Below are 144,179 nucleotides of genomic sequence, written 5' to 3'. Positions count from 1 at the left end.
GGTTTCAAAGGTAGAGGAAACCTCAACTATGTTTTCACTCCAAGGAAAATTCATCTCTGCATCGCAGTCATGTGATCAAAGACATGTCTAGGGCGCCTGGGTAGCGCAGTCCTTAAGTGTCTGCCTTTGGCTCAGGGCGTGATCCTGGCGTCCCGGATCGAGTCCCACATCGGGCTCCTCCGCTGGGAGCCTGCTTCTTCCTCTCCCACTCCCCTGCTGTGTTCCCTCTCTCGCTGGCTGTCTCTCTGTCACATAAATAAAAAGAACAACAAAACAAAACAAAACAAAAACGAAGACCATATCTAATGTAGTAGAACCAACTCATTCCTTCCGAGGCTCCCAACGCTAAGAACCAGCAAAGCTAAGGCATGTCTCCTTGCCCTGCCCTTTGTTGTTAATTTTGAACCTAAGGGAAGAGTCTGACATGTAATTCTTTCTGAATTTCATATAGTTGATTTAAATGTGTGAGTTCAATACACTTTTACTGAGCACTGTTCCAGGTACTAGCAAAAGCAAATATTTTGAGAGTCTGTTCATTTTGTTTTATGAAAATTTTGTGGTAAAGTCTATATTAGGAACCTGTAAAAATGGGGATTACAAAATAACTACTTGGGAGTGTTCTGAGGATTAAATGAAATACATCTAAAACAACACAGTCCCTGGAACATAGTAAATGCTAAATAAACATTAGTTACTACTTTTGTTATTTGTGTTTTACTTTTTTGATCATAGAAGATATTCTTATAGAAAAATAAAATTTCTAAAGAAAATCAAACCCTATAGTCAAAGGAAATCTGATTTTCTTTTTGTATTTACAAATACATTGCTTGGAATTATAATATTGTATATAGAGCTTTATCCTATTCTCTTAAGTATATAACAAGCATATTCTCATATTTATTAAAAACTATATGAAAAATCTTTAATATCTGTGTGATATAATCATATTCGTACCATAATCTGTTTAGCTCTCTCCTGTTGATAGATTTTGGGGTTGTTTTCACTTTTTTCATCATTATTATTATTTTTAAGTGTAAACATCTTTGTGTTTTGCCTGATCTCTGCTTATTTCCTTAGAAAAAATTCCCATAAGTGGAATTACTGGGCCAAAGGTATCAACATTTTTAAGTCTGATACATTGCTTTTTAAAAAGATTCAGCTGCTGTCAATTTTCACAGCCGTTTCATAAGAGATTTATGCTCTCATTGGTACTTTGCCTGACCCTACCTTTCCAGTAATGGAGAACCGATTATATTTTCCTTCCTGGCTGTACCAACTTTCATTCCCACCAACAATGTAGGAGGGATCCCCTTTCTCCACATCCTCTCCAACATTTGTTGTTTCCTGCCTTGTCAATTTTTGCCATTCTAACTGGTGTAAGGTGGTATCTCAATGTGGTTTTGATTTGAATTTCCCTGATGGCTAATGATTTTGAACATTTTTTCATGTGTCTGTTAGCCATTTGTATGTCTTCATTGGAAAAGTGTCTGTTCATATCTTCTGCCCATTTTTGATTTGATTATTTGTTTCTCGTGTATTGAGTTTGAGAAGTTCTTTGTGGATCTTGGATACCAGTCTTTTATGTGTAGTGTCATTTGCAAATATCTTTTCCCATTCCATGGGCTGCCTCTTAGTTTTTTTGACTGTTTCCTTGGCTGTGCAGAAGCTTTTTATCTTGATGAAATCCCACAAGTTCATTTTTTCTTTTGTTTCTCTTGCCTTCGGAGATGTGTCATGAAAAAGTTCCTCTGGCCAACGTCAAAGATGTTGCTGCCTATGTTCTCCTCTACAATTTTGATGGATTCCTGTCTCACATCGAGGTCTTTCATCCATTTGGAGTTTATCTTTGTGTACGGTGTGAGAGAGTGGTCAAGTTTCATTCTTTTGCATGCAGCTGTCCAATTTTCCCAGCACCATTTATTGAAGAGACTGTCTTTTTTCCACTGGATGTTTTTTCCTGCTTTGTCAAAGATTAGTTGCCCAAAGAGCCAAGGGTCCATTTCTGGGTTCTCTATTCTGTTCCATTGGTCTATGTGTCTGTTTTTGTGCCAGTACCATGCTGTCTTTGTGATCACAGCTTTGTAGTACAGCTCGAAATCCGGCATTGTGATGCCCCCAGCTTTGTTTTTCCTTTTCAACAATTCTTTGGTGATTCGGGGCCTTTTCTGGTTCCACACAAATTTAAGGGCTGTTTGTTCCAGTCCTTTGAAAAATGTCATTGGTATTTTGATTGGGATGGCATTGAAAGTGTAGATTGCTGTGGGTAGCATAGACATTTTAACTATGTTAATTCTTCCGATCCATGAGCATGGAATATTTTTCCATCCTTTTGTGTCTTCTTCAATGTCTTTCAAGAGTGATTTATAGTTTCTAGAATATAGTTCCTTTATGTCTCTGGTTAAGTTAGTTCCGAGATAACGTATGATTTTTGGTGCTATTGTAAATGGAATGGATTCTCTAATTTCTCTTTCTTCAGTCTCATTGTTCGTGTGTAGAAATGCAACTGATTTCTGAGCATTGATTTTGTATCCCGCCACATTACTGAATTGCTCTATAACTTCTAATAGTTTGGGAGTGGATTCTTTTGGGTTTCCATATAGAGTATCATGTCATCTGCAAAGAGAGACATTATGACTTCTTCCTTGCCGATTTGGATACCTTTTATCCCTTTTTGTTGTCTGATTGCTGTTGCAAGGACTTCTAGTACTATGTTGAATAATAATGGTGAGAGTGGGCATCCTTGCCGTGTTCCTGATCTTAAGGGAAAGGCTTCCAGCTTTTCCCCATTGAGAATGATATTTGCTATGATTTTTCATAGATAATTATTCTTCTTGATGGAGAAGACTTCAGCAAAAGAGTGGGGGCAGGGAGGGAGAGAGGGAGAGATTGTGTGGAGCATGCTGTTTTCTCCATTAAAATTATGCCACATGATCCACGATGTGACCCTCTCCTGTCCATGGTCTGAGCATACCTTCATATCCTTATTATTACAGTGGCTTGCAGCGCATTTTAAGACTGAATATCACTAACTTAATTAACTTTTGTCCCCTTTTGTTCTCATCCTTGTCTTTTTTTTTTTTTTTTTTTGCCATTTCTGAGTGTGTTCACTACTGTGAGTAATCACGTTGGTTTTTTAAAAGCCCTCACATACTATTCCTCATTGTGATAATTGTACCATCAGAATTTAGCTTTACAGAACCCCCCCCCCCAACAAGTGTCTTGAACTATCTCATCTTTTCACTTTATCCATATCCTCTCACCTTCCAGTCTGCTCTGAGCTTTTGGAAATCCAATTTTATAAGCTCTAGCAAAACATGATTTTATACCCAGACTTTCCCTTCTTTGGCTCCTGCAACCCACAAGATGGTATAGTCACCTACTCTCAAATATCTGTCTTTTGCTCAGTTCTTCCCTATTGAGTTTGGTCAAAATTGGGAAGAAACCTTGTGAATGTGTGTGTAAAGGAGATTGCTTTGCAACATGGAACACCCTTGATGTCTTACACTGTATCCCTCTGCAGAGTGAGTCATTCCCCTTGTTCCATCCTGATTCTTGGAATTCCCAGCAAAGCAAGTAAAAATTATTAGTCTGCTTGTAACGGAAGAGACTTTCATAAGCCAAATAGTTGAAATCCCTTTCTGTGCAACATCTTACCTCCACAACAGATCTGTGGTTTGTGTTAGGAAGGCATGCATCTTTGCTATATCACTTCTATTTCTAACCTCATGCTTATGTCTCTATACCTATAAAAAAAGATGTGAATTATTTTTTCACATACAGTGCTAAATATCCTTTCTAACAAGTCCGTTTATTTTAGAGAGTCATAAAATTCTCTTGCCATATTTATGGAATGGACACTATCCAATAGGTCCATATTCAATAGACTTACTTTTAACTCCATGTTATATTTCTAGTTCACTTTGTTATCCACACATAGTTGGTGCTTACAGACTGTGCTCAGAGACTGTCGCCACAAACTTCAGAAAATTACTTCAAAGCACTGAGTCAGAAGCTGCAGAGACGATCTAAGGATATCGATGTGCAAATTACATTAAGCCACATATCAGGATTTTTGAAAAGAAGCCTAAAATAATGACACCCAAGAACAGCATTTGGATTTATGCGAAAGCCCTAGCAGTCAACCTGCTTTGGGAAACTAAGCCCATCTCTCTTAAAGGGTCAAGAAAAACATTGTGTACTTGAATTATTCATTCCAGATCTGAAACATTTATGTAACGATGGTAGATTTGTAAAGAATTCCAGAGTTCTATTGAATCACTTGTGTACCAATTTACTACCACCATCGAGATTTTATATGTGTCAAGAGGCTCTTGAAATGTCAACGTTAGAGGAAACTGGTCACGAAATTCATATTGCTTCCTTCAAATACAGCATCAGTAAAGTGCTGGTCATTAAGGAGACTGAGGCATCAGTCTAAACTTGCTTTTCTGGCTCTCCACAGATGGCTTACAGCCTGAGGAGCACGGAATTTGCTATCTTTGCTGATTGTTGAAAATTGTCCTCTTAATCTCCGGGTAAATGGTAGCTTTTATGTTGTTGCTTGAGGATAATTGAGGGTGGAGTGAGAAAACAGACCAAAACAGCTGGCGAATATCTCAGATTATTAATTCATAACATTTGTAGAATAGGAAAAAAGTTGAGTTACAGTGGCTTGGATCTGCATAGACAGAGTCTAAGGTCCTAGCCATAACAGTGAACTGAAGAGTCAGAAGGTGAAAAATACCAATGTCCCCCAAGATGTAAAGTTTATGCAGTGGTTTTTAATAGTGGGGTGGGGTGGACTTTTGCAAAGTCTGGAGCCATTTTTGATTATCCTAACTAAGTTGGGGGGCAGGATTGCTACTGGCATCGAGCAAGCAGAGGCCAGGGGTGCTGCTAAACATTCTGCAATGCACAAGACAGAACTATCTGGCCCCAAAAGTCAATAGTGCTGATGCTGAGAGACCATCATTAACAAGGTCTTTTTTCAAATGAGGTGTCTGTCTTAATTCTTGTGTTTTTATTGATTTGGTCATAGGGATAAATCAATAGGGGAAATGTGAATTACTATTATTTTTGTTATTATTAAATTTATTTGACTTGTTTATGAATGTATAAGATGTGGAACCCATATCCTAGAAAAGTGTGCTCAGTTTCTGACCCTGCCAGTTTTTTAAAAGATGGTGCTCACGTCGTGCTGTTGTGGCAAACTAATCAGGTAAAAATAAATTTATATAGAATAATAGAACAAATAATAAAACATTAAGAGTGCCTCAATATCACACAGGACAAAACAGAATTTGGCCATGATGTAGTTAATGTGATTAATATGGATAATAAGCAAGATGCTTCAGGGCCCCAGTGGAACATTTGTCCTGAACTATCTGGGTTGACTGTCCCCTCTTATTATGAGAACGGAAAAAGAGCCACATCTCTCTGTGCAACGCAGGCATGAACTAGATGGTGCAGTGTATCGGGGTGGAGGCAGGAGAGATAACTAACTGGGTATATTATTGTTCTTAGCCAAGAATTTAACTGAAAATAAGAGAAACAGAACTGAGCGGGGAAACAGGACAGAATACTCCATTTAGAATTGTGTGCTAATAGTTGATACTTTATAAAACTGGCAGTTCATTTCCCCAAATTCTTCTCCTGCAGAATTTCAGCACAATGCCTTTGAAAAGATGGAAGAAGGTTGAAATACATAGAGTTCAGAGGCACATTAACCTTTCCCTGCTGTGCTCTGACTACCTTTGATGCCTTGTTTATGTGATAAAGGATGGCTTCTTTTCACTGCTGCATTCATTTCCTTTTTCTTTCAGGGTTTATCAACATGAGTTGGTAGTAATTTATTAGCTGTCTCTGGGTAGGAGAAATGAAATATTTTATAAACTTGGCAGATAGCTCTGAGTAGTTTTGAGAAATATTAATTTCATACCTGACAACATATTTTTACCATGTTAAAATATGAGTGCCCTAGGGCACGTGGCTGGCTCAGTAGGTAGACCATGTGACTCTTCATCTTGGGGTTATAATTTTGAGCCCCAGCTTGGGTGGAGAGATTAAGAAAAAAAAAAAAAAGTAAAATCTTCAAAAAAAAATGTGAGTGCCCCTAGAAAACATCCTTAAGTGTTAGAAAACTCAGTAACATAGGAAGTTTTAATAGATACGTGAATTAAAACATTTGACATACTATCTTTAGCCGGTTGTGATATGATATTGTCCCTTTTTTGTAGCTATTTTTCTTTGATTCATTAAGATCCGTTTACCAACTCACATTAAATAAAAATGCAGGTAAAAAGCAAATTCTATGGTTGTGAGTTAGGGCAAGAGAGTAGAGTTTATACATACTGAGCTTATGTCCAAACTTATAGCAATGACAGATAAAAACAAAAAATCAAAAATGTATGTTTAGACTCAAAAATAAGATGGAGATCTTCGTGAAGCAGGAACTGCCCAGAAATGAGCACATAAATGGGGCTGAAACCATTGGCATTCTGGGATCTGGTTTGAAAAGCCAGCAGTGGCGGCCAGGAGTTTCATTCCTGCCAGGTAAAGGGAGCCAGACTTCTCCACAAGATGAGGGATTGGAGGGAGGCTTGCTGTGTGAAGCCATGGGCTCGGGTACAGCTCTCTGACCCACGAAATGAGAATAAATAAATGTTGCTAAACTGCCTCCTGGCTCTTCAGCTTTATGGGAAGCTGAGGACCTAGGGAACTGGTGCAAGCAAACCATCACTTCATGACCATAAGCTAACCCACTCCACTGCTGGTTCGGTGGCTGCATTTACAATGTCCCCAATACTGTCATAGCGTAGCCGTCCCAAACAGCATTAGGAGTCCTTGTTTTGGTTTGGAAGCCCAAATGCTGGGTGGAAGCAATAAAAAACTTGTAAGTAGGGTTGAGTGAGCTCAGATTTGGGTGTGTTGGTGGAGGGGCAGCTGTTAGGAGAGATGAAGAGAAAATGTGAGAGGAGTGGAAAAGTGGGGAGAGGGTAAGGAGAGGGAAGGAGAGAGCGGAAATCACAAATCTGTCACTTCAAATAAGCATTTAAAACAACATTCCAAATATGTGAAGAAATAAAATGATAAGGAGCACTAAGAGTAAAAGAAATAATCAGAACGTGAATTTAATACATGTAATATTAAATGTGTTTAGAATGTTTGTTTTTTTTTTAAGAGCTAAAGAATATATAACTTCTGTTCTTGAATAAAATCTTTTGTTTGGGGATGATTGTAGATTCACATTCAATAGTGAGAAACAATGCGGAAAAATCCCACGTACTCTTCACCCAGCGTCCCTCAGTGGTGACATGTTGTAAAAACAATAGTACAATATTACAGCTATGGTATTGCCATTGATATAGCTAGACACAGAAGATTTTCTCACCTCAAGGACTCCTCTGGTTGCCCTTTCATAGCAACAGCCAGTTCCCTCCTGAGATCCTTGCTCCTGTTCTTAACCCCTAGCAACCACTCATGTGCTTTGCATTTCTATATTCTATAACTTTGTCATTTCAATAATGTCATGTAGATGAAACTGTCCAGTATGTAACCTTCTGAAGGGACTGGCTTTGATCACTCAGCATCATTCTCTGGAGATCCATCCTGGATGCTGCTTTTATGAACGGACTGTTCCTGTTTATTGCTAAAGAGCATTCCATTGTATGGCTTGCCACACTTTAACCATGTACCTGGGGAAGGATGTCCAGTGGTTTTTAGTTTGTGGGTATTTCAGATAAAGCTGCTATAAACATTCATGTATATGTTTTTGTGTGAACAAGAGTTTTCGTTTCTCTAGAGTTAACACCCAGGTATAAAATTCCTAGATCACATGGTGATTTCTTGTTTAGTTTTTTTTTTTTTTAATTTATTTATTCGACAGAGATAGAGACAGCCAGCGAGAGAGGGAACACAAGCAGGGGGAGTGGGAGAGGAAGAAGCAGGCTCATAGCGGAGGAGCCTGATGTGGGGCTCGATCCCATAACGCCGGGATCACTCCCTGAGCCGAAGGCAGACGCTTAACCGCTGTGCCACCCAGGCGCCCCTCTTGTTTAGTTTTTAAGAAACTGCTAAGCAGTTTTCCAGAGTCGCTGTACCGTTTTATATTCTCACCAATGATGTAAAAGTGATCCAGTTTCTCCACATCTTTACCCTCATTTAGTGTTGTCACTATTTTTTTTTTTTGCCATTTTGATAGGTATTTAGGGTTGTCTCATTGTGATTTTAATTTACATTGCTCTAATAGCTTTTCATGCTCTTATTACTATCTGTGTATCCTATGTGCTGAAATGTCTGTCCACACCCCTTGCCCATTTTCTAATGAGATTGTCTGTTCTTTTCCTACTGAGCTTTGAGGGTCCCCTATATGTTCTAGATGCAGTCCTTTGTCAGACATATGATTTGCAAAATTTTCTTCCAGTCTTTAATTTGACTTTTCATCCTCTTCACATGGCTTTCCATAGATGAAAAAATTTTAATTTTGTTGGAGTCCTGTTTGTCAATTTTCCCTTTTATGGATCATGCTTTTGGTGTTGTGGGGAAGAGGTGTGTGGCCAGGTGAGTGGTGGTAAAAATCTTTACCCTCCACTAGATTCCTCCAACACCACCCCAGTGGAGAGGGGGAGGGACACCCCCTTACTGCCAGGTGGGCATTGAAGTCCAGGCTTCCCACATGGTCTCCGCTGACACTGCAAGGGGCAGATGTCACTACCACCCAGTGACAATGAGCCCTATTTCCCTGACACCCTGCCAGCACGGTTCTTACAGCCTGCCGAGGGTGGAGGTCAAAGCCTCTCCACTCAGCCTTTGCAGGCGTGAATGAGAGGGAGCCACAGTTTTTTCTTCACAGTTGTTTGCCTGGAGAAGAACAGGTAGTGTCTAAAAGTGTTCTGTCTTGTGAGGCAGCCCATATTCTGGTTCTTTGACTTGGGAGTGCAGGCTTGTCTTGGGACTTTCTTTGCCCATGCCTGATTGTATCTGGATTGTTGACGTCTTCTGCTTCAGGTCTGATATATTTGAGGCAAAAAGAAAACAGAGGAGCTTGCTACATTCTCGTTCCTTGCATTTCAAGGTCTCTAGCCAATCTGCCTTATTCTCTCCATCTTTTAGAGTTGTGTTACATTGCCTTTTTTATATAACATGCAAGGATTTTAGTAGTGCTTAGCAGCAGGAGTAGGGAAAATTGTGTCAACTCCATCTTCCTGGAAACAGAAGTCTGTAACTTCTATTTTAATAGAAGAAAGTTGGAATCACAATCATCAGGAATAAAAGAAGTCCTGGTAGATGTGAAGAAGAACAGACTATGACTATTGGAGATAAGAAGATGGTCATAATCACTTTTAGCTTCTGTTGAGAATACAGAGAGCGGAAAGAGACATTGCTCTTACCATGATACACCACAGTGACACCACCACTAGCAAGCTGAACAAGCTGTAAGTTTATGACTTTACTTGAAACTGTCAGAGAGCCGAGGTCACAGGCCAAATAAGCAGCCCCAAATTTAAGGAAAGATAGGACCTGTGGGAGAAATGGATGCTTCACTTGCAGCAGAAGTATCTGGACAATGGGTAGAAGGAATTCAGCTAAAAGTGGTTGTTGCCTTTTGTCAGGTACTTCTGTATCTATTGAGACGATCCCGTGGTATTCCAGCTTTAGTCTGTCAACATGGTAAGTTATGCCGATTTTTCAAGTTGAAACCAGCTCTGTATTCCGAGGATATGAGTGGTTGTGAAGTATTATCCTTTCTCTATATCACTGGATTTGATTTGCTGACATTTTGTTGAGGATTTTGTGTATATATGCATGAGAGTTACTGGTCTGTAGTTTTCTTCTTTACAATATCTTTGTTTGTTTTTGCTGTCATGACTTTGCAATCACGCTATCATGTCGGCCTCTTAAAACAAGTTGAGAAGTATTCCATTCTATTTTATGGAGAAAATCGTATAGAATTGATACTATTGATGTCTTAAACATTTGATACGATTTACTAATGAACTATTAAAAAACCAAGATCTAGTGACATGTTGTATTCAAGGAATGTAAATAAAGCAAATGTGTAAAAAATCTGAAAACTGAAGATTAAGAAATGAGATACCAGCAAAAGGAAATTGGAGTAGTTATGGAGCAGTTGGTGTCTGACGTAACGTATTATGAAGGGCAATGTACAGTCATATGTTGCAAAGAATGAAAAAGAATAAGAATAATAGAATAAGGAGATACCATTACCGTAAATAAATATATATGTAATAATAGAACCAGACACTCAGAAAAGTAACAAGTGACAGAATGGCAGGGAAGAGTAGAGTAATCACCAATTTTAGTTGGAAACTTTTCACATGCTCCCCCCCATCAAAGAGATACAAAGATCTGAATATATGAATAATTCAATTACTAACGAGCAAAAAAAAAAAAAAAACAGCTATATAATAGGACATTATATAATAGGACACCAGAAACACACTTAAGTATTATATCCAACAAATAAATAATACACTTTTTTTGAGCACACATAGGAAATTTGGAAAATTTCCCCCATGTACTAGGCAACAAAGAACAGAGCAATACCTTCCAAAATAATACAGATTATGTTTTCTGACAATAAGTAAAATAAAATTCGAAAATAAGTGGATCTTTTGGAAAACCCTCATTGGTGGTCCTTATAAGGTATACTATTACTTTACATCTCTCCTGGAAAAGGAATTCATAAAGGCTATGGCAAATATATTTAGAATTGAATGATGATGAAAACATGTTTACTATCAACTGTGAGGCACAGTTAAAGCAACATAAAAGAAATTATTTCTTTAACCATATTTGTGCCAAAAGATATCATCTAGTTAACCAACAGTTACAATACAGTCTTTAAGTACTCAGAGAAGAATATAAACTAGGTATTACTAAAGCATAGAAAAGAAACATCCGGTCCAGCCAGATATTGCGAAAGTAGAGTACCAAGGAATTGTCCTAGAGAAAAGGATGCTTGAGTCGAAACTTGAAATGTGTGGGATTGTCCCTGCAACAAGGTTCTAGGAAATAAGAAGATGAGTCAATGGTGGCAAGAAATAAATAAATAAATTCAATAAATATTCAGTTAATGAATATTTAGCTAAATGTATATATCACTTACGTTAAGATTTCTACATGAGTCAGGTACTGGTTAGTATATACAGTTATTGTATAAAAAAATGACAGTGTGTATCATACAGCTGGGAGGAAAAATGCCCTTTCTACCACCAGTAGAATACACCCAATTATCTTACACATGAAACCTCCCCAAGGAGGGTATTTCCAAACTTTCTCAGGGAGCGCATTGCAAGTCTTAAGTCTTTGTTATTCAGGATACTTTTCCTAATACCAAATTTTATAAACAAAGGAAAACAGAAAGGGCTTAAGCACAACAACAACAACAAATACCTTAGACCTTTCTGATGTGTTGAGAGTTCATTTTAACCCATACTGGAAAAACTTTGGAGGATTTTGGACTGCTTGGGCAAAGGTCATATATATGTGAAAAATAACTGTAAGTTGGGTCCTATGGAGATTAATTCTAACTTAAGTCTTTTTTTAAAAAAAAGATTTTATTTATTTATTTGACAGAGTTAGAGACAGCCAGCGAGAGAGGGAACACAAGCAGGGGGAGTGGGAGAGGAAGAAGCAGGCTCCTAGCGGAGGAGCCTGATGTGGGGCTCGATCCCATAACGCCGGGATCACGCCCTGAGCCGAAGGCAGACGCTTAACCGCTGTGCCACCCAGGTGCCCCCTAACTGAAGTCCTAATCACATTTATTGTATTTGTTGGTTTTCTCTTTGAGATGAGTCTCTAATAAATGCAAATTTGCAATAATATTGGTGTTTATAAATAAAGTGGGGAAGCACCAAGGCTTTCATATTTCAGTTGCTGATGTTGATCTTGCTTTGAACTAGTGTGAAAACTCAGACTATGGGCCATTCGTCATGTCCTCCCCATCCCTTTCCTGTTTCAGTAGATAGTACCTCTTCCCATTTACTTGTTGAATCTAGAATCATGGAAGTGATTCCTGACTTTTCTCATCTTCCCCTCCTTCCTCTCTGCCCTCACCCTCTGCTGCTCAACCCCACAAACATCAACATACATATTTACACATAAAGCTAATACACGAGCCTGTCCAGATGTTCCTATGACTAAAATAAACCTCAGTTCTAGCTACTTCTTTATCTGCACCGTCCCCTCTCACATAGGCTGTTATGATAACTATCTTCCAGTTTTACTGTTTGAATTTTCTCTCCTTCCAATCCAGTCTCCACACTCTAGGTTGTGACTTTGAAAAATATAGATTATCTTATCTTACTCCTTACTCTGAACTCTTTCTGGGGTTCTCTATTGTATTGATAGTAAAATCCACTCATCTTACCTTGATCACAAGGCCCTAAATAATCTGGTGCCTGCTTACTTTTGCAATTGCTTTCCACTAGTTCACTATAATCAATTCACATGGCTAAATTCGGTTACTGGGAATGCCAAGTGTTTCTGGCCTTACTGTGTGCAGTTCTCTTTGCCTGGAAAGTTCTTGTCCCATGTCTGCCTGGCTGGCGTCTTCTAATTATTTCTGTCTCAGCTTCCATGTCACCCCCTGAGTCCTTACTGACAGCTCTCCCAGAGAATCTGCCTCCTGGCCCCCATTACTCTCCATTACAAGGCCTTTTATTTCCCTCATAACCTATCACATTTTGTAATTATTCATTTCTTTGTTGATATGTTAATTGCCTTGGTACTGTAAGATCCATGAAGGCAGAGCTGTATTGTTTAATTCACTACTGCATACCATAGTCATGGACGCAACACAACGGCGCTGGGTGAATAAATGAGTCAATCAGTTGATGAATGAGCCTGTGTTCTTTACTTGGCACATACTGATAATGAAAACTATGGGACAAAATGTCTATGAAGTTAATCTGTCATGCACACCTGTGTGGGAGAAAGAGCCTGATTAGCAGCAAATGCGTTGAATAAAGGAAAGTTGCTCAACAATTTTAGTGCTTTTCCCTGGGAGGCCTGGATTTTATTTTTAGTATCAGAATCTTAAGTAAAAAAGCAAAAGCATGAAGAATAGAGCCAAAGAGAAATAAAATGCTATGTTCTTCTTTCAATTATATAAACCAAATACTTCAATTTGGAACAACAGCTGAAATGGGATTGGCAGACACATTCCAGAGAGCCTAGCTATCAAATGAATTGTCTAGAAAGTTTTAAATTCTCCCTGTGCATGGTGACAGTGCCTACATCCTTTTAATTTTTTTGTCATATTCGCTGCCTTCAGGCTGGAAAAATAAGTACCTCAAGATGCCTATCAATTAGGAAGGGGACAAGAGTTGTAACACCATGGAAACTAAAGAAGGTATCATGTATTTAAAGCTTAGGAAATGGAAGCACTATGTAGCCAAATAAAAACGGTGGGCGGAACTGCAAGTTTTCAGAAGAGAAGTTGCCATGACTAGAAGTAAAACGCCCATGTGGAATAATTGCCCCTGCTTGGGCCATTGAACTGCTTAACGGAACAAAAGTGATGGCCCTAGGAAAAACTGCAACAATGTTAAAGCTTAGCAACCTATTTAGGTTTCTGAAGAATATACAGAGAGAGAAGACAAAAAAGATACTCTCAACACCAATGGCTTCCGGTTCATCGTACTTGAACAAAAACTAGTCTAGTTTTGAAGAATTTATGTCCTGTAATTTAAAATGATTGATCTCAGCCTGAGTTTTTATGCATTTTTACTGTCTTTGCTGATTTTTTAGCACTAAAACATGTCTAAGAGTTTTCTGAGTTGAGTGTTCTCATTAACAATCTCGAATGCAGGAAAGATATAAAAATTAACATTTTAAAAATTCTACTTCTAACCAAGGTTCAGTAACAAAGACAGGACTTAACCTCCTGCCATGAAAACTTAAATTGCCAAATATATATGCAACAACTGTTTTCAGACCTTAATTATGTTGGTATCACTGTACTGTGATCCCTGAGAGAAGGAAAGAAAGTGCGCCTTTCTGTGATTTTCTCCCTAGAACCAACAGTAAGACTATAAAAGTAGAGAATATGGCCCAGCAGCCCCAATGACTTAAGGAGGAGAAATTAGGGTTCAAGAAGGTTGCGGGGTGTTCTGATGGTGGAAAACAGAGCCCTGAAAAGGAGGAAATAACATAAATAAAGAGCTCAGAACTCTAAATGGAGGTCTTCTTGAGTTTTTGTTGAGCTATGGCTGTAGATGCATAGGATTGAAACTCCACAAGATTAGACAAAGAATGATAAGGAACTTGTATGGTGAATCATTTCCAGAGCTCACACAGGGTGGGGAAATGCTCAAGCTCTGATCAGCCAGATTGGAGACTCCAAAATGATCATATTAGTAACAGAAATCAACTGTATTTTGAGTAAATGATACTATAGACCAAACCCAGGCCTTAAAGAGATCAAACTGATCCTTAAGGAATTTAACTACCTGCAAAAACAAAGCTTAGCACTTTGTAAAGAAAAGAACACAATCCAGACCCTCAGTAACAGAATGTTTACAATTTTGAATGTCCAAAAAAAATTACTAGACATGTCAAGAAGTCAGAAAATGTGACCTTTGCCAGAAGAAAAATAAGTCAAAAATCAATGTCGTAGATGATGGACTTAGCAGTGAAGAATATTAAAGCAAGTTGTAACTATGCTTGAGGATTTAAGGAAACATAAACATAATGAGGAGAGACCGGCAAGACGTAAAAAAGAACCAAGTGACATGATAGAAAAGTACTTAATGCTACTGAACTATACACTTAAAAATGGTCAAAATGGTAAATTTTATGTTGTGTCTATCTTCGTACAACAACAACATAAAAGAACCAAAATGGCTTTCAATAAATGAAATTGTATCTGAAATGAAAATTTCATTGGACAGAATTAACAGAGGAATATATATTACAAATAACAACAATGATAGCATATCTTGAAGACATAGCAATAGAATCTATCCAAAATAAATCACAGGGAGGAAAAAAGACAAAAAAATTAACCGAGTCTCAGTGACACATGGAATAATATCAAGGGGTCTGAAATACGTGTAATTGGAGTCCCAGAAGGAAGAGAGAGAGAAGACAGAAGAGAAAATATATTTTAAAAATAATGGCTAAAATGTTTTCAAATTTGACAAAAATTATAAACCCACAGTAAAAAACAAAACAAACAAACAAAAAACCGCTAATGCTCCAAGTTTAAGACAATTTACCTCCCAATGATAAAGAGAAAATCTTAAAAGTAGTCAGAAAGAAAAAAGACATGTTATATACACGGGAACAAGAAAGAATGATTTCAGACGTAATCAGGCACCATGCAAGTTAGAAGCTGATGGACTAATATCTTTAACATGCTGAAAGAAGTAAAGACTGTCAGCTTAAATTTTGGTAGCCAGTGCAAAGATCCTGCAAAAATACAGCCCTAATTTAAAACTTTTTAGATAAACAGAAGCTGATAAAATTCATTGATAACAGAACTTCTCTACAAGAAATATTAAAGGAAGTTCTTCAGGGGCACCTGGGTGGCACAGCGGTTAAGTGTCTGCCTTCGGCTCAGGGCGTGATCCCGGCGTTATGGGATCGAGCCCCACATCAGGCTCCTCCGCTATGAGCCTGCTTCTTGCTCTCCCACTCCCCCTGCTTGTGTTCCCTCTCTCACTGGCTGTCTCTATCTCTGTCGAATAAATAAATAAAATCTTTTAAAAAATAAAAAATAAAAATAAAGGAAGTTCTTCAGGTGAAGAAGAAGATGGTCCAAATGGAAACCTAGATCTAGACAAAGAAATGAAGAGTGCCATAAATACGGAATATGTGGGTAAATATACAAGACAGCTTTTTTTTTTCATTTAAAAATTACTATGAAAGATAATTAAACATTGATAATGACAATTCACTGTGGATTTTATAACATACTTAGAAGTAAAATGTGTGGCAACAATAGCACAAAGGAGACAGGACCACTACATGTGAAATAATATTTGAAAGCAGCCTGTGATCTGTTAAAGATGTATATTTTAAAACTTCAAAAGCTGAAAGCGTTAAGCAAAGAACAGTAGCTAATATCTAATATAAGAGATGAAGAGTCATAAAAATACTCAAGTCAAAAGAAGATAGGAAAAGAAAAAACACCAGAGAACAGATGGGGAAAATAGAAAACAAACAGCAAATTGGTGGATTTGAACCCAAACATATAAATCACTATCTTAAATGTGATTTGTCTAAACACTCTAATAAAGGGCAGAAATGATCAAACTGGGGGAAAAAAAGAGCCAACTATACGCATATGTATACAACATATTTGCTTTTCTAAAGCAACATTAAGAAAATATAAGGGCAATCCACAGACTGGGAGAAACTATTTCTAATACCTATCTCTGACAAAAGACAGGGCCAAAAACGTCGAACAGACATTTTTTTAAAAAAGGCTTACAAATTATCATAAACACAAAAAAACATGCCCAACATCACTGGTCATCAGAGAAATACAAAGTAAAACAACAGTGTTTCCCTACACACTCAGCAAAATGTTTGAAGTTAAATGTTGTTAAGAATGTAGGGCAAGTGGAATTCTTGTACATTTCTGATGGAATCGTGAAAGGATATAAACACTTTGAAAAACAGCTTACCAGTTTCTTACGAAATTACACATATACTTAGCATATGACCCAGTGATTGCACTTATAGGTGCTTACTCAAAGGAAATAAAATCTATGCCTACAGAAATCTTGTACACGAATATAAAACCCCCCAATTCTAAACAACCCAATGTCTAACAACAGTGTAAACAGAAAAACAAATTGTGCTATACCCAGACAATGGCATACTACCCAGCAATAAAAAGAAATGACTACTGACATATGAAACACGCGAAAGAGTTCCCAGACATGATGCTGAGTGAAGAAAGCCAGGCCCCAAATGGTACACATTGTATAATTGCATTTGAAAAAAAATCTGGGGAAAAAAAATCTAACTGATAGTAACAGAAATCAAAGAAGTGGTTATCTGGGGCTGAAAAGGTAAGAAGGTAGAGGAGTTTTATTGCAAAATATGCATACAAGAAATTTGCTGGTGTGTATGTCTGTGAAAATATTCTATATTGCATTTGTAGTGGTGGTTTTACAACTATATACTTTGCAAATCTCGTGGAACGGTGGGATATTTTATTAATATAAATTATATCTCAACCAACTTGGTTTTTAAAAGTTCAGTCTTGAGAGTTGCTAGAATGTCTTGTGAGTTGGGAGGCTAAGTGGTTCATTGAGGTATGGATCAAGAAATACACGGGCTGTCCAATCATATATAATTAAAAAGAATTTATTATTTATGTGCATATTGGCTTGACATTTTTTCTAATTGAATATTTGTCCATGTTAATATTATACATCTTGAACGTAAGCAGCTAGGGTTTAGAGAGAATTTTTATACTTAGTTAGGTTTAATATTAGTATGATAAATAAGGACCTAAAATTGTTCAATTATGATCAATGATCTATGCTTCTTTCTGGGGTAAATAAATTATAAATTAGAGAATTTTATCTGTATTCAGGCTTAACTTAAGCACTCTAATTTCTTAAATCATTTATAATTTTGCCACTTGACAAATTTCAGCAATATAATTTGGAGTTTTCAAAGCTAATCTCCATAATTGTCTCTTTATATACAAACTGTCTGTTTTCTCTCCTACTCAGAAAAATCTGAAAAAGCAAAGTTGTAAAAAGAAGACTTTATTCCACTAGATACATAAAAAAGTAGAGTGAAATGGATTTGCTTACATAGTCACGTGATAGAACTCCTACAGCACCAGTAGTCTGGGGCCTTGGGTGGAAAAAGGGTAAAAACTGGGAAATGGGTGGGGCTGGGGTTGGGAGAAGTAGTAGGTGACACCCAAGGGCCAGCCTTCAATACGATGGTGATTTGATGTGTAGCTTGATAGGTACTGTGATGGTTAATTTGTTTGTGTTAACTTTACTGGGCCATAAGATGCCCAGATATCTAAACCTTATTTTTGAAAGTGTCTGTGAGGGAGTTTCTGAAGAGATTAGCATTTGAATTGATGGACTGAGTAAAGCAGGTGGCCCTCCCCTGTGTGGGTGGGCACCATACAATCCTACAGAACAAAAAGGCTGAGGGAGTTGAATTTGCTCTCCACTTGACTAGTTCAGCCAGGACCTCAATCTTCTCCTGCCCCTGGTGCTCTTGGTTCTCAGACTTTCAGATTCAGGGTGGAATCTGTATCATTGGTTCTCTAGCTCTTCAGCCTTTGAAATGGCTTTCCTGGGTCTTCTAGGTTGCAGACAGCAGGTTGTGGGATTTTGCAACCTCGTGATTGTGTGAGCCAATTCGCTTGTAACAAATCCCATTCTATATATCTATATATCTCTATTGATTCTGTTTGTCTGGAGATCCCTGACTAATGCAAGCATGCAGGACTCTAAGGTCCACAATAGGCTTAAGGCAAAGAGATTATTTCTAGATCTACCTGCTGGTAGGAATACGACTGCTAGACAGAAGCTAGACAGGGCTGCCTGTAGGTCAAGGGGGGCTCTTCAGTACCTGGATGAGATCAAGCAGGGGCTGATACCTGAAGCCATGCAAGCTCCACTCTAACATCTAAGACAGCTCAGTTTGGAAAATATAGAGTAGCAATGTCATCTCGAAATGTGCAGCCTTTTCTGGAGGCATATTCATGGTAGGCAGACTCATTTTTGGGTCAGCAAGTACCAGTCTGGCTGGTCTTTCCACTTTGCAGAGAAAAAGGAAAGAAAAATAACACTTAACTGCATGTATTATGAGCCATCTATAGGCACTTTGCCTATATCTCCTTTTATCCCCACTTCCCGTCTACATTTTCATGATAGGAAATCATGAAACTAAAGCTCAGCAAAATTATCACCTGCTTAGGTGCACACATTAGGTCATCAGAGTTAAAAATTCAACTCCAATCTGTCTCCCTCCAAAAACTGTTCTTTCTACAACTTTGCAAGGCTAAGAAGTCGTTTTGTCAGAATGTCAAAAATTGATAAAATTTTCATAGACAGATTCATACTAATCAAATTTACAGGAGACTCATTAATTTAAAAACTTGTAATTTGTGGGGCACCTGGGTGGCTCATTCAGTTAAGCATCCATCTTCGACTCAAGTCATGATCTCAGGGTCCTGGGATCGAGCCCCGTGTGGAACCCCTTGTTGAGCCCCATATCAAGCCCCGTAGCAGCTCCATGCTCAGTGGAGAGTCTGCTTTCCCTCTACCCCTAACCACCCCCACTCACGCTTGCTCCCTCTCTCTCTCTCAAAAAAATAAATAAAATCTGAAGATAAAGTTGTAATTTGTAAATATGCCTTGAGCAATAAAACTGACAAGGAAGACAAGGATCCTTAAATAAAAAGTTTAGTGCATTCTCTCACTACATTGAAGAGTTACCTGGAAGCAAAATTATATCCAAAATATTGCTTGGTTAGTATAAATCAGAAACAAAGGACTGTCATGATCTCTAGTATAAGGTGCTTCTATTGAAAAAGATGGAGGCTGTCCCTCCTCACTTGGTGGTGTCCCTTGCTCAAAGCGCCCTCTTCAATGGGCAGAGCTGAGTACCTATTACCACCGTCATATTATTACAGATACACATCACACGAAAACACTTCTGTTTCAGAATCATTTACATTCATTCATTTAATATATATGGTGTCTGTATTGGCCAGACTGTTCTAGGCTCTAGGAATACAATAGCAAATAAAAAATAAAGCCCCTGCCTTTGATGGAGGGAGGGTTAAAAAATATTGTCGGAACCAAGGAAATCAAAACTTTGACTAGCTACAGCTTTAGGTATGCAAATACAAGTGTTTTTACAAATTGATTTTCTATCAAGCCACTCTCCACAAATAACTATACTTCAAAAATCCGGGGATCGCTTGCTCTCTACCTGTCACCTGCCTAAGATAAATGAATGGCTGGAAAACTAAGAATGCTTCCTGTAAAAGCCAGTAGTTCTCGGATAATTTTTATCTTGGAACATCTGTAAGTGTTCCTGCAGCTCCTCTTAATGCACAGGTGAATTCTTCGAAGATTTACTGAATCTCTGAAGCAGGGCCGTAAGCAAGAAATCTCAGTAGCGTTTATTATACTCCTACAACAAACGCTATCCATTCTGAGTGCTATCTGTTCCTGGGAGACTGCCGGCGTGGTTCTCAACTACCTTTTATGCTTAGACCTTTCTGAGACACTGACTTCACAGCGGTTAATGTCAATGAAAACGCTTCCGTAAATTCATACCAGGTGATCTGGGGATTTCATGTGGTGCTATTATCCTTCTCGTCACTAAGAGGGCTCCATGACCTTGATTCAGTCTTATTTACTTTTTATTCTAGGCTTGTGTTGCATAAAATAGCAGGAGAAATAAGTGGGCTGATGGCTGAAAATTGAAACTCTTAAGATTATATAAGAATTTTGATCACAATGCCACTTGTAAAAGAATTTATATGAAGGAAGAAAGCAGCCTTTGCTCTCCCGGCTCTGCCAAAATTAAAAAAAAAAAAAACTTAATATAATAGAAAATTCTTGCTTCTACTAATGATCAGGTAGATTTCACATAGTAGGTTTGAATCAGTTTCTGCTTTCAAGCAGTTTTCATTCAAGACTGAAATTTATACACACACTAAACGGTGCTTCAGTCTTGTCTTGGAGGGATGGGCCAAATTCCATCTTTTTTTATTAACTACCTGCATGGAAACTCCATTCCTAGAGAAGCAGTAGAGCACAGCGGTTGAGCAAGCAGCAGCTACAGTCAGACTGCGGGCTGGAAATCCCAGCATGGAGTTTACCACTGAGTCATCGTGAGCAGGTTACTGAACGCCCTATGCCTTAATTGCCTTATTTCTGTAAAACAAGGTATCTTAGTCCATCCAGGCTGTCCAATGGAATGCCGTAGATTGAGTGGCTTAAATAACATTTTTATTTCTCACAGTCCTGGAGGCTGGAAAGATCAAGGTGCCAACAGATTCCATGTTTGGCGAGGACCTGCTTCCCGGTTCCTAGACTGCTGTCTTCTCGCTGTGTCCTCACTTGGTGGAAGGAATGAGGGAGTCTCCTGGCCTCTCTATTACAAGGCCACTGATCCCACTCATGACCTAATCATCTCCCCTAGGCCCCACCTCCAAATACCATCACACTGGGGAGGAGTTTTTAACATAGGAATTTGGCGGCATTGGTGGTGGCGGGAGGAACACATTAGTCCATGGCGTAAGGATCATCATGGTACATGTATCGTGACATTGTTACAAGGGTTAAAGGAAGTATTACACGTAAAATCCCTAGGACGATGCCTGGAAAAGAAGGTGTGCTCAATACATGTCAGCTGGCTACAAAGTGGTGGCTGAGTCAGTGACACACTCATGGGCTCTCGCTCCTCTTCCGCCTAACTTCTCTTTCCCCTCACTCTTGCTTCCCTGGGATTGTACGTCCTAAGAAAACCTTACAAGATATACCATTTCCTGAGGTTTGCTTTCTGGAGGTTGGGCAGGATGACCTCAAAGATTCCTTAATGCTCTAAAAACTGTGTGTTGTGGTTTTAACCTTGGTATCTGTGTGACCTTGGGCTAGCCATTTAACCTCAAACATTGAGTCTGTTTTTGTTTTTTTTTTTCAGTAAGTGAGGATAAAATGTACTTGATTCTATGAAAACAACTTTCTTCACAAAATAATTGAAAGGATTGACTGGGATATTTACATGAAAATAGTGTGAGACTGTACAACTATGCAAATCTATGTCTGTTGTGGGGCAGTCTTTATTCCTTCCACCTGACATTTCATAACTAGGGACTTCTGCCCCCCTCCCCACAAAGGGTGAGTACTGGGGAGACCGCATCTGTCTTCTTATGCCTCCATTCCATAGGAAGCAGAATGGCCCAGGTTTTTGGTGGGCAGGCCACATGGCTTAGGCATGGCAGCCCTTTTGCTCTCAGGCATCTCCGTGAGATCAGACATTCCAGCCCCCTCCTAACTTCCCGCTATTCTGTTCCCATAAGCACATCGATTCCCCCTCCATGCAATAGGCCCATTATTGGGTACTCTCTTCCTGTCCTGCCAGTGACTGGCTACATGAGGCCACCCAGCCAAGCTTGCAGCAGGTTAGAATAAACAGGGTACCTGGTGTCTGTCCCCTAGGTTCAGCTGTCTTCATGGCCAGTTCCTAAGATTCAGAGGGAAGAAGGTCCCATTAGTCTAAACCTGACTACTACAGTTTACAGAAGCCTAGGGGTGAGCAGTAAGGAATGACACTGACAGTGTATGAGCCTATTCTCTCTTCGATGGGACTCTGGAAAGGAAGAAGGATGTTTCCTCACACACCTACTAGACCCCTTAACCTCAAGCAGTATCTTTAACAAGGGGATCAAATATTTATCACTTTTATTGCTTTGCTGATGCTAAATCTTCAAAAAGGAAAAGGTAATTTGCAAAGATAAGTTCACAATCATTTTCCCTTTGAGAATAAAACGAGAGGAAAAAAAAATCTGTTTAGAGAGCTAGATGCAAAAACCTTTAACAGGAAACAGACCCTATCTGCATTGAAGTATATTTAGATGGAAAGCCAGCTGGCCACAGTCCAATTGTATCTCCATGTTCTGTTCGGAACTTAGCATACCCTGTCTGTTCAACAAAATATACCATGAGCAGTAGACATTGCTTATTTAATATAGGTTTGGACTACTAGCAACAACAGTTCTAAAAATAATCAGCCAGTATACTTCACTGATCTGTAGGACAGGAAAAGTGTTTAAAACACTGTGAGAGAAAAGATTGAAGCCAGCATACCACTGCTATCTCAAGCTAATCAGAAAGACTGCTGTCTTGTTAGTGGGACTGGTCTCAGGTCACAATGTCAGCTATAATGGTTACATCTTCTACTAGATTTGTACTTATTCCAACTTAAGCTACGATGAAACTCTGTTTCCCAGAATCCCCTTCTCTGAATAGTCCCACGCTGGTGTGGGCCACAGGAGATGTTTTGCATGACGTCTAGTAGGCCCAGGAGAAGCAGCGGCCGTATTATTCTCTTACCTTCAGTGATGTCGTGAACCAAACTCTCATATTATCGCTTATCTGCTGGCTCCCCCTTTGTTGGTGTGAGGTAGGCAGCACGAGCCACGCAGCTCTTCCAGCTCTGCCAGTTCCTCCTTCACCCTCCCTGACCTCTGAGCCAGGTGCATGTTTAACTCCTCTCGGACACCCAGCAAAGTTGGAAGCTTAGAGCCAGTGAGAGACCCACAGTTTCTAGTCCATCATAAGGAGTTTGGGTTTGCATCTCACTTCTTTTCTTTACATTCATTTTCCCTTCCCAGTGGGCTCAAACTCTAGCACCAGACATGAGGACAACAACCTGACCTAGACTGTTTAACAAGTTCCCACAAATAGGTAAGAGCAAAATTTTTAAATAAATCCTAATGGTTTTGTTTCTCTGATTGAATCTTGACTAATACATGTGTTGGTACTAGAAGAGTTTCCCCAGAAAAGAACCTGAATGGTAGGTTCTCCACCTACCCTCAAGGTTCCACACTCTCTGGAACTGATTCTCGGATATGCTTAGATTTAGAGTCATTAATGGCCCTGTTCCCAGTGATAACAGCCAATGAAGCAGAGCAGTGAGTCTGGGCTCATGGAATTTGCTGGTATGATTACATTCTTTATCAGCCTGAAGTAGCTGTCCTGAAAGAATGGTGGAATGGCTTTTTGAAGACTCAGTTATCGATGGCACCACCAGGGCTGAGGCAGTATCCTCATTATTTCTATAGCCGTTCCCCCCATAGCTAGAATTCACAAGTCTAAGAATCAAAGGGCCAGAAATGGGATAGCTCTGCTCACTAGAGATCAGCTGGTAGAATTTTTGCTTCCTGTACTCATGATGTAGGACTCTGGTCATCTTAGACATCCTGGTTTCCAAATAAGGAATGCTTGCCCCAGAAGACCCAGCAGTGGTTCCACAAAACTGAAAGTTGAGATTGCTACCTACTTCTTTAGGCAACTTATGCCAGCAAATCACCAGGCAACAAATGGGGTTATGGTATTGACTGGGATGCTTAATCCTGATTATTAAGGGGAAATTGGGCTGCTTCTACACCAGGGGGTTGGGGTGTAAGAGCTCCCATGGGGCACCTACGAGTGCTCTCATGCTCTGTGACTAATTCAGTGGAAAACTAATCACCTCAATCTAGGCAGGACTGCTAAAGACTCAGGCCCTTCAGGAATGGTTTGGGTTATCCCTGTAGGCAGGGAACCACAGCTATCTGAAGTGCTTGCTGAGGGCAAAGGGAATTGGGTAGAGGAAAATGGTTGTTTTAATTCATTTTGATATAAATACATATATATTTGTCTTCCCCTGTCCTATTCTTCTAGTCTCTAACATAACAGTAGTAGGAACTAACTTTATATGTCAGTATTTAAGTTACAGGAGACCCAGGGGAGAGTGTCACTCACCTAGAACAGGAATGAACATCACTTAAAGATGGATAAATAGATTCGGTAGCTTTTTTTCCTGAGGAAGGTTACCACGTTTTCAGTTATATGAGGGGATTGTCGCATTTTGCAAAGAGCAGCATGATCTTGTCTGTATCTGCACAGTAAGTACGGTTAAAAGAGGTGGGTCTAGATGGCAAGTTAACAGTGGGTAGAATGTAGGGGATTTCCATTGTGTCAACTTAGCTAAATTGAGGCAATGTCTCCCAGAATTCCTTTCCTCGCATGAGTCATAAAAGAAACGTTGCACAAGATTAGAAGGCAGAAGAGGCAGCCATGTTCCTTCAGTTCTCAGAAAGTAGGTGCAGAGACACCAGGCACTGTTGTCGCTTATACGAGCTTCTCTACTGGCTCACCTGGTTGGCTTGAGGCGACAGCGGCCACATACCTGCCCCAGCTCTCACGACATCCTCCTCCACCGGCTCGGACTCCTGGGCCAGGTGGGCGTTTAGCTTTGTCGTAAAAGAACACTTTCTCATCAATTCGGAGACTCGAGGGTGGTGAGCACGCAGTACAGGTTTCAGTTTATCATGAACTCAAGTTTGTGCTTCCGGGTTCCGGTTTGCTTTCTCTCTTCCCCTCACTTCATATTCTTTTTCCCTTCCCAACTGTCTGCCCTCCTGACTTCAAATTCAGCACAGATGCAAGAAAAGCAGTTTTACCTTGACTATTTAGCCAGTTCTGAGAATTGTGCAAAGTCAAATATATCTACATAACCAGGTGTGTGTGTGTATGTGTGTGTTCATATATGAATATATATGCAGAAATATATAAATAAACACAGATATGGCATACACACATAAATAAAACCACCAACCAGCATCTAGCATAATCCTCAACGATAGGCACTCAAAACATGTATGTTGAATTCAGGTGGTAAATTGAATAGGATTGAAAAGATGGTCTGTATGAACATATGTAACATTTTAACACAATACAAGTTTCATAGCTCTGTAGGTCAGAAGTCTGGTGGCTTTGACCGATACCTCTGTCCAGCTCCCATGAGGCTGAAATTAAGGTATAGCCAGCCTCAGCTATTAATCTGGAGGCTCTGGAAGAGAACTTGCTTCCAGGCTCATTCAGGTTGTTGGCAGAATTCAATTTTGCCTGAGGTCCCTGTTTCTTTGCTAGCTGTAGGCTGGGGGTTGTTCTCAGTCTACCGTCCCTGGCTCGTGGCCCCCACATCTTCAAAGCCAGCATCTGTATGTTGAGTCCTTCTCAGGTTTCAATCTTCTGCTTCATCTTCCCTGCCTCCAACTAAAGAAAGCTCTACTTTAAAGGGCTCATGTGATGTTACTGGGCCCATGTGGACAATCCAGGACACTCGCCCTAGCTTAAGGTCAGCTGCTTAGTAACCTTAATTATATCTGCAGAGCCCCTTCACAGCATTACCTCGATTTGTGCTTGACTGAATAACTAGGTGACGGGAATCTTGGAGGGGATTTATTTGTAATTCAAATGCTGGGTCACATTTGAGCCGAATCCTTGAGCTTAAAGCACAACATGGAGACTAGAGAGGAAGACCAGGATGAGTCACAGATTCCCACGCTATGCTGCAGCATAGAGCCCTTAATTGGCAAATAGTTGAAGGAGTTCAGATTTGTGGTTTAGTTGGATTTCAGGCTGTCAAAGAGAAGGCTGGAGAGAATTGTTAGAGGTCAAGGATGAAGATGGCGTGAGCTATGACAGTGAGAGTAGAAATTAACAAAAAGTATTGCATTCCAGAAGTATCTGGAAAGTAGAATTGCTAGGAGTTGGATGCTGAGGGAAAGGAATATGGAAAGGGAGTGCTCTCACATTGTTTCTGAGCTTCTGGCTGGAGGAAGGTAACCAAGAGCATGGTGGTGGTACTGAGACATGAAATATAGGGACGCAAGCAGGTCTTGGAGGCCAGAAGAAGGGAACGAGAGCTTCCACTTTGGATCTTCTGTACTTGAGGTTTATGGGACAAATACAAATCTGTGTGTGTGTGTGTGTGTGTGTGTGTGTGTGTGTGTGTGTGAAGACATTTTAAAAAAGATTTTATTTATTTATTTGAGGGACAGAGAGAGAGCGGGCATGCACAGGCGGGGGGGGCGGGCAGCAGACAGAAGGAGAGGGAGAAGCAGACTCCAAGCTAAGCAGGGAGCCTGATGTGGGGCTCGATCCCAGGACCCTCAGATCATGACCTGAGTCGAAGGCAGAGACTTAACTGACTGAGCCACCCACATGCCTGACTTTTTCTTTTTTAACATGGCCATGGGGTAACCAAAGAGCAAGGGAGCAGAGTCGCTGTAGCACTTAAAGCGATAGCTACTTGGAAATAAACACACAAACAAAAAGCCAATCCCCCCTCAAATTAGTTTGTACAAATCCCATACAGATTATTGGCTGAGCCTTTGTGACTGTTAACGCGTAATCAGTCAGTGGGTTTCAGAGACTTGGGGATGCAAATTTCCTCTGATGATAATATCAAACTCTGTTGAGGTGTGTTCAGCTTTCTGACGTTCTTGGAGAATGTTTAGCTGCTCGCCACTTACATATGTAGGTTATGGAAGTCAAACAGGAGAAGAGGTTACTCAGTAAATACAGAAATGAGGCCATTCCCCTCTCCATGTGCCATATCCACCCCAGCTTCCGGACCTGCATTTTTTTCTTTTCTGCCTTCAAGGGTGTTACAGAAACACAGAAACTTGGCAAGGAAATTTAGAGACAAACGACGCAGCTTGAGTCCCTGGTAGGAGAACTAGAAAATTAAAAAGTGGCTGTAAAACCTTGCTGCCATTACCATCAGAGGCTTCCTCCCAGGTAAGTAGTTAATGGCATTGGTCAAATTCAACCTTTTCCAAACCAGCGGCTATCCACGTTGATAATTGAGTCTATAAAGCGTGACGTGCTTAATGTATTTTTAGGAATGAGAATAGAAAGTGAAAGTAACGTGATTAAAAACATAATTGTAATATGAATTAATCGCGTTGCAGGTACCGGACTTTCCTGCTGTTCTGGGCATGGTCAGAACTTCAATTTTCCTACATTTGCATCCCACAAAATGTGATTTTGTGCACTTCCATCACTCAAAATCAATTGTGCTACCTCAACAAAGGAGCAATCTTATAAGAACTGTCTCCTCTTAAGTACATTTTTTTCAGGAAGTTAAACACAGTACAACTTTTTGTTATATATGGCACACATGGCTACACACATGAACCGTTTCAAAGGCTTTTGTGTCCACAGTATCCACTTAACCTTCGACTTCACACATGGCTCAGTCTCTTAGTCCTTGGAGAAATGAACTAATCATTTCTTTGTACTTTTTCTAATCTGAATCCTTTTTTGTGTGTGTGACTCTTGGAAAAATTTCAATGACTTCCATTCAATGTAAGCAACAAGGCAGAGCTTTGCCTTGGACCCAATGTGGGGAGTGATCGGCTGAATTAAACATAAAATCACAAGGTGTTTTCACAGCTTGTGAGAACAGTTCCTGTCATTTGCCCAGTAATTGAAGGGCCGGCGACGTGCAGGGATGAGGGTCCTCAGCCATATGTGGGCTCATTCTTTACCAGCTCCTCATTACCACTGCCACCGCCCGGGCTTCAGCCCTCATTATCTCTCACCTGGGCTGTTGTAATAACCTTCTACCGGCTTCCTCCACATCGGTACCCTCCTGAACCTCTGCTTTCAAAACATCCTCTCAAGATTCACTTTGAGCGCTGAGCTGATTATGTCACAGGGCTGCTCGGGAGCTTTACCGAGCCCTCCCCTGCTGGTCAGGTCAAACCCAAGCTCCTTGGTGGCTCCCAGAGGGCCCTTTAGAGCCTTGTCCTGCCTTCTTCTTCCAGTTTTCTCTCACCTCTCCATTACCTTTCCTGTAAATATCAACTAGACTCTATCTTCTTCTTTCTCTTCACTGAGCCCCCCCATCCCGTTGTTGCCTCCATAACTGTGCTATTTCTTCCACATCAGCTACCCTCCCTTCTTGACAGAAGCCAACGTTGATGCCATTTTTGTCAAAAAAGTGTCACCAGTCACACAAAGTGTCTCTCAACTATGACCTCTTTCTTTAAGACTTCCTTCTAACCACTGACTATCCCCTACTTGAACTACATGAGACCTGTTCATGCATTTTTCATGGCGTTCATCGTGTACTGCTTTCTATTAGGGTTATTTGTTCCTTCAAAGTAATGTCTCGATTTCTTTAATCTGGGCTCCCTTTTGGAAAAAAAAATCTAATACCCTCATTTTAATATTTTTGGGATTTCAGAAGAAATGAATTATCATGACTAATCAAGAAATCAAAATAATTATAGTGTTTACTATGCTTTTTAAAACTATAATGGCCCCAATAGAATCTCTTCATCAGTTGAGAATTATAACTGAGTGGATTATACCGAAAATGTCTATGAAAGCTGAGCGCAGTACCGTACCCTACTAAGCGCACGATAAATGTTAGCTGTTTTTATGATTATAATGAGCTCCTTGAGAGCAGGATTGTCAGCTGTTGGTTGCAGTATTCACAACTGGCTGATCCCTTAAATGATATGGCTTTTGCTTCATGGCAAATTTAAGATCATGTTTTCTCAATAATGGTAATCAGTAGGAACAATCCACATTTGTTATGACGTGGCTAAGGAGCGGAAAGGATAAGTGAAACAGTGGCAAAAAGGGTCAGTGTAAGTGAGCACAGTGTGGATAGCAAAGTACTGGTAGGTTGACTCTGGGCACTTCTGACATCACTGTGAGTTCAGAACGAGGCTGTTTTCACACGGAAAGAGAGATACAAGATATTCGGATTGATAGTTCAGCAAGTCAGGCAAAGATCCATTCCAGAACTTTAAATTGTTCAATCATAATTACCAATGTGTCAGCTCGGGGCTTGGATAGGGAATATGCCATATGATTCAAATAACTTGTTGAATCCACACAAGAGAAAACATCTCAATGTTTCTGGACTCAGTGATCTTAAGTGGGGATGATACAACCAAAGGACAAGTGAATGATATCAAGCACTCATTTTAACTTAGTAAAAAATCATCAATGGTTTGATATTTATGAGCTTAGAATCACCCAAAACAGGACTTTTCTGAAGTTTTCAGTTATAATTATTAGAAAAGAAGGCTTAGAAATTGAGCCAACATCAAAATATAAAGTTGAAGATTAAACTCAATCACCTCTGTTAAAAAAAATAACAACAACAACAAAAAACTACAAGCCTTTTCTTGTCAGCTGACTTAGAAGGATATAATCCAGAAAAGCATGGTCACATCTCAGTACATCATTAAACGCTGATGGAAACACCATCACACATTCCAGAAAACACTTCATGGTCCCTTAAAGTTAACTTTATTATTTGTGATTTAAAACACAAACTGCATCTATAAGAAATTAAGCAAACCGTCCACACATGCCCTTTACATCACTGCAGATACTGGCAGGGCTCAGGAGCCGGATAAAGGATTAGGAGTTCAAAGGAACACATTAACTTGGTTTTGAATATTATCAAAAACTTGCATCCTCTATACCATTTGTTACTCCCTTATCTTGAAGTTACAAAAGAGTATAACAAATCATTCTCATTAACTTAGTGGAGACTTTCCAGCAAACACTAAAGTACACTGGCAGCAAGTTTGCAGGGTGGTCTGTTTCTACTCTGCCTCACACCTGCAGGGTGGTCTGTTTCTACTCTGCCCTCACACCCCCGGTGGAGACTGATGCCTTTGTGACAACCTCCTGAGTTCGTAACCAGAGCCTTCCTCCTATTCTCTGCGGATAGAGCAGACATTCAGAAGGTCTCTGGGTGAACTTCAAATAGGAAGACCTAATCTGGGTTGCGGGATCAAGAAGGCTTCCGGGGAGAGGGGACCTGTGAGCTGGGATCTCAGTGATGAGTAGGGACTGGGGAAGGGGAGGCAGTGAAGAATGTTCCGTCGAATGTTCCGTCTGAGGAGCAGGAATAGGGAGCAGGAGAGCCTCAGAGGAAGCTGGTTGGGAAGCTGGGGAGTGACAAAGACCCTCTTCTTGACCAAAGTTTAGCCAGGCTCCTCTGAGCCTTCTTCTTGAGTAAGTATGACCTTGTCCCCTGCCCCCACACCCTGTCCCATAATTTTGGCCAGCCTATCCAGTTTTTAAAAAAAATCCTGCTAAGTCAGTTTAAAAAGAATCTCTCACTTTTGATAGCCTGCCTTCAACAAGATTCTATTAAGTCAGTTTAGCAAGAACCACCCCACCTTGATATCTCCTTTTAGAAATTTTCCATCACTGACCTCTTCATGCTGCTCATTGCCTATAAATTCCCACTGTCCTTGTTGTATCAGGAGTTGAGCCAGATCTTTCTCTCCTATTACAAGAGTCCTGAACAAAGCCTTCCTTACCATTTTAACAAGTCCTAGATCATTGTTTTCTTTAACAGGCGTAGAGAGCAAGGTGTCGGGGGAGACGAAAATGAGGGCGTGTTGCAATAAATTTCCAGGCCCCAGATGGAGCGGCTCCTGCCGAGGATGCCACGTCAGCAAGCTCAGGCTTAGATAACTTTTGTGTCCCTGCCTGTCCTTTTGCATCTATCCGCTTGACGAGAAACACAGCGTAACGGGCCAGCCGATGCCCAAATGCCAAGCCAATTCTGGGCTCTATACTTATTTCCATGTTTCTTATTCATTTTCTATTTTTCTCTTTTTCTTGTTCCTCACTCTTTATCCTGTAAATGCTTCTTGCCTTCCACCACATTTTGCAGTTCTTTGGACCATTGGGAACGGACACCACCCACTCCATGAAGTGTTAATATCCTCTAAGTTGTCTTCTTTAATCATTTTTAGCAAGTAGAAGGAGCAGAGGGTAAAGGAGTTGGGAGAGGCAGACAGGACAGATCAGGCAGGGGCCCCTAGACCACATTAAAGATTTTGGTCTCTATTAAATGAGAACATAAAGGCATTGGAAAGTTTAAAGATGCACAGTGACATGATCAGATTTGCATGTTTGAAACGTCATTTTGGCCTTTAACAAAGAACAAAAATACCAGTTTAAAAATTCCTTACAATACATAAAGGGACATGAGACAAAAGTGAACTCATTTGTACCTATACAAAATGGTACTACCAGAGGCCACGTCTCAGCAGGGATTTGAAATCTTGGCCAGCCCACAGCTGAGTCCACGTTCCCTTACCTCATGTTCCCCTACCACAGTCCACCTGCAGCTAAAAGATGTTAGCCCTGATCGGCCATGACCAGCCTGCGGGGGATGCTTGCTGTGGAGGTGTTTGCGGTCACTCCAGCAGCCTCACCTGAGATTGGTACGGGGTTCTGGGGGACGTGCTTGCTGGCAGCACAATTTATTTTTTTAAAGATTTATTTATTTATTTGAGAGAGAGAAAAAGAGAGAGTACGCACAAGTGGGAGAAGGGGCAGACAGAGAATCTCAAGCAGACTCCCCACTGAGCGTGGAGCCCGACTCCAGGCTCGATCCCAGGACCCTGAGTTCTTGGAAACCAAGAGTCACACACTCAACTGACTGTGCCGCCCAGGCGCCCCTGGCAGCATAGTTTACATCCCCAGGTTCTATTTTAAGATATGACGACATTAAGATATTTTGAGAAAGCTCTTCTCAAACTGCAAGTTGGGTACCTGGCGTCACAGGGGTAGGAGGACGAGGTAGAACAACCCAGTGAAACCATTGCGGGCCGTTAACACTTCAGGCAAAATAGACTCATCGAGGTTGGCAGGGTAAGCGCAGTGGTTGGAAAAAATCGAACAGAAGAGGTAACTTTCGGGTCAAAGAAAGGTCAAATGCGTTCCATATGGTGAAACCACAAATGGGTAGGAGATGAGACAAGAGTGTGCAGGTATCCAAAGTAAGAGCTGGGCAGCCTTGACAATGGACTCTAGTAGGAAAGGAAACGAGAGTCCCAAAGAACAAGGTGAAAGGTATGATATGCAATTTGTCACCTGCATCTAGAGGACGGCATGGCCCATGTGACTATGAATCAGGGACTACAAGTGTCTTAGAGAAACCTCTGCATTATCTTACTCCATTCTAGAACGTGACTTCATCTTTGTTTTCTGGGACAAACAGACTCTCTGGGAAGCATGGCTTCCCTTCTGCCTTTCAAAAGAGCATTCTCAAGTCAGTTTTCTTGATGTTTGGAATTTGCCTCAAACACAAGTAGGCCACCTTATTACTAAATTAGACTCACCAACAACTTTGCTGATTAAAAAAAAAATGTAGCTCCCTACATTTCACTCTATAAGATTTCCCCATCCTCTGCTGAATTGTGAGATGTTCCTTTTCCATTCACGGTCCGCTCATTAGCAGAGAAGGTGAAGTTTCTAGCCTGAAAATTAGGCAAGCCTCTGGAGGGGAGCACTTTGCTTCACGATCTGGCTGCCAGCTCTTTTAAGGTCTGATCTTTTTAGGGTCTGGTTCTGGTATGTTATCCTGCTCCATAAGTGTTTGAAAATAGGACTGCAATTTGACAGGTGGGAACATGAATCGTGTCTGCCGATGCTTTCCCAATGAGCAATGGAGGCATTTTGAGAAATCGAGCTGGATGCACTTATGTGCTCTCTCTGTGTGACTAACTGTGATAATGATGATAAACAAAAGAACTTGGCTGTCCTGTAGGTACAAGCCAATATTCTATTATAACAGCTAAAAAGCACAGTCGCTTCGAACCTGTTATATAAAAATGGGATGCAATCAAGGCCTCCTGGTGTGGTCATCACACAGGCACAGGTATTTTTAAAAGCTGGGAAAGTATGCAAGAGGAACCACATCACATGAATTTTTTCCCTCCCACCACTTCTTCTGTGGGTGGCAATCAGCAGTGGATATTATGTGGCAATTGACCTTTATAGAAATGAATGAGCATTAGTCTGGAGCATCGACTGGTAAGAATTCTGCTTTCATTAAGCAGTAGGACTTGTGGCTTGCTATTTGGGTCAGGAACGCTTGACGCGGTTAGAGTTTTAATTAGAAACATGCTAGCCTTAATTACCTGTTTGTCACTCTTGTTTGATGTCAGTGGAAATGGTCTTACTTTTGATTCACAGTCTCTAGTTCCACCTCCAATCTACCCCCCATGGCCAGTTAAATTGGTTGGACTAAAACCTAGAACATTTAGTTTTGGAAAATCACCTTCATAGTGGAAAGAGACCATCACAGGCTAAGAACATAAGCAATTATGTCATGGACCTCAGAAAACCATCCTTTTTTCTGGGAAGTGGCTACTCAGGGGCAGCCGAGGTGTCCTTTTATGGCCCCACAGCAGGTAGATGGTTAAAAGCAACTTGCGCAAAATAAAGCCAGTTCTGTTCCTGCCCCCTAGTCCCCAAATGCAGCAAGTTCCTTCCCCGAGAGCCTCCCTGCAGCCCAAGCTATCAATACACCCGCTTCCCCACTCCTGCGTGGGCCAACCCCACCCCCTGCACCAGGGCATCTGCGTGGGTAATGGGATGCCCCAGACAGCCTGTGACGGAGTAAACTCCTAGGGGAATGACACCCTCCTTTGTCATCTGTGCCCCTTCAACACACACACACACACACACACACACACACACACCCGGCCCCAGGGCTTAACACATCACCCAGCACACTGAAGATGCCCAATGAATAGTTACAGATTGACTGACCGGTATGCTGGGCCAGGGAAGGTCTTCCTAACCCCCACAAACTAATTTGTCATATAAGGGAAATTCTGTAACAAGAGATGAAACGCTTTGTGGTAAGACAATACTTTGAAGAAGCCCTTTACCGTCCAAATGACTTGAATGAAATAGTACCAAGTCATTAGCGTTCATTATTAATGTTCACGAGTGTTACCATGTGCCCATGCTAACCAAGCCACAAATACTGAAATCTCAATGCTGTCCCTAGAGGACATTCGCTCTTACCCCTATTTCGTACATGGAGAAATTTATTGCTTTGCCCAGGCGTGTTTGCATCTGACCACATGGATGCTAAGTAGCCAAATCCTATAGTCCAACTGCAGGGCCGGGCCCCCTAAACCTTACTTTGTACCGACGAGTTCATTTATGAACTAAGGTGCAGAAGAAGTAGCCCATGTTCTAGCCCATGTTCGTGAGGAACTAGGACGGAGAATATGTGTCAGGAGTGGGGGAGGCCCAGGACAAGGAGAGTGAGAGAGAGAACAGGGCGGCCTAGGGCACCTGTGGAGAGAAAGTCGGGTACAGGGAAAAGAAGGTCTTTTGAAACAAGCCCATCTGGTTCTTTGAAACGTTCTGATTATTCACAGTAGGCAAGACAGGGAAACAACCCAAATGTCCACTGATGGATGAATGGATACCGAAAATGTGGTACATACATACACAACGGAATATTGTTCAGCCATAAGAAAGAAGGAAACCCTGCCTTTTGCAACAACATTGAGGGTGTTATGCTAACTGAAACAAGTCAGGCAGGAAAAGACAAACCCTGTATGTTCTCACTTAGAAGCTGAATCTAAAGAAAAGCTGAATTCATAGAAATAGCGAATAGAATGGTGGTTGCCAGGGGCCGGGGGTGAGGGGTGGGGAAATGCAGAGATGTCAAAGGGGTCAAAGGGTCAAAGGGAGCATATTTCCAGCTAAAAGATAAATGAAATCTGGGTATCTACTGCACAATATGGTGATTATAACCAATGCAGCATCATATACTCGGAGGTTAAGAGAATAGGTTATCGCCGCACACACACACACACACACGCATGCACACTCGCACACACACACGCATGCACACACACGCGCGCACACACACGCATGCACACACGCATGCACACACACGCACACACACACGCATGCACACTCGCACACACACACGCATGCACACACACGCATGCACACTCGCACACACGCATGCACACACACGCATGCACACACGCATGCACACACACGCACACACACACGCATGCACACTCGCACATCGTAATTATGTGAGCGGATAGAGGTATTACCTAGCCTTATTGTACTAATCATATTGCACTGTAGACTTGTATCTAATCATCACAACGTATGCCTTAAACTTACCTATGTTACATGTAAATAATATCTCCGTAAAGCTGGAAAACAGAACAAAACTCCAAAAACCTTTACATTAAATATTTCCTAATCTGGGACGCCTGGGTGGCTCAGTCGGTTAAGCAGCTGCTTTCGACTTGGGTCGTGATCCTGGCGTCCTGGGGTCGAGTCCTGTGTCCGGCTCCCTGCTCAGCGGGGAGCCTGCTTCTCCCTCTGCCTGCTGCTCCGCTAGATTGTTCTCTCTCTCTGACAAATAAATAAAATCTTCAAAATAAATAAATAATAAATAAATAAATAAATAAATAGATAGATAAATAAATAAATAAATAAATAAAATATTTCCCAATCTAAGGAAAAAAATAAAAATAAAACTATCTGAGGTTGGCTCTGGGCATAGCTTGGTATTGCCAGCTTGGCATTGTCCAGATAGACTCCTCAGAGTCTGTGTATTTGTTTCCTACTATTACTGTAAGAAGTTCCCAAAAATTCAGTGGCTTAAAACAACCCAGATTTATCATCTTACGGTTCTGAAGGTCAGAGGTCCTACAATCAAGGCGCTGTCAGGTTTCTGTTTCTTCTGGAGGCTCTAGAGAACAGAATACATTTGCTTGACTTTTCTGGCTTCTTAAGGATGCCTGCTGTCCTCGGCTCATGGCCCCATTCTTCCTCTTCAAAGCCAGCAGTATAACATCTTCCAGTCTCTTTCCTTACCTCTGTCATCGTGTGGCCTTTTTCTGACTTTGACCCTCTTGTCTCCTTCTTATAAAGACCCTAGTGATTACATTGGGCTCATGCCGATAACCTATCTAGGAACTAATGCATCCCAAGATCCTTCATCCAAGATACCTAATTACATCTGCAAAGTTTCCTCTACCAAGTAGGGTAACATATTCATAGGCTCCGAGGATTAGGGTGTAGACATCTTTGGGGCATCATTATTCAGGATGCCATAGTCAGTAAAGATCCGAGCGCAATAAATCCAGTCTCCTGTCTGATTGGCAAAAGTCACAAAGACTGGAAATCATCTGTGCTGTTGAGCACATGCAGAGATAAGAATTCTTCCAGACAACTAATGAGTAGTGATGGATAGAGAGGAGTTGATATTATCAAAAATTTCAAAATTTGTACTTTCTTTTAAGCAACAATTTTATTTTTTTTAATTTTATTTATTTGAGACAGAGTGCACTAGAGAGCTTGAGGAAGGGGAGGGGCAGAGGGAGAGGGAGAAGCAGGTTCCCCTCTGAGCAGGGAGCCCAATGCGGGGCTCGGTCCTGGAACTCCAGGATCATACCTGAGCTGAAGGCAGACGCTTCACCAATTGAGCCACCCAGGCACCCCTTAACCAACAATTTTAAAAGCACATGTTCCAGGGCGCCTGGGTGGCTCAGTCATTAAGCGTCTGCCTTCAGCTCAGGGCATGATCCTGGTGTTCTGGGATCGAGCCCCACATCAGGCTCCTCCGCTGGGAGCCTGCTTCTTCCTCTTCCACTCCCCCTGCTTGTGTTCCCTCTCTCGCTGTCCGTCTCTCTGTCAAATAAATAAATAAAATCTTTAAAAAAAAAAAAAAAGCACACGTTCCTTCAGTTGTTCTGCTCTTTTTACATGCTGTGTGCATGGAAGGGAAGGAAGAAGAAGGACTTACTTGCCCACCTCTCCCGGGAGGAGCCACATCCTTGTCTTGCCCCCAGCTGTCTGCAGCTTTGTGGCTTTACCTTGTCCTCGCTACAAAGCAGTGATACGCATCCCGCAGTTCTTCTGTTTGCCACAGTTCTTGCTCTCACTCTGGATACATACAGTCTGTGGCCTGAACAATGGCATTGAGGCATAGTGGTCTAAACTTACTTGCCCCCTTTTCCCACTTTAAGGCATGCAAGTTTTAAAAAGCCCTGTTTTAACACTGTTCACAGAGTTCAGGTGTATTCGTTAGACTGTGTTTGGCTACAAGCGATAGGACACCCAAAGCTTAAACCAATCAGGACTGTGTCCTCCCCAACAAGGAGTCTGGGGCTCGGTAAGCTGGCCAATAGCTCAGAGATGCCATCAGGTCCCAGATTCCTACTGGTTACTCCCCCTTCCTTAGCATGTGGCTTTGGCCTCATGGTGGCAGGAGAGCTCCTGCCCCTCTCAGCGTTGAGTCTGTGTCCCGGGGGAAGGGAAGTGAGCCAACAACAGACGAGGAATCAGCCTGCCTGCCTTTTCTATAATGTGTTCCCAGTGCTCTTCTCAGTGACTTCTGCCTCAATTTCACTGGCCAGACTGGGTCATATTGTCAGTCCAGTATAAGAAAGCCCGGCGAGGGGAGTGTTGTAGCTTTCTGGATTCTCGTGGTGGAGCAAAAGAAGGAAGGAGGGTGAACAGATGTGGGCATGAACCGCAGCAACTGCATCAGCGTGCTCCCGAAGTGCCTTAGGGGGAACTTGGGTTCTAGGGCTGAAAAAATCTTTATTATCCGAGATGGAGCTGAGTTTGTCTTATGCCAAAGGCTACTCCGATGGTGAATACTGCCTGCATCAAGAATGCCCTCCCAAAGTTATTATTTTTTATATAATGATCACCACAGTATCTAGAAATCAGTCAGAATTACAATTCTGTGAATTAGGCAAAGTAGAGTATATCTATACCAGTAAATGTCCCTCATTAAATTTTATTCATACCATTATTGTATCTCTTGCATTATAAAAAAAAGATGGGATTTACTAACTGAAAAACGCTTCAGGTCTTATCCAGATTTACTCTCTTAGTTCACAGACGAGGTAGCAAACGAGAGCCGTGATTTTCTCAGGGTTACCCAGCTAGGCAGCCTCACAAAGGGGCACCTTCTCCTACCACCAGCTGTCGGAGGCTCGGCCCCCATGAAGCAGCGCTGTGGGAGGCAGGTAGAGCGCCGGTCCGACCCGGGGGCCCTGCCCCGGTTGCTGCAGGATCTCAGCAGGATCTCCCTTTCATCCCCAGAAAATAGTTCCATGCCGTGATTGCTCTTTCGATCAACACATATTCTATTTATACTTTCATAATGCAAATTGGATGTTAAGGGGGCATAGTTCTAAGCTGGAAGTGAGGAAATTCCAGTGTTTTTCTGTCTGGGTTAATGACAGCTAAAATACACTCCCCGGACGACATATCTCCTTGCTAAAAATATATTTAGGAACATCTTGAGATGAATGTTTATTTTTAAATACTAAAGATGCTAATATCTTCAGTGAACCACAAAATTAATACATGTAATTTTGCTAAGTAATGCTGCCATTAGTAAATTTACAGTCAGGATCAGCTTTGAGGTTGTCATATACTCGTAATTTTTTCATCCTAATAACCTTTTCTATTGATTTTTTTTTAAGGAAAATGAAGTTCAGCATCTCTATGATATACCGTCTAGTTTCCCATCATATATTAAACAAAATAATCCTAACAGTTCTCTATTTTGTAAAATAATGCTCCAAGTAGTGGCAAAGTACTAATTACTGCTTTGACACATCCTTTAAAAAAAAGATTTTATTTATTTTTAAGATTTTATTTATTTATTTATTTGAGAGTGCGCGTGAGCGTGCAAGCAGGGGGTGGGGGGAAGGACAAGCAGACTCCCCGCTGAGCATGGAGCCCCACACGGGGTTCGATCTCACGACCCTGAGATCATGCCCTGAGTCTAAATCAAGAGTCGGAAGCTCAGCTGACTGAACCATCTAGGTGCCCTCCCCCCACTTTTTTTTATAGGCAATTTTTTATAAGCAAACTGATTTAATGTCAGTAACTTAAAATAGGGCTCTAGTTGCTGTTAAATAAAAAAGTAGAAACTATGCAAGTATATAAGCTGGGACCCATTCTCGTGTCTGCCAGTGCAGCTGTGTGACTTCAAAGAGGACCCTGATTTAGTGTCTCTGGGTTTTAGTTTCCTCATCTGTGAATGAAGCCAGTGGGCTAGATTACCTCTGTGGTGATCACAGTCGGGCTTTGAAGAGAATGTCTGATTTGCATTGCCTTTGGTTCTGAACGCTATTCTCACTGTGTCAGTTCAGGAGCCTTTAAGAATGATGGGGCGAGGGGTGCCTGGGTGGCACAGCGGTTAAGTGTCTGCCTTCGGCTCAGGGCGTGATACCGGTGTTATGGCGTTATGGGATCGAGCCCCACATCAGGCTCCTCCGCTATGAGCCTGCTTCTTCCTCTCCCACTCCCCCTGCTTGTGTTCCCTCTCTCGCTGGCTGTCTCTATCTCTGTCAAATAAATAAATAAAATCTTTAAAAAAAAAAAGAATGATGGGGCGATAGATTTATTACCAAAAATAGCCCCAGTACAATTTGGGGGCGCGGGGCAGGGAGGAATGCCCTAGGGAATGGTTCGTCTCACGGGGGAGGCCGAGGATCCCGGGGGTGCTTGACCAGACCATTTGAGAAGGCAAACCCATGCAGGCACGGCAGTGGTCACAAAGGGGGAGCCGGTGCAGAAGTCTACGGGAGAAATCTCTGGGTCCCCAGCTGTGTGTCTGGCTCTAGACTTGGGACTGCAGGTTCGACACCTGCTAGCAACTCTAACCACAGAACCTGCAGAAAGGGAGTGGCGGCTTCCTTCTGCCTTCCAAGTCTTGCCCGAGCTTCTCTTCTGGCCACTTCCAACCCGGAACCACTCAGGGATGGGATTCCAGGAAGCCCAGTTGGAGCCTAAGTAAGTTGATACTAGAACAATTTCATACAAATGCAGCCCAACAAAATGGTGGGGTCTGTGTTCTGATTCTCTTCCACTATTTTATTCAATCTTTCTATACTCTATGCATCTTTGTAAATAGTCTCAGATCCCTGGTGCGGAAAGGTAGGGAATGAACCCTTTGAAAGAAATATGGCTGTGAAAACACTGAGGATTTAGGGACCACATGGACAATCTGAAAGTGAAGCTCTGGTCTAGAATTAACCTGACCGCCTGCTCACACCAGCCCCTCCCTCCGCACAGATGCCCAGGCTGTGGGAGCGGGAGTAGGAGGTTCTGCAGAAATGGGACACGGAGCCAGAAGGGAAGGGGAGGCAGTGGGAGGAAGTGGCAGGTGGAGACACAGGATGGAGAAAGTGGGAGAGAGGAGTTCGGGAGAAGGGAATTGGAGGTAATAGGAGGAATGGGAGTTTGGAAGAAGCAGGAAGAACAATGAAAGCTGGGGAAACAACACTATTGTACCTGTGGTTGATCGTAAGAATTACTTTGGGAACTTTTGGGGACGCCTGTGTGGCGCAGTCGGTCAAGTGTCCAACCCTTGGTTTGGGCTCAGCTCTGACCTCGGGGTTGTGAGATCCAGCCCCGAGTGGGGCTCTGTGCTCAGGGTGGAGTCTGCTTGAGTTTCTCTCTCCCTGTGCCTCTGCCCCTCCTGCCCCCCCCAATTTGAATAAATAAATCTGTAAAAAAATTACTGGAAACTTTTGTTTTTCATTACAATGAAATATTTTATATAAGCCAAGGAATGCAGGTAACATTTCTTTAAAGAGTATTCCTTTTTGGGTAGTAAGGAGGGCACGTATTGCATGGTGCACTGGGTGTTATATGCAAGTAATGAATCATGGCACTTTATATCAAAAACTAGGGATGTACTGTATGGTGACTAACATAATATAATAAAAAATATTATTATAAAAAAAAAAGAAAAAAAGAGTATTCCTTTTAATACATCATATACCTACGGCCCAGCTTAAGACAAAGAATAGTGCCTGGGTTCCAGTCCCACACTGCCTCCCTTGCCCTGGGAACGTAACTTCTACCCGGAACTCAGAGCACAGAAACATGAAGTTCCTTTTAAGGTTGCAAAGGAGAATAAATAGTGTGAGTAAATGGAGTGTAGATGGGGTTCATGGGGTAACTTCTCAGGTAAAGACCTTGCTGAGTCTCTGCATGTTCTGACCATAACCCGGCTTCTTGGCTCTGCAGAGGGCGCCTGGCTTCTCCGACTGCAGTACGTTACTTCAATGTCTTTTCCTTTTTTTTTTTTCCGCCAGGCAACTGAGTCCTATGGTGATGATATCTGAACTCGCAGAGTAACCTCATCTGGGAATCGATGCTTTCTACAAATTACAACTGGTTCTTGTGTATAGAATACAGCATCTAATAGCCCCATTGAAAGCTGCTACTTTGTAAATGATAAATTAGCAGAATCTTCCTATACAGCCGAATATTGTTCTGCTACCTTTTCTGGGACTTCTAGATTGGTCTCTTTGGGGCCTTTTAGCTTTGAAGGTCCTAAACAGCCAATAAATAGAAGTAGCTCATAAGGAAGGGCTTTGTAGGTGGGCGAGGAGGACGTACACGGCAGAGAGAGGGGGGGAGGCAGCTGGGGCGGTGGCTCCTTGAGGAAGAGACTGTCTCGTCCAATTTTGAATCCTTCCCTGTGTCTTACACTTTGCCTGGCACGGAACCGTTTGTTGAATTGTTGAGTTGAAATGAGACATACATAATTGGTCAGCAGAGCCTCCACAGCTTTCTAGTTTAACCATGCTTTTCTGTCATCTACTTTGATTCCAACCCCACTGTTTCCGAAGTGCAAGTGGAACGAGATCCACTGAGAAATCTCTCCAGCACCCGCATGCCTGCCAAACGCAGCGGTGACTCAGGACTGGCCACGTGGCAGCCAATCGGCCTTCAAGCCGCCAGCAAATTGCCTCCACAAGGTCAGAGATGAGCCAGCATTTTCCACCCTAGAGCTTTGTATCCGTGTTGTCAAGATGCTCTCTAGTAAATTCCTGGCGGTGAGTGGCTATGGGCCGGGGTATGTGGGGAGCCGGCGCGACGCCCTGGCTTCGCTCGCTGGGAAACTGGAAGCTCAAGGCAGAATGTCCTGAGTTCCGGACCCGCCTCTGAAGAGGTCAGTGTGGCTGACCCTCAACACCACGGTTTTCTGACCCTCAACACCACGGTCATTTTGAATCAGGAGATTCTTTGTCTCGGGGGTGGGGTGGGGGAGGGGAGTCCTGTACGTTGTAGCATGTCTAGCAGCATCTTTGACCTCTGCCCAGTAGATGCCGGGAGCACCCCCCTCCAGGTTGTGACAATCAGAGATAGCACCAGACATTGTCCCTGGGGGTGAATTCACCTCCAATGGAGAACTCCTGCTGTAGGGAATGTGTCTGCAGCAGTTTCTCTCAGCACATTATTCTAACCCTGTAGCAGAAACACCTGGTGTTCTCATTAAACTAGAGTCCCAGAGGCCATTCCAGAATTACTGGGATGGTAACATTTGAATGTTTGATGAGCGCCCTAAGAAATCCTTATACACATGAAGTTTGCAATCACGTTCTTCCCTCATACTTGAAAGTAGGATTAAAAAAAAATAATCCAATAATATGCGGTCTGTAAATAAGTCTTTTAATGAATTTCCTTTAAATGTAAGATGTTAAGAAAGCATGTCCAGGGACGCCTGGGTGGCTCAGTCCAGTGAAGCGTCCACCTTCGGCTCAGGTCATGATCCTGGAGTCCTGAGATTGAGCCCGCGTCGTGCTCCCTGCTCAGCAGGGAGTCTGCCTCTCCCTCTCCCCTTGCTCCTCCCCCCTGCTCATGCTCTCTCTCTCAAATAAATAATAAATAAAATCTTAAAAAAAAAAAAAAGGAACACGTCATTGTTCTGAAGGGTAGGACTTGTCGACATCATAACCAACCCTTGCATAGTTCATTCACATAAATTTTCCCGAATAAAGTACAGCCATCTTCCTGGCACTGACATTCCTTAGGGCACTAATTCATGTCCCTTCTGCTCTGCCTGGGCAGCACAGCCTGCGAACCACACCACGGGACGTCCGTGTGAGCTCTGCAGAGAAAGCCCTGCTGCCATGCAAACATGCTTACCTGAGAGAGGAAACGCTCTAAAACTTGGTACCACTTAGTTTTAACGTTAGTCCTCAAGTCCTGTACGGAGGAATGGGAAACTGGCATTTACAGTTACGGGAGAAATAAGATGTTTTCTGAATGTTGAGTATAAAGTAAATTTTTGTTTGTTTGTTTTTGGCTGGACAACTTCTTAAGATGCTGCTTGTGGAAGCAATCTCAGTCTCAACAGTCTTTGCTTTGGGGGGGGCTGGGTGCTGGGTGCCTGGTTCATTTGGGGGAGGGGCTTATGTCATCAGAGTCCTGGATGCGGTAGTTACAGGGAACCTGGTGTGCAGACATTCTGCGGGGTGAGGGAAGCTGCCCGATAAGATGTGGAAGAACTGAAGGAAGAATAAAAAGACTAAAAATTAACAGAGTCTGCTTTAAAATTTTGCTTAAGGCTGACTGCCAATGCCAACAGCTACCATGTGCGATGCACTCACTACCCGTCTGATGGGCACGATCTCCTTTAATCTTATCAACAGCCCTGGGAGACAGGGACTCCTCCTCCTCTTTTTTGCAGGTGAGAACACTCAAGTTTAGCGGTAGATCCATGGCCTGGGGGCAGGCCTCTCTCCTCAACCCATGCTCCTACCACCATATGATGGGCCTCGGAGGTTCCTGAGAGTTCAACTTGGGAGACACCCTCTAGGGACAGAGGTTCACAGGCTTCTGTGATCTAGCAGTTAACCTGCTCTATGAAAATGGATATGGGGCGCCTGGGTGGCTCAGTTGGTTAATCGACCAACTCTTCATTTCAGCTCAGGTCACGGTCTCAGGGTCCTGGGATCCGATTGAGCCCCAAGGCACTCCGTGCTCAGCAGGAGGTCTGCTCAAGAATTCTCCCTCTACCCCTCCTTCTGCTCCCACTCTCTTGCTTGCCCTCTCTCTAAAATAAATAAATAAATAAATCTTCAAAAAAGAGAAAACGGCTTTGAGTTGGTTCACAATGTGGGCTTTTATTGTAGCAGTGTCGTGTCTGCCCACGGGCTGTGGGTTGAAGGAACAGAGCTGTCCCACGGATGAAGGAGGGCCTGGGAGGAATGCAATGCGGTCAACGGGGACACCCCCAGGGAAGGTCAGCAGGGCCTGGCACCCCAGGGACTGCAGGACAGGAGGCGGGTCTCCCAGCGGGGGCAAATGTAGATTGGGTGCTTTAAGCATGCCAGAGCCCTTCGATTTCCTTTCCTGCACTCTGCCCTTGTGCCAAGTACTCCCCTCCTTTCCTAAGACCTTCTCTTCCATCTGAATTCATTCACTTAGGAATAAAAGGGAGGCAAAGAGGATGATTCCAAGAGATTTTTCCAGCTCTGTGGCCCCACAGGGAAGACAAGGCACTAGAGCTCCGCAGAGTCCCCAGAGGAGGCCGCTAGGCCCCATGGGGGAGAGAGGAGGTCAGGGCTGAAAGGAAGGTGGCTGTCAGAGCTGAGTGTCGAAAGAGAAGCAGCAGCAAACTTGCTTTATTCAAAGCAGGAGACAGAAAGGCATGGTATTCTGACCAGCCCATAGAATTTTAATGTCCAAACAAGTGTATTCACATTAACAATTGTACTGGTCTACTCCATGCTTCCATGACCCTGCTGTCTTTGATATCTTTTACTTCGTTTTTTGCTCTCCCTTCTCACCTGGTCTGAAAAACGAGGTGCCTCTGGAGGCAGGAACTCAGGCAATGACAATGTGACTTTTACAGCTGCCAGCACGCTGTATGACCTGGTATCGTATTGGCGTCCCCCCCTCCCCCGGAAGTTCAAGTTCCCTAAGTCACGCAGAAAATGTCAATTGGAACGCAAAATTTGTTCTCAAAGCACATCATGCCCCTGCAGTAGGACATGCCCCCAAGAGAGCCCGTACTCGGCCCGAGGCCCGGCCACAGACAGAGCTAGTGGAGAACAGAGCCACCTTTCCTTTCTTTCTGCTCACGGTCATCCTGTAAGCCACCTGCAAATCGAAGATGCTGGGTTGAGGGCTTTTATGTACTTCAGCCTCTTGCTGCTTCAGGTTGGTTCACTTACAATCATTCTGGGGGAGAACCCGGCTCTCCCCGAGCCACTTAACACCTCCTTTCCCGTGCAGGGGGCAAGTCAGTGGAGAGGGTGAGGCTTTCCTTCCAAGACTGTTGGGTCCTCTACATTGTAAGCACGCCACACCAACCACCAAGACGTGTTTTCGTGGCCATGTTTGGGACTGAGAACTCGATACCTGTTACACAATGAGAAAAGTCCTCAAAGCTGAGGACAAATGAAGCAGAACTTGGAAATAAAGTAAGCACGGGAAGTGACTCGCTTTTCACCAAGAAGAGACAGACAGACAGAACTGACAGTGCTGTAAGGAAACCCAGATTTCCATATTCACCCAATAGAGAGCAGCCACCACCAGGAACCCAGACTCTATCGCCGCTTTCCTAAAATAATTTGGTTCTAAAGACTCCCATCGACTTATTTTACAGTCTTCACCTGGGGGTGTGTCCTCTCTCTGAATAGTCCCACCTCAACGATAACGTGCTCCCAAGAGAACTGGCCTCATTACACTGAAGTCTAATACAAACGATTCCTTTTATCACGATGGCAGTGGACTTGGCCATCAGTCTGAGGTTCAGTGGGAGTTTTCCTCATTACAAGCATGAACACATGACAGAGAAGCAGACCAACTTACTGCATCCCAGCGCTGCCAGTGTTTTAACGCCCTCACCACCCCCCTTAATATTGGAAACATTGAAAGAAATAATAGAACCACTTAATTGCTGACTTTCAAATTTTGGGGGAAGCAGCAGAGACTCAGGCTGGATTTCATTCTGGGTGGTCATATTGTTATGTCTGAAGATACCGTCCCTGAATTACGGAATATAGTAGCAAAAGTTCAGAAGTTTGGATAGGTGCCTTCTGAGACTGTTCTTTGTTCAAACTGGCCCTTCAACTAGAAATAAGGTTTCTCCTTCCCTCTCCTTGCCGTGTGTCCTCTGAGCACATGGTGGGTGAAGCCCCCCTTCCGGGTGCCGGCTTCCCTAAACTTTGCCTCTGCGTCCAGCAGGCACCAGGTGCGAACACTTCCACATTTCCACGGGCAGCTGTCACTGGAGAACAGGGTAGGAGCTCAGTGCCCACAGCTGTGTGGCCCTTCTTCTTCTTTAAAGATTTCTCTATTCACTTGAGAGAGAGAGAGAGAGAGAGAGAGAGAACTTGATTGGCAGTGGGAGGAGAAAACAGAATCCTCAAGCAGACTCCCCGCTGGGCACGGAGCCCAACCAGGGCTTAATCCCAGGACCCTGAGATCATGACCTGAGCCGAAATCCAGAGTCGGCCGCTTAACCACCCAAGCTGGGTGGCCCTACCTGCGTGGCCCTTCTAAGTGGCCAGTGTGCAATTGGTGACTTTGCTCTGTCCTCACACTCCCCCCTCCCACCCCTGCTCACAGCTTTCCCTGCTCTCGCCCCAGAGATGTTAAGAGCATGTTTTTAAGGGGTCAATGTGCTATTCTGGGGTACCATTCTAACCCTTGGTGATGGAAAAAGATGGGGCCAATTTTGCACACAGGCAGGATGGAAGATGCCTACATGGCATGCTTTTTTTTTTAAGTCTAGGCGAGCTAGCATATTAAAATTTATTAATCTAATAGGTTAATTGGATATTTTAGAAGACACGCAGGATGGAAAGAACTCGAAGAAACGTGACAGGGTTACAAACACTATTAATTCAAAGGACCAAGAATCTGTAATTTTGCCTCAGGCCGTATTTCAGAAAAGGCTTTCTTCCACATTTGAACCTACTCAGGTGTAAGCCTGCTCGCCTCCATTGTTCAGGAAACTTTCTAGGAACATCTTATATCTGGTACAATCATCTTCTGATGAAGACGGGAAAGATCTGAGACTTCTCCTCATTTGCAATTCACCCTTGAATATGGTTAATTTTAATGAAATGCAGAAACTGTCATTCATTGTCAGTTGGTCTTGATTGATATCTCTGTTTTGGAGAATACATAAGTCATACTTAATATTTATCTTCTTTTTCCTTGAAGGAATTATAGCTAGACCTCCTCAGTCTCTTTCCATATAAATATGGTAATAATACATTATGTATGTTTAAAATTATTATGAAAATGTGGATGTAAATACCAGGAGCTTCTTTAGTCAGCAAAAACCCTTTGGACCTTAAAGCCGGGTAACCTGGAACCAAAGGACAGGATGGGCTCAGAACACACTTGTAATTCAATTGCCTGAATACAGATCAGTATTAATACCTGGAAGTGATGAACTGGTTTTCTAGCATGAGCAGTGAGAAATTTATGACTGAGACTTAACATTTCAGGATTACTCTGCCCTCCAACCATTAGAGACCAGCCAGTGCTGCAGTGCAAGAATAAATATTACTGTTGCCAAGGAAACAGAATCACCTTGGAGATGATTAATACCAGAAGGGCTAACAGTAGAGGTTGCAATCTCATCATTTCTGGCCAAATTAATCGTGATCAAACAAAGAGCAGCAAACACTTCTATAAAGGCATATGAGCCAAAACCCTTTTTTTCTAGACCATTTAAAAATTTATTATCAAATTTTGGGGGCATCTGGGTGGCTCAGTCATTTGAGCGTCCAATTCTGATTTCAGCTCAGGTTGTGATCTCAAGGTTGTGAGATCGAGCCCCGTTTCAGGCTCCAAGATGACTGGAGAGTACGCTTGAAGATTCTCTCCCTTGACCCCTCCCCCTACTCACACTCCCAATCTAACATAAATAAATTAATCTTAAAAAAAAAAAGAATTATGATCAAGTTTTGTTCTCTGTCAGGAAGTTGCCTAGTAAACTGTTACATTTTCATTTACTGAGCAACTTTTTCCTAGCTCAGCTATAGGGAGTGTTGAATGCTTCTCACCGTGTGGGAAGGAGGGTTTCATGATGAAAGTCCACCTTGTAAAGGAAAGCTCTCTATGGCATTTTGTCTATTTATCCCCCGCCCTTTGCTGTGAATCCTCATCTTTTGAGAATCTGGTGACTCTATTATAATCTTTGAGGTTTTGATTGTGGCTTTTACAAAAGTTGCTTTACTTATGAGGGCTCTGCCAAACCATCAATGCGTGATGATGTGATCGAGAAGTCTACTATTGAACAGAAAGAAATTGTTATTGTTTAAACATAAGAGTTCTTAACGGACTGTAGAGACAATAAAAAACCTGTTCCCTGGCATGGTTGCTTAGTGATTAGGCTGTTCTGGTTTCAAAAGACAATAAAATCATTATCAACAAAGAGACTGTTCCAGTCACATATTTCTCTCAGAAACTTTAGCATCCGAGGGAGAAACAAGAGTAGAAATAGTTACGTTTTTTTCAGGTAAAGAGGGTTACATTATAAAAATATTGAAAATTGATCAGGTCAAAAATGATCGTCTTGATGCCTGTAATTAGTTTCTAATCACTTTCTCCTGGACAAAGTGATGTTATTATCGATGTATTAGTAATGATGAGTAACATGGCTTCTGTAGCAGAAAATCCCAGAAATCTCAGAGGTTTAATTCAATAAAGATTATTTCTAAATCCCAACACAATGCATGTTTAACAGCAAAAGGGGACACGGATCTCATGTGCCTCTTAAGAGGATCCAATGAGAAGTACACAATACCATCTGTAAAATGCTCTTGCCAAAAAACCTTACTGATCAAACGATCCATACACAGGACATATGGGGCAGAGAAACTCTCAAATAACACCAGGGGCGTGCGATCAGCTAAATCCAGAATACGGAGAATGATGACGACAAATGGTCTAGTTTCTTCAATAAAGAAATCACAAGGATTGGGGGCAGGGAGGGAGAGGAATCTAAAGATTAAAAGAGACTTAAGAGATTTTAACCAATTGTAATGTGTGGACCTTACTTGGATCCTAATATGAAGAGACCAACAGAAAAAAAACTGTGGAATGATTAGGGAAGTTTTAATACCAAGTGAATATTTGATAATATTAAGGAATTAATGTTAAATTTTTTTTTTGCTGTGATAATGGTATTGTAATTAAATTAAGATGAACGAAGACTCCTTTAGGGATAAATGCTGAAACATTTCCAGATGAAATGGCATGTCTGGGATCTGCTCCAAAATAATTCAGTGGGAAGTGATGGTAGAGGTGAGACCTTCACCTTTTTGCTTTTTTAATCTCTCAGCAACAAGAGATTTTGCCCATTAGTATAAGGATATTAGAAAGGAGCTTCCATTGTTAAAATTAGTGGCTTTCTAAAAGCAAAATGGATGTGAGAGATGGGCTTCCACTGGTGACAGCTGCAGTGTTTAAGACAAGAAGATTTGCTCCAGTATTTTGGGGTTATCCCTGTACGCATATAAACAGATTTCACTTAAAAGTCCTGGGATCCCTTTTATTTCCTGCTTCATCTTTCATCCTCAAGGATGGTGCCTGAGGTTTTATTCTGAAATGGTTCTATATCCAGATATTGGCTTAGAGGGTTCCAGTTGCATCTGTTCATTCTTGAATAACTGAATCCTGACTCTAGATCAGTGATTCTGAAAGGATGTTGCTGGGACCTCCAGGGCCCTCAAGACTCGAAGCAGGTCTGCAAGGTCAAATTATTTTCCTAATAATAAGGTTACATTTGCTTTTCTCATTCTGATTCTCTTAAGAATGTGCAGTGGAGTTTCCCAGAGCCTACATGATATGTGAAAACATCATTGCTCTGAAAGCTAATGGGATGTGTGTTTTCATTTTTTAAAGTTCTCAGTTTTATTTTCCAATACAATACAATAAACACCTATATATATATAAAACACAGAGACCAAATCTCTTTGGAGTCTTCAATAAATTTTAAGAGCATAAACGATTCCTGAGCCCCAAAAGTTTGGGAACCCTGACTTTAGATTGCTATCATGTCAGTCTTGAGCAAAACTGTCATGCAAGGTGTTGTTGATGGGGTTCAGGACACACGACCCCAAAATCTGGCACCTTAGCATAGTGAATATCTTAAGCTGAAGGAGTCTGAGAAAACAGCAGAAGTAGGAAGAGCACTCCGCTCGCCCCTCCACACTTGCTTTTCTTCCCTGAAAGAAAGGAAGAAGACATTCTTATCACCAGAGAAGGAGATTTAGGGCCAAGAAAGCTGTATAAACAAATCTTGTTACTTTTTCACCATTTACTACCCATCTCCCAAACCCCTTTGTCTTACCGATTTTTCACAAATTTATTGTTTCTTTGCCTAAAAGCTATTAAAGGTTTTTTTGCTTTGGCCACTTCTTTAGGTCTTTATTCTCTTATAAGCCTCCCATGTACATGTAAATTTTAACAAATTTTGTATTCTTTTCTCCTGTTAATCTGTCTTTGTCAGTTTCATTTTCAGACCCAACCAGGACTGTAAGAGGGTAAAGGAAAATTTTTCCTCCTCTGCAATATAGTAGAAGCATATACATTTTTGGAGAATTAGGACCTTATCAAGCTTGCAGAACAAATGTTTTACTCCTCCTTGCTAATAAATGTTTATATTGTCACAGAACATGGTAAGAGACTTGCCTTCATTATAACCCAGTAGCAAGTTAAGAGACTAGTTACACCTGTCTGTAACCACTGATGAGTATTCTAATCAACCAAAAAGAACATAATGGTGATTTGTGTCCCCATTGGCTTAGGTCAATTTGACCAGGAATTAAACCATAAAGCATATGTTCAGGAGACTTAGAGCAGATGGTTGGGAAGTGGGAGGAAGAATAAGGCTAAGGGGTGAGCAGATAGAATGGAAGCCACATTCAGGTAGAGAAGAGAGTAGGAGGAGTTGGGGGAGCAGCCCGTAGGGAGGGAATGGAGAGGTTCTAGGTGGAGATGTTCTAGGTCCTAGAAAAAGCATGTGATATGGGTCTTAGTCTCCTCCAATCCCAGCAGTTCCTGTAATAGTTCCCTGGCAGCTAAGCCAGCTCTGGTTTTCCCTTCTGAAAGGAGTTTCCAAAAGCCTGCAGAGGTAGAATTTCTCCTTGCCCTACCTGCTTGCAAAGACTGGGGTGATTTATTGGAGAACAGAGATGTTTGCTCCACAGTTAGAGAAAAAAGGCTAAACATCAAAGTGTAATCAATCAATTAACAAGCATGAATGATCATTTTAGATCTTTACCTCTTGGGAGCTCAGGGGATGGAGGAAGTTGCTCCCAAAGAGCCATACATAGAGACAGAAATAGGTAGAGACAGTAGTGAAGGCTGAATTGCCAATAGACGTATATTGAAAATTTCCTAGGGTCTCCCCTGGCCTGGGTCCAGTACACCTCTTTGTCTGAGTGCCTTTTCAAATGTAGCTAAGAATATAGGCCAATCTGTTTCTCAAGGTTTGAGAAGACTTTGTTTGAGCCTAGGGGATTTTTTTTCTTCTTTTTAAAATAATTTTAGTTCTCTGAAGATTGGTCACTGAGAAAGCAAGAAGCTTAGAATATGCACAAATTCATTCAATGACAGGTGAAATGACTTAATAATTTTTGAGTGTCTAGATCATCTGAGAAACAGTGTTTTCAAAACTGTTTGCCCTTAGGGGCGCCTGGGTGGCACAGCGGTTAAGCGTCTGCCTTCGGCTCAGGGCGTGATCCTGGCGTTGTGGGATCGAGCCCCACATCAGGCTCCTCTGCTATGAGCCTGCTTCTTCCTCTCCTACTCCCCCTGCTTGTGTTCCCTCTCTCGCTGGCTGTCTCTATCTCTGTCGAATAAATAAATAAAATCTTTAAAAAAAAAAAAAAACTGTTTGCCCTTAGTCTTCCTGATTCAGCCTCTTCATTCTCAGGCCACAGGCTCCACCTTCTCCTCCCTGCCACTGTCAGCGGGGCGTCTGTGCAGGCTAGGGCAGGCCAGAGAGGCAGGAAGGTGACCTGGGCCAGCGTGGATGGTTAGTGGCCAGAGCAAGGTGCAAGCTAGCAGTGATAGCACAGTGGCTGTGTCCACGCTGGGAAGGAGGATTTCGCTGTTTGAACTCTGCAAGCTCCTTGAAGGACAAACAATGTCTAATCTGGTTTTGTTTTCACAGCACTTCACACAATGCCTGGTACACAATGGGCTTTCACAAAGTGATTGTCATAGTGGCCATCTAAGAGTGGGATCTTAGGGGACATTTCATTTTCTAAATGATGCAGTTCCATTTTGTTGGGATGTGGATTTTTTTAAATAGTGACCCCACATTATTTCCATAACCAGTAATATCATGCAAACAATTCTAAATGTATGAATAATAGTTGAAGAAAGTCCTGAAAGCAAAGGAGAAGTAATAGCTTGGGTGTCAAAGCAAAAGGAAAAACCTAAACGTGGTTGAGAGACCAAAGAGACTGGGGACAGTGAAAGGCAGAAAGAGCAAGAGAGGAAGATGTGAAAGACATAGTCTGGTATGAGCCAGCATCCATTGTCCAAAAGAGGCAAGACGCACGTGTAGGTTCAAACCATGTCTTGGAGAACTGGGGGAGGAAGAGATTATGAGAAAAGGGTGAACCATCAACCTCTCTCTGGGTATTTCTCTTATGCTTAGGGAATCTTAACACTACCCTAGGACCTAGCTCCTTGGCCTGGCTTTTTAAGTTCCTGCTAATTTCCAACTTATCTTCTGTTCCTCTCTGGTTCAGACTCAATAAATCTAGGCAGGCCATGGGTCCTGCAGGCTTTACTTCTCCCTGATTCCAGGTCTTAACCTGAGCTGCAATTTTTCGCTAAAAGACTGTCCTTGAAATATTTCCTTGATTCATACAAATCCTTCAAAGTCTAGTTCAAGTTGTTTCACCTCAGGGAGCATTACTTTCTTTTTGATGTTGTTCAGTATGTCAAGGACGGTACAGGTCTCACTGAGGGTTCCCAACGCTGCAAACAGAAGTCTCATGGGTGGGCATGAGATACTTAAGAGTCTTTTAAAGAATCTAGTTCTTTGCCTTAAATAATGGCAGGATCTTTTTCTTTACTTAACTTGGAAGAGTGAATGTTTGCATCTTAAATTTCTATTTTCCCACTCTCCTGGTATCTGCTGTTAGCACATAGGTATAAAATTTCATTAAGAGCAAGTTTCTATTTCAGGTTTACATCTAGGAAATGAAGGTAATTTGCATGCTCAGGTAATGTTGGGATTCCTGGGAGACATGAGCATGGGGCAGATGTGCTGTATCAGTCAAGACCTCGGTAATGAACTGTACCCTGCAACTCTAAAGAAACACCAGCTGAAAATGATCGTTTTGACTTAGAAATTCATGCAATCGAAATATTATGTACACCTGGGTAATTGTTTCATTGATGAAATGAATTTCAAATAGGGCTTGGACCTTAAAGAGTAAAAGCAAATAAATGGGACAAAAAGATAATACAAAGTTAATGTTTCAAATAGGCCACTGACCAACTCTATAAGTACTGAATTCCTTTTGCAGTTTAGAAATAGCTTTTCTATTTTCTATGCTTTTAAAAAGATATACACGGCTTTTGAAATTACTTTCTTATTCTTTCTAGATTCAGGTGACCAAAAGTACCACTGGATTAATTTCTCCTTTACCTTCCTGCGGTTGGTTTATAGACCAGTCCATGCCTTCCACTTTTATAACCAGCCACATATGTTCTCCCTTTCTTGTCTTAGAGATTTTTGCAAACTGACCCATAAAAATAGGACAGTGAAATACAGTCTAAATTTTTCACCATGAACTGAAAAGCAAATTCTACCAATATCCATTAGGAGCCCAATATGTATCAACATTGTGCAAGACTCTGAGGCGTCTTGATGAATAGAGTCTGAAGTCTAGAAGAATAGAAATATTGAGAAGAGAGTCTACGATGAATATATTAAAATCAATTCCTAAATTTCCTGGACTTTCCAGTATACAATTTATTCAATGACATACCCAAATTGACAATAATCTCCATTCTGACCAAAAGTCAATTCTTGGTTGACTGTGGCAACAGGAGCAAGACAACAGAAATAACACACATAAGGTATACTTAGAAATACCCAACATCACACTTCTCAGATATTCTCCCTTTCCTTCCATTGCGAGCTCATGGCAGTGTTACCATTATGCGGCAGATGGTCAATACTCAATTTTATCTCCCTTTTAGCCAGAGAACATAGCCATAAAATTATGTCAAAAAAGTAAATAATGAGTGGCGCCTGGGTGGCTCAGTCGTTAAGCGTCTGCCTTCGGCTCAGGGCGTGATCCCGGAGTCCTGGGATCGAGCCCCACATCAGGCTCTTCCGCTGGGAGCCTGCTTCTTCCTCTCCCACTCCCCCTGCCTGTGTTCCCTCTCTCGCTGGCTGTCTCTCTCTGTCGAATAAATAAATAAAATCTTTTAAAAAAAGAAAAAAATAATGAAATATATAAATAAGAAGAAGAAAAAAGAATTGAAAGAGAAGAGCTTGAAGGAGCCACAAGTGAAACACTACATTTTTAAATATTTGATAGCAGGCTATACTTTTAGGACTAGACTTTATTGGTAGAAGTTTATAAACATACAATAATTTTGCATCAGAATTTCTTAATGTATATCACTGCCAGAACTCTAGTGTAAGAAAAGAATGGCTTCTATTAAATTTACGTTGTAAATTGCTAAATATCTTGCAAGTTGATCTAAAACACAAGGCAGCATTCACACACCAGAGTGTATTTCACTTAGATTACCTCGTAAGGGAGTCTTTTCCCCTGTGAGTTGGTAATGAGCATACTGTACTGTAAGGGATAATTAATTATGACCTATATTAAATATGATCCAGTTCTAAATGCCCTTCATATTTTTGCTCATCTGTATTTTGACCCTCTGAAGGCCCTGAAACAGTAATAGACTATAATAACAAACATAAAATGCAAGAGCCTTTGATAGAGGCTTCCTTAACTCTTCAATTAACTGGCTGGAAAGTTCATTTGACTTCTCAGGTTATTAACATTGTAAATGGTAACACATTTGGAATTGGAAGTACTTTAGAGAAAAAGTATACCTAATGAACACAGAAAATAATTGAGGGTAGGAAAAAAAAAAAGTGATTTCACTTTTTAAAATAGTAATCTCTGAAAGCTTTGAGCTATTGATGACTCATTAGTTGACAACCTCAAATTAGTGATTAATTCACTAACCCTTAGGGTGACTGACAGAAATAAGCTGGGAAATAAACTCTGATAATGTCTATTAAAATGTATTTTTAAATCAACTAAGAATATTTTCTCACTGCTTCCATGATTAAAAATTATAAGGTTGGTTTTATTCCAAAATAAAGTGTAAATGGAATGCCATTAGCTATGCATGGGTTTTCAATAAGCATTAAAAACATATGGTATTCTCTCCTCTCTATCCCTCAAATCCCACACTTCTTCCTTCCCTCCTCCTTGTCTTCCTGCCTTCCTTCTTGTACGTGTGGTTTATTGAATATGGATGCAAATGACTCATTTTAGTTCCATAAATCTTGTTCAAAGATAATACAATGGCTCAGGCGGGCATATCGGCATAATTTTCATGGCAGAGCTTCATAGTTAATAAAGTAAGATGCAGGAAATCAATGTGTAAGATAAATACTAAAAATTTCCCTTCCAAACTCTGTGCCTTATCTAATGTCCGCCCCAAGTATACCACCCCCTGTGCACCCCACACATGCTTCTAAGATGTGATGAAAGTTTCAACACTGTATTTCCTGCCTGAAAGGTTAGATACTTTTCTCTTTGCCAGTCCTAATCAACTCAAAATCTATTCATCAGAGTTTGAACATATGTTTTTTAAAAAAACCTTAAAAAAAAACTGGCTTGATTTTAATTGATGTAGATCACGGGAATCAACAATCTCGTATTCAAGTCCTGGTTTTGCCACTAACTTGTGCGTCCCACTGGGTGTCAGCTCTAATGTCTTATTGCTTCTAAATTCCAGGCCTTTATGTTGCCATTAGCAAGTATTCAATCTTGGTACCACAAATACCTTGGCATTATGATCGAGATTATAAATAATTGCACTGCCAACAAAATCTCTAAATTTAATTTACAGAGTACACATGCTCCTGGAGACACAATCCATACTATTTGGTGATGAGAAAGAACTAGAAAATCATTAGAAATACCAAAGTATTAGATGGTGAATTAATAGGGAGGAATGAAAATAAATTTCTCCGTACTTTCTGTAATAAAATAACTACTGAACCAACCAGTAGTAAAGGGAAGCAATAAGAAGAGAATCCTCGAAGTTTAAGATTAGAATGAAGACCAACTTGATGGGTGAGAATGACAGGATCCTGTGTGTAGTGATTCCTGTATCCTCTTTTTTACTTTCTCTTTTCTTACAGTCAACAAAAGAAGAAATATACATGTAAATCCGTTTACCAGAGATGTGTTTCCAGAACAGGAATTGACCTGCTGACATTTAAAGGTTGGGGGACCTAATTCTGTCACTTTCATGAACCCTGTTTTTGGGCAGGCCTGATTTTTAAATTCTATCTCAAGAGGGCATCAGTGAGTAAAAGGCGTGTCAATGAAGTTGGCCTTTTCCCACTTATGCCGTCATCCTGAAAGAAACAGCATATAGAAAGCAACCAACTGAATTACTTCAGTTTGAATTCGGATCACAAAGGACTTAGATCATTAAGTGGGGATCAGAGCCAGTATTACGGTTGTTATTATTACTGATAGAAGGCCCGAGATGGGATTATATATAGCATGGGGGAAGGGTAACAGGGCAATTCTTTGGAATTAGCAGGCAGGATAATCCATGTATGGTGCTGTTACTTGGAGAAGAGCACTTAAGATCTTCAAACAATCTGAATACCACAGCGGTTGGGTGTATACCATCGGGCAGGCCAAGACTTCCATATTTAAAATACTGTAGGTAAAGTTTTGGTAAATTGATGGATTTTAAAAATTTTTTTATCTTACTTTTTTAAGTCATGGTATGTTTCCATAAATTAAAAAGGGTTAAATTTGAATTGCTAAAGCAAGTAACTAAAAATTCATCTTTAGTGAATTGTTCATTGCTGGTACAATATCCATTTTGATACAAAGCTGGGCTAAAAAAGTTCCCTTTTTACTGATAGTACCACTGTTTCTTCTAAAATTACATAAACAGAAACACTAATTTGACTCTGGAAACTTTTACAATTGATAGCTACTCTGAAGCCCAGAGTTTAAGATACGCTTTTATCCAAACATGGGAATATACTTATATATATATATACATATATATATATATATGTATATATATAATTTGTACCTCTTAATACCCTCCATCTATTTTGCCTATCCCTTCATCCCCTCTCCTCTGGCAACCACCAGTCTGTTCTCTTTATTTATGAGTCTGTTTCTGGTTTTGCTTGCTTGCTTGCTTGCTTGTTTGTTCATTGGTTTTTTTAGATTCTACATATAAATGAAATCACATATTATTTGTCTTTTTCTGTCCAACTTATTTAACCCTGAATGATACCTTTAGGTCCATCCATGTTGTCACAAATGACAAGATTTCATTTTCTTTTATGGCCGAGTGATACTCCATCGTGTATACACACCACATCTTCTCTATCCATTTCTCTGTTGATGGACACTTAAGTTGTTTCCATAGCTTGGCTCTTATGAATAATGCTGCAACAAACAGGGGTGCATACATCTTTTTGAATTCGTGCTTTCATTTTCCTCAGGTAAAAACCCAGAAGTGGAATTACTAGATTGTATGGAACTTCCATGTTTAGCTTTTTGAGGAAGTTCCATACTGTTTTCCACAGTGGCTGCACCAATTTACCTTTGCACCAACAGTGCACAAGAGTTCTCTTTTCTCCACATCCTCACCAACATTTGTTATTTTTTGTCTTTTTGATACTAGCCAATCTGACAGGTGGAAGGTGCTATCTCATTGTGGTTTTGATTTGCAATTCCCTGATAATTAGTTATGTTGAGCATTTTTCATGTGTCTGTTGGCCATTTATTTATTTTTCTTATCTATCAAGGTCAATATTCCCTGCTTCAAAGAAGCTCTACCTCTTTTGTCTAAATTATTATGCTTACATGATCGATGTTAAAGTAAATTTAATGTTGATCATACATCAACTTTGGGCCACCTGCCATCACCTAGTATGGATGCCTTTCACCCTGCCTATTAGTCTGCTGACAACTGGCTCAGTTCTAGGGAAAAGCTCCTTTGGTTTTCGGGAATGTATTAGTTCCCTATGGCTGCTGTAACAAAACACAGATTTAGTGGATTAAAAGAACATATAGGGGCGCCTGGGTGGCACAGCGGTTAAGCGCCTGCCTTCGGCTCAGGGCGTGATCCCGGCGTTATGGGATCGAGCCCCACATCAGGCTCCTCCGCTGTGAGCCTGCTTCTTCCTCTCCCACTCCCCCTGCTTGTGTTCCCTCTCTCGCTGGCTGTCTCTATCTCTGTTGAATAAATAAATAAAATCTTAAAAAAAAAAAAAAAGAACATTTACGCATTCACTTACAGTTCTGGAGGCCAGAAGTCCATAGTCAGTTTCACCGGGCTCAAGTCAAGGTGTCAGCAGGACTGGTGGAAATGGACAATCCATTTCCCCGCTTTTCCAGTGTCTAGAGCTTTGTTTGTCCCATTTCTTGGCTTGTGGCTACTCCCTCCAACTTCAAAGCCAGGATCTTAGTGTTTTCTATTTTCTCTCTGCTTTGATCACATCAGCTCCTCTGTAGTCAAACCTTTCTCAGCCTCCTTCTCATGAGGTCTCTTGTGATCACATTGGACCCATATGAATAAGCCAGGATAATCTCCCCCATCTCAAGATCCTTCATTTAGTTAGAGTTACAAGTTTGTTTTGTTTTTTTCTTCCCAGCTAAGGTACATTCACGGGTTCTGGGGAATGGCACGTGAACATTTCTAAGAGGCCTTTATTCATCCTGCCACTGGGGATATATCTGAGGGTGGGATGTGGTTTGGGTGAAGAAGGAGGGAAAGCTCTCAGGTGACACTTTCAGATAGTAATAGTAATGTTGAATGCTCACTATGTGCTCAGCTGGGCGCCATCGTGGACCCTCTATGAGCATCAACCATTTTAATCTATACTAGCCAGGGAGTGGGGCTGGCACTCAGTTGGTATCTACCGGTGGCACAACACTCTCAGCAGTGGCAGAAGCCAGAAAGTGGCAGAGCCAAGTGCAAATCCCGGTACTTTGGCTCCAACATCCATGAGTCTAAACACTGCTCTACTGTGGTCCCTGCCCCTGATTATTTGAGAAGCAAACTGCTGCGGAGGTAGTGACAGGCAATGGGTCTTCATCCCAGGGCATCAAGAACCCCGAGCCTTTAGAGTTTGGGCTTTGTTGTTGGTGTTCTTACTCATTTCACTTAACAGTTGAGGAATCTAAGGCTTGAAATTAAGAAATTAATTAAAATTGAATTAAGTGAAATTGAGAGATTGATTTACTCCAGGCTACATAGCTGGAGTAGTAAAGCCACTGGGGGGCATCCTGTGTTTTTCTTACCTGCTCTAGGCTAAGAACATTCACTCAGCTCTCCCACTTCTCAGGGGCACACCTCGTGGTATAGGCAGACTTGTGTCCCTTCCAAATTCATATGTTGGAGTCCTAACTTCAGAATGTCATCATATTTGGAAATAGGTAGGACCTTGAAAAATGTGACGAAAGTGAAATGAGGCCCATAGGATAAAGCCCTAATCCAATAGGACTGGTGTTCTCATAAGGAGACCCAGAGACGTGCATGCCAAAGAAAGGTTGCTTGAGGACATAAGGAAAAGATGGCCTTCTGTAAGCCAAGAAGACAGGCCGCAGGAGAAACCAAACACCTTGATCTTGGACTTCTAGCCTCTAGATCTATGAGCAAATAAATTTCTCTTGTTTAAGTCATCCAGTTTGTGGTATTCTGTTATGGCAATCCCAGCAAACTAATACATCCCAGGTAGATCACAGGTTTTAGAAACTCTTTGGACTAGAGGCAGCTAGCCCAAGTTCAGATACCTGAGGTTTCCCAAAGGAAGAAATGGGAGTTCCTAAGTAATTTTCAATATTTATAAAAGCCTAAGGGAAATGTACAAAATGCACTCTAACTAAAATTCCACGTTTCATTGTTTTGGGGTAGAATTGCATCAAATCAACATGGTAACATCCACTGTCTCCTATTCATCTGAAGCTTTAATTAGCAACATGTGTCTGATCAAGTTAAAGTTAATCATTTCATAAAGTTGACTTGTTTGGGAAATAAAAACATCAGACTTTTTGATGAAGAGAAGGGTGAGCAGCAGTCACTGTTTTGAGCCCCCATTCCTTTATTTGGATCCTCCAAGACCCATGCTGTTTAATCCATTTCAAATTGCTACAGCTCTTTCGGGGGCGAACTGAGCAAATTACATGGCTTTAGTCATCTGTCACATCAGGGGTTTTCAGAGTCACTGTTTTCAAACTTGGGAGTATCACTGACATTTGCTAGGCACTATATACCTGAAAGCCAATAAAATTTTAAGTGAAAATGATCCCAAGTGTATTAGTCAGGGCTCTCCAGAAAAACTGAGCCAATAGGATAGAGATAGATAGATAGATAGATAGATAGATAGATAGATAGATAGATAGATGTAGAGAGATTTATTACGAAGTATTGGCTCACATAATTGTGGAGGCCAAGAAATCCCATGATCTGCCATCTGCAAACTAGAGAGGCCCAGAAAAGATAGTGATGTAGTTCCAGTCCCAACCTGAAGGCCTAAAAACCAGGGAAGCCAATGGAATAAACCTCAGTCCAAGTCCAAAGGCCCAAGAAATAGGAGTAACAATGTCTGAGGGCAGGAAGGCAGATGTCCCAGCTCAAGCACAAAGAAGAGATTGGCCTTTCCTCTGTCTTTTGCTCTATTCAACCCCTCAACAGATCAGACGATGCCGACCTGCACTGGGGATAAGTTGATGGAGTCAAATGTGAATCTCTTTACTAGCACACCTAGAAATCTGGGCATCCCTTAGTATAGTCAAGTTGACACATAAAATTAATCATCACACAAGGAGAACAAATATGAAAATAGCCTAATTCAATAGGTGGATAGACCTAGCTCCTTAACAGAAGCAAAATAAGAAAGCCAGAGAACCCAATACATATGCTAGAGTATCAAGCACCTTCAGTAGAATAGATGTTGAAAGTTTGAAAAACAATACTTTAAACAGAATTGCATATTTTATTTAAAAAATAATAGCAAATGTAGGCAGAACACAAATTTCTATTAAGAACAGAAGTTTATTAAATGCTTTATAGTAAAATATTGAGTCCACTCTATTATAATACACAAGCTTGGTGTTCTAACAAGTAACATTGACTCAATTCAGGGAAGCTCGTGCTGCCAACACAAGGTGGAATTGTGGGGAGCTACAAACAGAAATATATCTTCCTTCTCCTCTTCCACAACAGATGAATACTGATGCTCAGAAACATTTAGGCATTGGGAAGAACCTGTAAAATTTCCTGAGTATTCCATTAAACAGTTCTTACAACTAAATGTTACCTTAATGGAAAACATGACATTTTCTGATGGAAACATTCATTTTCGTATTTGTTATCTTCAATAATTGAGAGCTATAATCCCCAAAATGTATACACCATAAGAAAGTGTTTGGGGTCTTCATAAGGCTTTCCAGCACAAGGTAAATTTCAAGGCAATTTGTCAAGGACTAAATTTTCTAGAATCACCAAGCTAGTGATACGCAAAGATAAAAAGAAATGTCAAGGTTGGCTGATTATTTTCCAAAGAACAGGATCTAAAAAATCTCGAGGGGAAAGAAGGATGTGGGAATGAATGGATGCTGGATGATAAAAGAGATGGCTAGGAAAGGTACTGAGACTAGTTAGCGTTAACTAACCCATAGTGTAGTTTTGTGACTAGTCAACATCTTCTTCGTGTATATAATTATTTCAAGATAGCATTCCTACAAACTAAATTGGTTCCTTCCTTTTTCAAGTTACTTGCAAAGAAATTTTGATTCTGAATATCTAAAGTTACAAGCTAATAGCATTTTGATATTTACCCCTAAGAATACCTGGCATTCTCTGCCATGGCTCTTGAATACATGGTTTCTTGATAAAATATCACTAAAATAGAACTAATAATGAAAAAAGATATACCTACCCAGAGCTCAGGGTACTAGTCACAACCAACTTAAATAATTCCTATCAATGAGCTCATATAGAGCTAAACCAATTGCACCAATTCACATTATTTAGCTCGCCCAGAAACTAGATCTTTCTCCTTTTAAATAATTTAACCGATTTTGAAAAAAAAAAGGTTTTTAGAAAATCACACCTAAGATTTGTACTCATGCTCATTTATACGCTTATATTGAGTCTTGGGCCTAAATTTGGTACTTCAGGTCCCCACTTTGGTGCCCTACCTTTTTCGAACTGGATACTTCGTTCTATGCAGATGACCATCAATGAGAGAACTTGAAATAAAGAAAGGGAGCTTTAGTATAGATGGAAGAGTTCTGTGTTCATATTGATAAAAGAGATAATACTTTCAAAGGAAGGGAAACTATAAAATCGTGTGATTATAGAAAGTCCTGCAATCATAAGTAACCCAAACGTACAGCCGTCTCCACCACAGAATTAAGCAACCAGGTCTAACCCACTACAAACCATTTGATTAAAAAGGCTCATAACCCATACTTAAACAAGGAAACAAGGGTGAAAATAGTTTTAAAATATATAGCCTCGTAAAATGATATATTTTTGAACATTAAAACCTCGTTTCAGAAGTTCCCCGCTTTAGGTTGTTACTCAAAAACTCATCATGTTCAAAACTCAAATTGTTATGAGATCTTGAAATCATGAGAAGCTTCTCCTTATTGGTAAAGTCTTTTTTGATTGCAGCTTGGGGCACAAGCAGCCTCTCCATGGGGTCCTCTTTATTCTCTAGTTTCATGTATCCTTTGCTGTTGCTTCGATCCAACCGAGGCCAACTTGGGTGTTTCCGTTGTTCTGCCTGAACAGTTAGGGTGGAGGGACCCCTGTCTAAGTCTAAGGATTTTGAATGTGACGAGAGCAAATGTAAAGATGTGTTGGACCCAAACTGTCTTCTAGCAGCCCCAGGAGACAAGAGTTGTCCGGCCCCGGGTCCGAGGGCCACAGAGGACTTGTACTGGCTCGACCACGTCTCCCCAGTGGAATTATTCCTTGGGAACATCGTGCTGACTGGCTGGAAGGACTCACCGGCATTGGGCAAAGGGACCACGAGGGAATCCATTGACAAATTCCTTGACCTACTTTTGAGGTTCTCTGCGTCTTCAGTGATGTTATCTATACTGGGCTCATCGATAACACAGTTATTAAGTTTGATCACAGGCAATGTAAAAGCACTGATGGACGATGATACAATGGATTTGGTTTCACATTTCTTAGGGCCACTGGTCTTATCATCAGTCATCTTGGAGGGAGGTGGGTAGAGGCCAAAGACGGAGACGGAGCTGTCCGAAAGCAATGGTGGCATGAGATGGCCCAAACTCTTATTTTCGTTGAGCCCAAGCTCATCCTCCTCGACAGAGCTGTCCATCCGAAAACTGCTCCTGAAACCCGAGAACGAGGCGATGGTATTTGCGGCCAGCCTCGAGGCACAGGAGCTCCCATTCTGTTTTACTTCTGTGTCTCCCATCAAACCAGTGTAGATGCCATTCATATGCTTTTGCTCCTTGATCCGCAGCGTGTGGATGTCGATGACTGTGGAATAGATATCCCTCATGTGTATGATTTTGGTTTCTTTGTCACGGTTCTCATGAAGAATGGCATTAGCACAAATGAAAATGAAAATGCCAATCCCCATGGTGAAAGGGCCAAGCATTTTCATTTTATCAGAATGCAAATGTTGCTCAAAGAAGCGGACCACCACGCCACCTTGGTTCCGAATGACCTGAGTCTCGTTGGTTGACAGGGTCGTCTCAGCATCAATAAAATGTTCTTTTTGGGGCCAATATCCAAGGACCGCCATGGCAATTCCTACAATGGAGATAAGCACTCCTAAAATGAGGAAGAAACCAGATGGGGAATAAAGCCGGATTTTGCCTCGAACCACCACGACATCGGCCTGAGGCCGCCGCCGGACCGGTTTCTTCTCTTGGGCAGTAGGCGATGGGCTGAGGCTGACATGATGCTGTGACCTGGCCGAGTCTTGCCTTTTCAAGGCGGCCAGGCCGGTTATCACTCCACCGGTTGCTATCATAGCTCAGTCTTTTGCTCTGAAAAGAAGGAAAAAAGATGATAATCTAATAGGTCCCGGGACACGCTCATCAGTTCAACAATTATTTATATGGTTTTGCTTTTGTTGTTTCATATAATGAAAAGGGGCAGAAGAATATCTTTTTAATTAACATAGTTTGGGTAGAAGTTTTGTTTATTGAATAATGTAAAATCCTGGAGATTTCCTTTATTGGCTGAACTGATGTCTCTATTATTAATGAAACATGAGCTGAAGGTATATTTTACTTAAATAATTTTTCACTTATATAAGAAAGTCCCTGGTCACAAGGTTCTCTCTCTCTCTCTCTCTCTCTCACACACACACACACACACACGTGCCATCTTTCATTATCTGTGTTATTTTAAAGAAATGGGAAAATCTGGAACACTTAATAGGCCCCACACCATCAAACCCTAGACTTATAAAGAGAATACATTCCAGCCACTCACAGTTTAAAATCCACTCTTGTGAAAGTCACCAGTGAACTCTTAACTCCCACATTTCATTCTCCCACTCCATTCTCCACCTCCTTATTTCTCTGTGTCCATGAACACTGCTGACCCCTCCTTCCTTGAAACTCTCTCTTCTCCAGTCTTTTATGATCCTAAGTCTGGCTCTTCCCTGACCTCACTACTTCGATTTTGGCTCATCGTTGCTCACCTACACGTAGACCACCTTCCCCTGAGAGGCCTATCCTTGACCTTCTTCTCTTTATACCCTCCTTGGCATTCATATGCGTTCCTACCCCTGCCACCATTACATCTGTGCTAATGATGTAGCCCGAGCTCCCATTTCACCTCTCCGCCTCGCCACCGGGGGCACACGTACAATCGCGCACCGCTAGCAAAGCTGAGCTCACCTCCTCCAGTACTGTTTGACTGTCTGACTTGCTTAATGTGTCACTTCTTAGGTTTGACTCTTCATAATTACCTTTAACTCCTCCCATTCTTTTTTCTTTCATCTCCCCATCCGGTTCTAAATCCTAGAAACATTCACTATCTGATGTCTCTCAACTCTACCCTCCATTCCAATCCTACCCCTCCCAGCCCAGCCCAGGGCAGCAAGCAGTACCTCTTCCTAGACCATTATAATAACCTCCCAGCCGGCCTTCCAAACTCCAATTTCTCTTCCTCCAGTCGAGCTTATACGCTGAGGACAGATTAATTATCTGATTAATTATCCTCAAACACAGCTCTGAAATTGTTTAAAGAGTGGAATCATGGATAAAGCATTCCCCATTACCTAGCAGGGTTAAATCTGGGATTTCAGACCCAGGGAGGGGATTTAGCTTTATCTCTAACTGTCCCCTTTCATTTACATAAAACTAAAACCTAACAATGTTCCCTGTACTTCATACCATACTATTTCTGTGACTTTGTTAATAACGTTTCATTCATCTAGAGTCCCCCTTACCCTCCACACCACATTGCACATATTAACATCTGGCTTGTCATCAAAGCTCGTACCCCACTTCCTTTAGAAAGCCTTCTTTGACTCATTCAGCAAATTCCACCCGAGCCCTCATTTCTCAGTGCATTTTAGCAAGTATTCTATGGTACTTGTTTCATTATAACGTCTCAGTTCTTTCAATTCTTGTGGCCAAACATCAAGTTCAATTCATATTTTCATTACCAAAAACATTCAATAAAATCACTTGCACACAGCCAGTGTTCGAGAAACATATGCTAAAATGTTCAATAAGAGAGTAATTCTTTTCCTGAGGTTTGCTGGATGACCACCACATTACTATACTGACTTTTCTAGTGAAAAATATGAACAAACAAAATTAATACCAAAACAAAAAGCAACATGTTGTGAGTTGGTAAAATATTTGTCATTATTTGTAAGAATAGTTCTCAAGCTGCCAGATCTGGATGGTAGGAAACAGAGGATATTTTAGGACTCACAAGGTCTCTGGCAAATTTTTGAGAGGGTTTCTTCGCAGCATCAAATCTCATCTTGTGAAATTGAGCTCTCCTTTTGAATCGCTATTTATGGTTTCTGAATTGAGGTTAAATAACCAGGGTTGTGGATGGTATCTACGCTTTAAGCTAGTTGAACAAGCTGCTGAGTAAATCCAGCCTTTACTGGAATTATAACTAAGATTAAAATAGTTTAATGCTGGAAGAACAAGCTATATTGTAACCCATAGCATTAAGTCTAGGAAAGTCATCAAAGCACACATTCTGCAGTTCAGAACTTCTCCTCAACCTCGGCTACCACGGAGCTTAGTGTCAACCTATGTTTTCTTGATCCCAAAACAGTTTCAAATGTTTGAACAAAACAATTTGATGAGCTAGAAGCCATCTAACTCAGTTATTTCCATGTGGTGGGATGAGGATTTAGTTTGCGATCCTTCTGAACAGAATGAAAATAAGGCAAAGGCTTCCATCTGGTTTGAAAGCCACCACCGTGAACTACCATTCCATATTGAATCCGAGTCCACCTCCATTTGTTAAAACATTTCTGCTAGCATTGCCACTCTCCATTCCGGAGGCTGACAGAGGAGAGGGGGCTGGAAGAAAAAATCAAATTTGAGAAAGATGGAGCAGGATAGGAAGGCAGAAAAAAAGTGACAATGAGTGGGCTTTGTGTGCAAGCAAGCAAGTTAGACTAGACAGGAAGGAAAAGCAAGGGCAGTCTGTGTGAAAACTTACAGCAAATGGAAGGAGAAAAGAGTCCGGGTGGAGTTTAGAAATAAAGAACATGGTAGGGGGAAATGACTTCTTCAGTCAGGCTGCCCTGGCCAGGCCCAGACAGGGGCACCAGGGCTCTCAAGGATCAGCAAGCTCAGGGTAGGTGCCAATGTCCTTCTTTAGTGATCTGTTGTTCTGACTAGGCCCAAAGTGACGCGGAGGGGAAAGCAAAGGTGCTTAAACACAGGCGCTGCTTCAAAGAACTTGAACCCCAGTGTAGGAGCTGGTCTATCTCTGTAAAACAGAATTAATACCCTAGGATGAAAGTTGCTATTATGGAGGACTTTTACAGCAGCTTCCTGCAGGTGAAAGCAACTTTCATCACAGCGAAAAGTCGAATGAATAGTATTTCAGGTAAGGTCAAGAGAAGGCAAGGCTGGAGCCCAGAGCCCTGCTCTGCCTCTAGCCCCCAGCTCAGCACTGAGGGAGGAAACCAGGTAAGGCTCGAGAGGAAAGGGAAGGCCAGGTCTTGGAAGGTAGCAGGTGTCACTCTCAAGTGCCTGAATATTCTGTTCATATGTGATGGGGTTGGAGTAGGACACAAGTATTCTTGTTATAATCTTAGGAAAATTAATCTCATCCTGTAGACTGAAGCAGTGATGAGGGACTGACACTGGGAACAGCAGAAAGATGCTAATGGCAGTTCTGCGATAAGAAGCCTGGGGAAATGAAAAGGTGGAGGGGGTACTTGCACAGGGCTCTGCCCCCCCCAAACCACAATGTCAGCTTGGTTTATGGTGTTCAGTCTATGCAAAAGCAGCCTAAATCTTTTTTTTTTTTTTTTAATTTATGCTGCAAAGCCATATCCCCTCCATCTAACACTTGTATTACTGTGTGTGTGTGCGCTCAACATCCCAGGGCAGGGCTGGGACTTATTTCCTTAAAGATCCAAGAGAAGAATGTTACTGAATTTCATTCTGTTAACTTGGGCACAGACTTTGCGCTTCCCAATCTCTCCAGATCCAAAGCTTCACCTAAACTTTTGGAACTTGAAGGAAGCCCTGTGGTACTCCAATAGAGACCTCCTCCTACGTGGGTGCTGTTGGCTTGTGTAGCTAGTCTCTCGTATAATTAGTAAATGCCGAAATGTGAGATTGCAGTGATAGCACAAGACTCAAAATAGGTTTTCTGGCCTCAAGAATATAATGATCAGCAACTACCTTTTTGAGGAGGCCATTTGACTAGTTATAAATAAACCTAACTAGAGGGTCAGCCACACTCACTTTCCATATTCTCCAAAGAGGTATCATGATTTTGTCAGAGGTCAAACTAAACGACAGGTATGAATACAATCGTCATCTGTTGACAACCAAAAAAAAAAAAAAATTAGTTTGGGTTAACTTTTAGCTACTTATTCATCAGCCTATTTTCCATTCCCAGTGCTCGTAAAGCAGCCACAACATTGCTAGTCACAGCTATCGAGATGACCAGCTTACGATTTACACGTGCCCCTTCTTCCTCGCTGTGCAAACCAGCTTCCTGGTGGGCTGTCTCTGGGCCTTCATCATCTTACCCATTCATCGTCGATCTCAGAAATCATCAGGAGGGACGCAACCTCGGTGGCTACCTTTTGCCTACAGATGTGGACTCTTGCACTCACTCGCGCACCCCGTTCTTGTCTACTCGCCTACCTGGAGCTCATCTTCCCTCTGGACCATGCTTACTCTACCCTCTCTGCCAAAAGCTCTTTCTCCTTGACTGAGCAGATCTCTGCTTTGCATATCATATATTAACCCCACACCATCATGTCTCACCGTGAGGCTTAACCTCTCCTACTCTTGCTCTGCTAATCATTTTAAGAGCCTGTTGTTGTCCTTCACCCACATGACAAGCTTAAGCACATTGTGGAATTGGCTCTTCGCGGCATTCATCCACACCTAGGAGTCGCATCCTCAGGGAAGCTTATTCCTGTATTCGTATGTCCTCTTCTGACCACACTGACCTACTGTTCTGACCACAGTGTGCGCCTCCCACACGTCAGATGTGGTTCCAGATGCATCCACACACTCCCATCTGAGATAATGAGTAAGTATACTTGCAGAGTTGAGAGACGTTAGAAGTCTTTGAATCAGACATTCCTTTAACCAACTAAGGGCCAGGAATGCTGTCTAAGGTTCAACAGGGAAGCAGCAGAAAGAACAGGAATGGAATTCAAGTTTGCAGACTCCCAGGCCCAGTTCATTCTTGGTTCAATATTCCTCTTCCTATTGTTTTTCAGGCTATCCCCATGCCTCACAGAATGCCAGGAATGTGATAAATGCTCAGCAAGTTTCTCTGTTGACCATAAATTGACTTGTGGAATGCCAGCCTATGACTGAAATGTGCTGGAGACCAGGGCACTGCATAAATAACATCCGGTCCTTGGTTTCAAGGAGTATGGAGTCCAGTCGGAGAGCACTAAAGTACATATCTAAAATGAAATGAACCAATTGCTGTGATGATGGCCTTATACCGGAGAANNNNCTTCCACACTGTCTGGAGGAACCGGGGTGGGGGTGGGGCTCCAAGCAGCAGCAGTGGAGGCTTGGCGTATCCGTAGGAGTTTGCCATGCAAACAGATTCGAATTCACTTGTGTTCCTCGCTGTTTTACAACGGTCCTTGCACTATGGTTTTTCCGCATCTTCTCAGCTGAAGGATGCTTCTCGTCCTAAATATATTTGATATTATCTTACTTCTGTGTTTTTTATCCTTATCTCAGGTTTTAAAAATTCACCAGAATGTGAGGCTATCTGCCAAAAGGAAGTAAAAATTAATCTGCGCCTTCAGGACCAAACAAAAACATTATATAAAAAAACCCCATGTGGTATCCACAAATGTGACAGATGGAAATATTTTCTGTTCAAGCTAGAATAGTTTTAGGACTTTCTTCCCAGTAGAGACATTTTAAACTTTCAGCCTGGGATTTTTAATCTATATCTTTACCAGAGTTGGAAGAGAAAATGCCGATGGGTGACTAATAGTTCAATTGTATTAAAGTTTAAAAAATAAGAATAGAGTAGAAATCATTTTTTAATGTGTAACATAACGGTTTTGCACATGGACACTGGAATCACAGAAACCTGATAGCCAGGCAACCTTGGACAAGTGTGGTTTTTTGGTTTTTTTTGTTTGTTTGTTTGTTTAAGATTTGTTCATTTATTTTAGAGAGAGAGTGCGTGAGTGTGCAAGCAGGGGGAAGGGCAGAGGGAGAAGGAGAGAATCTCCAGCACACTCCACAGCGAGCACGGAGACTGGCACAAGGCTCGATCTCATGACCCTGAGATCATGTCCTGAGGCAAAATGAAGAGTCAGATGCTTAACTGACTGAGCCACCCAGGCACCCCTTGGACAAGTTCTTTTAAATTCTTATCTCAGTTCTTGTATCTGTAAAATGGCAAAAACCTTCTTTAATACACAGTATATAGTGCACTGGAGGCAGAAGACCAGGTGGGAAGGGCTTGATTTCCTCCACACCACTTAACAGCCACAATTGAAAAATTGACTCAACTTCCTGGAGCCTCGGTGTCCTCATCTGTAAAATGGGGACAGAAACCGTACCTGTAAGGTTGTTGTAGAGCAAAGGAAATATTGAACATGAAGCATAACTCAGTATCTGGGAACTAAGGTCTACGTTAGTGACGTTAGCTGTGTCTATTGTAAGGTCATGGTAAGGATAAAATGAAGTAATATCTATGAAATGTTTACTGTAGTGTGGATTGTAGTAAATTCTCCATAAACAATAGCTATTTTTATTAACTCTTCATTGCTCAGTACCATTAACTCTTTCATTGTTCTGCTAGGCAAACCAAAATATCTTTTAATATACTAAGTGAAATAATTAAAGATGGCTCACTGTGCGTGGAGAGGAAACTATGATTGCAAGTTTGAACTGGAACTTAGAGTCAAAAACTGTCTGAATGGAGACTGCGTATTTTAGTGTCAGAAGCATTAATAATTTGGTAGCTATGAAGAAGAGCCGTGGTAATGTAAAAGAGAGGCAGGTGAGGGATTATATAAAGCATGCCTTTCTTTTTCATTCTATTTCTTCGGATTTGGAGACCTGTCTTGAGACAAAAAAATAAAAGCAATAATAAAAATTAAGTAGGAAAACCCAAGCCAGTTCATCTGATGTTTTTACTTATCTTAATGATGCAGTTGAACCAAACACACGAGTATCTGATCAATTCTGCAAGCACCGTTCTGCTTCTGTTGGGACCCTTGGGCATAAAACAGACTGAAAATGAAGAGGAATATGGGGCTTGGGGATAGAGGGACTAGAGAATTTGCCATAAGGGTGATATAAAGTGAAAATTGCAAAATGTTAATTTTGTGACAAGAGGTTTAAGCTATGATTTTGCGTACCCCGGAAGACCTTTGCTGATCTGCCTTGGAGAGAAGGGTACCTTAATATTCAATATAATTCCACAGCTGCATGAGTGCTGGAACCAAAGCGAGGTACAGAATTTTTTATAATTAGCAGAATGATACTCAAGTCCTTACATATAAAATACCACTTTATGGTTAAATACATCCTACGCATGCAGAAAATGCTAGAACACAGAATGGGCTTGGAAATCTATACGTGTTCTTTGTTACTGAAGCCAGCCTGGCAAACTGTAAAATATGGGCCCAAACCAATTACAGACTGTGTAACAATGACACAGAACAACTGCTCTCCCAGGACTAAAAGCCATGAAGCTCACAGAACACAAAAGTCTTCAGGAGGCCAAATAACAGATCCATAATGAGCTGTTACACAAAACCCTGCTGAGACCCAGTGGGAGACATTTTCCGCAAGAACAGAAGAAATTACAAGTCTATTTCCCCCAAAGTAAAAATATGCTTCCTGCCTTGTACCCCAATTCTTCAAATCTGGACAAGCACTTACAATGACTACCACACTCCCCGTTCACGGTGTTGCCAGGCAGGAAGTCGACTTGAAACGGATGCACAGAAACTATTGCTCAATAAGTCACAGATTTACTAAAATGCAGGAGATTAGCTGAGATATTCCCGGATAAAGAGCTGAAACACTTAAAACCCCAGGCTGCACTTTGTGTACGGATTTCTCTTTGCCAGAAGAATATCTGCAGTTACTTCGCTTAGGGGTACAGTGGCAACGTTTTTAGAGACAACATTGGTAAGGGAGACTCCAGTATTAATATCCTTTCCAGTGACTTTAAATGCCTAGAAAGTCCCCAACACACTGTTGACATTCCTATAGGACAAGGGGTAGACTGAAGCTTGGTAGTAATTTCAGTTCTACCATCTCCACGTTCTGGCAATGTCTTCTGTATGTCCACCAGCTCTGCAGGTAATGCAGCTGGGCCAATACTGGTAAGGATGCCAAACATCTTCCTTTCTTCTCTACTGCAAATGAGGAACCATTTCTCACCAGAGCAAAACATCGTCGAAATTAGCAATCAGCTGTGTCATCTTTTAATCCACAGTAACATACCGTACATCAAGTTTCTTATAAGGCTTTCCAAACCATGGTAGCTCAAGGCTGCCATGAAGCATTTGTAAAACCCTAGGAACATGTTAGGAAATAATTCAAACCTCATCATTCCCACTAGAGAATTTCTTTTTCCCCCCAAGTGCAACTGGAGTAGGATTGCCCTTCAGACAAGGGAGGAAGAGGTGTGAGAGGTGGCCTCATGAGAAAGGGCAAGACCAAACTCCTCGCCAGTCACAAAAATGAATCTCTTCGGCTCAGAAATACAAAAGTCCTTCAGCATTAAGGAACAGACTCTTTAGAGAAACTCCAGTAAAGGAGGCAGGGGGGTGCATGTGACTATTTCTATTTTCGTTTTCCTCATCTTTTCTCCTACTTGTACAGGCTAGTGGCAGCAAGGTGAATCAAGGAAAACAGATTTTTAGACTTCCAATTTAAAGAAAGTTTTGTTAGTCAGTCTGTCCTTCTCCCTTCCTTTCCCCTCTCCCATCTTCCCTCCCCTCTGTGTGGAAGCTACTTGTGCTCAAGGTAAAAATCCAGCAATACAAGGTGAAGAGTAAGTACCTCCACCCCTGGTTTCCCTAGTTTCCCCCTCCTAGAGGTCAGCAGAGTGTTGGATTTCTTGTAGCTCTTTAAGATGTGGGAAGAATGTTTTCTCATTTGGTTTCTTAAAATTGATTTATGTGAACTCTTTACATATTGAAGAAATCAGCTCTCTCGTAGGGATATGCCTGGTAAACACATTTAATTTATGTTTTTGCTTCTTTTTTTATTGTGTCCTTTATCAAACAGAAAATTTCAATTATATATGGTCAGCCTTATCAGTATGTTGATTAATGGCTTCATAGAATCATTAGAAAGATCTTCTTCAATGGAAGGTTATGTTAAAAATTCTCCCATGTTGGGGCACCTGGGGGGCACAGTTGGTTGGGCACCTGACTGTTGATTTTGGCTCAGGTCATGGTCTTGGGGTCGTGGGATTGGGCCCTGCAGTGGGCTTCACGCTCAATGCAGAGTCTGCTCTGCCCCTCCCCCCTGCACACTTGTGTGGTCATGTGCACATGCACGCTCTCTCTCTCAGGTAAATAAATAAATCTTAAAAAAAATTCTCCCATGTTCTCTTCCAGTAATGTTCTAGTTCTCTTACATTTTAATTTTCTCATGTATCTGGATTTGTGTGTGTGTATAAGAATACAGGTAGGGATCTAACTTGCTTACAAGAAATAAATTTCTCCTCCCTTGCTTCCAAATGCTACTTTCACTGCATATTAATTTCTTATAGTTGTACTATGTACCAAATCTCATATGCATTTTGGTCAATATTAAGGTTGACCATTCTGTTCCATTAATCTATTAATTTGCCTGAGCCAAACTGATTTGATTACTATTTATGTTAAAATGCATATTTCGATACCTGATAAGATTAGTTTATTCTCATTCTCCTGCATCAAAAGTTTCTTGTCTATTCTTACATAATTTATGCTGCCTATGAACTTCAGAATTTGATTTTTAAAAATCTGGCATTTTACTGAGACCCTGCTGGATCTCCACACAGATACAGGGAGAACTGACACTGCTATGCCACAGCAGCATTGTACCGCAAAGTTTTCTTTTATGTCGTCGTTTTGTTTTGTATTTTAAACACAGATCTTTCTCATTCCTGTTACTTTATGCTTCTCGGGTATTTTGTCACTGAGTCTCCACTGCATGGCAGCACGTTTTCTGTCACTGTCATCTCTGTCTTCAAGTGGCTGCCATTTGGAAGTAGGAAGGCTATGATTTGTGTGCATTTATAAGCTGCCTACTGAACTTGCTGACTGTTAAAAAAAGTTTTTAGTTCATTCTCTTAGGTGTCCTAGAAGGACAATTACATCACCCAGATATATTTTTGCCTCCTCTTTCCCAATTTTAAACCTACAATTGGCATTTTCTTTTTTTTTAAAGATTTTATTTATTTGAGAGAGAGAGATAATGAGTAGTGGGGAGGGGCAGAGGGAGAGAGAGAGAGAGAGAGAAGCAGATTCCTTGCTGAGTAAGGAGCCTGATGTGGGACTCAATCCCAGGACCTGGAGATCATAACCTGAGCCAAAGGGAGATGCTTAACTGACTGAGCCACCCAGGTGCCCCTACAATTGGTATTTTCTAACTGTACCACCTAGGACCTGGACAGCTAAGGTAAACGAGTAAACAATAAGGAGGCGTGGCCATCCTTGCCTGGCTCCTGGATTTAATGGGAGTGCCTATGGTTTCACCACCGAAGAAGTACTAGTCAATGACTATTTTATGTAGGGTTTTTACTTAGATTCTAGGAGACAAAATGCATTATGTCAGAGCTGCTGCTGGATAGGGACACAGAGGAAGGAGAAGGAAAGAGGAGGGGAAGGGCAAAGGATAGAAAAGAGGGAAGAAAGAAAGGTGGGTACCGTGGAGGAAGAGAAGGAGAACCATGTTCTGGGGGGAGGGATTATGGATTATTAATGCAATGTTAACTACCTGAAACCATGAATCAGTTCTATATATTTTCTTTAAAATCCTTACTTCTTTCCATATCATCTTTTAAAAAACTATTACATAAGGTAGGAATTGTCCTGCTGGGGATGCTAGCGTTTCCAGATCATCTATAAATCCTGACTGATCTGACTGATTTTACTAGCTGAGAGGGGAAAATCGAGAAGAATGATAAACTGCATATGATGTCAGGAATAGAAAAAAAAAAAAACTGGAAAGAGTGTGTAGCAGAAAATGCTTTCAAGGGAGGTTTAACCTAACAGCAGCAAAGGATGGAACCATGTTTCTAAAAACACCATATGTGCATATCTCCGCTTTCTACAAGGGTAGGGTATGTGGGGGTCATGCCTGAGATATTTTTAGCTTCAAATATCTGTTACACTTTATAATGGTTTGCTTCACTGGTAATTTCCTGTGAGAGAGGGCAATCCAAGAGAAAAATGGACAAAAGACATTCATAGTCCAGTCACAGAAGGAAAAAGTACAAATGTCCAGGTAGCAAAGGAAAAGAGCAACCCAACAGGAAAGAAAGAAATGCCGACTAAAGCAATTTCAAAAGTAAAGATAGACCTTCACTTACTAATTGATAAAAAAGAAAAAGAGGGATTGATTCTGTCCATTACTGGTGGGGTGTAAAGCTGTCAGTGAGAGGACACATTGGTACTTCCCTGCAGTTAGTTTGGGAGTGACTTTCAAAAGGTTAAGTGTCCATTCCCTTTGTCCCCGCCTCCCCCCCACCATTTCACCTCCATGACTACATCCTTTAGAAAGACGTGCGGAAGGGTCCACGAAGTGTGCGTTCAATGCTACGGCAATGGCCAAAGCTTGGAATCACTTACGGGTTCATCACGAGAAGACTGGCTAGGGCAATCATGCTGCATCTTTACAACAGAATATTACACTGATATTTAAAACAGTGAGTGTGTACCAATGAGGAAAAATATTTACATCATATTTTTTAAAGATTTATTTATTTACTTTACAGGTCGGGGAGGGGCCGAGGGAGAGAGAGAATCTCAAGCAGACTCCACACTGTGCATGGAGCCTGACGCAGGGCTCGATCTCACGACCCTGAGATCACGACCTGGGCCAAAACCAAGAGTCTGATGCCCAACCAACCCAGCCACCCGGGCGCCCTATTTACATCATATTTTTGAGATTTTTAGAACAGAAATATAGAGTGAGATCCTGTTTATGTCGCCCATACAGAACATGTGTTCGGATACGCACTGAAGGGACGTGGAGGGCCACACCAATGCGAACAGTACTTATGTGTCGAAAAGAGGAACGCTCGCTCTACGTGCAAATTATTCATCTTTTTGCAAGGAGAACACACTGCTTTTATTTCATTTCCACTCTGGAACTCTAATGAAGTACAGAACCAAAGGAAAAAAAAAAAAAAGGATGCTTAAGCTTACGAAATAAGAGTAAAAGGCAGAGTAACCTGGTACACATTTGGATAATTTGGTGGGCTTGCTGATTTAAAAACAGGTGTAATTTTGCCTTTGAAGCAAAAACACAAAACTAGAGAAAATAGAAAATGGCTAAAATGACTAACCAGACTAAATCAGAAATTCAGGAATGAAAGATTCACTTACAATACATCCTAACAGTGAAGGACAGAAAGCAAAGGTCAACACCTGCATTTCCTGGGTGCAGGGTGACATAAAGGATGAATTTGGAACGGGCTTCTATCTTCAAGAAATCTGTAACCTGGGGTATGCTCACGGATAATGCTGTGCATTGTAAAGCAAATCCTTTCTCAGGGCTCACTGACTCCTCTGTGCCTGGGTCATCCTGAATTACTCACACGGCTCCCTTCTGGCCTTCAGAGGGGCTGGGACTTTCCTCTCTTTCCCTAAAGCTCAGTCCTCGCTGATGAGCTTCAGTTATCTAACCTGACAACTCTGATTCACTCATGGAAACAGGCTTCTGTTGGAGATCAGCCTGCGACTTCAGAATTATTATTCTCATCAAGCATGCGGCCAGAGGCTGGACAGAGGTCTTCAGGCTTCATTATGAGGGAAACCGGGTCTGGGGCTCCGGAAAGGGTGCCTCCACTTAACCTGATTTGCATTCATCTCCTCAAAGAGATGAAGAAGCAAGGCTGGATTTTATTTAATTTTCATGCCCTGAAATTAGATCTCTGTTCTGCCCCCTCCATTGACCCTGTTTCATCCTTTGTGTGCGGCACGGCTCTGTCGTCTACAAAGACCCAAGAGTCATCCTAGAGGGCGAGGATCTGTTTTGGCAGGACCTCGCGGCCGGAGTCAGTGTGGTGGTGGTAAGGAGAAGGTCCCTTGTACTCAAGGGTTACCCCGTGTCTGCCCTGTCCCTGCTTAATCCGAACACAGAGTATATTTACGTGGGACTTTTCTTCAAGCGTGGACATCCCTGGGGCTTATCGAAGATGAGTTTATGCCAAGGTTGAGCCATCCTCTAAATTCACGTGACTTCAATCTGAGTTTTAAAAATGCCTCCATCGTGATGATATTCATCAAAACCAAAGACTGATAGGGTTAGAATGATGAGTTTTTGACATGTATGTGTTTAAATGAATACTTTGCAATAGTTTATACTTTTGATCCTCAGTGATATCCAGCCCACCGACAAACATAACTTGCTTTAATAGTCTAGCATTTCCTAGATTTGCTAAAGTTACAGGCTGAACCACAGATTTTATCGGTAGCCTTTTGGAGATGAATCAAACATTTGTTGGCTTCTTCATACATTGGCTCATTAAATCCTCACAACTCCGAAATGCAGGCTGTAGCTTCGTGCTCATGACGTACAGGTGCCTGACACCCCCTGAGAGCGGATGCGCTCAGAGTCCAAGGAGATGCCTGAGTTAGGGAGCAGTAACTATTCCCCAGGTTGGCCAGAGCGAGTTCTGCACACAACCCCTGCAGCCGCCTCATTACTTCTGAACCGGCTGATCTTCAAAAGGAACGTCAGGGAGGGGATTGAAGTAATTGTTGAGCTTGTTCAGACTTCAGTATTCTTTGCTTTACACCATTTATTTATAGGGCATCTGGGTTCTTTTTTTATTACTTTTGACATGATGAAGAAGACTCTTCTTTCTTCCTAAATCCATAGAAGATAATGAAGTCAAGTAATTAAATAAATCAAATCATATTCCTAATTCTTCCAGAACAATGTTGATAATTTATTCAAATTTCTCATTCGCTTTGGAAAGCAGAAAATCCCACTCATCTCTAGTTAGCACTGCTTGGGCTGCTTTTAATTCAGAAAGCCACTTGCAGTAATTTCAACCTTCAATGCTCCTTTATCCGAGGATCCACGCTTGTGACGCTGAACGTTCACTTCTGCACTAAGTATTTGTTGAACACCAACTACGCGCCAGAGCTCCGCAGTGGATCTGACACCCTCTGTGCCTTGGTCGGGCTCCCAGCCTAGAAGCAGACCGCCAAGCACAGACTAAGACGCACTCTAGGCACAGTGACGCAAGTACTTATGGGATACAGAGAAAGCCAAAAGGAGCCAGTGACCTTAGAGGGTGGGGGCCAGGGGAGGGAATAAGCAGGAGAGGTTTCATAAAGTAGGTGACCTTCACTCTGTCATCAAAGAAGGGAGGAAGAAAAGAAGAGAGGCAGGGAGAGACTCCCAGTAGAGAAAACAGAGGGAGGAGAGCCATTAGTACAGCACGAATGGACTTGCAGAAATTCGGGCTGGTTGGGTGGGGGTTTAGACCTAAGAAGCCTAACTTTCTATCTGCAGCCTCCAAGCAGAAGAGAGAATTCAGCGGTAAAATCTCCGAGTTTCACTTGATGGAGACACCGGTCATTGTCCTCACAGCTCCCCCGTCCAGCCCCACTTGCTCTCATAAACTAGTTGAGGACTGTGTATCGCCTGAAAGGTCATTTTAGGATTCGTTCAGATTTAAAAGGAGTCAAGCTGACTAACCTAAGCTCTACAACCTTACTGAGATCAAAGTAAATATTAGTTAAACGGTGACTTTTTAAAAATGATGAATTCCAGAAAGAAAGAAAAAAGTTTTACGCTGAATCTTTTCCAAGACAACAGCCAAGAGGTTCAAATTATATTCATCTGGAGACTTTAGGGGAAAGTATGAAAATTGCGAAGGAAGAATGAAAAATTAGAAATGGGAAAGGAACTAGTGTTTATTGAGCTGTGATATTTTGTTAGGAACTTAATATACACTATTGTATTTAATCTTCAGAAAAATTCTGTGAGGGAGGAAAAACTGTACCATTTCACTGAGACTCAGAGAGGGTAAGTAATTTGCTTCATGTCACACGGCCAGGAAATAGAAGAGCACGGTTTCAAATCCAGATCTGTTTAGCTCCAAGAACATGTGATTTCTCCTTCAATCATACTGCACATTAACAGAATGAGGATAGCGGAAGGATGAGGCATGATTGCAAATGTTGAGAGAAAACAAAGTTGAGGGGAAGAAGGAAGAATTTATGCTTATGAGTTTAGAATGCAGGGAGGAAAAATATGTTATTTAAAGAAACAACAAAGTATGTCATTTAAAGAAAAAATGTTATTTCAAGAAGGAAATCATAAGCATCTCTGACTTGCACAGCAGAGCACCACGTCCTCAACAACTTGCAACCGTGGGTGATGACAGAATGAGTTCCATTTCCAACCTCTGTAAGAACCCACTTCTATGAAAATTATCAAAGCTGTAGGTGAGAAATAAATTCCTCAAAAAACCACAAAACACAAAAAACAAAAAACCACCCAAAACTATATCGCTCCATGCATACGTAAGTCAAATATTCCAAAAAGCAAGTAATGGTGGCAACCCTCAATCTATTTCATTTCATTTTGAGGCACACTCATCGGAACGCTGCTACAGATGTGACCAGAACTAAGGGAAGGGTTCTTAAAAATGACCCTCGCACCCTGAGCTGATTTGAGCATATTTTAAACCCAATCGGTTTAGATTTTATTTTTCCCCTACAGTGTCATATGTACAAACTAAGGAAATATCAGCAAAAGCTTTGTCTCTCTTTAGAGGGTAAACTGGCAACATGTATTTTTTCCCCCCTCAATTATATTAACACAATGATTTGACCAACCAATTATGGTAACTCAAACAAAGGAATACTAGTAGTCATTTCAAAATGTAGAAAAACATTTAATGACAGGAAGAAATGTTCAACAAATATATTACCTGAATATCAAAAGCTCTATGTGATAAGCAATCCCATTGATTTTAGAAATAGATTTCACATACTAACACACATACACAGCCGGACAGCAGGCACCAACGTGGACACAGCCGTCTACACTCTACAGCCGGTCCAGCCACACAAACGCCTCTGTGTAACTAGAGGCACACCGAAAAAATATATAGAGAGAAAATGCCCAGATAAGCCATTTGGAAAAGAGTCACTCTACTGTCTCACTAAATACAATTCTTAGTTTCCTCATCTAATAATACATGTCCCAAATAGAAGATCGTTTAAAATCTAGACTTCCATTTCTTCAGGCTCATGTGTGTCTTTATTCTCCAAAGTAAATTACTTTGTTGTTACATCAAGATCAGTGTAAGAGCTACAGCTATGAATGTGCAACTTGACTCAGTCAACTAAAGGAGAAAACTCCTTGTGCAAAATTGCAGACGCGTTAATTTTATATTCCATCCCTATAGCTGAAGGAACTTCACTTCTTTCAATGATTTCAAAAAGGCCAACTGGCTAACGAGCTAGATACCAGGAGTATAATAAAAACACTCATAAATTTCTGGAATAGCTGATCAAAGGGTCCGACTGTCTTTGCTACAAGGAAGCCGTCCCTTTACTATTCTGACCATAGACAGCCTTCAGAAGTGCGGGGCAGGCAACACCCTCGGCTTCCCCTCCCTCCAGAAGGTCTTCTGGGAGCAGACGGTTCCAGTGCTTAGCAATTCATAATCCGTAACAATCAAAACAACATTTGGGCAGACACATAAAAGAGAACACAAGTATTATAATATCAGAAGAGAAATAATTAGGATCATCCCAACAGCTCAAAAGCAGCATAAAAAAATGAAGCAAACTCAGTACCTGAAAAGCAAGGAGGTCCAGGAGCACTGGAGGCACCGGGAGGAAGGGGCAGGGACGGAGCTCAGAGCAGCGCTGTTCATGCTACCGCCCCGTGGGTGTAACTGGCGAGCTGGTTGGAAATGCGAGTTCATGGGCCCCCTGCCACCTCCTGAATCAGAAATCCCGGGGATGGGTCCTGCCGTCAGTCTGAACAGGCGGATTGCCATGCCTGTTGAAGTTGGAGCCACGGAGAGGCAAGAATTTCCTCAAGAGACCCAGCCTCTACTCAGATACAACATCGGGGAGGGGACTGTGTCTTCTAAAAACAGGGCTGTTTTTCAGGGGCGGGAAGGAGGTGGGGAAGGGACTGCTCTTACTAGAGAAATAGGCTCCAGGCAGCCGTGTCCAGCAGTGCTGCGGGATCAAGGGTCTCCCCTTGCCCCCAGAGTGGTCACGGCCTGGCCGCGAAGGATGGAAGACATGAGTGGGAAGGGAAAGGCAATCAGCACAGGATTTCAGGATCCCAGGCGCTAAGAAAATGCCCCCTTCTGCTCTCTCCGAGCCTGAAATTCCTTCAAATGGGGACGATTGTTGCATATTCATTCTGTTCTTCATTCACTCGGGGACGGCTACGTTCCAGATGCTGCCGGGGCGTTGAGGACCCAAGACTAAAGGAGAAGAAAGAGGACTCTGAAAACCGAGAGGACTTATTTTTGTCTACACCGCTCGCTCTGACTACAACCTGACCTGCTTACTCTCAACCTGGAACCAGGGTGGCCGTGTGGTGGCCGCTTCACAGAGCGCAAGGAAAGGTGCAGACCCGGGGCTGCGTGCTCGAAAATAATGCACTCGGCTCCGTAGAACGAAATGTGTCATTCCAATCCTCTGTTCTTTAGCAGCTTCTATAAGCCACAGATTTTCCATCTGGAGAGAAAAGAATAACTAAGAACTGTGAACGTAAGTCATCTGAGTCGTTACGCTTTGTCCGTGGAGGACACTGAAGCGTTTCCATCCTGCGCGCTTAGGCAGTTAGGCAGCCCTATTTTTTTTCTCTACACAGGCTTTATTTCAGAAGTTTCCTTTTCTTAAGGGACACTACGGGTGGGGCGCCTGGGTGGCTCAGTCGGTTAAGCCCCTGCCTTTGGCTCAGGTCATGATCCCAGGGTCCTGGGATCGAGCCCTGCATCGGTTTCCCTGCTCAGCAGAGAGCCTGCTTCTCCCTCTCCCTCTGCCTGCTGCTCCCCCTGCTTGAGCTCTTTCTCTCTCTCCCTCAAATAAATAAATGAAATATGTTTAAAAAAAAAAAGGAGGGGGACACTAAGGGCAATAAGTGGAAATAAGCTTCAAGTCATCATTACTAATGAAGTTTATAACCAATGTCAGTCATAACAATCCCTAACATTTATTCGGTTCTTGTTAAGGTACCAAGCATTGTGCTTAGTTGTACGTTCACTGACTTAATCCCCCTGACAGCGCTCCTAGGGCCAAGGGGTGGTCATTAGGGCTGGTCATCAACATTCCAATTCTCCTTCCAGGCCCGCAGACCCAAGAATGGATTGCGTTTTCTCACCCCTGTGAATCTAGGCAAGAGAAGTGGTTTGCCTTGGTGACTGAAATGTGAGTGAAGAGACATGTGTCCCTTCCTGCAAAACCTTTTAAAAGCCAGTGTGTCATTTGCTATGATCCCTTCCCCTAGCCATGATGGCTGATAACGCACCGGATGGTAAAAAGTCAGTCATCTCAGGTTCTCGTGTAAGGATGCTGTGGAAGAGCTGCGGGTCAACCCACAATGGACATGAATAAGAAATACATCTTTGTTATTTTAAATCACTGAGATGTGGGGGGTTTCTTACTGCACATAACCTACCTAATACGGCTAGGTTCTGCTAGTATTCCAGTGTTTCATAAAGAAACAGGGAGCCGAAGAGGCTAAAACATGACTTAAATGCAGAGGGGTATTGTTATGGTAAAAAAAAATTTTTTTTCAAATGCCTGACCCTCTAGCTTCAGGAGCCAAAGGCAATTCATTAGCTGATTTCTCAAAGATTCCCTCTTGTGGTTCCAGTTCATTTTTCACCAAACTGATAGACGATACTATCACGTGACTAATAATTGCTCAGAGATTGCCCTCACCTACAGAGGTTAAACATATTTCCCACTGTGACTCAGGTAGTATGAGACCAAAGGAAGGATGCAAACCTACATCTTTCTGACACTAAAACCTATGATTTTGTCACATCGCTACATTGCTTTTATGGCTAAAGGTATCTTGAAAAGGCTAAAAGTTCTGGTCCTTAATAAACTGTAAGCTTTTTATTTTTTTAAAGATTTTATTTATTTGAGAGAGAGAGAGAAACACACACACACAGAGAGAGAGAGAGAGAGAGAGAGAAGCACACCCCCTGCTGAGCTGGGAGCCTGCCTGTGGGCTCTATCCCAGGACCCTGAGAGCATGACCTGCGCTAAAGGCAGATGCTTAACCGACTGAGCCACCCAGGCACCCCAATAAACCGCAATCCTAAGATAAAAATTTAAGTTACCACTTCAAGTTTTTATTTGTAAAATTAGAATGCTTACCCTACCATTCTTAATAGGTTGCTAAGAGCTAGGTTGAGTTAACAGGGTTTGCAAACTACACATCAATAAAATCAGAACTGGTAAATACTGAAACTTTTTAAACGTTCATTATTAGGGATAAAAATATTTCTAAAACATAACACTTCAAAAAAAAAGTAACACTTCATTCCAGGTTCCTCAAACAGTATTAAACATAATTTAATTTTCTCTTGATGTCTCAGAGTTGTTTTGCTCTGTTTTGAATAGGATTATCAACTATGACATGCTTTTGTGTGATACTCTGAAAGCCTGGTGAAAAGCCAAGGTCTTTCCCTAAAATGTTTATGATCGAGAATGGGAAATAACTTTTTACAAGCATCACTGTGTCACTAGGTGGATGTGATTAGCGCTGTCACACAAGTGACGGTCCCCGGAAGTCCGGAGGAGGGTGAGGTCAGCGTGCTGTTGGCTGACACTGCCACTGGGAACACGGTTACTACAACCACTCTGCACTACCCAGTTCTGCGTGGGGCCTGGTCCTTGGAAATGAGAGAGCCAAGTAAGTAAGTTTACCGATGCTATGTGCAAATTAAAAGCAAGCAAAGTTGGAGTGAGACTTTGGGTATACATACGCATTGCGCTTTACGACATTGATTTAACTTGTATTTTTGAGTTTGGATGTGTGCTTACTTCCTGGTGTTCTTAATAAGTCTGCCAGTTTCCGGTGAATGTGAAGTTCTTGGGTTAGATCAGCCTTTACATGCCAGAGAGTTATGTAGATATGTTGTAGCATGAGTGCGAGAAGACAGATATTTTCTGGATGTTGCATTCTATGTACATTCTCATAAAGAATCCTTTTCAGTTGTTCAGGGCTCACCAATATATTTAAATTTCTTCACCTGAAAGATTCTCTCTGTTTCCACACACTGCCGAGGCAATTTGAACCTGAGTATACAAGACTGTTGCTAATACCTTCAAACAAATTTTTAAAAGTACCACCCATTTGTGCTCAAATTTTCATTATTTGTTTTTTTTCTAATTTGAATTGTCATAATTCAACACCAAAGTAAGTATTTGAGGGACAGTTACATCGGTCTGTTATTCATTCACTCACTCATTTCATTTATTCATTTTCATTCATCCAACAAATATTTACTGAGCATTCATTATACGCCAAGTACTCTGAGGGCAGCTGGGGATAAAACGATACACAACTCAGACTCTGCATTCCCCTCCTTGGATCTACTTGTTGAGTGGGGAAGACAGGCATTGAACAAATAACTGCGAGTGTTGCACGCGGTAAAAAGGCCAAAGGCAGGGTGGCATGGAGGTGAATATCACGGTAACCCACCTTAGTCTTAAGAGGTTTGAGGAAGCTACTTTAAACTAAAGTAAAGACAGGAGGGAAGAACAGCATGTACCAAGGCTGAAATGGTGGAGTGCCACGTGTCCAAGAAACGAGCAAAAAGCAACATGGCTCAGGCAAGGGGGTGAGGGAAGACGTAGTAGGGGCAAGATCACATGAGATTTCATAGATCATATTAAGGGCCTTACACTTTATCTTGGGAGACACAATGAATGGGCTTTAAGCAGAGAAAGAACAGGGTCAGATCTGTATGATTACAAGACTCCTGGTGCCAGAGGGAAAGGAGGCAAAAATGGCTCTAGGAAGACCAGTTAAGAAGCCCCACAGCAATCCAGGTAAAGACGACAGTAGCTTGAACCAGGGTGATGGCTACGGGGTGAACAGAGTGGACAGACTGAGGAGGCAGAATAACGAGATCTTGGTGTTAGAGCCGATGTGGGAGGTAAGGGAGAGGAAGCTGTCAAGATGACACCCAGTTGCTGGCTTGAGCAACTGGATGGATGAAACAAGGAACAAATGAAGGGAAACTCTGAGGGAAAAGTTTAGTTTTGAATATGTTATTGGTTCTTATATTCCTACAGATACTTACTGCTAATTGGCTATCTGTACACACACACAGAGCAATCCTGTAAGCAAAAGTTGAAAATGTAATCCACTGATAAAAGAGGCATGAGGCTTAATGACCATGAATCATAACATTTTTTTCTTAGTGGAACAGATCCTCTGAATCTTCACACTAGAGTCAAATACTAAATAATGAATGTGATTTTGGAACAAATTTCTTTTCTCCTACAATATTATTTATTTTGTAACCTGGAGAAGAATGCCAGCAGCGATTAGTATGGAGTAATTGTCAAACTTAATTTACCATTAAAAAAAAAAAAAAAAACCAACCACTAAAAAGCTTGCTCCCAAAATAAAAGTGTTAATAAAAATCAATGTAATTATGACATTTAAAATGTAAAAAGGAAAAAAAAAACAGGAATGTCTATAAAATATTCAGTATGTGAAACACTCTGAAACCTTGGAAGAGATGGAAATTCAAAGTATTATTGTTACCAAATCATCTCTAGTTTAATTTCTAAATGACTTGTTTCAGTGAAGATGATGAATCTTTGCTAATGATGCTTACAAATACTGTAATAATTCCTTACACATACATAGCACAGTAACTCATTTGCATATCCGATCACAATTTTCTTGTAGATAAAGGTACAACCTCAGACGCCCTCCGAGAATGATCTCGTGGGAAGCCCCGAAGGCACTAAAGGGAGGAAAGGGATCTCTAGAGCAGAGGAGCGCTGGGCAGACTTACCATCTATTTCTTTACTTTTTTAAGATTTTATTTATTTATTTGTCAGAGAGAGAGAGAGAGAGCACAAGCAGGGGGAGCGGCAGAGGCAGAAGCAGGCTCCCTGCTGAACAAGGAGCCTGATGCAGGGCTCCATCCCAGGACCCTGGGACCACGACCTGAGCCGAAGGCAGACGCTCAACCAACTGAGCCACCCAGGCGCCCCCACCACCAATTTAGTAAACTATGGAAGTGGGGCTCAAGGGAGTCCCCTTTCAACACTTAAGGATCTATCATCTTATGGAGTCTTTGTTTCTCTTTTTCCTGACATGTAGTTCTCTTGAAATTATAAAGAGCTGATTTCTTCACCAAGGAAGGATGTAATTCATTTATAATGAAGCTTGCTGTTGGCAAGCCAAGCACACAGAATTGAGGAGAACATACTAGATCGTTCCTCTGCTCACGGTCCATTTTTATCTGTTAGTCTCCACAGGGTGCGTGGGGATTCGGGGGTGAAAGAGGTTTCCTTACCCTTTTGCTCATTTCCGTGACTTGGCACCTTATCAGGCACTCAGTAGAAGAAAACCCTTCCCTTTGGGTCAAAGCTCTGTTCTCTCTGTCTTGTGTGGTCTCTAACTCCCTGGTTCTCCTCCCTTTCTTCCTGCTTCCTCAGAGACCAGATCTGCAAATGCTTGCATTCCACTGAATTCTATTCTGGATGGGGTGGTCGAGTGAGCTTTCACTTCTCATGGATACATTACCTAGAAAACAATACAATTTTATATCGCCTCAAATAATTTATCTCCTATGAGTTAATATGAAAAAAGAGTCTCTGACTCTTCCTTTCCTCTGTATTTCATATCTAAAGGTTGGCTTCTAGTTCAGTATGTTTGAAGTTCAGTATGTCCCTGGCTCCAGAAATACAGTGTGTATGAGCAAGGAAAACGACCCTTCCAAGCCCGTAAATGCATTTGCTGGTTTACTTGTTTATTGTTTCTCCTCCACTAGATCACGAGCGCGCTTTGTTCGTAAGTTCCCAGCACAGAGCCGATGCACAGGGTTTACTGATGAAGGTGGGCGTCCAGGGCACTGGGCTCAGCTGAGTGATGCCATACAAGTCACTTCTCTGATCTCGTGAGACTGGAAATTCAAGAGAGACAATGCATGCACACACTCTTGTACTCTGGGCTGTGCCATGTACATGCAAAAAATTATTACAGGATTTGCAAACGCCATTAATAAAAATTCATTATCTTTACTGAAGCGAGTTATGTGAAAATTGAACTAGACATAATTTGGTAACAATAATACTTTGAATTCCCTTTTTTTCCCAGGATTTCAAAGTCTTTCATATGCTGAATATTTTATAGGCATTGTAGCTTATTTTCCTTTTTATATTTTCAATGTCATAATTACATTGATTTTTATTAAGACCTTTATTTTGGAAGCCGTTGGAAGCAGACTTTTTCTTGTTGTTTTCTTAATAGTATTAAATTTAATTATTATTTCATACTAATTGCCATTGAGATTCTCCTTCCAAGTACAAAATAAATAATATTGAAGGAGAATAGAAACTAGTCCCCAAATCACACTTATCAGTAAGCATTTGGCTTCAGTGTAAAGATTCAAAGGTTCTATTTGGAATAGGGAAGATAATGATCCTCTAGGCAGAGGATATTCAAAAGCTCTAAGACAGCAAAAAATTTGATGTTCCAAGAACAGAAAGAAGGCCAGGTTCTCAGGGCTTAGAAAGTAGAGGGGTGAACAGCACAAGATAAGAGTGGAGAGAGGGACGGGGCAGGTCGTGCCGCTGTACATAAGAATCATGGGTTTGTTAAGTGTGCTAAGCAGGCCAGTGACTTGATCTGATATGCACACATCGCTTTGGCAGCTGTGAGGATAATGAATGAGGATGAGAAGTAGATGAGGTGAGAGATACCATTTTGTTTTGTTTTGGTTTTTTCCTTCCCTCTCTTTTTGAAGGAAGAATGCAGACCTCTTGTCCATCGGGCTCCCATGTACAGCCAATGGGAGTCTCCTTTTCTCCAGCCCACAGGTGTTTCTCACTCCCAAGACAGCCGACTTGCCAGGAGATTGTGCTAGGCTCTTCATTCTCAGCTCTATCCCATTTTCATTCGAAGGTGAAGAACTTTGGCCCTCCATATATCCATTTCTATCTTTTTGCTCTTTTTTCCAAAGTTGGTCCTCCCTGGGAGCCATTCAGAGCCAGTGTCTCAGAGCAATATCCCATGCTTTAAACTGGGGAATCTGGCAGAAATCTTGTGACTCTGTCATAAGTTGAGCCACAGGGCCCCTCATAATTTGCCTTTGGGAACTATGTTGACAAGGGGAGGCCTAGGGCATTTGATGGCGCCCGGTGGGATGTGTTTGTGTGTAGGCAGGGTCAAAGGTATTGGGAGGGAGCTGTCCTCACTTCAAGGTCAAGGTAAAATGAAGTTAGACATCTCATTCCCAGCTTTATCCCATTCCCGTCCCAACTAGAGTTGAGACAGGAGGTACTGAAAAGAACAGACTACAGACCACAGAATGCATTGACCAATAGGGATAAAGAAGAATCAAGAACATTTCCAGATCTCTTGCTGGGGCACAATTGTGCCATTTGTTGGGATAGGGAAGACTGGGAAGAAGATCTGCGCTGGGGAGGGTGGTGTTAGTAATCAAGAGTTCAGGTATGGACATGCTGAGTTTGAGATGCCAGGGAAATAGCAAAGGGGCACAAAACCCAAGGAATGCTACTTGACATCTCCATTTCAGTATCACACAGGCATGTCAATGCCAAAGTTCTAGCACAACTGAGATGAAAGACCAGTCTAAAGGAGAGAGATCAGAGGCAGCTCCAGGGCCAAGATCGGGGCTGGAAATAGAAATTTGGGGTCACCAGTATACATCCCATGTGCAGAGTGGGCAGTACCTTACACTGTTTGTCTGATTTCAAAGAGCACAGATCTGATGGCATGCCAATGAGGCACCGCTGGCACTTGATTCGGAAGTTCTCATCATGGATTACTTTGGACACAAAATCCCCTGAAGATAACTTACCCCTAAGTAATTAATGCACATGTCTATTTTGGAGAAGATATGCTGTAAACGTGTGTTCATTTCTCATTGAACGCAGAATAAATTAAATATCAAAGCTCCTCTATATTAAAATACGTATCCTCACATTAAAAAATAAATCTTAAAAAAAATAAATTGACATAAGGATACTTAAGAAATCATTTTTTTAATGGTATGTTCCAGAATCTTGGTTTAAAAATATGACCACAGATCTTCTGAGTTCAGCAAATTATTAGGTTACTTCTACATCAACGTTTAAAAATGGCATTGAGCCCTATTCCCTTTCACAAACAATTCATTCCTAAAGCCATTTGGTGGGGCTGAATAAGGCAGAAATCCATATGCGAGTAGGGAAGCCATGGTGACGGAGAGGGGGGGTCAGAAACTGGCTAGAATGAGGAAGATGTTCATCAAACCTGGTGTCAAACTCTGAGCAAAGAAGTCATACCCATGGGGGTCGGGGGGGTATCCAAGCACAGATTTTCAGAGCCAAGCAGAGCAAGAAGCATTTTCACATGGGGCTGTGGCCCAGCCCAGGGTGTCGGTGCCTGAGCAAGGTGAGAGGGAGTCCCTGCAGGAGTGGGCAAGGTGGACTGATGTGGGGGTTGAGACCAGAATAACACAAAGGAGCAGCACTATTGCATAGTGGCCCAGCACAGGGTATCAGAGTGTGAACAATGAGGAGGGTGCGGTGGGGACAGCAGTGATGACTGTCCACTGAGAGGGCCTGTGAGCAGCAGCAACACCCTGATCGCAGCGAACACACCTATCACCCAGATTTTGGTTTCTAAATACCTTTCTCCACTAAAAGGAACAAGAGCGTCTGGGAAAAATGGCCAATTTCAGAACTAGGGTAGGGAAAGTGTAAAATGATCTCAGTAACATGTGCCCCCAAAAGCGAGGAAACGCTCAAACAATGATGGTGATATGTCAAAAAGACATAGAAGCCAGCCTGAATGAGTCCCCATTGGCCAAATATGGAACAACTTAAATAATGGCAGGCACAGATTATACCCTATTAAACCATGAGACCATAATAATATAAACTAGCAAATGCATAAATTGAAAGTTTAAGAAGGAACAAGATATTTGCATAAATTCAAAGTACCTCCTCACAAAATACTTATTAATTATAAATGGAAAATACTGTGAAACTTTGATTGGTTAAGGAGTGGCAGACACCAGATCAGAGTGAACATCGATATCATGAGATGAGCTGGAATCGTGCACTAAATGACACAATAAGAAAAAAGCACCATGAAAGAATCCAGAATAAGCCACTGTAGCATAAAAATTATTTAAAGATACACGGGGCGCCTGGGTGGCGCAGGCGTTAAGCGTCTGCCTTCGGCTCAGGGCGTGATCCCGGCGTTCTGGGATCGAGCCCCACGTCAGGCTCTTCCGCTGGGAGCCTGCTTCTTCCTCTCCCCCTCCCCCTGCTTGTGTTCCCTCTCTCGTTGGCTGTCTCTCTTTGTCAAATAAATAAATAAAATCTTTAAAAAAAAAATTATTTAAAGATACAGGCATTTTGAGTTCCTGAAATCCCTTATCTGCCTAAAAGCAGAGGCTCCCAAAAGAGCTTAAAAAAAAATTCAATTGTCATAAATCCCATCTCTGGGAACAACTCCAATCTTCTCTTTCAGAGAGAGAAGCTGGCACCACACCCGGACTGATACTGTCGCAAAACCATCCTATCTCCCATCTAGTTTCCTAAGGGCCCATTTACCGTTTCAAAGAGTCATTTGTTTTTCCATAAGTGTCCTTTCTCTGCACTTTCCTTCTAAAAAGTCATTTGTTCTCCCAGAAGTACCCGTCTGGCCCTCCCTGTTCCTTATTAAGATGGCACATGAGTCTCAAATCTTACTACTTTAGTTACATTTGTGAACTCCTCTGCATATGCAGTTAATTAAATCTGTTTTTCTTTCCTCTTACTAACGTGTTTTTGTCAGTTTAATTTGCAGGCCTCCATATACTGCACCGAAGAGGTTCGAGGAAAAGTTGTTTTCCTCCCCAACAACCACTTCTGTGATACTCCTGCCCAACCTGAATCTAAGAACAAGGAAGCATCATCAGTCGAACCCGCACTGAAGGACATTCTACAAAACTGGACTTTCAAGATCATGAAAGTCTAGGACAGACAAGAAACATTCCAGATTGAAGAAGAAAAAGGGGTATGACCACTGAATTCGACACGTGATTCTGGACTGGATCCTTTCGTTATAAAAGACATTATTGGGACACCTGGCAAAACTTGAATGGGGTCTGAGGATTAGACGGTAGTAATGTAGCGATATTAAAGTTTTGGGTTTGGTGGTTGTATTGTAGTTATGTAGAGAATGTCTTTGTAAGACATGCACGCTAACGTACCCACACACTAACTCGTGCCAACAAGTTATTTTCAAGCGGTTTAAAGTTCTTTTCCTATATTTGCAAAATTTCCATAGGCATGAGGTTTAAGAAAAATATACACTTTAAAAAATGGCATTGATTTGCCTTCGCACCCCATGTACTCATTCCCATCAAACACGATCAATTACTGGTTTGAAACAAATCTCTAATGCCAACGTGAGATGCCATACTGATGTCCCCAAACTTCTACTGGACACAGACAGCCTCCCTGCGGTAGCCACTCTACATGCCACTGTGGTTTCCCCACAACTCCGACAACGCTGATAACTTAGTATTAATTAAATAAGACGGTCATGCACCCCCCAAATTCAATCTCATCAGAATGAAGACATAAGTTCATTAACATTTCACTTGGGCTTTTGAAGTACTCATTCTTGTCATGTTCGCTGATAATCATCTGGCGCCCTGAACGGGAGCAAGGTCACATTTGTGCGCGGGTTCTAAATACCGCAAAATCACGATATCGCATGAAATCCTTTCACCAAATAGACTTCCTAGCACCGTTAGACAATATCACAGCAATAGGAGATTTGTCTTTACATGGTTCTTTTCACGTCTCGGCAACATACTATGTATTCTCTTTTAATGAAAATTTACTAGAAAACGTCCACAATTATAATTAGATCATTTGGACTTAAAAAAATGTGTTTTTTTTTTAATGGAAAAGTTCATGTTAAAGGCATTTAACATCTTATCACTCCACAGATTCTGAATCCATTTGAATCTCTGTTGGCCTTTTAGCTGTCTCCTACTGAAGAGACTCTAACGTGTAACATGAGAACAACGCAGGGCAGCCCAAACCAGAAGGTTGTCCTCCGTCGCTCTCTAAATCCTGGACCACAACGGAACTCCCACTCACAGAGAACTTACAAAGGAGTTCAACCACAGGAACACCTGAAAGTTGGCCCAGGAGATTAGATAAGGCTCAACTCCACAACTTAACTCAAACACACCCATTTTGGTTTCAAAAATCATCACAATCAACTTAGCATTTTATTTTAAATAAATGGAGCATAGAATTTTGCTGTTAGCCCTATTACAAAAACTACAATAAATACGACAGACCTTCTAAAAACTAAAAATTAACTTCCAAACTTTTCTGATAGCTTACTTCAAGAACATGATTCACTGAAACACTTACGCAAGATTCATTTAAACATGTATTAAAAAGAGAGAGTGAGGAAGTGCCTTTCATACATAAGGCACAACACGTCACAGAGGACACACTGCCTCAAAATCCACCCGGTAGTTTGCTCTAATTAATCCTGTCCCCCCAAATGCTAGGTCACAGGCTTTTTAAGATGCTGAATTATCTTCCTCTTTGATCTAACCACCTGCTCGTCATGAGATATCAAAATACTCTATAAGAACGACAGGCAGGGAAAAAATCCTATCTGTCTGAAGCATTTCCTGTCCATGAACTCTCTGAACGTGAGCCAGGGCAGCCATGATGGGATGTGGGAAACCCTGACCAGGCAGCGCCAAGCAAGGCCGCAGCTTTGGCCCGGTCCTCCGGAAGCCCGTCAGAAGCCAGGCAGAGAAGCCCGGCTCTCCCGGGAGTCCAGCCTCTCCCGAGAAAACGTAAAGATTACTTCTCACTTCATACCACAGTGTATTTCATATAAAGGGAAGCAGCTAGCTCAGGGAGTAAAACATAAATAACCACCTAAAGACATATACTGAAACTTAAAAATAGACTTTGAAGCCTCAAGTGTCGGCTCATGTCCTACGGGAAGCAGAGGTCAAGATGTAATTAGAAATCTAAGCGCTTACTGGGGGGAACCCCTGGGACAGAGAGAGTGGGGAGGGCTCAGAACAGGTGGAGAGAGCTTCAGACCACCATAAACCCTGGGCCCCCATGAAAGGAAAGAGGGAAAGAAGAAGCATCAAAAGCGGCTCTGAGAATGTCTCTGCCAGCACAGCCTCGAGCAAAGGCTGCCCACTAGACGAGTCCCGCGTTGGGGAGAATGGGTCCGGCAGCACCCTGCCACACTCAGTCATCACCGGGGAGCAGCCCAGGGAGGGGAGGCCCTGTGGGAATGTTATGACACCTGCAGGCCGACCACTCCCACCCACAGCTTCTCTTTGAAGGGAGATGGGAGTGGTGTCCTCATCCACAGCTTCCATGGAGAAACAAGAAAACCAGCTAAACATTATGCATAGATTACCCGACACACATCTTTTCATGTACTCCGCTCCTTGAAAGCCCTTCAAGCTTCCCCCATGCCCACATAATGTCCAAACCCCGCTGCAAAGCCCAGATGTTCTTTCATGATCTGGATACTGCTTTTCTGGTCAATTCTATTTCCCATCTCTTCTCCATTAGCACCCGACCCGTGCTCATGCCCCCCCACGTGCTCATGCCCCCCCACGTGCCCCATGCCCTTTGTGCATCCCTGACTTTCCTCATGCTCCCCTCTTCCCTTCTGTGTCTGATTGCCCAGCCCCGTCTAAGCTGCAGGACCTGCCAAATCCAATCTGGGTTCTGGCGCCAACCCGAGCCTAGAGACAGGAATCATGGAAAGCAGGTAAGAAACAGAAGACTCAGGGGAAGCAGAGTGGAGACAGAAGCAGTGACAGAACTAATCACAGGGAAGAGGTTTGTCATAGACCTTCTCCAGCCCCGGCAGTAGTGGAAGAAAAACCCTTGAAAGGTGCCCCCCTGGGTAGCAACCTGGAATGCGCTCCTCTTGTGTCCCTCTGGTAACTTTTTATTCATCCTTCAAAGAGCCCCCCGGGGTCCTAAGACCCATGCGATCAGAGTTCACACCCCCCTCCTTTGGGCCACTGCAGTATTGCATACAATGGGGCACTTGTACCGAACTGGGAATACGGTGTCCGTGCCTGCCCCCTCACGGCTCTGAACTTCCCGACCACATCTGACGAGTCTTTGTACGTCCACACTCGGTAGCAGAGCATATTACATACCCACCACAAGTAGAAGGAATAAACTGCATTTATCACAAATGGCAGACTACAGACGGCATGTTAATAATGCATCAATACAGTTGTTAGGTAAAAATTAGAAGGACAGAGGATAGAGAGTTCAGAGATCATGTCTGATATACAGTCTTAGGAGCTTTATCAAGAAAACCAAAGGAGAGGTTTAAAAACACGAAGGTCAACCATCAAGAGGTCAAATGCAGCCTGGATGGGAGGCTAAGACATACGTATGAACTACTCACTCTAAGATTTTCAGTCTTGAAGGAAAGGAGAAAGGCAGAGAAGTAGTTGGAGATGGACACAGAATTAAGGAGAGGGCACTGGTTTTCTGTTTAAGACAGAAGAGTTTTGTTTCTGGCAACAAGGCTGACAAAGTGAAACAAAATAAGCTATTTCCAGGGAATAAAAACTGGGAAGTAAAGTTATTTTGTTTGGAATCCGGGATATTAGGCATCAGGTGCATAATAAAACAGTCTACAGCAGTGCGCCCTGGAAACTGGGAAGCAGATGAGAGAAGACGACATGTTAACATATAGTCACCTCACAAATGTAACAGTGGGCAAGAAAGTGGCTCCGGGAGACTATGTGCATTTTTATTCTATTTAGGTTTAAAAACATGTGAGACTAAACAAAAGATTTTTTAAATTTTTTAAAGGTATTATTTATGGTACTATAAGTTAGCTAATTAAATTTACATAAAAAAAGATGTTATTTACGTATTTATTTGAGAGCAAGAGAGAGCACGAGTGGGGGAAGGAGCAGAGGGAGAGGGAGAAGCAGACTGCACTGAGCGTGGAGCCCAATGCAGGGCTTGATCTCATGACCCTGAGATCATGACCTGAGCTGAAATCAAGAGCCGGATGCCTAATCGATTGAGCCACCCAGGTGCCCCTAAATAGAAGATTCTTAAGAGATACAAACGTGATTAAACTACAAAGAGAAGCAAAGAATAAAATAATACAAAATTCAGGATATTGCTTGGGGGAAGAAGGGAGAAGAGTGTGCAAGAGCTTCAAATATATCGGAAAGTGCCTAGTTTTAAGATGATGTTTATTATACTATTTTCCTTTACACTGCGCATATATTTTGTATTTCTCCTTTATAGGTGTGGCACGTTGTGTATAGTTTTAAAAATCAAATATGAAGACAGAAAAGACTGGGTGGGCTACATTATATGTTAATAAAAGGAGCCAAGGTGAAAAGTAAGAAATGAAAGCTATGAAAAGACACGCGTAACTGACAGAGGCAGATCCCAGGAGAGAACGAATTTATGGGTTCCTGAAGTGGATGAATTCACCTTGGAGAGGAGGGCCATCTCTTCTGAGAAGCCAGAGAACGATAAAAGGATGAACACAAGCACGTCTTAGCTTGAAGTAGATGCAACTGCTGATTTTGAGTCAAAACCTGGTGAACAATGGCAACTTCACACGGGTCCATCCAAGCAGTGGAGGGGTGATGGTCCATGGAGGGCTTAACCATCGCAGGTCTGTCAGCTGGACTAGAAGCAGTGGGTGAGGAGACGTGCGGTGGGCGGTGGGCACAGGCACAGGGAGAGGGCCCGCGGTGCACAGGAGGGCGGCTGCGGAGCCCGGAGAGTGCACCCGGGCTGGAAATCACAACGTGTTAATGGCACCAGCCTGCAAAGCCCTGGCATCTTCCCTGGTAGCGGTGAGCAATCCGGCGGTCAGAGGTGAGGGGCTGGGCACAAGGACATGAATGCACATCATTTCTCACTTCAGTTAGAAGGACTCTTCTACCATGATATAAAGTCAACTAATGGAAAATGAACTGTAAGAAGAAATCAAAAAAACTATGGTGGGAGTGCATTTCAGCAGTAAAAGCATCTCTGAAAAGTTTCTGAAATAAGAAGGATTTCACGCAAAAACCATAAGATGAATCAACCATGTCCTCTCACTTAAAAATACAAGTTAGCAAAGATGATATATTTCTCATTCAAAATTCTGTAATTTTAGGGGCACCTGTTGGCTCCATCTAGGTTAAGCATCCAAGTCTTGATTTCTGCTCAGGTCATGAGGTTGAGCCCCACATCGGGCTCCACCCTTGGCATGGAGTCTGCTTGTCCCTCTCCCTCTGCTGTTCCCCACTGCTCGCAGGCACTCTCTCTCTCAAATAAATAAAATCTTTTAAAAAAATTCTGCAATTTTAAACATGTAATTTGCTTCTTCCAATAATGTTCTGATTATATAAACGATCACTAATGTAAATCAGCAGGAAAAATTTCCTTGGTGTTAAAAAGAGAGGACTATTTCTGGACACAGGTTATGAAATAATCACAATAATCAGGAAGAATTCATCATTACAGTATCTAGAGTTTCCCTGCTATGAAAGTGGCATCTTCACTGGTCATTCATTCTGTCTGAACAACTGGAAAGGAAATCTGTGAGCTGCTGTCGTCGAAAAGTAGTTATATAACATTCTTGTGAATTTCTGTCACATTTATCAACAGAGTTTGAATTAATAATTAGTGATCACTAAGGCAGCCATATGTCATTTATCCCTCAGAACTGACGGGACCATTAATGTGAGGAGCCCAAGACAGAACTTTCCACTAATGTGCTTCTCCCAAGTGTTTTTACCTGGCGTGGCTGCACTGAGATATAGAAGGAGAAGTAGTGTTGCCCATGACTGAAATAATACGAAATGAAGACACTGCAGATGTGAAGGATGGGGGGTGGTCGATAGGATTAAGATGCAAAACTTAATGGAAGAAGTGCCATGAGAGGATAGATAAGTGACGTGAAAAGCGCTCTTGCTTACAACTAGGGAAGCTGAATCGGCAGTATTTTCACAATAACTTAAAAAGTGATTATAAAAATACAGTTTCTGGGGCGCCTGGGTGGCACAGAGGTTAAGCGTCTGCCTTCGGCTCAGGGCGTGATCCCGGCATTATGGGATCGAGCCCCACATCAGGCTCCTCTGCTATGAGCCTGCTTCTTCCTCTCCCACTCCCCCTGCTTGTGTTCCCTCTCTGCTGGCTGTCTCTATCTCTGTCGAATAAATAAATAAAATCTTTAAAAAAAAAAATTAAATAAATAAATAAATAAATAAATAAATAAATAAAAATACAATTTCTAATAGAAGAGAGGGTGCTTCACTTCATGTAACACATCTTAATAAATCTTGTATATCAAATCCTTGTAAAGTTAAGCAAATTATAAACCCAGGATTTATAGAATTCCTCAAGGTTGTGATGAGATGTTTGAACTGCACACGGCATAGATTTCTCTTTTGCTTTTGCAGTGTAGTTCACAATAAAATCTATATATTTTGAAAAATCTTGGTTATGTGATATGCTAAAGAAACAAGAACCAAAGGGAAAGAGGAAATATTGAAAATAGAAAAAGAGAGGCTTAATTCCATGGGGTCACATTATGGAAGAGAAAAAGGAACTATGGAATCCTGAGGTGGTTAAATGGGCCCTGACTCCACCCAGCAGCTGGAGGTGGGGTGGAAAGGAGGCAGGAGGAGAGAAGGATGAGCCAAGCTGGTATTAGGTTGAACCAGAGGCCAGTGTTGATACTGCAGGAAAAAAATAGGTTGGGCATACATGATTTCATAGGGATCGATCCCGTAAGCCAAGATTATCACCCATAATTATTTTCTAGAACACAGCAGGTAATCAATACATGTTGACTGAATAACAAACACAAAAATTAAGTTTTGTTGAAGTTGAACAGATGCCCAAACGACTCTCATTAACTGTAATAAAACATTCCTTTGCAGATCTTATCCAGTTAATCATAAATCTCAAGTAATAAGTAAATAGAACAGTTGACTATGGATTTTATATTCCTTTCATTTAGATTTACTTAGTCTCTTCATGTTTTTACCATTTTTTTACTCAACTGTGTCTTATTTTCCATGTACAGTGTCATAGTATCTCCACTGGGCGCACAGTGTCTGAATTTTTATTCCTTGAGAATTGCTTGTTGTGTTTCACTTTAAAGTTTCATTATTTTTATTGTTTTAAGTGTATAACTTTCCCCCCTATTTATTCTGAGAAATGTTATTTTTATATAATGTTCCATTTGCTTATTACATGAATTACTCATGGCAAGTTAGAATTTTTTTCTGATAAAAGCACTTCACAAATTCCTTCTTTTGAGTATTTTAGTCATAGTAAGAAAGCCAAAAGCCATTAAGTTTTTTTTAAGAGAAGCTATGAATATATAAAATTTAAAATTCTTATATGGCAAAGCCACTGTAGTCAAGTTTAGAAGAGAAACTGCAAACAAAGAAAAGTTGCAACATATACAACAGGCAAAGGAATACTGTCCCTACTATATAAAGAGTTCTTAGAAATCAATGGTTAGGGGTGCCTGGCTGGCTCAGTCAGTAAATCAAGTGACTCTCAATCTCAGGGTCATGAGTTCAAACCCCAGGTTGGGCACAGAGCCTACTTTAAAAAGGAAGGAAGGAAGGAAGGAAGGAAGGAAGGAAGGGAGGAAGGAGAAGGGGGAAAAGAAAAGAAAAAGAAAGAAATCAATGGTTAAAAAAACCCAACAGTACCCCATTGGAAAAATAGGACATGAACACGCAATTTACAAAAAATTGAAAAGGGTTATTAACACACAAAGAAAAATGCCCAACCTTATTAATAAAGAAATGCCAAGTAAAGCAATGACATATCATTTTATACCTATCAAATTTACACAGTTAAAACAATTGAAAAGATGTAGTGATGGAGAAGTGTGGAGTAAGCACTGGACCTGCGAAGATAACTGGAAGGGTAACAATGTCATAACACGTATCCAATTTAAAAATGTGTACACCCTTAGACCCAATGTTTCCTTTCTAGGCATTTATTCCATAAAGTTGGGAACGTGGGACATGAAAACATTGATGCAAATTTCAAAATACAGAATCCAATGATCTAAATAATCAGATACAAACATAGACAGCAAAAGTACAAACGAGGTACGTGAAGGCTTTACGAGGTATCAGTTACTTCCAAAGAAAGAGGGTGGAGTTTGGGATGTGGTAGGAGGGGGTTTCCAATGGTATCCGAAGCTTTTTCTTTTTTTAAATAACTTTTTTTTAAAGATTTACTTATTTATTTGAGAGAGAGAGTGCAAGCCAGCTGGGGGGAGGGGGGAGAAGGGGAGGGAGAGACAGAATCCCAAGCAGACTCCCTGCTGAGCACAGAACCCAACACAGGGCTAGATCCCAGGACCCTGAGATAATGACCTGAGCTGAAATCAAGAATGCACACAGGTTCATAACTAAAGTCTGTTTGATACTTTTCTTTGAAAATTATTCTGACATCAACTGTCCCTTCTCACTATTTTGGAATTTACTCCAGGGAGGAAGATGGAACATTACAAGCTTGGTATCCCCGCCCTTTTCAGAAATGCCATCAAAAAAGGATTATTGTCTTAGATAACCACACTCTCCATATTTTAACTGCCATTACGTGTAGCATTTGCTTTAAATCCAAAGTTGGATCCAGCACGAGTTACCTTCTTGAATACATAACACCATCCAGTCAAGGTGTGCGGCGAGCCTGTTCTACCATCATTGCCAGCAAAATCTTCTCCATCCAACCAATGGATTAGAATTGTTATGAACAGAAATGTAGTTTCATTTACCTTTTATTTAAAAGGTATATTACTTTCCGATATCAGGTTTAACAAGAGCTTTTTTAAAAATTACTTAATTGAGCTTTTAAGATTCTCAACCGGAACCTAAAATATTCTCTGAGCTACTTTTACTCAAATTAGTTGTTTACATAATCATTCCCTCTGAAGAAACAATTTGGGAGATCTGTTCTTCCTGAGTGTGCCTTCACAAATCTGCTATTAATGTTTCAGATAGTAGAATAGAACAGACTGTCCAGGGCTGGCGATTGGAACTGCTTTTCCAAGCCTCCAAAATTACAGATTGATTTTGACATGTTTCAGCTGGCTGGCATTTCAACTAAGGTTCCAACCACTTGGAAGAGGGGAAATCTACTGAAGTGACCCCTTTTCCAGGCAGCTCAATCTAGCTGCAAGAATTATAGCCAATCCATAGTCAGAATTGTTTTGGAGGGGAAAAGGGGAGAAGATCTTATTTTGTTCCCTCCCATATGCAGAATGAACTATGAAGATAGATACCTTGATGTATCTAATACATCACTGAGTGCCTACTACTTGCAAAACATTACAATATAGTGAAAATAATACAGAACGAAGAGAGGAGACCAGAATTCGAGTATAGTATCTAGCATAAGCCAGCTGGGTGATCTTGGGCTAATCACTTAAGTATGCCTTGCCTCAATTTCCTCAGCTGGGAATAGATCACACACTAACTTCCAGATCCTTACCTGCTCACAAGTTTAGGATTTCGCGATTCAATGTTCACTAAAGGGTCCTCCGACTTTTGCAAGTAGGCAAGTAAACCACGCTCACTGTCCTCTATTTACCCAGCACTATAACCTCTGTTGCAAAGAGACAGTTTCTAACATCTCATACCCACTAGAAGCTCCAGAATGTAAATTCAGCCTTCACTCCAATACTTTGTACATACCTTCTGACATCTTAACAAATGCATACAGGATGCCAAAAAATAAATTAGCAACGGCACTGTCAGCCAGACATGAAGAAATGAGGATAATGTGCCAAAAAATGTCCTCCCACATGTAAAGAAACTGGTAATTGGAAGTAAGAGGAATCCCCCGCCTCCCGGAGCAGACTGTGCAGAGGTGGGGCGCCCCTGCCAACACCCCAACCTTTGCCAGAAGCAGCAGCAGCGTGGGGGGAGAAGAACCCTCTTCCACCCCTGCTACTCTGAGTATTTACGGGGATTCATTCCAGGTCCTGGCAGGAACCTGCTGCCAGAAGTAACTATGCGGTTCCGCAGGAACGGAAGGGGATTTCAACAGGAGAGTTGTGAAATGGAAAAATCATCTTGAGCCTTGGTAAAGCTTCCTTCTTGTCTATCGGTTCAGTGTGTCCCTTTAGGTGGTCTTGAATCTGCCAGACTCTAGGCTGGGTGTAGGAAGATGCTGGCTCCTTTGACACAGCATAGTCAAGAGCCAAATCTTCCGGGGCTGGTATAAGGTTTTGAGAAATGGACAAATATTGACTTCAAACCCTGACAACTGACTCACAAGTACGGTTTATTGAATCATTAAACACAACCAGGACTGTGATTCATTGCTATTTCGCCTCAACAACAAAACACTGTGCAAATCATGGGAACGGAAATTTCGTTCATTATTCTAATTGGAGAGCTATGTGTGGTTCTCCATCAGTAAGATCAGAAAAGAAAGCAAAAGCCTTTTTCAGAAGGTGAGATGAGATTTCAAAAGATAAAACATGGTCAGAGATTTTTCAAATGTAATTTATAAAAGCCGATATTTGGTCAATGTACAAACATGTTCCTTGTCTAATCAGAATAATATGATTCCTTCCAAGAAATCGTCAGTTAAATGGTTAGTAATGTTACTAAGTGATGTTCTGGTCATCTTCTTAGTGCTGAGAAAACTGGGCGCCATGTTTCCCTGCTTAACATTATGGGCGTGGAAAATAATCTTCCTGAAAAAAAGGGCTCTTGAGACTGTTGGTTTTAGCAGCAAACTTGTTTAAAACTGCTTTGGTAGAAAATGACAAAATACTGGCACCTTTTGCAAGCTGAGGCACGTGATCCCGAGGCAGCCCGGCCTGTTGAATGTGATCTTTGATCAGGCTCTTTCCATGAAGCTGTTATTGACACTGGAAGCTTGAAACTGATGTAAAATATCTACCCACCACACGTCTGCCTCTGATGTTTTAGTTGGCCATTGCTGGTCCCCAGGCAATGACATGACTCCATCTGTTGAAAAATTATTTTGTCTCTATGGCCCTAACACGAGGTACGTACCTTTTCAAATAGCACTCTCTTAGAAGAATTGATTTATTTTTTTCTTTTGTTGTTTCTCTGTCATGAGATCTAGTTCCTTGAAGTCAGGGGCAATAAAAGGAGGTAGGAGGCCTTAATACCGGACCCCTTGGTATTTCTCCTTCTGCCATTACAGATTAACTTACTCAGCTAGGACTTCTTACTCGGTCCCAGCTTTAAGATTCTGTTTTAGAGTCTGTATCTGTGGATCTCCTGTTTCTATCCAATAAAGATACCTGCATGGTTTCTTTGTTCCTAATTTTTGCTGGTTAATTCCATCAACTCATTCTGACTCAACTGTTCTACATTTTTCTGTCTATGCTGCCTGATTCAATCTTATGGAATCCTAGCCTTATTTGATCATGAATAGTTATTACACATCTACTACATGTCAAGAAATGGGTTACTCATCATAGAAAACCAAAATGACCAGGAAACCAAAATGAATGTGATGTCAAAAATTCACAGCTTAGTGAGGGACACAATCAAGAAACGTAAGTTACACATGGTAAGTGCCAGAAGATACGCAAGCACAGAGTGTTAGCGTGGTAACAGGAACACGGTGCAACAATGATCTCAGTGGAGGGTGACCAAGGACTGCTTCTAAGATGAAGAGATGATGGTGCTTTGTCTTAAAGAGGAGATGTTAGTTCAATGAAGAAGAGAAAAGAAAACAAGGAAGAGGGAACAGACGGCATAGAGGCATGGAAGTATGAGGGGCTGGCATGTTGGGATCTGGGCTGTTCAACATGTCAGGATGCTATCCATGGTGAGACGGACAGGTAAGCAGGAGGCAGGTCACAAAGGGCCATCTACATCAGGCTGAAGGCTAACCCTCATTATGAAAGTAATGGCAAACACAGGAATCTGTGTGTCCAGGGACCAGGCAACAGACAGATGGACTGAAGGTGAAACTGGGGTCAAAAGCCTGCTTAAAGCATCTTTTTCAACAATAACAGCATCTACCATTTGTTAAGCAGAACAGGCATTTTTTTTTCCCTCGCTGATTTACATGCATTATTTCATTTAAGCAATTTGCATACATTATCTAATGTAATCTTCCCAACAGCTCTGGGAGATCAATATCCATCTGACAGATGAAGAAAATGAGGCAACAAGATGAGAAATCACCTGCAGAAGGTCACTGAGTCATCAAGTGGCAGAGGAAGGTTCTGACTCCAGCTCCCTGCACTAGGGCTGGGGCGGCTTTGCTCCCCGGGAGGAAGAATCCTGAAGGAAGCTGAAAAGGAGCAAGGAAGGAACATGAGGAGTTTAGTCCTAGTCACACCAGGTTTCTGGTCTCGGAGCTTGTGAAATACACAAGAGGAGCTCTCCAGGGGCTAGAAAGTGTGATTCTGGGATTAATAGAGAGGTTCTAAGCTAGAGACACATTTGGGGGTCTTCAGGGAAGGGGTGGTTGGAGTTCAGCTGTGGAAGGTGTTCCAGGGTTTAAGGGAGAGAGAGAGGTGTCTTTAATCTCTGCCTGGACTTTGAAGCCTAAAATTTCAAGTATCCAATCCCAGATTAACATCTACTCTGAGTAGACACACTACCCAATTCTGTCAATGATCAGGGCATAGAGGAGAGTAAGATCTGAAAAGAAGGTGGTGACATTAATGGTTTCAGGAAAAGAGACTTCAGGTGATGGTGAGTCCTTGCCCTTTTCGTCCCCCCAAAAAACAAAAATCCACTACACATAATGGGGCAACACAATTATTATAACCGTTTCTCCTTCTCTAGGTATCTTTTCTTTTTCCTCCTTCTATATTTGTTGCTCTTCTACCAGTGTGGGGATGGTGGCTCAGAGAAAGGCACAGTGCTGCCATAGGGGTGGCCGGCTAGGGGGGAAGGGCACAGGCAAACCGATTATCAGGTGACAAAGCACGGAATGCCGTATGTCTGCTGTAGACAGTAGTGTTCGACCTGGGGCAGCCCCGTGCCCAGAGGACAAGAGGCAATGTCTGGAGACATTTTTATTGTTACGATAAATTTGTAACAAAAATTGGAGAGGGATGTTTACTGGCATCTAGTAAGTAGAGGCTAAACATCTTAAAATGCACGGGATGGGGGCGCCTGGTTGGCTCAGTCGCTTAAGCATATCTTCGGCTCAGGTCATGATCCCGGGGTTCTGGGACTGAGCCCTGTGTGGGGCTCCCTGCTCTCTCTCCCTCTGCCCATCCTCCTCTGCTCGTGCTCTGCCTCTCGCTTTCTCTCTCAAATAAATAAATAAAAGCTTTAAAAAAAACACAAAAACCCCGCACAGGTGATCTCCCACAACAAAGAATTATCTGGGCCTCGTTGTCGCTAGTGTGGATGTTGAGAAATCCTGCTGTAATGAAGGAGAGCCCGAAAGACCAGGGCAGAGGAGCTCAAACACTCAAGGCTGCCCTGGAAGAGCAGAGCAGCCCCGCCAACACCGGAGCCGACTCCAGAAGAAGGAATATGCCGGCAGTGAGGCAACATCTGATGTTAGTGGACATCTGCTCCTTACTGGGCAGTACTGTTTTTCATAGTCCCCAATCTATTATCAGCATTCATTAAGCATCTACTGCATGCAATGCATTCTCCTTGCTATGTGTGGGAGAGATATGCATAAGAAAGATAGAGTTTGTCCCTCTAAGTGTATGAAGAATACTAATTCTTGTCAAGCTTTCTCATATACTTCGCTATTTAAACCTCACAGCGATCCTATGAACTAGTTAATAGTCATCTTGCTCTGTAAATTCAGACACAGCTTACAGAGATTCAAGACGTTACTTCAGACCACGGAGAAAGTGGCAGAGATGCTCTGAATGGCTCACTTGCGCTCCCCCTGCCCTCTGCATGACAGCACCCTACATAACGTGGGCCACCTTTGCATGACATGGTCATCGGGGCTGGTCATTTCACCAAAATGTGACACATTCCAATTTGCTCTGCAGCTACAGTTAAGAACTTCAGAATGCTTCTTGGTTAAAATTACATGACTGGGAGGTTCAATAATATATCATTTCTCCAGGATCCAAACAACAGAGATAAAATAAATAAAACCATAAGATTTATACTCACGTCTATCAAGACATGAGATTTTTTAATCAAAGAAAGATTATACTCAAAAATAGTTCAGGGGCTTGTCACACATTTCATTTGTTGTACTTTCTGAAAAGTGATAAAGCATTTAGAGCAACTCGGAGTTGACTAGAACATCCAAAAATCCAAAATACGTATTTCTGGCCGTTCTTGACAAGTGCTTAATGCCCTTGGAAGCAGAATGATGTTTATTAGTAACCCTTAAGTGTCAGGACGAGCCGTTTTCATAAGGCAATCTTTATAGTTCTTAAGTAATAGGTATTAATGAAGAATTGGGGGGAGACCCTGTAGCTTCATTGTAACAATGGGAGCCCATGTAATGAAATCAGCCCATGGAATACTGAACTTACATCCTTTCCTAAGTACAACCGACCTGGAAATTTTACTCAGAACTGTTTAAATTTTTGAGATCTGAAAATCAGTGAATCATCAGAATCAACTGATGGTATTAAAATCTGGCTTGTGAGCTGCTTTTTTTTTTTTTTTTAAGATTTTATTTATTCATTTGACAGAGGGAGAGACAGCCAGCGAGAGAGGGAACACAAGCAGGGGTAGTGGGAGGAAGAAGCAGGCTCCCAGCGGAGGAGCCTGATGCGGGGCTCGATCCCAGAATGGCGGGATCACTGAGCCCTGGGCTGAAGGCAGACGCTTAACGACTGAGCCACCCAGGCGCCCCTGGCTTGTGAGCTTCTGTATCTAAAATTAATGGTTTCTTAAAACTGTAAAGATTTTTATCATTGCTTTCCCCTATCATGTTAAACATCTTTGATTCGGAGGGCCCTGGGATCTATATGAACCCTGTGTATCACTTTCAAGTTTATAATACCTTTTTTTCTCATTTTTTTTTCTTATATGTTGATAGAGTTGTGGATTGAGGGAAGCAACATGAATGTCAAAAAGCAAAAGCTCTAGTGACAACTCCCTTACCTGGTAAGCAACCAAGGGTAAGTTCCTTCATTTTTCTAGAATATTCTTAGATGGAGAATTATTACCTCTCAGGCTACAGTGAGAATCAAATGAGAAGGCATGAACAAAGTACCTAGCAAAGTACACAGAGTACACACTAGCAAATGTTAGACGTTTCCTACAAAGAAAGACAAAATTCAAGTTCTAAAGTAGTATTTATGTCACACAGTCCTTTACACTGGAAATGGCTACCTTTCACGGGAGTCCCGGACAGGGGTGTTGGCTTGGTGATGTAGAGTTCCTGGTCCTAGATCTTCCTAAATATTTTCTACAGGCTCATGCCTCTCTTCCCCTAATGGTGCAAACACTGAAATATCTTTCCTTCTCATCATTATTCCCAGCAGGTGCCTTCACTGCCCTTCTCAAAATCTACACGTGGCATCTGGACAGTGGAACATGCCCTGGGCTGAGAACCAGGAGACGGCCCCCACCTTGTTCCGGCTTCTCCAAGTCTTGCTGCATGACTGAGTGGCAACTGTAAATCTTTGTTTCTTCATTTGTACAAATCAAAGGACTCTCCAAATCCAACAATCTACAATCTAACCTACAATTTATTCTAAGTTCCTAATTTGTTGAGAGGCAGTGGAAGTATCATTGATTTACCTAATTATCTAACTGGAATATAGTAGTATTTTCATATTATATCTATTTTATTTTTATATAAAATGTTTCACATTTTATATTTATACGAATACATCTTTATCAGATGAATCATGGATTTTTTTAAAAAAATAAGTTTGCCTGTCTTTTCCTTAAGCATAATGATTACTGTTAAAATTACTGCCATCTAGGGGAGCCTGGCTAGCTCAGTCGATGGAACATGTGACTCTTGATCTCAGAGTTGTGGGTCTGAGCCCCACATTGGCTGTGGAGATGACTTAAAATAACATAACTTAAAAAAATTATTGCCATGTAGTGATATGCTGAGTGCCATGAGTTAAATGGTTTTATAAGCGCCTTTACCTGCAGTGGCTGGCGTAGTTCACATAAACCGCAATAAACATGTTTCCAGTAAGGACATGCAAATGCTTTCTTTTTTCAGTCTTGGTAATTGTAGTGTTTATAATTGAGGGATGCATGTGTTTTTTAAGTATTAGAATTATTTTAAAAATCAGGTATCTACTTACAGACATAAAAATTAATAGTCATTGTTTCTGGTGACAAGATTGAGAAAGCATGATCACCGAATCATGACACTCACTAAAAGAATCAATCATCTTCTCAGAAATAGAAGCAATAAAGATACATGAATTCTGACTATAAAATACTACACAAGAATGAAAACGTACGTAAGCAAGAATACACATATCAATCACATTAGCAGAAACAGAACTTGCCTAAGCATTGAGTTATTCCACCCCTAGGAGAGGTCCCATTTTCTCCAAGGACGGGTATATTACCTCTCTTGAGAATTCATTCTGGGGGTTATCAACTTAGTTTGGAAAGCATCTATATTTAGATAATCTCCTAATGTTGTCGTTTAAGCACATTTCCTTTTAAATTGTCTTCTTCCAAAGGAGGAAGATACCTGATTCTTACACATTCGAAAACCGTTAATGTAAGCCTTCTAGCCTCCAGAATCCTTTCACACTTTCCAACTTCTGAATCAAGCCTTGTTGCTCATCTAAAACTTCAACGTCTTCACTTCCTTCTTGATACGTAGACGGCTGAAGTGGACATAATCGCCAAAGGGTCTCCACTACTGGATAGTGTAATCAACTTATTACTGAATTTTAGAATTTTACTCTCCTCTTTCCAGAGTGTTCCTTGCCATTCTCCCTTCCACTCCCATACTAGCCATTATGAAATCTTCTGCCCATGAAGCAGAAACTGACTGTAAACTCTCAGTGCTCTAAGACATTGGATTACCTCCCATTTTTGTGTTCTTTCCTATCTTCACAAAAGGACTTAGAAAAGGACTTCCCAAAGAGAAAAAAACAAAACAACAACAACAACAAAAAAAAAAAAAAAACCAGAAATGGGACAGGGCTCTAAACTAGCCTAGTCAGTTTAAACCTAAAGTCCAGTTGTCACATGTATGATAATTTCAGGGAAAGATAGTGATGGGTAAGGAGACTGTGTCATGATTTCAGTCTAGAATTCCTTCTACAGATTTAAGTCCCCTTGACTCAATCAGTTGCAAACAAACCTGAGAAGCCATGTGGTCAAGTCCACATGACTGCACTCAAAAGATACGGTTTTCCCACCCTTCCAAAAACTATCCAGACAAAAACATTCGTTCTGCTACAGAGGAATTATGGGAGCTTCCCCAAAGTCCTTTAATATCACTATATTACTTTTATTATAAACACAAGAGGCCTGGGGGACCGTCACAGACAGGTCATCCCTCGTGTTTCTCTTCAAGCATCTCAGCGTCTACCTACCACCTTCGAGTAAGACAGGCACACTGTCACAAAATGATACGCTCCAGAGGCTCTTAGGGGCCAAATCCTCTTAGAATTGATAATTAAGGAAGGGCCCTCTGCCACCCACTCACTTTAATAGCATTAAGGGATTACTGACGAATGAGCTGTGCTGTGTGACCGCCTCACCACACGGAAAGGGATCAGGCTTAGAAATACGTTCTCCGAGGGGGAGTGCCTGGGAATATGGCAGGGTTATCTAGAAAAGGACCTGGCTTTCCAAGGCTGGGGGTGAGGAAATAGGAATATTGCCTTTGACACAGTTTTAAAATAACAGCATTGTCATGCAAAGCAACTCTGTTTTATCAGAGGATATTCTAACGTTATCTGTTGGGATTACATTTTTTACTGGTTTCTTTTCTTTTTTCTTTCTTTTTTTTCTTTTTCTTTCTTTTTTTTTTTTTGGTGAAAAAATATTTCAGTGCTAATCACCTAGAAGAGCTTTTAAAGACCCAAGGTTTGCTTCCATTCCCATGTGCCAGTATTTCTGGCTGACATCACACAGTTGCCTTCAGTAACTCTAAAAGGAAACCGTGGAAGGGGCACCAGTAGGCAATTACAGTCACTCTGACAATCAGGAGCTCAGTGTTCAGCTCTGTCCCAGCAAACGGAGCTGCTACTCCTTCCCACAGAGACTTCACAGCCCGCAAGAGCTGCGACACGAGGTCTCTCCCCTGTCCTGCTAAGCCTTCCCCAGAGCTTCACTGCACGGGACCAGTCCCGGCCTGGGCTCCTGTTTTACTTTGTTAGAGATCATCTCCCTTTCTGGGATGGGGCTGGGAGGAGCCGAGAGAATGGAAACCAGAAAGCTCTTCCAGTACTTCAGATACTTTTCCCGACGACGGCACATCAGTTGTATAAACCCAGACACAGACACCTAAGTGAAATAAAGAATACCGGAAAACGCCAGATAATTCAAGTTTAAGAGCTCTCGCCTCGCAAATACACAATTTTCCCCCAGAATATCAGTAAAATTTCAGGAAAAAAAGGGGGGAGTCTCTTCTTCCATGAAAGGATAATTTTCTCAAGGTGCATTTTGCATTTCAAAGCATGGCCGGAGGGCCAAAGGTGGCCCCTAAAAACTTACCCGAAAATTCTTATCATAGTTCATTTCCAGTCATGGGAGATTACATAGCTATGGGTTGGTTGATGGCTTGGACTCCTGGAAAAGTGTTTTCTAAAAGCAAAATGGCATGCGACATCACAGGTTGCAAGGTTATAAACCTTCTTTTCCTCCAACTGGAACATCATGTCACTTTAAAGAAGTGCAAAGAAATTAATTTTCTTTTTAGCCAATGAGCTTCTCATTGGCGTCGTCTTTGGGGGATTTCGGTGGCGCTGAAAGAACAGGAGGAATCAGAAGCAATCCTGTTAAACAGCTTCCTCCACAAAATGATCTATAAACTGATTTTTATGGTGAGTGTTTAACCAGGGTAGCGACCTATCTTTACTTTCCATTAAAATTATTTATTGGAGGAGCTGTGATTTGGCAAAGTAAGACAACTGTTTGCTGTTATAAGGTTAACAGGAGAAATAGTCTGACAAATCCCCAACAATAAACTCTGTTTAGAATGTAAACAAATGCTGTGAGATCACTGGAAGAACAAACAGATGATAAAAATGGCTGTAAAAAGCTGATGAGCCCTCCCAGGGCCCCGGGCTGTTTCTCCACTCACCTCCAGCGCAAGGCACCTGGCAGGGAGCCCTGGCCCTCCTCCTTCCTTGCGGGGGCTCTAGGAGCCAAGACGTTAAAGATTTATTATTGTGATCTCCGTAGCTTAGAATGCCCCAAAAGCACATGCATGGAGCGCCATGTTCACAATGCAAACCCCCTTCCTAGATGAAGACTGTTTTTCTTCTGCTTTCTTCTATATTTATATTCAAAAGATTATATTAAAAATGACTGGTTTTCTCATGTTTCTAACACTGGATGAGAGGCTGTGATAGAAGTCCTTTTGCAAAAAGACAATAAGTAAATGTACTCCAAATGTACACATTTGTGATATGAGAGAAAAAGCAAAAATAATCGTAAACTGTCTGACGCTCTAAAGCTTCTAACAAGAGCAACAGAAAAAGACGCCATCAGAAAAATTCAGGGGAGAGTCATCTGCCCCCTGACAAGTCCACTTCGGTGTGATCTGGTCATCACTTCAAGAGTGAAGCTTGAGAAAAATGCCAAAATATCCAATGAGACATCTGGGAAACGTGCTTTTCTTTCCTGAATCAAGGAAATTGCAAAGGAAAGCTCTAAATGTCACAAGAATTAATACTGCCTTGTTTATTAATTAAAAACTATAATTTAAAAACGCAGGTAACAGGGGCGCCTGGCTGGCTCAGTCAGTGGAACGGGCGACTCTTGATCTCGGGGTTGTAAGTTCAAGCCCCACATGGGGCGTAGAGATTACTTAAAAAAAAATAACACCTTGAAAAACAATAAATATATATATAGATAAAAACATAGGTAACAGAACATCGTGCAGCTTTTAGAAATACTTACCAAAACTTCAGTAACATGACCAATATTAACTAAAAGAAATACATTCTGAAAGGGTCCACTTATTTTATATAAAACTGATAAAAACAACTAATAACAGTCAGAAAGTACTTAAAAAGTGATTTCTTCTTTTTTTTCAGATTATATGAATAAATGATTCCTCTACACTACCTTGGGTCCATGGGCCCTCAAAGTTTTAATATTTAACAGAACTGTTCAGAAAATTTTAAAAAGGGGAAAATAATCATTGGTACTCGTAGTAAAGACAGTATTCACGACTTTCTGAAGTTCATTTTTATCTCTATCCCAACCAAATGCGATTTACTAAATCACTAAAAATTAGAACTGAGGTCACTTACTGGGTTTCGAGCACGACAGCTCATAATTGATTGATTAATACCCTCAGAGAGACCAGAAAGCACGGTCTGGTTATGACGAGTTCCGATGGCTGAGTCCTGAGGGCTGCGGGGACCAGACTATTTGCCCCTGCCAGGCGTTCAACTGTCCAACTTTCAATTTCATTAAGATGGCTTCATGGATGTTTCAAAACATCAGAATGAAGAAGGCCAGGAAGAGGCTGGATCTCTACTGCCGGGCAATGCTCCCATCCGGCTACGTGGAAGCTGCCAGCCTGCCCGGGCTTGCCGCCTCAGTGTCTCCCTGTCTTGGGCACGGCACTGCGGACTTCTTAGCACCCAGGAAGAAGAAAATGTCTAAGTAGACAGTGGCTCCCTCTCTGAATCAGTTAAGATCTCTGGCTTGATAAGACCCTCCCGTCCATCAAGTGATACTACCCCTCTCGATGCTACAGGCAGCTAATGAGCCCCCCCACCCGGAGCTGCTGTCCTCATTCAACTTAGTTCCACGATTCCATGGCCTCTGAGAGGAATCCTACACACCATAGGACATCACAGCCGGCCTTAAGGAGCTCACACAGCTCATCAGGTGACAGGGTCGCTTCCCGTCTGAGGTCACGAGGGGGCCACAGCAGGTGCCTTGAGGTGCGTGGCCAACTTCACAGAAGCTGAATAGCACAAACTCAGCAGACTGAACAGCAGAAACGTTCCTTTTTCTACGTGCATCTTCCTGGCCCCTGCCCACGCAAGTGGAGGGGGACGTTGCCGGGACACGGCAGGGGGGGGGGGGACTTCCTGTGGGGCTGCAGCCTTCCTTCAATACACTGGCCTCCAAAAGGTGAGGGCACAGCTCCCCATCAATAGAGCTAAAGTGGGCTCTATTTTTTGGTGGCACTGCCCGTGGTAACACCACTAACAGAAAAGAACATTCCCCTTCCATTCTCCAGTCGATTCTTTCTGTTGTCCTGAGCGTTGGGTCCATTTTTACTACTGACACCCCTGGGTTGGGGAGAGACAGAAGGGGGACTAGCCATTCTCAGTGCATCAAGCTGGCCTGCTGGCATGAGCAAGGCACCTTGAAAGTGCTGGAAGATGCATCCAGCTCTCCCAAGAGAGGCAAGAAAGAGTCCACAGAAGATCCCTCACCCCCCCACACACTATTCCCCCCCCCCCAATCCAGGCAGAGCTAGCAGCTGCCTCATTCAGAGCACATGTGCAAAGCAAGGTCGTCCTGGTGGGAGTGACAGGAGAGAAAGGACCACACCGGGCAGTGTCACTTGGTGTCACACACTTAGCCGGATCGTTTATTTTTATGACCTTTTACAACCCAAGTAACCCTTCTAAGGAGGTCACGTGCCATGTTACAGATGAGCGACCTGGGGTTCAGCAAGGTTACATAACTTGACCAAGGTCACCTAGCTCTTGAGTGGTAAAGCTGGAACTCTCCAGTGATTTTCAAATAATCCCTGGCAATGGAACTCTTTTTCCAAATAAAATCTCACTTAAATCATAAAGAGCTCAGAGAATCAAAAGTTGACTCTCTATTTTAAAAATATCTCTGAAGGAGAGCCACTTGGGCCAGGCAGCCAGATGGCAGTGGTTTCCAGAATGAAAGTAAGAGAGAGCACAGATCAGAGATGGGATCCCACTCAGAGAGGCTCCAGGCAGGTGGGTCAGCCAGCCTTTCAAACCTTAACCTTTGGTTAGCAATCCCCAAATCCTATTAGATCAACCATAGAAAACTGAAGGATCAAAACCAAATAACCCTTCGTGGCCCCGACAATCACATTTTAAAATGACACTCTGACTCTCCACAAGCTGCTTTTCACATGTGCGCCCCAGCAGAGGAAAAGGCGCCGCCCATTATCTGGGCAGAACATCACAGACGATGTCTGTCTGGCGGCCGTGTGACCAGCACTCACTGAGCACACTTGCCACGGGAAGATGGCTGACGTCCCGAGAGCACTGTCCTTGGAGAAAAGTGAATGGAGTCCCCAGGGCGGGACCCCAGGCCCCGTAGCTGTTCTTCACGCTGCCTCAGTACCAGCCATACCGACCCAAGGTCAAGTCGACCTCCCCTGACACTTATAAAAAAGTCCTCTCTGAAAATGGAAGACAGCCCAGCTCCTTTCCTCCAGGGTTAGCTTCAGGGATGGTTCACCAAAAGGCACAACAATTTTTTTTTCAATTCTTTTCTTTTTTTCCGCTGTGGCTGGGGGCAAGCATCGCCTCCGGCACGCAGCAGGTGGCAGGGCTCCTGAGCCCACACTGCTAACGCAGGGCTTACGGAGCTGATGGATGCTTAAGCCAGGCCCCGTAAAACCACAGCCAAATTCGCCTTCTAAGTGTTCAGAGAAGAAGGGAAAGGCTTTCACGAAGGCACCGGAGGCTCTCGCTGTCACGGGAGATGCGGAGCAGCACGGTGCTAACTTCTAAAGAACTCCAAGGCCAGGAGAGCTTTCGCTTTAGGCTCTTCGGTCATAGCTTGAGAAAGTACTAGGGACACAACAAGCATTCCTGAGTGCTCTGATAGCTTCATCTTACAAATAAGGTTTATTCCTGAATCTTAAATAACATTTGATTATGATGAGAAATATATAAAAAATGGAAAGACTGTATTAGAAGACTTGAGGAACAGTGAGGTAAATGTAGTTTATCACCTCAAATTTGACAAAGATGATTTTCAATTTTTGCACATTCGTTTCATGTACTGCCCGTGACTCTCCACTGTGTGTTCCCAGTAGGAAAATAAGACCAGGATGTGAGGCTCCCTCAGGGCCACTATCGCATACTGAATGGCGTAAGCTCAGCTCCCAAATGGAGAGGCTAAAAGTAACCTCTAATAACAGGTGTCTTTTCTCTTCCATTTTAATGAGCTAAAAATGCATTAGTAATAAGAGCCAGCGTAATCCTGAGTTTCCTGGTGGATGTTCAAGCAACTCTCTTAAATTATATGCTTTTCTTATAATGTCCTGGAACATAAAATAGCTTAAGCCTCTATTTGTGGTTTTAAAAACTGCTATCGCAAAGATAATACATGACCTAGTAATGCTTTAAGAAGTATATGCAAATGCTTTAAAAGTATAAAGACCGAGTCAAACAGAAGACAGCAGAGGAGCTGATAAGAGAACAGACTGGTAATCGGCATGATAATGAAACTGACCTTCACACCTGCGACTCTATCAGTGTGTTATTGTGAAGAAATAACTCCGGCCTCTATTCTGCTCTAATCTGGTACCAACAACTATGACATGAAATTCAAAAAAAGACTTCCGGTAATTTCTAATCCCATTTCGCCCAGAAGTTTGAAGGCAATACTACATCAGTGTTGGGCTGAGAGATTAAACTGGAGAAAGAAACTGAGCCCAGATCTTCAGAAAGTGTTCAGAAAGTGACACATGCCAACAAAGCTTTACTGCTAATATCACGTGCCTCTCGTCACTGACATCACACCTCTGGCTTTTCTTCTCCCTTCAGGGCTGCTACGTCTTGGTATGTTCTCTCACCACCCCTAAGTGTGGACGTCCCCAAAGCATGGTCCTAAGTCACCTTCTTTGTCCCGTCTCTGTTCCCTCCATGACTTACTACCAACTACATGCTCATAACTCTCAAATTTCTGTCTCCCTTCCAAATTTCAGATCTGAGCTCCAGACCCATCTGTCCAAATGTCCACTTGCTCTTTTCCCTGGGATGCCTCACGGGCATCTCAACTGTAATGAGTCCAAAACTGAACTCAGGAATCAAGTCTTCCTCATCCATTCAAACGACACCACCATCCATCTGTTCGGTCATGCTAAAATCTGGGCGTATCCTGGACCACAATTTCCTACGTGCTATCAGTTACCAATGTTGGCTGATGCTGCCTTCAAAACCTGTCTTTGCCCTGTCCACAAATCTCAGCCATCCTATCTAAGCTCTGTTGTTTCTTCCTTCATGCATTCTTGCCTCCTCTGACCCCTTTACCACAAAACTGCCCAGCGGTGGTAAATTAGTTCATATATTTCCTCTTCCAAAGCTCGCTCTTTGGAACAAGTATCCAACCCTTATCACCTCCCACAGGGCATTTCACCATGACCTTTGCCCAGCGTATAACCTTTCCTCCCACCTTCTCTCCCCTGCTGTGATCCAGTGACGGCTTTCTCTCTGTTCTCAAAAACACTGACCCCTTTCTTTCCTCGACGTGCCTGCATGGTTGTTCTCTCTGGCATAGCTTTTCCACACAAGTTCCCCTGGCCTTTGGCCACGTCTTACAAAACAGTTCCTGGGAAACATTCCACTAATCCTCTGACTCACGACCCTCTCTCCTAGCAACATCTGTTTTCGTGGCACTAATCACACTTATCACCACATCATCACTGATGACGTAATTTTTTGTGCCCACTACCAGATGATAAGCTCCTTGTCCACCCCACTCAGATCTTCTCCAGCATGAGACACAGTCAGTGCCAGGACACAGGAGGCGCTCCATGAGTATCTGTTGAGCGAATAATGCTGATATTTAAAAGAAGGTTTTTCGGGTATGCCCCAAGTCTTTGACAATGACCGCCTTAGTTCATATTAGGTGGCTAATTTCAGTCCAAATTGCATAGCTTTTCTTTTGCTTAACATGTGTGCATCACCCAGGGGCCAAGATTAGGAGGAGAAAGGCCTGGGTTTTAATCCCATATCTGCGCCTGTGCTTAACCAGGCTTTAAAAAAAAGTGAACTGCTTTTCCAGACCTCCTATTTCTCACTGTTGTATGAAGAAGGCTCTTCGCGGCTCTCATACTCTGAGTCTGTGAATACACAGTGTTTTCAATCCACAACAAAATTTTGTACATGTCCAAAATAAAACATCTCCTATTGGCTTTAGAATTCCCTGGGTTATTCTTGCTTCAAGGTCTTTATCAATGTCACTTTCTTTTGATCCCATGATTTCTGAGAACCTTGAAATACAGTTCAGACCTGTCAGGCAGGGCCTGCAGATGGTGAATGCGGACACCTAGGCCTCTGCTTACTGCTTATTTCCTTCTGAGGCTCGTCATGATGGTGAGGCCTGGGCCCAGCAAAGCGCCCCCTGCAGGGGTGGATGGGCAGATGCTTCCGACGTTACTCCGATCAAAGTCTGAAGTTTCTTTGTGGCCCCGTAGGAGCCTCTGCTTTGTCCTACTGCACTGGCCTCTCTGCTACAAACACTCCAAGCCAACCCCCACTTCTCAGAGGCTGCCTTGCCACCCCCTAGGGTTTCCTGCTCCCCTGCCAGGCACTCTCCTCCCCCAGAGAGTCTAATGCTTCCTTCCCTCCCTTCAGGTCCCTGCTCAGATGTCTGAGGGCTTTTTCATGACTATGCTACACTACTCCCCATCCCAACTGTTCTCTGTCCGTGCATCCTGTTAATATCTCTTATTATCTGTCACAATAAATTATAGGTTATCGTCTGTCTCCTCCAACTGGAACGTAGGAGTCATAAGGAGCGGAGCTTTGTTTCCTGTTAGATATCCAGGGCCTGAAACGCTGTCGGCACTCAGAAAGTACGTATCAAATGAATGAACAAAAGAATGCACGAGTGAGGCTCTGCTAGAAATCGAGAAGGCGGCGGGGCTGAGGGTCCTCCGATCTAGAGCTGCAGGAGTCTGTGAAGGTCAGGGAGGAGTGGCGCTCAGGAGGGTTAGGAGGAAGAGCTTAGGCTGCTGGACCCCGAGGGAGAGAGCCAGAAACACCCCCCCCCCATTTGTTCACCCACCCTACCTACCCTCCCTCCACTGCCACCACACAGGCAGGTGAAGAGAGGGCTCCGTTCATGGGGTGGCGGTGGGTCTCCTGCCAAATGAGCAATGAGCTTCTGACAGCTGGGGCGGGAGAACAGAAATTCCCCAGGTAATGTCCGTAGAAATGAGAATCAGGATGCAGGTGGCCTTGTTACCTGGAGACGGATGGCATATGCCATCGTTTCATCTTTGTCTTCTTTTTGTAATTTGTCTTTTAAAAATCACTTAACCAAATTCTGCATTTAAGGCTTCTGTGAATTAGTCCAGTGTTACTCACTACCGCCCCCTTTCCCCAAGCTTGACTCAGGGAGACCTGTATATCATCTTCCAAAGCTGTTATCCTCGCTGGAAGTACTTACTTAGCCTTACTAGAGCCTTCTAGACTGTGAGTTCCTCCAGAGAAGGAGCCGGTGTGCTCCCAACACTGACCACAGTGACCGGCACTGCGCATGCTCTTGATAAACACCAGATAAGTCAATAAGTATATTTTGAACGAGAACTCCCCAAAGACACTGAGCTAAACATTCACTAACAAACATCACTAATTACATGCTCTTATTGTCTTCTGTTCAAATATGCAGGTGTTGGGTAGAGTTAGCTCTGGATAGACAATAGTTCAGGGATTGGAAGACTCACAAAATAAGGAATTTCCACATGTGTCAAGTAAGGTGTGAAAAGGCCACCATGTCGACTTCCCAGAGATTTCTACCTATCTGGCACAGGTGCGGGGGGCGGGGTAGTATATAAAGAAGATAATTATATCTGTAATTATATTTTTATTTTTAATATTTCATTTTTAACACCTTGAATATCATTTTTAAATATTATTCATATTCAGAGATGCCTGGGTAGCTCAGTCAGTTAAGCGTCTGACTCTTGATTTCAGCTCAGGTCATGATCTCAGGGTCATAGGATCGAGCCCTGAGTCGGCTTGAGATTCTGTCTCTCCTTCTCCCTCTGCCCCTCCCCCCCAAATAAATAAATCCTTAAAAATGTATATTATTAATATTCAGAATAAAGTTAACACTTTAAATATTTTCAGAGAAATGATTTCGTCTCTTTCTAAAAAGTCTGTGTTTTATATCTTACAGTGACTTTCTTCCCCTGACATCATAGAAGATCAAATATAATTAATTCAGCGAACATTTACTGAATGCATACAATATACAAGTCACTATACTAGAGCTAAAAAAATAAACGCTTCACATAACAAAAAAGTGTGCAGGGTCTGAGCTGTTTACATTCTACTGAGAGGACTATATTTATATTAGCATTTAATGTTTTATTTTAATATTAAACATTCTTTGAAGGTGGATATACTATATATCTTCAGCCATGTAATGATGTATGGCATACCTTGAGTTTCAAACGTGAATTCTGCTTTGGCTCCCAACCCCCTACTTTTAATAAATGGCCTCAATCATCCTGCTCCAAAAGGAAAACCTTCTCATAGCTTCTAAGCACGTTGAGGGTGAAGACTTCCTCCCCCCAGGATGCAAGGCTGGCTCTTATTACCTTGCAGGCCTGACCCCAAACGCCTCAAACACAGAGAGGTCTGCCTTCACTATCTGATCTCCAAAACCCCAGGCACTCTGTTACAAATCAGATTCCTTTCCTTCCTCACAGCCCTTTCCATGTCGGAACCCACCTTGTTTGTCTCCCCCATCTAGAATGTGCCCTCACCACAACCGTGGTTTTGAGCCCTACACTATTCCCAGCTGCCAACACACATGGATTGAATCAATTATGAATGAATGAACTTCCTACCGAGCTTGAGTTGACTATCCTACGCGTGTCCCATCAGTAAGGGAATCACAAACGCACAGGCCATGCTTTCCCACGCGGTTTCTGCACGCCCACTGCGTGTGATGCACCTCACATCTGACCGAATGGGTCAGAAGTGTAATCTAGCAGCAACTCCTGAACGAAGCTAAGTCATGATTTCGTGAATACGTGAATGAAAACCATGATGTTCAAAGTTACTGGAAGGGGAGCCATAAAAGAAAATGGAGTTATAATGCTAGAAAGTTCTCCCTTAACTTTTAGAAGAAAACTAAAAGTACTTTTTAGTTGTGTATTATTTTTGAAATAGAAAAACAGCAGTTGTGAAAAGATTGAAAATGGCACTCAAAACCCACGTCAAATGGACTGCTGTAGTAAGCTGAATCGTTCCCTTGTAGTCTCAGGCAATGTTTTTGGACAAGAAAAAACTGTGCAAAGGTTTAACTAAGATTCAAGTTCTGCCTTTTTATGGAATCAGTCCAAATTCCTCAGTATGAAAGCTAGATACTATGATGTGGCTGGCTTTTTTTCCGGAAAAGGGAGCAGAATCAGAAGGTTCACAATTCAGGATCTTTGGCTTATTTGAGGGGAATCAGCAGTTTAAGAGAGATGTTCTCGGGGGGGGGGGCGGGAAACCTCAAGCATTTTCACATTCTATCTGGGACTTCACATTCTGCCCTACTAGCTCAAACTGGTCCAGAGTCCCCTGCTCGGAACACAGCCATCGGCAAAGCAGGCACAGGCTTGCCCTCCCTTGGCTTACAGTCCCTCTGAATGGTGTAGGGACCGTGAGCACGAGAGTTACAACGTCCCACCAAGCTACAGATGCAGAGGAGGCCGGGGTTTACTCTGCATTGTGGGGCTCTGGTTTGGAAGGTTCTCCACAGCATGGCCTGAACAGCCTTCACCCTCACAAGACGTACATTTTATGATTCAAAAAATTTACTCACAACCTGTCACAAGCTGTCTTGCGCCTCTATCTAGATGCAGAATCAGGAACGTGTGTAAATACATATTTAAAATTGAATGGTTTATCACAATATTTTAACAGTCTACATTCTAAAAGAGGGGTTTTTTTTAATAACAAAGAAACAAAGTACGCAGTTAACAAAAAACTGTTATTCATTTTGAAATGGTAGCTTTCCTTATCTAAAAATAAATACATAAAACCCTAGTACAGGCATGACGAAGTGGTATTTCCATGCATTGTCAATCAGGAATTCACCTGTTCTGAAAATCAGTTTTGCATTAAGTATCAAGAGTCTTAAGACATCCCTACCCTTTGACCCAGGATTAGCCTCTTCCACGGATCTTGCTTAGAGAGGTAATCTGAAATTTGAACAAAGATTTCATCAAAATGCCATTTATAATGCCAGATATTTGGAAACCACCGAAAGGTCCAATTTTAAGAGAACAGTTAATAAATTGCGGTGTATCTGAACGATCAAATATTATACAGACATTAATAAAGCTTGCCTAGGAGTCGGAAAATATTTAGGACATAAGGTTAAACAAACAGAGCGGGTTGGAACATGTTATTAACTATGGAAAACATTCATTAAATATGAGGAAGAAAATGTCAAAATCTGATGGGTGCTTTGGGGTCAGGGGATTATAGGCAAATTTTCTCCCTGATTTGTTACCCTTAATGTATTTTCCAAAGTTTTTACTCGGAGCATGTATTGCTTTTATGATTAGAAGTAAGAACATCTCGGGGCGCCTGGGTGGCTCAGTCGTTAAGCGTCTGCCTTCAGCCCAGGGCATGATCCCAGAGTCCTGGGATCGAGTCCCACATCAGGCTCCTCCGCTATAAGCCTGCTTCTTCCTCTCCCACTCCCCCTGCTTGTGCTCCCTCTCTCGCTGGCTGCCTCTCTATCAAATAAATAAATAAAATCTTAAAAAAAAAAAAAAAGAAGTAAGAACATCTCTTCCGAAATGCTAAGTAACTGTACTGTATTACAGATACTCGCACACGGACATTCATGGAGCTGATCTGTGGTTTGCCAAGTGAGCCCAAATGAGTGCCTCTCCTAGGCCTAAATCAGCACAGACAGAATACTGAGATTCCTCGGATTTGCCCCGCATGGCAGCCCCAAGACGCTGATTCTCAAAAAGGAACATATTCTCAGCAGCTGCCAGCCTATCAGCACCTCTGTGATTGGCTCTCTATTTGCCAAAAAGCCGGCTCCTAGTCCTTGTTCCTTTTACCCGAGGAGCCGCTAATACGCCTTACCTATTCTAATATCTCTACCAGCTTGAATTCAGTGTACAGAAATCATTGGTTTAGCTCTGGCTCTCCCTTGAGCTTACGAAATTCTTGAGATCCTTGTCATCCCAACATCTGCAGAATCTAGCTGAGTACCTAGTAAATAATGGCATTTAATAAATATTGTTAAATACATCTTTACGATCTAGGGAGAAGGTCACCTCAATAACCTCCAAGAGAAACACTGACGAACGGGACCCTCTTGCGATGGAAATCTTGGTTTGGTGTCTGGAATCAGAGACAGCTGGAGATATCATTTCCAGGTTAGGAAGGAGCAGAGCCATCCCTGGTATCCAGGCCTGGCTTGGTGCTCACAACCGGGCCCTAAGGTTCTCCTGTCGGATGGAAATGATTTCACAGACCATCGACACCAGGCTAGGCCACTCTCTGGCCGTGACGGCTCAGGACAGACACAAGACCACTCTGTCATCACACCTGAACACAAACACAAACGCGGACATGGTCCAACCCCGACCATGAGCAATATCCCCCCGATCGGCTCAGAAGGGACTGCTGCTTCTTTGCCAATTACAGTGGTAGCCTCTCTCATCTTGTCTCCTTCAGATAAGACTTACTAAGATAGAAAATCACAGGATTATTCCTGCTTCAATCCAGAGCAAAGCCCTGCTTCTTTAAACCTTCCCCAAATCATACAACACAAGCTCACATCTTAAAATCTTATAACAACTAATTTCTAACACCCTCTTAGTAAAGGCACCCCGTGTTTCCCTATGGCGTACATTCTCTCTTGCTGAAACAAGCAGAACCCCAGCCTCTCCGGTCGGAGAACATTAACAAGTTCTTAATCCTACCTGCCATGCTCTCCTCTCCTCTGTCTGCTCATACAGTCATCAGAACTCACTTCCACCTGGAACCCTCCCCGGACTGGCCTTCCAGGCTTTAGATGGTTCCATTCTTTTTAGTCTCCATAACATTTAGTTCAACTGCTAATGTTAAGTTTGTATTTCATAACACTAGGTAGCACTGCGATCTTGATGACTCTGAAAAATCCTTCTAACTCTAAAATCATATTGTTTTATTGTGTTGCTCTTAAAGTTTTATGCATGGTTATTTTTACCTCCCTAAATAGGCTCTGAGTTCTCACAAATATGCCTAAAACATATATTTTTATATGCCTTCACATTCCCTTTCCACTTACCGTGTCTATGTACATATATATATCTACACACAGCCCGCTGCACGTAATGAAATCTACAGTCACATGCCCGAGCAGATAAAAGTTTGATCTTGTGTTTGTTGGGGAACGACAGGACGTCACGCCTATTCTATTAGTCAGCAGTTTCATTCACAGCATCTTCAAGTGTAGACCTTTATAGCTGGGGTGTGTTCCACGTACCCACTACATTCAGTATCTGCTCGTGCCCTCCCTTCCTGACTCCCTCCCTCTCTCTCTCTGTATATATATCTATTTACCATATTTCAGGGCAAAGTACCTGTCCACAGAAAGGTAAATTCAGGCCATGGCAGCTGGCAGAGGTCCCTTCTCTTCAACAGAAATCAGCAACTAAAATCAGGCCTTCCAAACATCTGACTTGCTGACGTACCTGTCCTGCACAGTGACAGAGATCCTGCACGGGGGGGAAAAACCCACCGGATTCGTAAGTTCTCTGCCCAAGCCGGATGTGATCCTGCTGGACAACTCCCTCCAGATGACCTGCTCCCCTCTCACATTCTGAGCACTACAAGGTGGTTCCCAGTCTCCCTGCACAGCCATGTGCCCTGCTGACTTCCCCATTTCTATTCCCCAGACTTGACATTGACCTTGCCTGCCAGGGCCGGGATGACTCCCTGAAGATCCAGAATCAAGTCTAGAGTCAGACAGAACCAGGTTTCCATGGCAGCGCCTTCATTTCCAGGCTGGCTCTGGGAGCCCAGGCGGATCATTTAACCTTTCTAGTTCCTTCAAGCCTCTAGTTCCTGGCTCAAAAGAAAAAAAAAAAAAAAAGGCAAGCCATAATATTTACCCTCCCAGGACTGTAATAAAGATTTGGTGGAGGTTATGTATCTGAAGCACATGCCAGATGCTCTACAAATGTTAGCTCTTTCTTTCCTAGTGGTGCCCGACAACTAACAGGATCCTTTTCCCTCGAGGAGCTGCCCGATACATGTTCTTCCTGCCTTACCCCAGGAAGGGTATTTAAAGCAGGGCAGATGGTAGAGTTCCTGTTCTCAGATCAACAATCAAGCCCCAGTCGTTACACTGATCTGCCCACCTGTTCAGCTTCCTGATACCAGTCCCTTCACCTCCCTCGCTACACCCCAAACCCCAAACCAAGAATCCGTGTCTGCCCTACTCTTGCTTTGGCAGCGCTGTCCGTCTGCCCCACAGCATGGGTGCTCGGCACCTTTGCCCTGATAACCTCTATTCCGTCCCTTCTTCTGTCACTTTGGTTGCCTATTAGAAGGCCCGATCTTCAGTTTTAGCTTATCTATAGGATCCCGACCGTGGCCTTGAGAGATAGTGCTGCACAGTGTATTAAAGCAGGGGTATTTGTTCTGGACTACCAGGGTTTGAATCCCAGCACTGCCACTTCATGACCCCACAACCTTGAGCAAGTTATGACCTCCCCAACTTCCAGTGTTCTCAGCACAGAGGGCTATTATGAGATTTAAATAATATGTTGAATTTAAAGCAGGGAACACAGGACCTCGCATACTAGGTAGGTCCTCAATAAATGTCACTGCTACATGCATTAAAGTTGTGCCTTTGGGACTCACAGTGACCACTGGCCTCCTTTCTACACAGCCAGTTGCGATGTACTTACCCACAGCACACAGCCATGTCACCTACTAGTCCCCGCTCATCTTCCTGGATCCTCCGGATCCATTTCATCCCTCGCATGTCAACACAGATGCTCCTTCATCCTGACGTACGCCCTTACCAGAACCATAATGTCACTTACACGTGCCAATATTCTATTTTGGCACCTCATGTCCTAAGTGATGACTGATCTATGCCTGCTGCCTCCCCTTTGCCCATCTCCCACAAACTCAGGGAGCTTCCTGCTGTGTTCATCGCTTCACATTCCTGGTCAATCGTTCGCTAGATCGGCAGTGCCTAACGTTGGGGGTCTCCAAACTCATGGTCTTTAGATGACCAGGGCTTCTGATCATGAAATCACTAGGCTGGAAATAAAGCACAGGGATACTTACTACAAGTGCGTGGGTATAGATAAATGGTGGGCTCCTAGTCAGAAATACGCTGGCGACCACACCTCTTTCAGCAAAGTCTAGACATGAAGGGTGTCACTTCATCAGTGGGCTTGGCCTTGGTTGGGAGGAGGGTCCCACTTTCGGAATTTGCATAGTCTTGGGCACCTGAGCGCCTCCATGTGCAAACTCTACCTCATTGTTTCGGGGGTCTGTCCTGAAAAAGGAGGGGACAACTCCCCTCGATAACAGACATGTTGTTTTTGACTGGCAGCATCAGTAACTTCAGAGAAACACACCTCTGTGTGATCTTGACACAACTGTCCATCATGGTGTCCCTACCAGCCTCCACCTCCTCACCCCACCCCAGCACCGTGGGCACAGCGTGGGGTACACAATCTGGTTCAAGACTGCACTCATCATACTGCAGTCTCTGATGGCTGTGTACTGAGTCCATTACCACCAATGCAGGGCCAGTCAGAGCCCCTGCAGGAAATTTCTATGAATGGGACCTGGAAGAGACAAGATCTCTCTTTTCTATGGCTCAAAAGCCCCAGAATGCAGGCTGGGAACTACTTGATAGTCAGCTTTCTCGGCACATAGAGAGGGGCCTCAGAATGCAGCTGACCCAGAGAGAAAGGAGCTGAAAAATAGGGAGAGAGAGAAAGAACCCTGACAAAGCCCACGTGAGTCTCTGGGTTCTCGCCATGACTGAAGCAAGGTCCATCTTTGGATTTTCCAGTCACGTGAGCCAATAAGTCCTCTTTTGCATAACATAGTTAAATAGAGGTTCCAACTCTCTTGGCCAGGGACACAGGATGAGGGGGAGGGGCACTGTCCACCCTTGATAGACCGTTAATGCTTTGGGCAGCGGTGAAGGCGCAGTAGGAGGGAATGTAGAGATCTGCATCTTCACACCTTGTTCACATTCCTATGACTCCTGTGTGATTCTACCCCCAGTGACAAAAGTTTCCAAAGCACAACTTGCTCCTAGAACATATCCCATTAGTAGTACAATGGTCCCCAAATCCCCACCTTTACATGAGAGTTTCCTTTTCCCAGCTGCACTCAAAGCTCTTAGAAGAGTCTTATCAATGACTCTGTAAATAGTCAAATCCCCAGAATTCCCACTGGGGAAGGGGAGGGAGGTGAGGTGGGGAGGAAGCACACAGAAATAATCAGACCAAACATCAGCGATAAGAATCAAGACATTTCAGGGAGTCTCGATCTCATAATTGGAGACTTATCTTCCAGAATGTAACCTAAATTTTTACTCAGAAATTTGAACCTCCACTAAAATCAGACACCCACCTGACCTCTCTGTCCCATGAGCACAGGGTTTCCAAAGCACGTTCTAGCTTCTAGCTCTACAAGTCTGCAGAAAGACAACAGGGCATTCTGGTGCGCGTGCAATTCGTAGTGCCAGTTCCGACTTCGTCTCCTTACCACTCTCATCACCTCTTGGGATGTTGTGAAAAATCAATTGCCATCATTTGTGAAAATTCATCAAAAACCATCCAGGACTAAGTGAAAGTTGGTATTTATTATTTTACTATGGATTTTAAGCTCAGATAATCAATGATGGGCCGGATCTCCCTTACCTCATATTAGTATCATTATTACCCTTTCCCTGTGCCCAGGGTGGCCTCCAGCCTGTCTTCCCTTGACCCAAACTCTATTAACTGCATCCTTCCCAAACTACACTCTGACTTCTCCCTCTTGATTCCATCAGAACTCATCATACAGCACTTTAAAAGGAGGACAGAAAGATCATGGTCCAAAGCCCTCAACCTGTCAATGAGGGGATGAAGGGATGGGGGCACAGAAGCCCATTAAGGCCAAGGAACACATCCAGGGACACTCATTCAGTGGAATGGTCAGGATGACAGCTTGGGTTTTCCAAGCCCCCATCCAGAGTCCTCTGCTCCCCGTTGTGTACCAGTCCCCTGATGCTCAAGGACCATCCCAGGTGCTCAGTGATCTGTCCACACTTTCCAGCCCTCTCCCCACCAGCCTTTAAGTTCCCATAGGACAGGCTACCTTGCAGTCCATTGGCTAGCAGGCACCCCAACATGTGTTCATCCGTGTTCTCTGAGTGCTTGGGCACATATCAGACGTGAGCAGACAAACCTATCTTAAGTCCTGAAACAGGTACACTTACCAAAACTGCAAATCATCTATCCCTTAATAAAATGAAGGGTCCATCTCACTGCAGACTTGTTTTTTGGTCTCTACACGAGTTTTGTTTTTGTTTTTGTGTTTTTTTCAAAATGCATTTTGCTTGAGGAAGACTTCCCATGCTGTCCCCTATTTAGAGAGAGTAATAATAAATGAAATTTATTTTAAAACTGCCTTTCCTTTAGACCCCACATTCTGTTTAATAAGTGCATTATTATGAGGACTTATTAGCTTATCTCCTACTAATTTTGCTTAAGAAATGGAACAGGTGACATCTGCTTTATCCTTGTTCTTATCTATTTTCCTGAGCTAACTATGAATTTCTTTTCCCTTATGCTGAGAATCTTCAAGGGAATGAACGAATTTAAGCGACGAGTTCAGATTCACTCCCCCATGTGTCAGTGGTTATCTTCCTCTGCCCAGAGAGTTGTTGTCAAAATTCGGAAACCACACAAGTCTGACTATAGCAATCCAGCTCTTGGAGCATTCAAAAGCTTCCCTAAAAATTCTTCCAAGTTAAACTAACAAGTGCAGCCATCCTTCCCTATGATGATCCTTCCTGAAGAATTCCTTCTGATGATGGGTGCCTTTGGGATACCACATGGCATTTACCTAGACCCAACTCAGAAGCAACAGGTAAAGCATTTCAGTGCCGACCGCCTGGAAACCACACACAGAGCCTTCCCACGCAACAACTCCCTCTTTCACAGAAGGCTTTCCCAGCCTAGGATACAAAACTAATTATAACCAGGGTTACAAATTATAACTAAATCATCCCATAATTACGAGTACTCTAGTAGGACTTGGTTAGCAAAAATCATTCCTGACACCTCAGTATATATTTTTAAGAGTAAAAAAAAAAAAAAAAATCTCATAACATTAAATTACTAAGACATCTAACTATAGTTTCCACTTAATGAAAACATTATTTTCTGTTTAGAGGGACTCCTATTCTTCACTTAAGCTGTTTGAAAAGCATGAAACTATAAGCAGATGCTTCTCTATGGATAAACAGTAGCAGAAAAACAAGGGTTTAAAAAGTTCCAAAATTTAGCCTGTTTTTCACAAAATGGTAATATACCCCCATATCAGCAGCCAAATAACAAACTGAAGGTCATTTGATAATGAGTATTTCTATAATGCAAGACATGACAAACCATCAAAGTGAATAGCTTTTACAGGAGCTGGTAATATTTATGCATAAAGCACTTCAGAAAGTGCACCTCACAACTTGGTTTGACTGCAAAACCAAAGAGTTCAAAATTCTTACTGACAAATAACAATAGTTGTCATGTTTTCTATGCATGCAGTTGTCCACAACTACTTCTGAAGGTCTTCAGAAGAAAAAAAACAAGGTTAAGAGACACTTTAAGGCAACATATGTGGCTCTGAAATACACCAGACTCAGGTGTCCTGGGATTGACTCCAATTAGTAAATTACATATACTTGAGGCATCTGACTTTCCGGCATTACCCATGCCTCATACTGAATAATGAATTATTTTGATTACATATATCATACACATACACTTCTCCATCTAAATCTAAAGGCAGTAAATAGATACAAAGAGCTTACACCTACACAATGTGAAATGCTGGCGTGGACAATTAATTATAGCAAAAGAATGATTAATGAAGCAAACCTTGCAAACCCTCAGCTCTTTTTATGAAGGACAGACTATATGACTATATAGGGAGAAAAGTAATGCTGAATTTGGCAAATAATTGCTTCGCCTCTCCATTTTGCCCATGTAGATACTACCAGATACTGCTGTAGAAAACCCTGACTACACTTTGCTCCTGCCAAGGACTACTATAAATTCACGCTGTGGACGTCTTTACAGAGAATGCTGACTCTCTGGAACCGAGACAAAGGAGGGTGTAGCTCGGAGAAGCCTCGCCAGGCGCTCCAAGGCTCCGGGCTCCCGGAGGCTGCCCCGCAAAGCTTCTCTTGAGCTCCGAGGACTGGGGAGTCCGAAACTGATGGCGGACTTGGTTTATTTCCCAAACTTCGGGAGACAGCGTTTACCCTAACTCTGGTGGCGGAAGGGGGGAGTGGGGATGAAGAAGCGCCCCACTGTGGCTGCCGCGGCTGCCCACCCACCTCCCCGCCCCCAGCAGCACCCTTCCCTTCCCCCTCACCTGTCCTGAGCGCGGGGCCTCAGGGTTCCAGTGGCCTCTCCGGACTCTCACTGCAGGAGCAGTTGGGACGTCGGGCGCCTCCGCAGACGAGCGAAGGGGGCGGCGGGCTCGGGGGCGTCAGAGGGAATCTCGGCAGCCTCTGGCAGCCGCGGGCTCCCTCCCCATCCCGGCGGGGCTCGGGCGGCGGACGCGGCGCGTCCACCGCGGGCGGATGAGTCAGGCGAGGGGGCGGGCGGTGAGGGCGGAGGACGCGCTGAGGAGGGTGGGGGGCGCCCCTAACCCCGCGCCGGAGGGGCGGCGGCGGCCTCGGGGCGGGGGACGCGCTGCTGCCTGTGCCCGCCGGGGGTAGCGGGGCCGCCGGCCGCCGCCATCGAGCGCACGGAGCCCGAGCGCTCCTGCCCTCGGAGGTCAGCGGGCGCGGCGCGCCGGCCGGGAGACAGGGACTCGCAGCTCGGGAGTCGTCGCCGCCTCCAAGAAAGACAAAAGAGACCCAGGGGCCGGGAGGGGAAAAGTTTTCTGCTGTGCTCCAGACAGATCCCAACCAAACCTCACGCCCTAAGCACGGAAGAGGCGGGCTGGGGGCTGGGGGCAGGGGGCGGGCTTCCAGGAGCGTCACCGCACGGTCGGGACCCGGGTCCGAGCCAATCTCGCCGCCGCCCACCACCCGTGGGAACTCGCCCGGCCCTCGCAGCCCGTCTCCTCCTGGAGGATGCCGACAGGATCCGCTCCTCCCCTTCCCGGGCCCCCCAATTCCCCTACGGGTGACCCGGCCGCAAAGTTGCACTTCTGGATCCGGGATTACCGCGGACAAAACCTATCTTTGGGGACAAAATACCCGCTATCAGGAGCTCTTCTCCGGGCTGGAAGGCCAGCGGGTGGAAACGGACACACCCACCCGTGGGGCGCGCCTCTCTCTTGGTGGAACCCAGGTCCCAGAGCCGAAGTCTGGGCCCCGCCAGTCCTCTGGAGCAATAGGGGAGCCCCAGCGGATTCCCGGTTTTCCTGGAGCAGGCGCCTCGGCCCCACGCCCCTCAGACTCTTTCTTACCAGACTCCGTCTGGGCGGGTCGAGGTCCCCCTGGCGGGCTGCTCGGGCGCTGCGCGAGGGGAGCCTAAGTCGGCTCCGAGCCGACACTGCGAACGCCCCCTCTGTCTACACCGCCCTAGAAGTGCCCAACCGATTAGTCGCGGGTCGCCCCGGGAAGAGCTGCGAGAGATGGCTTGGGGTGAGGGTTATGGGCAGGAGGAATAAGGGCGAACAGGACCGCTGAGAGCTTCGATGAACGGTGCTGCCGTTGAACTTCAAATATCAAAGTCAATGAGGGGTATAGGTTACTCCTCCTTGCTCCCAAACATCCGCTGAGTGGAGACTGCCCTATTCAAAGCGCAAAACGATATGATAATTACCTTCAATTCGGCAGAGACAGAGTGGTGATTTTATTATATGCAGGTCAATTCAGTAGATAAGGTTTCATGTAAAACTCTGGATTACTATTCCAGCCATGATACTGGCGTGTGCGGAGCACATCAGTGCCACCACTTGGGAGTGGGGTACCCCTGTGTGTCTCCTGAATATATTTTAGGTGATGGACTAGAAAGCAAGTATCATTCCGGTGAAGTGTATTAGTGTATTTAAGACAGGGAAGGGGGGACTGGGGGTGGGGGGGAGGGATTCCATGCAAAACCCCACATTTTGGAATTCAGATATGGCAATGAGAAGAGACTGTGGAAATGGGTTTTTCGTGGTCCAGTCTTCCTGTCTTGACTAGAAGAATTTGAAGATTTGGCATTGTTAGTAAAAATTTCACAATCAAAATGTTAAAAAAAAAAATAAAGGAGTAGGGAGGGAGGTGACGAAATAAGTCATTCCAATAAACCATCTGTAGTTTTATTTTACCCCACCTGCACCTAGTACTCTTTAGCCCACGGCCACTTGCTTAACTCTCTTGGTTTTCTTACGCACTTGTCAAGGCATCCCACCAAAGGAGTAACCACTGGGCCACAGTTTTGTAAATGTAAAGCCACATTTTTCTATAAAACTCTTGAGAGTAGACATTGCCTGGTCATGTTTATTAGGTTCCCAGAGAATGAATAACAGGTTCATAGGGTCCCTAGAGATCATCAAACATGACATTGCCTCTAATACAAGTGGTGAAACATTTAAAATGGCCATCTAACCCTCTTACACATTGAATAACTGAGCCTTCCTCAAAGAGGAAGTGATGAGGGCTATGAAAGAAAAAATAATCCCATTCTTAGGGCCACAGATGTTGATGATCCCCTATTTCTGAAGTTAGAGTTCAGTGATTCAACCAAAAAAGCAGCAGCAGCAGAGATGGACTAAAATGAGCACCAAAAGGGAATTATTTACATTTCTTTTAAAAATAATTACTATTTGTCTCAGAAGTGACTAAGGTAAGATGTTTTATAAGTAGGGGATTATCTATAATTCTGTAGACCAAGCAGTTCCCAAGATATTCGTTACAAATTCTTTCCTGGCATTGAGTGCTCAAGGCAAGCCCAGGTAAATTATTTAACCTTTGCTAATGGCCAGGATCTGCCCATCTGAAAAAAAGCCCAGTGAAGATAACACCACAGGTAATGGATTTTGAATTTAGCTCCATATCTGCTCTTGAAGTAATGGATGGGACCTCTCACCATCAGGCTGTACTGCACTTCACACATAATATTTTTTCCCCTGTCCTTATGAGATTTGTAAATTTCCACTAGAACAAGCCCAGCTTATAAGAGTGCATAGTGGGAAGAGAGCACTCATCTCTGTAATTCAAGCTCAACTACCTACAAACACCACTGACAGAGGGACTTTGAACCTCATTTCTCCCATTCCTCAAGCAGGAATAAAGTACCTATTTCAAAGTATTTCTGTGCAAATTGAATGAAACAACACATACAAGACTCTTCCTACCTGTGACATAGATTGTCAATACATAGTGAAACATACACATACACACACGTACCCCAAACTTGTTCTAATGTTAAAAAGAAAACTCTTCCTTTGGAATCAAGAATTAAATTGAGAAAAATTTTGAAATATGAAGACTGAAATTTTCACTCTTGGTATACTATAAATGTAAGCCCAATGGGTGGCAACATATGTTTAGTAAATTCATTTTGAAAATACGCATTGTAATAAAAAGAAGAAGTATCATTAAGTAGATCATGTAACAAGGCTAAGGGAAGGCCTGTCAGAAAGTTTATGTGTGATTATACCCATTTTTTGCCGCCATAAATGTAGCCCATAGCATCTCCAGACCTGAGAAGAGGTCTTCAACCAAAAAATAAAAAATATCTTCAATGGAAAACAAGTGCAATTGTTTGCTAGATTCTTATCTGAATTGTTTTGCTCCAGCTGTGAAATAGATGATAGTTTTAAGGCCCCCAAGTTATCTCTGCTGGAAGCCATAGCTGATGCTTCAAAATAAGGGATAAAAAAAGGACAAAGTCAATTAAAGAAAATGATCTATCTGATTTTACCTTTAAAATTTGGAACTAGGTAGAAGGAATACGGTGGGGGGGGGGAAGGTAATAGAAATGCATTTACAAAGACATTTTTAAGGTCATTTTATTTCACTGTGATTTTGAATAGCACTCTGCCACATCTTTAATTTTTCTTTCTCATTCTGTATAATTGATTAATAGTTCAGTATATTTAGCAGCAGAAAGATGTTGCTAATTTCTCTTCATTAAACATGCAAGTGAGAGTACTTTATAACTTTGCAGCTGATATTATTACTTATATATTTTATAAATTCCGTATTAACCTCCTTATTTGATAATAAACCTGATGAGCTTACTATTACCTGAGAAGCACTAGCAGTATACCTTTTAAATATACAAAGTGAGGGGGTACCCTGTCTTTCTCCAAAAGCCCCAATTCTTTCCTCTGAACAGATTTGTACCTATGTGTGAGGAAGGATCACTTCATGGCTGCTGGCAATCCAGGATTTACTTTCTCAGAAAGTTTCTGACTGTGTGTTTCGTTACAAGAATCTACCTACAGAAGATATTAGAGATTTGACTGAAATAGTGGGAAGGTGGTAACCCACCTGTTCCACTGTCCATAGTACTGAACCAGTTGTGCATCAGCGCCTGGCCACTCAAAGTGTGGTCTGAGGATCGGAAATGTGGGCATCACTGGCAGTTGTTAGAATAGCAGGATCTCAGGCTTCAGCCCAAACCGACTGGATCATACTCCACAATTAACAACATCCTCCCGTGATTCATCAGCTTGTTAAAATTTGAGCAGTGCTGCACTAGGACCCAGTTTACATTACCTTGTGACTATCCTGGGGCTTTGCTTATATCACCCCTCATTTCAATCCTTTCTCGAGGCACAGCCCAAATGCTGCATTTTTAGCTGTGTTTTTTTAAATTTAATTATTATTTTTAAAATATTTTTTATTATATTATGTTAGTCACCATACAGTACATCCCTGGTTTTTTATGTAAAGTTCGATGATTCATTAGTTGCGTATAACACCCAGTGCACCACGCAATACGTGCCCTCCCCACCACCCATCACCGGCCTATCCCATTCCCCCACGCCCCCTCCCCTCTGAAGCCCTCAGTTTGTTTCTCAGAGTCCATAGTCTCTCATGCTTCATTCCCCCTTCTGTTTACCCCCCCTTTCTTTATCCCTTTCTTCTCCTACCGATCTTCCTAGTTCTTATGTTCCATAGATGAGAGAAACCATATGATAATTGTCTTTCTCTGCTTGACTTATTTTGTGATGGCAGTGGTGTTATACAGAGAGCATAGCTTTTGAATTAAACAACTGGGTTAAAATCTCAACTTGTACTGACCACTTTGGATTCCATTGTCCTCATCCATAAAGTGTCAAGGATTCAATGATAATAGAATAGTATTTGTAAAGCACTTAGTCTGACATATAGCAGATGTTCAACAAGTGTCTCAATCTCCTTGTGAGTGCTACACCTTTTACCAAAGAGGGGTGCCCTCTCGGCGTCACACTCTTGGGCATGGTGAAAATTAACTGTAAAACAATTTAGTCTTTAATTTATGCTCAGTTGGGGTGCCTGGATGGCTCAGTCAGTTAAGCATCGAACTCTTGATTTCAGCTCAGGTCATGATCTCAGGGTCATGAGTTCGAGCCCCGCATCAGGCTCCACACTGGTCATGCATCTGCTTAAGATTCTCTCTCTCTCTCTCTCTCCCCCTCTGTCCCTTCCCTCTCTCTCTTTCTAATAAATAAATAAATAAATAAATAAATAAATAAATAAATAAATTCTGTTCAATCAAATCACAGTACATGCACATTAAATTAGTTAATAAAATAAGATTTTAATACCCACCAAATCTTCTTTCAGTATTGTTTCTCCACCCATAATTATGATCTAGAGTAAAGAAGGATAAGTTCTTTTTTGACAATTATATGAGATCTGTTTTTATTAAATGAGAGCAAGATGACTTGGTATTTTGAATTCTAAAATGTTTATAAATATCTAGATGCCTTAATTCTACTACCAACAAAAATCTGTACAATGTACAGCTGACTTTGTAAATAGTAACCATTTACACTTACGTATAGTCTCTAAGGAAGCCACAGTGTTGGCAAAATAGAATGCAGTTTAAATTGTGCTATTTAAGAGCCCTGGGAACACCCTTTCACACACTTATTTCAAAACATGAGGAAATGTTGACACATTCATTTTTCAAAAGAAATGTCAAACCTGATCATCTGTTCTATTACAATAGTCATTCAGTGAGTTTTGACACTTGGGATCATTGGCCACTATGGCACTGCTGATCTGGAAACACCTGTTTCTATAAGGGAATGAGCCATAATGAACTTAAGCAGGCCACATCTTCTTTTAAGCAGGGACATAACTAGAACCTGGGTCTTTTTATTCATAAGTTCAGGGCTTATTCAACATTCACTTACATGATTCATGTTAGGCTGCTTTAAAATCCCCAGGTGATTATCTGAGAGATTTTAGTCTAACCCTGGAAGTAGATACATTTCCCCAGGCTTACCACACCTCCCACCTAAGGGAAGAGGCTTAAAATAAAATATGTGTAGAAATTAAGTTTTAGATTGTTCATTCATTAATTCAGAAAGCATTCCTGTAACGTATTGGACATTGTATTCAGTTAGGGCCATATAAAAATGAGTGAGCCAGAATCCTTTTCCTCATATTTATTGTGGTCTGGTGTGTTTTGGCACTTTTATAAGCATACAATTGCAATACAAAAAGTGCCTTGATAGGGGTACAAAATGATGATATAAAGTAGGGGTTCTCAGAAATCCTTTGGGGAGTTATAGTTCAAAGGAGGTTTCAAAGACATGGGGATATAAGATCTTGGTCTTAAAGATGAAGAAGCTTCAAAGGGTGGACGGGGGGGACAGAATTAAAAGAGACAGAACTGTGTGCGATTTCCGGAGGAGAAAACAGTGTGGTACATTCAGGAGAGTGTAGATAAAGCCAGTATGGCAGGAGTGTGCAAGGAAGCCAGAGCTATAAAAGGAATCTGGAGAGATAGACCAGGACCAGTTCACAGAGGGCTTTGCACTCCAGGTTAAAGAGTTCAGGTTTTATCCTGGAGACATCAGGGAACATTAGCATGTCCTTTTGACAGAAGTGGTAGAAGTTTTGTGGAAGGGTGAGAAACTCAGAAGCAGGCTGGCAAAAATGTTAGAGATTTTTATAATAGCCCAGGTAAGGGAAGATGATGGACTGAACCAGGACATTGGGAATAATGATGAGTTAGAGAAATTCAGAAAATACATATTTTATTTACACTGTCCAGCACTGGTATTCAATGAGCAGAGCCATGCACTGCCTCTTCCATTCATTCTTCTGCTAAATAAGAAATGAAGATGAAGAGTTCATTGGCTGTTTTCACCATGGTCTAAATTCTGTGTCCTCAAAAACATCCAATTTATTCAAGAGTTAAAATTCAGATATATATAAAAGCAATGGATTGCAGTATTGTCCATCGTAGCAAAAATATCATAGCAAACCTTCATATCGTACTTACTATGAGATAGGCACAATTCTAAGCATTTTACATCTATTCACTCTTCACAAAAATCTTCTAGAGTAAGTACTAATTTTTGCCCCATTTTACAGCTGAAATGACTGAGAACTACAGAGGTTAAGTGACTTCCACAAGTACCTAGAGGAACTGGGCTTATGAGCCATGCAGTTGGGTTCTCAAGGACTGTTGACTGTCTTTCAGGGAAAACGGAGAAGCACGTCGGTGCTCATCAGGAGGAAACTAGTCAAGTTATGATATGTTGACACAATGGAATACCTGTAGCCCTAAACAGAAAAGATCCATATCCACTGACATGGGTAGATGTCAAAGAGATACTATTAAGTGAGAGAAGAAGTTGTAGAACACCTTTTACGGTGGGATCCCATCTTTGTAAAAGTGTGTGTGTGTGTGTGTGTGTGTGTGTGTGTGTGTATAAAAGTGTAAGGCATGGAAGGATACATACCAGAATATTAACAGAGACTACCAGTGGAGAATGAAACTTAATTCATTCTAATTTTTATTTTATACAATTCTGTTCCTTTAATTTTTTATAATGACTTTGTATTAATTTCATAATAATATTTTTAAAATAGCAATCATTAAGACTTTTCTGTTCTCTATAACTGTGGACCTAACAACAGATGGATCTTACTGATAAATGACAGATTCAGGAAGTTCGTGTTCATATTTTCAGACTTCTCTTCAAACCTGGCATATACACACACAACAACAAATTTAAATACAAGACTTCACCTTATAATTCATCAACTAAAATACAGAATTTTTGGACTCCTTACTGGAGAAGTGCAATCTGAATTAAAACCTTCCTGAAAGGAACTTCTATGGGACCTTCAGCCAAATGCAATCAATCTGCAGCTTCATTGCATTTCCATCTTTTCAATGTATCAAAGAATAATGTACTCCAAAAGGCAAGGTAATGGTTGCTTGATTTTTTGACATCTTGCTAACAAGAGCATTATCTAATTATACTCTTCTGCCTTATAACAGAACGCAACTTTTTGCCATAGTGTATTTGATTAGCAACTTTTAAATGATTTAAAAAACAAAGTGACACATTATTGCTATTAGAGAAATTAACCCTATTAACTAGCCTGATGTCTCACATAGCGTTCCTTTTCCTCCTGACAAAATAAATCCTCATTCCTCAAATGCATGTCAAATCAGCTCTTTTATTTTCTTGTCAGCTTCCTCATTAATGAGTTAAACAAAAGTTAATATGTGCCAACCAAAAAAATCCGAGAGCGATGCTTTTACAATGTTTACCCAAATATACTCATGAACGATGCTCTCTTACAATGTCTTGTGAAGTGTATAGTGTGCCAGTAGATTTTCCTTCACAGATTGATCAATTACCCAATAGAGGATTTGAAATTACTTTTTTAACCTTGAAAGAAAAGGTACACATTGGAATGTTGGAGCTCAAAGAGTTTAACTTGCCCAGAACCTGACAACTAACAAATATCAGGGCTAGGACAAGGATACAGGTCTCCTGTCTTGTTGCTCAGTACCTTCCTATGTGAAAATACTATCTTCTGGTAAATGGTTATGGTGAGAATGCAGGTGGTCTGCCAGGGGCTTTTGCAAATCAAGAGATTAATGAGGGCCCGCTTACTGGATCCACAGTTTTGCTGGATGATGGAGGAAAGATTTTTTATTGAAATATAAAGATGACTTATTACGAGAAAATTTTTAAAATCACAGGGACTTTTAAAGGCAAAACACAATATAACAAGCTAGTTCTGAATTCCCATCTAATGATTTGATATATGCTCCTAGTTCATGGCGCAGTAGATATAAAGGTAAAAATCCACTTTCCTCGGCAAAAGGAGTATTTTGGTGAAATTGTTTGTGAGTCCCTTGCAAAATCAGAAACAAAGCAACATTAAGATGAGCCGCTCAGGTTTGAGAGCATACGAAATATAATTAATTACTGCAAACCAGTTAAGTATTTGAGGGTCCTCTTATTTCTTCCCGACAGCTCTACAGGGAAGGGAACCTACTAGATCCAGAGAGGGTGAAGGACTGACAGCAGAGCACATTTTGATGAACTCAACCCTCAGGAAAAAAGAAAAAGAAGGCTGTTAGGGTCTCTGGTGCCATCTATGACAAGGTCAGAAAGTATAATCTTGTGATAACAAAGGTTTGGTTTTTTATTCAACATATTTCTCATAAGCTCCCACTACTGTGTACCACGCCTTGTTCTGGCCTGACCGTCTCTACTATTAATGACTCGGATCCCAGAGGGGCAGAAAATCATTACATACAAAGTATAGCAAAAGGAAGTGATGAGTGCTATGAAGACATAAAACAGGGGAAGATTCTAGAGAGTGATCCTGGAGCAGGAGTGACTAGTTTTACATACAGGCATCAGTGAAGTCTTCTCTAGGGCTGGATGTTTGAAGGGAATATCTAAATGGGATAAGACACAGCTTCAAAAACATCTGCAGCAGGGACAGACCAGGTTGAGGGAACAGCAAATGCAAACAAAACAAAACAAAACTCTGAGGTGGAATGTTCTGGGCATGTTTGGGGACAAACTAGAAGGCCAGGATGGCCAGGAAGATGAAGGAGCGGGTGAATGGTGAGAGATGAGAGAGAGGCGTCTTGGGCCAAGCATCCAGGGCCTTGTAGGACTCCAGCTTCAATAGCAAATCACATTATTTTAAATTGTACCTTTATTTACTCTAACAAGTGCAATGATAGAATGTGAGATTTTTTTAGGGGCACTTGGCTGGCTCAGTTGGTGGAACATGTGACTCTTGATCTCGGAGTCATGAGTTCAAGCTCCACGTTGGGTGTGAAGCCTACTAAAAAATAAATTAAAAAAAATAAAAGTTAAAGGGGCGCCTGGATGGCTCAGTCGTTAAGCATCTGCCTTTGGCGCAGGGCATGATCCCCGTGTTATGGGATCGAGCCCCACATCAGGCTCCTCTGCTATGAGCCTGCGTCTTCCTCTCCCACTCCCCCTGCTTGTGTTCCCTCTCTCACTGGCTGTCTCTCTCTCTGTCAAATAAATAAATGAAATCTTTAAAAAATATAAAAAAATAAATGTTAAAAGAAAAGAAATTGAGATTTTATTTCTGGACGCCCATTTCAAACTATTAAAATGCCAAAATTCATAGCCTATTAAAACAAAAACATATGTGTAGGTGCTTAGGTTCTAGAAGGCTTTTGTCCTCCACTCTGGGTTTGAGCAATTGTACCTACACAGAAAAAATGGGTAGCCGAGAAGAGAACAGACTAACAGCTTAACAATGGCTATGCAAATACATTTAAAAACTCCGAAATGAAGAGCTGTCAATTTAAAGCTGATTTGGAAACACTGCTATGGTCCAAATCCTTCTATTCCTGCTCTCTTAATCACTGGGCCCTCTGTATCAGGCTGTTAAGCTAGAGCACAGCATTGGCCTTTTTAACTGAGCAGGAGTCGAAAATTTCAAAGATGAAGGGATGTGGACCAGAGGAAACTTTAACACAGAGATCCCAAAGGGAGTTAGGAGAGAAGCAAGAAGTATGTACTCTAACACTTTCCTGTTTGCTCTTTGCCCACAGAAACAGTAGGAAATGGGAATACGCTTGAGCTCACTTGTATGTAGAAGCTAGGAAAAACAGAGAAACAAGTGCATGGATACAGAGAACAGACTGGTGGTTGCAGAGGTGGGGGAGGGCAGTTGGAAGAAATGGGTACAGGGGGTCAAAAGATACAAACTTCCAGTTATAGAGTAAATAAGTCATGGGATGTAATGTACAGCATGGCAACAGTAGTTCGTTATACTGTATCACATATTTCAAAGTTACCAAAAGAGTAGATCTTAAAAGTTCTCATCACAAGAAAAAACAAACTTGTAACTATGTGTGGTGGTGGGTGTTAACTTACTGTGGTGATCATTCTGTGATATATACAAATATCGAATCATTACGTTGTCCACCTGAAACTGATATAATGTTCTATGTCAATTATATCTTGATAAAAGCAAACAAAAAAGAAACACGAGAAAATGAAAAATGTTCCAACTTCCTCTAACTTTGTAGTTTTTAAGGAATTATAAACCAAAACTAGGATAAGCTATAGCATCCTAATCCTCTTTGCTGAGGCTCATTAATTAAAAAAAAAAAAAAAAAGCTTCTAAAACTCTCAGAATGAAGACATGTCTGTTACAAGTAAATCTCCCTCCAGTAGCATAGGCTTTCTTTGCTGCTTACAGCAACCGTGAATTCCATTCAAAATAAGGATCGACTTCTCAAAATGTTTAATTTCTAGCTTGGCGAGCATGAAGACCCCACTGGAATGATAAGTTTTGAGAAAGAGAAAATTTCATAGTCTTCAAGGACTTTCAGCCTAAGTTAGCTAGATCGTCCTATTCACTTGGCATTAACATTGGTGTTGATAGAATGGGTCTTTAGGGCCCTTTGACTGGAGAGAATTTGCCGTCCTAAACACGAGAATTGGTGGTTACTATTGGCAGAGGTGGTTTTATTTATAGTAAGAAAAGTCATAAAGTGAAGAGGTTTCAATTCAAAACCCCTTAAGCTGTGAGTCACACTTGAGTTTTAAGATACGATACGTAAAACCATCTGCCAAAATAATTTTAATGGGCTTTTATTCATAAAGCCTTAATATCTTTATTCATTAATATAGCTCCTTAAAAAAAATAGCTCCTTGACAGGAACTGATCCCCCTCTTTTTTTCATAAAACCATCATATTAATTTTTAATGAAGTCATTTTCTTGCCTAAAAACTTCAATGGCTGCTTATCGCAGCAAGATAAATGAAAAATATTCAGCTTGTCCTAACAACCTAGTTTGGTTTTGACCCTTCTAGACTTATGGATAACCCCTCTTATAGCACTAATAGAACTGCTTTATCTGAATGTCCTAACATTCAACTTGGGAATAGGACAAAATCCATGACTCATGATAGATACTGAGAATTTTTGAGTTCCCGTTAGGAGAATCTGTTCCCTGTCTTTCCTTCTTATGCTGCCTATGTGCATATGTGAAAATCAGGCAGGCTGCCCTCTTTTGTACTACGAGGACAGCTGGCAAATTCTTATTTCCTCCCTGTAAGGAGGGACTTAGAAGGTCAGTTTCTGTTTACTCCTTCAGTGAACACGTGCCAAGACACAGAGGATGCACGAGCATCCCGAATGGCCCCATCTCTGAGGGGCTTTCAGGACACGGACATGCTCTCCCTATCCCCACCTCCCCCAAACCAATCTCATTCATAGTTTGGTATATGGCTGTCCTGGCCTAGGGAATTCTTATCCGCCCACACAAATACAGTTCTATCTAGACTAACCCAGCTTTACCTGTTTTATCCAAAACAGTCCTTTCAGCGTGAGGAGCATCTTCCCAGGCAGGAGAAGGTGAGGAGTTGTTTCCACAGCTGTCTCACAGGAAATGTCTCACTGGATGGAGGTGTCTGCTCGTTTCTGTTGGATTGAAGAAAAAACAGATTGTGAGATTTTGAGATTTGCCTTTTTCATGCCTAGGCCTCTATCCCAACACTTCTCTCCCTCGAGTGGGGCCCCCTGGCCCACTGCCTCCAGCTCCATGCAGGCCTCTGATGCCTTCCTGTTCTCTTCAGGCTTCTTTCCCCTTCCCCACAACAAAAAACCCATAAAATTCAACTCAGGCGTTTATTTATTAAGTACTTGTTAACTATTGGGCCACTTGATCATCTCCCCCCCTCTTAAGGAATTTTAGAGCAAACTGACGGATTAATTTGATGGAAAATTATTCACCACCCAGGTGTAGATCAATGAAGCATCTTTTCTTCCTCCATTTGTATACTATTCTGTGATCTGGGTATAAACAAATCATGCAGAACTTTTGATAGGGGAGTTGGAGGGGGTGAGTTAGGTGTAGTGGGGGCCAGTGTCCTGAAATAGCAGAGGAAAATGTCCCAGGCCCAAGTAAATCTTTCTTTTCTTCCTTCTTCCTTCCCTCCTCCCGTCTTTGGAGAATATGTATAATAGGGACGGGTTGGCATCAGTAGGGAGGGATTGCCCATCAAGGCCCAGGAAGGTGAGAAACCAGCGTCTCTGGAAAAAGTGTTAGAGTATAAAACATAAAGGGGATAAGGTTGGATTACGAATTAGATTCCAGGATTTGGATGGTGTGCAAACAAACAGGTGGCTAGAGATGCACGTGTAGGAGAAGTACTAGGAAGAAAATAACCAAATGTCAGCAGTTGTCCTTACTGGTTGGGCTGGTTCGGGGTGAATTTTCTTTTTTAGGTACTACCAAATTTTCTACAGTATTTGGTATTCTACAATAAGAAAAATAAATTGTTAATAAGAGGAAGAAAACAAACCCAGAAAGATTTTCCTCCCTGAGGGTTGCCTGCTGCCTTGGGGGTCCATGGCCATCCCTGCTCTCTCAGGGCATCCACTGGGGTAGAAGAGCTGCCCTTGTCTCTGCGCCAGTGATTCCTCCTCCACCAGCACGTTCTGTCCTGTCATTTCCAGTTTACAGCCACTTCTCAGTACTCCTAGCCTCTAACCTGCCCAGCTTACACTGCACCCCCTGTCCTCTGCTCTTGGGACTAAGTACTCATTGTCTGACCCTGAGGAGAGGAAAAGGCGAGCAATGTAAGAATTGGAGCTGTGGGATACATTTCATTTTGCCGCAGTACCATAGAGACATGCTTTTTATTATTTAATTGTTTCTTTACCCATCCATCGGAATGTTATTTTTGTGCTGACCAGAAGTTTCAGACAAAGTTCTGTGTGACTATAAAACATCCTTTCCATTCTCTTGGTGATGACTTACCATATCAGTAGTTCACTTTGGATCCCAAGTTGCGGAGATGTCCGGCTGACCTAAGGGACCTCAGGGAGAAGGCCTGAGCTTTCAGTGAAATGAAATCTTTTCTAAGTTAAAAAGGCTATTTGAAAAAGAATTCTGAGAGCTATTGATAATGCATCCCTGAAATTGCATTCTATACCAGATTCAATATAAAATTACCCCCAAAACCCAAAGTACATTAAAAAATCAATAACAATAATCACAGAAGTAATCAAATTTCATCATCATCTCCAAAAAGTTAAGTTTTTTTCCAGAAGTTTCCCAAAATTACTGACTTAACTCCATTCTAGAAAAGTCAAGTTTTGTTCCTAATAGTTTTGAATCAAGGCCCCCCAGAATGGTCTGAATTTTCTAGGTTCACCAGCCACGTGCTTACATATCAAAACATGGTCAACATTTTCTTTTATACACTATAGATAAAGCCTTTGATAATTTTATGAAATTTTAAGGATATTTGTTACTGCTATCTTTCAAGGAAGTGATTTAGCTTCTTACCAGAGATCCAAAATAGGTAAAATGAATTAAAATGTTGCATTTCATATGAAACTTACTATATATTGAATATGGGGTTAAATAATTTTCTTTTTTCTTTTTTTGTTTCTTTTAACAAAAGGGTCTCACCTTTTAAGCTATCATTAAAGAAAAGGATTTGTACATTTCCAGTATTCTGGAAGTCTGTCAAGACAATATGGTGTCTCATAATTTTAAAAGGAGAGAAATCCTTGAATAAACAAAAACATGCCATGGTTTGGAGAGCCTCTAAAGTGAGTTCTAAAGTGATTAACTTTAATTATAAATGTGATTGTAAGATATTAAAATTAATAGCCCAATTCTTGGCTAAAATTAATTGAAAATGATGCTTAATGCACAGGTTGCTTAGCAATTATATTTTTATGTTTTCACATTAATTTTCCAAAGCCGCTGCTCAGTTTATTCATGGTAGCCAAAAAACATCTCATCATGAACTTGAAACATTTTTTTCCTGAGGTTTGTAAGCAACATCTGGAGAGGGGAAGATTCTAAATTTCTGGTCCTGAGCCATTTTGTTTTCTTTATTATTATATTTTAGATACAAGGTCATTTGAGAATCTGGTGAA

The 144,179-nt window shown here is 42.2% G+C and overlaps 1 protein-coding gene across 3 annotated transcripts; it reads right to left on the bottom strand.

Annotated features, from left to right (window-relative positions):
- Positions 1–61,387: 61,387 nt before the first annotated feature.
- Positions 61,388–129,409, bottom strand: TMEM200A (transmembrane protein 200A). Of its 3 annotated transcripts, none has more exons than XM_040627792.1 (2): positions 129,233–129,409; positions 61,388–64,456 (listed from the first exon to the last, which is right to left on the bottom strand). In XM_040627792.1, the coding sequence occupies exon 2, from the start codon at positions 64,438–64,440 to the stop codon at positions 62,965–62,967; it is 1,476 nt and encodes a 491-aa protein (XP_040483726.1). In that variant the 5' UTR covers positions 64,441–64,456; positions 129,233–129,409; the 3' UTR covers positions 61,388–62,964. The 3 variants fall into 3 exon arrangements, with proteins under 3 accessions (XP_040483726.1, XP_040483727.1, XP_008689329.1); XM_040627793.1 differs by lacking the exon at positions 129,233–129,409 and adding an exon at positions 103,770–103,903; XM_008691107.2 differs by lacking the exon at positions 129,233–129,409 and adding an exon at positions 68,378–69,113.
- Between the last annotated feature and the right edge of the window lie 14,770 nt (positions 129,410–144,179).

This window comes from Ursus maritimus, unplaced genomic scaffold, assembly GCF_017311325.1.
Source record: "Ursus maritimus isolate PB19 unplaced genomic scaffold, ASM1731132v1 scaffold_13, whole genome shotgun sequence".
Taxonomy (NCBI): Eukaryota; Metazoa; Chordata; class Mammalia; order Carnivora; family Ursidae; genus Ursus; species Ursus maritimus.
Note: the sequence above shows the minus strand (reverse complement) of the source record. Positions and strands in the feature narration are given on the sequence as shown.

Coding starts and splice junctions, on each gene's coding strand:
- TMEM200A (XM_040627792.1), bottom strand. CDS start 64,440: ATGATAGCAACCGGTGGAGTGATAACCGGCCTGGCCGCCTTGAAAAGG.